At 34.1% G+C, this 144,179-nt stretch overlaps 1 long non-coding RNA gene across 1 annotated transcript; it reads left to right on the forward strand.

Moving 5' to 3' along the window:
* Positions 1 to 58,629: 58,629 nt before the first annotated feature.
* Positions 58,630 to 104,371, forward strand: LOC122204097. Its single transcript, XR_006195490.1, has 5 exons — positions 58,630 to 58,665; positions 68,930 to 68,974; positions 71,238 to 71,319; positions 101,845 to 101,910; positions 104,296 to 104,371. It is a non-coding gene; the product is annotated as an uncharacterized LOC122204097 (long non-coding RNA).
* Positions 104,372 to 144,179: the final 39,808 nt, after the last annotated feature.

The raw sequence follows: 144,179 nt of genomic DNA on the forward strand, positions 1-144,179 counted from the left end.
TACCAAAGCAGGGTTAGTTAACACTTCCATCAGAACACTTCATTAAATGGGTGATGGGTATTAAGGAGGGCACTTGTGATGAGCAGTGCGTGTTATATGTAAATGATGAATCATTAAATTCTCTTGAAACCAATATTACACTGTATGTTAACTAACTAGAATTTAAATAAAAACCTGAAATAAAAAAACCCTTCACATGCGTGTGTTTGTGTGTGTGTGTGTGTGTGTGTGTGTGCGTGTTAACATTTAATATCTACTCTGTTAGCAACTTTCAAGTTATAATACAATACCATTAACTACAGTCATCATGTTGTACATTAGGTCCCCTTATTCATTTTAAGGAAGTGGAAATCCATACCCTTTGACAAACACCTCCCCATTTCCTGCACCCCCACAGTTCCCACGTTACCACAAATCTACTCTCTGTTTACATGAGTTCAGCTTTTCTTAGAGACCACATATAAGTGATGTCTTGTATTTGTCTTTCCTGACTTATTGCACTTAGCACATTATCTTTGAGATCCATCCATATTGTTGCAAATGGCAGGATTTCTTTCTTTCTCATGGCTGAATAATATTCCATTCAATAGATATAGACATAGATGATAGATATAGATATCGATATAGATAAAGATACAGATATAGATAGATATGGAAACATCCTAAATGTCTTTCTACAGATAAATGGATAAAGATGTGTGTATGTTTATCTAGCACAGGTTGTTTCTTTATCTCAGCTATTGTGAATGACGGTACAATGAAGAACATGAGAATGTAGATATCTCTTTGAAATACTGATTTCATCTTTTTCAGATGTATACTCACAGTGGGATTCCTGGATCATATGGTAGTTTTATTTCTATTTTTTGAGGAATCTCCAAACATTTTTCCACAGTGGTTGTACCAACTTACAATACAATCAACAGTACACATTAGTTCCCTTTACTCCACATCCTGCCAATACTTCTTTCTTTCTTTTTTTTTTTTTAGTTTATTTATTTTGAGTGAGAGAGAGAGAGAGAGAGAGAGAGAGTGCTAAAGGGGCAGAGAGACAGGGAGAGAGAGAGAATCACAACTTGGCTCTGCACTGACACAGCACAGAGCCTGATGCAGGGCTCAAACTCACAAACCATGAGGTCATGACCTGGGCCAAAATCAAAAGCTGAACACTAACTCACTGAGCCACCCAGGCACTCTGCCAATACTTATTTCTTATCTCTTTGACAATAGCCATTCTGACAGGTGTAAGTTGATATCTCATTATGGTTTTGACTTGCATTTCTCCCGATCCTGATGTGAGTAATGTGGAACACATTTTCATGTACCTGTTGGCTATTTCCATATCTTCTTAGGAAACCATTTTTAATTGGGTTATATTTTATTTTTATTTTTTCTATTGAGTTTTATGAATTTTTTATATATTTTGAATATTAACGGTATAGAGTAGATATGTTTGCAAATATTTCTGCAACTCAGAAATGAATCTTTGCATATACAGTCAACTAATATTTGACAAAGGAACAAAGAATACTCAATAGAACAAGGGAAGTCTTTTCAATGAAAGGTGTTGGGAATTCTAGATAATCACATCAGAAGAATGAAACAGGAAGCTCCAGAGAAGATGGCGGCGTAGGAGGACGCTGGGCTCACTGTGCGTCCTGCTGATCACTTAGATTCCACCTACACCTGCCTAAATAACCCAGAAAACCACCAGAAGACTAGAAGAATGGAGTCTCTGGAGCCAAGCACAGACGAGAGGCCCACGGAAGAGGGTAGGAAGGGCGGAGAGGCAGTGCACGCTGCACGGACTGGCGGGAGGGAGCCGGGGCAGAGCGGCAGCCTGCTGGCCAAGCAGAGCCCCCGAGTCTGGCTGGTAAAAGCAGAGGGGCCAGACAGAGTGTGTTCCGACAGCAAGCGGGACTTAGCATCTGGGAGGTCATAAGTTAACAGCTCTGCTCATGAAGCGGGAAGGCTGGAGGACAAAGGGAGGGAGAGTTGCTGAGCACCGGGAAGACAGAGCTCAGTTTGGCTGGGAACAAAGGCGCTCCCCAGCGCCATCTGCCTCGCCCATCCCCCAGCCAAAATCCCAAAGGGAACCAGTTCCTGCCAGGGAACTTGCTTGCTCAGCGCAAACACCCAACGCTGTGCCTCTGCGGAGCCACCCCTCCGGCAGCAGGTCTGACTCCCTCCCGCTGCCACAGGGCCCCTCCTGAAGTGGATCACCAAAGGAGAAGCAAGCTAAGCCTGCCCCTCCTGTCCCCGTGCAGCTTGCCTACCCACCCCAGCTAATATGCCAGATCCCCAGCACCACAAGCCTGGCAGTGTGCAAGTAGCCCAGACAGGCCACACCACCCCACAGTGAATCCTGCCCCTAGGAGAGGGGAAGAGAAGGCACACACCAGTCTGACTGTGGCCCCAGTGGTGGGCTGGGGGCAGACATCAGGTCTGACTGCGGCCCCGCCCACCAATTCCACTTATACACCACAGCACAGGGGAAGTGCCCTGCAGGTCCGCACCACTCCAGGGACTATCCAAAATGACCAAAGGAAGAATTCCCTTCAAAAGAATCTCCAGGAAATAACAACAGCTAATGAACTGATCAAAAAGGATTTAAATAATATAACAGAAAGTAAATTTAGAATAATAGTCATAAAATTAATCGCTGGGCTTGAAAACAGTATAGAGGACAGCAGAGAATCTCTTGCTACAGAGATCAAGGGACTAAGGAACAGTCAGGAGGAGCTGAAAAACGCTTTAAACGAGATACAAAATAAAATGGAAATGACCACGGCTCGGTTGAAGAGGCAGAGGAGAGAATAGGTGAACTAGAAGACAAAATTATGGAAAAAGAGGAAGCTGAGAAAAAGAGAGATAAAAATATCCAGGAGTAGGAGGGAAAAATTAGAGAACTAAGTGATACACTAAAAAGAAATAATATACGCATAATTGGTATCCCAGAAGAGGAAGAGAGAGGGAAAGATGCTGAAGGTGTACTTGAAGAAATAATAGCTGAGAACTTCCCTGAATTGGGGAAGGAAAAAGGCATTGAAATCCAAGAGGCACAGAGAACTCCCTCCAGAGGTAACTTGAATCGATCTTCTGCACGACATATCATAGTGAAACTGGCAAAATACAAGGATAAAGAGAAAATTCTGAAAGCAGCAAGGGATAAACGTGCCCTAACATATAAAGGGAGACCTATAAGACTCGTGACTGATCTCTCTTTTGAAACTTGGCAGGCCAGAAAGGATTGGCACGAGATCTTCAATATGTTGAACAGGAAAAATATGCAGCCGAGAATCCTTTATCCAGCAAGTCTGTCATTTAGACTAGAAGGAGAGATAAAGGTCTTCCCAAACAAACAAAAACTGAAGGAATTTGTCACCACTAAACCAGCCCTACAAGAGATCCTAAGGGGGATCCTGTGAGACAAAGTACCAGAGACATCGACACAAGCATGAAACCTACAGACATCACAATGACTCTAAACCCATATCATTCTATAATAACACTGAATGTAAATGGACTAAATGTGCCAACCAAAAGACATAGGGTATCAGAATGGATAAAAAAACAAGACCCATCTATTTGCTGTCTACAAGAGACTCATTTTAGACCTGAGGACACCTTTAGATTGAGAGTGAGGGGATGGAGAACTATTTATCATGCTACTGGAAGCCAAAAGAAAGCTGGAGTAGCCATACTTATATCAGACAAGCTAGACTTTAAATTAAAGGCTGTAACAAGAGATGAAGAAGGGCATTATATAATAATTACAGGGTCTATCCACCAGGAAGAGCTAACAATTATAAATGTCTACGCGCCGAATACCGGAGCCCCCAAATATATAAAACAATTACTCATAAACATAAGCAACCTTATTGATAAGAATGTGGTAATTGCAGGGGACTTTAACACTCCACTTACAGAAATGGATAGATCATCTAGACTCACGGTCAATAAAGAAACAAGAGCCCTGAATGATACATTGGATCAGATGGACTTGACAGATATATTTAGAACTCTGCATCCCAAAGCAACAGAATATACTTTCTTCTCGAGTGCACATGGAACATTCTCCAAGATAGATATACACTGGGTCACAAAACAGCCCTTCATAAGTATACAAGAATTGAAATTATACCATGCATACTTTCAGACCACAATGCTATGAAGCTTGAAATCAACCACAGGAAAAAGTCTGGAAAACCTCCAAAAGCATGGAGGTGAAAGAACACCCTACTAAAGAATGAATGGGTCAACCAGGCAATTAGAGAAGAAATTAAAAAATATATGGAAACAAACGAAAATGAAAATACAACAATCCAAACGCTTTGGGATGCAGCGAAGGCAGTCCTGAGAGGAAAATACATTGCAATCCAGGCCTATCTCAAGAAACAAGAAAAATCCCAAATACAAAATCTAACAGCACACCTAAAGGAAATAGAAGCAGAACAGCAAAGACAGCCTAACCCAGCAGAAGAAGAGAAATAATAAAGATCAGAGCAGAAATAAACAATATGGAATCTAAAAAAACTGTAGAGCAGATCAACGAAACCAGGAGTTGGTTTTTTGAAAAAATAAACAAAATTGATACACCTCTAGCCAGGCTTCTCAAAAAGTAAAGGGAGATGACCCAAATAGATAAAATCATGAATGAAAATGGAATTATTACAACCAATCCCTCAGAGATACAAGCAATTATCAGGGGATACTATGAAAAATTATATGTCAACAAACTGGACAACCTGGAAGAAATAGACAAATTCCTAAACACCCACACTCTTCCAAAACTCAATCAGGAGGAAATAGAAAGCTTGAACAGACCCATAACCAGCGAAGAAATTGAATCAGTTATCAAAAATCTCCCAACAAATAAGAGTCCAGGACCAGATGGCTTCCCAGGGGAGTTCTACCAGACGTTTAAAGCAGAGATAATATCTATCTTTCTCAAGCTATTCCAAGAAATAGAAAGGGAAGGAAAACTTCCAGACTCATTCTAAGAAGCCAGTATTACTTTGATTCCTAAACCAGACAGAGACCCAGCAAAAAAAGAAAACTACAGGCCAATATCCCTGATGAATATGGATGCAAAAATTCTCCATACGATACTATCAAATCGAATTCAACAGCATATAAAAAGAATTATTCACCATGATCAAGTGGGATTCATTCCTGGGATGCAGGGCTAGTTCAACATTCGCAAATCAATCAACGTGATACATCACATTAATAAAAGAAAAGATAAGAACCATATGATCCTGTCAATAGATGCAGAAAAGGCCTTTGACGAAATTCAGCACCCTTTCTTAATAAAAACCCTTGAGAAAGTCGGGATAGAAGGAACATACTTAAAGATCATAAAAGCCATTTATGAAAAGCCCACAGCTAACATCATCCTCAATGGGGAAAAACTGAGAGCTTTTTCCCTGAGATCAGGAACACGACAGGGATGCCCATTCTCTCGGCTGTTGTCTAACATAGTGTTGGAAGTTCTAGCATCAGCAATCAGACAACAAAAGGAAATCAAAGGCATCAAAATTGGCAAAGATGAAGTCAAGCTTTCACTTTTTGCAGATGACATGATACTATACATGGAAAATCCGATAGACTCCACCAAAAGTCTGCTAGAACTGATACATGAATTCAGCAAAGTTGCAGGATACAAAATCAATGTACAGAAATCGGTTGCATTCTTATACACTAACAATGAATCAACAGAAAGACAAATAAAGAAACTGATCCCATTCACAATTTCACCAAGAAGCATAAAATACCTAGGAATAAATCTAACCAAAGATATAAAAGATCTGTATGCTGAAAACTATAGAAAGCTTATGAAGGTAATTGAAGAAGATATAAAGAAATGGAAAAACATTCCATGCTCATGGATTGGAAGAATAAATATTGTCAAAATGTCAATACTACCCAAAGCTATCTACACATTCAATGCAATCCCAATCAAAATTGCACCAGCATTCTTCTCGAAACTAGAACAAGCAATCCTAAAATTCATATGGAACCACAAAAGGCCCCGAATAGCCAAAGTAATTTTGAAGAAGAAGACCAAAGCAGGAGGCATCACAATCCCAGACTTTAGCCTCTACTACAAAGCTGGAATCATCAAGACAGCATGGTATTGGCACAAAAACAGACACATAGACCAATGGAATAGAATAGAAACCCCAGAACTAGACCCACAAACGTATGGCCAACTCATCTTTGACAAAGCAGGAAAGAACATCCAATGGAAAAAAGACAGTCTCTTTAACAAATGGTGCTGGGAGAACTGGACAGCAACATGCAGAAGGTTGAAACTAGACCACTTTCTCACACCATTCACAAAAATAAACTCAAAATGGATAAAGGACCTGAATGTGAGACAGGAAACCATCAAAACCCTAAAGGAGAAACCAGGAAAAGACCTCTCTGTCCTCAGCCGTATCAATTTCTTACTTGACACATCCCCAAAGGCAAGGGAATTAAAAGCAAAAATGAATTACTGGGACCTTATGAAGATAAAAAGCTTCTGCACAGCAAAGGAAACAACCAACAAAACTAAAAGGCAACCAACGGAATGGGAAAAGATATTTGCAAATGACATATCGGACAAAGGGCTAGTATCCAAAAACTATAAAGAGCTCACCAAACTCCACACCCGAATAACAAATAACCCAGTGAAGAAATGGGCAGAAAACATGAATAGACACTTCTCTAAAGAAGACATCCGGATGGCCAACAGGCACATGAAAAGATGCTCAACGTCGCTCCTTATCAGGGAAATACAAATCAAAACCACACTCAGATATCACCTCACGCCAGTCAGAGTGGCCAAAATGAACAAATCAGGAGACTATAGATGCTGGAGAGGATGTGGAGAAACGGGAACCCTCTTGCACTGTTGGTGGGAATGCAAATTGGTGCAGCCACTCTGGAAAACAGTGTGGAGGTTCCTCAGATAATTAAAAATAGACCTACCCTATGAGTCAGCAATAGCACAGCTAGGAATTTACCCAAGGGATACAGGAGTACTGATGCATAGGGGCACTTGTACCCAATGTTTATAGCAGCACTCTCAACAATAGCCAAATTATGGAAAGAGCCTAAATGTCCATCAACTGATGAATGGATAAAGAAATTGTGGTTTATATACACAATGGAGTACTACAGGGCAATGAGAAAGAACGAAATATGGCCCTTTGTAGCAACGTGGATGGAATTGGAGAGTGTGATGCTAAGTGATATAAGCCATACAGAGAAAGACAGATACCATATGTTTTCACTCTTATGTGGATCCTGAGAAACTTAACAGAAACCCATGGGGGAGGGGAAGGAAAAAAAAAAAGAGGTTAGAGTGGGAGAGAGCCAAAGCATAAGAGACTCTTAAAAACTGAGAACAAACTGAGGGTTGATGGGGGGTGGGAGGGAGGGGAGGGTGGGTGATGGGTATTGAGGAGGGCACCTTTTGGGATGAGCACTGGGTGTTGTATGGAAACCAATTTGACAATAAATTTCATATACTGAAAAAAATAAAAAATAAAAATAAAAATGTATAAGCAAAAAAAAAAAAAAAGAAGAATGAAACGGTCCCGATTTTCACCACTCACAAAAATTAAGTTGAAATGAATTAAAGACTTAAGTGTAAGACCTGAAACCATAAAACTCCCAGAAGAAAACATAGGAGGAAAGCTCCTTGACATTAGTCTTTGCAACAATTTAAAAAAATTAAGTTTATTTATTTTGAGAGACAGAGAGAGCAGAAGAGGGTCTGAGAGAGAGGGAGAGAATCTCAGGCAGGCTCTGTGCTGTCAGTGCAGAGCCTTATGCAGGGCTAGAACTCACAAACCGTGAGATCATAGCCTGAGCTGAAAACAAGAGTCAGATGCTAACCAAATGAGCCACCCAGGATACCCTGCAACATTTTTTTCTGAGATGACATCAAAATCACAAGAAACAAAAGCAGAAATAAAGGGACTACATCAAACTGAAAAACTTCTACACAGCAAAAGAAACAATCAACAAAATGAAAGACAAACTAAGAAATGAGAGAAAATATTTCAGATTCTTAATTTAGGAATTCAGAACCGAATATCTACAAATATGGTGAATCCTTTCTGAAATAAATACTTTTAAATGATAGTGTTTTTTTAAAAATGTCAATGTAAAATTATTGGATTATTCTATATTTATATGTTACCCCAAACTCTTATTTCTGAATACTTAGGCTAAATATAAGATGCATAAATATATGAATCTATTTGGAATTAGATGACTTCAGTTCAAATTTTAGTATTCTGTCCTTTACTGCTATGTGACCTTAGTTACCTACAACTTCTCTAGGGATCAGTATCTGTATCTTTTATGAAATAGGGATACTAATATTGCCCACTTCATAAGGTGAGAATTAAATGATGTTAAATAATGTAAATTGCTCAAAACTCCTTCGTACATAACATGTAATTAACAGATGTTAAAAAATTATTTTCTTTTATTTTTAAGTTCACTTATTTATTTTTGAGAGAGAGAAGGAGCGGCGGAGGGACAGAGAGAGAGGGAGAGAGAGAATCCCAAGCAAGCTCCACATTGTCAGTGCAGAGCCCAAGATGGAGCTCAGTCTCACCAACCATGAGATCATGATCTGAGCTGAAATCAAGAGTCTGAGGCTTAACAGAATGAGCCACCCATGACTTCCAAAGATTAATTTCTATTATCAAAAAATTTTGTTCAAAATTGATCTATATTTATATTTGTTTATATCAGTATTAGCAAATGTGTTTTTTTAAAGGACTAGAGTAATTATTTTAGGCTTTGGAGATAATATGGTCTCTCTCTAGCAACTACTTAAATCTGCTTTGTGAGAGGAAAGCATTCATACATAACACTCAAATGAGTGTGCATGGTTTTTCCAATAAAACTCTATTTTCAAAAACAGGCAGCAGGTCAGATTTGAGTGGCAGACTGGGTTGTGAGCCCTGGTTTCTACGCTTAAAATCAAATGCAATGGTTTAATAAGAATCACTTAGTACGTCCTTAAAACTGTAAATTTTTTTAATGTTTATTTATTTTTCAGAGGGAGACAGACAGAAGGTGGGCATGGGAGGGGCAGAGAGAGAGGGAGACACAGATTCCAAAGCAGGTTCCAAGCTCTGAGCTATCAGCACAGAGCCCAACATGGGGCTCAGACTCACAAACCATGAGATCATGACCTGAGCCAAAGTCAGACGCTGAGCCCACTGAGCCACTGGGACCCAAGAGCCCCAAAACTGTAAATTTTTAAATGAACATTTAAGACTCCCAAGAAGGTATTTCTTTGCCCACAATCCTCCATATAGTTTAACTTTGTCTTAAATTCCATATCAATGTTTATAGTTTTCTTAGCAAATAGAGGTCAGCACAAGGAGAAAATTAATTTTTCTTTAAAAATTAAACAATGTCACAGAGCAGTTTGTCCATTGTATATTCGGTGCATATTAAAAGCATTTATAACATCTCTTAGGATTACTAAACACATGAGAAATAAGCACAGAACAACAATAAAAATGTAAATTATTCTACTTCAATGACTTATGTTACCCTTCCCTTTGTGTATAAATGGAACTCTTTTACTCAGACAGGTCAAAGGAAAGTGAAATTATAAAATGAAAAAGAATTGGAAGGAAGCAGGAAATTTATGCCCTCTGATGTAGGTAGATACTATGAAATTATACTGAAAAACTTGTTTAGGTACAATAACTATACGCCTTTAACTTGGGGCAGATGCCTCACAATTTATTGAAATTAAAAAAAAAATAACGAAGTACCGAGTAGTGATTTCTCAACATACTTGAGGATTTGTAATGGAAGGTCTGGAGGATCAACTTAACAGAAGATTTTGCTGACATGAAAACTGATGATTCTTAATATAAAAATATGAACGCTTCAAATAAGAATAGCAAGATTGCACCAGCTGCTTGTAGATATAAATAAATCTGTTATGCGTTTATTTGATAAATTATGTATTCTGTGTTTGAATCAGTGGACTTCAATTTTACTTTCATTTGTACTGCACAATTTTCTACTTCTTACCTGTAATCTATATTATGCAATCTGATAGTAACATCATATGTACCAAACATCATACACACCAAACACCATACATACCAAATAAATCTTAACTACCTGACATTCATCCCAGCTGCATGCACATACAACCTCTCTCTTTTGCGCGCGCGCACACACACACACACACACACACACACACACACTCACACAGGCATGGAACAAAATGGCTTTATATAACACAGAAATTATATCTGTAGAAAGTTTAGTATCACAGATAATAATTTGTTTAAAATAATTTCAAGAGAGTGGCAAATAATCCTTTTCCATAAGAAGTAATGTTTTTTTCTTCTTCTTTTACAAGTTGCTTTAATGAACAAGACCTTTTAGTGTTAATATTCATGAAACCAACCGGGTGCAACAAGCACAGAGCACAATACAAGGCCCAAAAGGCATATTAGAGTTTCTGAACATGATTCTTCCTCCTCCTATTATTTTGCACATTAACCATTTACAGAAGAGTTGGAGATGTGCTCAATCTACTTATCATTCATCCATGATATATGTAATTGATTTTAAGGTGAGAAATTCCAGTTCAAATAGCTTTTGGAATATTCACTTTCAGGTGAAGTGATATTATGTCTTCTACAATGCCTTGAATATTATCCAGATTATTAACATATTACACATGGATTATCGATTATTACATGAAACAGAAGTAAAACTCTTGAGTGTACTACCTAATTTAATTGAAATTTAATTATATAATGCATTGGAAAGTATCTTGCAAAAAGTTATTGTTATGTCTCACTTCTCTAGCATAGTTATTACACATGGTACAGACAACACACTTGAAAACATCTTGATTTTTTTTAAATGCTGAGTACAGTTCTAAATGCAGGCATTCAGAAACTGTAAATCCCCTTACTTTAGTGAATTTGCCCTTCTCCTCTCTCCACAACTTTCCACCTACTCATGTTTTAGTATTAGTGTTCCCCAATTATATTATCTATTTATCTATTTACCTATCTATCTATCTAGAATGTTCTACCACTATTCTACCTTACTTCTAGCCTCTAGCCTCTCCCATATATATATATGGGAGACACACACACACACACACACACACACACACACACACATACACACACATGCACTCACACATTAAAAGTACAGTATGGAGTCTCATACAACCAGATTTTAATAACAAATATGTATTTTAATAGCTGCATGTCCTTAAACAAGTAACTTTTCTGATTTTGAATTTCTATGTCTGGTACAAAGCAGATAATAATACCAATATGATCTTCTTTGTAAGGATTATATTAGCTTTGCAATATAAGTAAACATTCAATAAATGCCTGGTAGTACTTGTTATATTGGCATCATCACACAAAAGCTCTATTTAGAATGTTGAATGAAGAATCGAGAACCCTATAAAGAGGACATTATTTAAAAGGGTTCAGAGCTGCCTGAAGGGATACATAGCCAGTATCACTAGTAGGTGTTTGAACGTGGCTGCAGACTATGGGAAGAAACGTGGTGAGGGTGATAATGTACATTATTCCTATACATAGTAGCAGTATATCCTGGCATTCTTTGCAACATGAAAGTATCACCAAAGTACCACACCTAGTATCCCAACATTTAAGACCTAGAGTACCAATCTAGAATATCTGTTTGTCTAGATGACCCACAACTTTCTTCTGCCTTTTTCTTGTTTTCCCCCACAGGGACTGTGGCCATGGGTATAGAAATTGTTTAAAGATAAGTTGGAGATAGCATTTTTAAAACAAGACCAATTCTATTTTAAAGGGTTGAGATTTCAACTAAGTTTATGGGAATTCAGTACAGTATTTTAAGCTGCCAAATGACAGAAAAGATGCAACCTTAGAATGACTGGTCTGGAAGAAGTGTGGAAGAAGATAGACCAGAGGATAGAAGGCAGTGGTTAAAAGTATATCAGCAATCTGAGTGAAAATTTTAGTTTGGATGGAATTAAAATAATGGTATATATTTAAAGATAACCAGAAGCTAGATTTACCACAAGGTAAATATTATTGTTGAGAGTTAAGGCTTTAGGCAGCAGGTTAGGATGGAGTGGGGAGGTAGTTTCAGATATTAGATGAGGATAGGGCCAAACGTGACTATAATAGAATGGGTAACAGCAAATATGTGGCTTCTGCTAAAGACTAACTTGAATTTTTGCAGGAACTCAACAGGGGACTTAGGCACAGTGGTACAAGATAGGAATAAAGAAGTTAGGGTGCATTGTGGAAGTTTAAACAATAAAAATAAGGCCATTTGCTACTTATAAGACCCAAGGCATAAGTCACACTTGTGGTTGCAGCAAGTTTTGTTCAATTAATATATTCTATGCTATTTAACAAAATTTATTGGGTGTCTATGTGCCTGGTTTAGTTAGGCACAGGCATATATATAAAGAGATGGTAAGAAATGGTACAAATCATCCAAAATCTGGGGGCATGGTTAAGTCTTTGGAGCATATGGTAATAGCTGAGGTCCTTGGAAAGCTCTAGTGATAGGGGTTCAGGCAGGGCAATACTCTTAACTTCAATTTTTTTCAATGTTATGCTTGAATTAATTTTATTAAGCAAAAATTAAAAATTAAAAAATATATTTTAGTTACTTTGAATAATACTCCTACTGAACCAACTTTCTTTTAATGCATAAGATTCTTTTCTTCATCTTTTTTCAAAACTAAGATGTACTCCAGAGTCTGACTCCTTTTTTGATGCTTAACCATTGACAACTTTTAAACCTCACCTCCTGCTTCTCTACTTCCCCTCTTCCCATACATCTGCTTAAGTGGATAAGAAACCCTATGCGCACAATCCTGCAACTTCTACAGAAGGAAATGGAAACCTTAGAAACTCTGGCCTCGGACTGAAGAATAAAATGAAACTAGACACAGATGTCACACTGTACACAAAATGAGCTATAAACCTAAGTATAAAATGAAAAATTATAAAACAACTAGAAGAAAATATAGGGGAAAAATCTATGTGAAATGAAGTCAAAGAGGTTTTGGATACAACATCAAAATCATAACCCCATGAGAGAAAAATAGATGTAAGACTTAATTCAAATTTAAAAAAATTTACTGCAAAATGCACTGTTAATATAATGAAAGAAAAGCCACAGATTTGAAAAGATCTTTCCAGTAAACATATCTAATATAAGATTTCTAATAGAAATATACAAATAGGTCTTAAAATTTAATCATAAAAGTACGAACCCAATTAAGAAGAAGGGGAAAAGAGGTGCCTGGGTGGCTCAGTTGGTTAAGTGTCTTACTTCGGCCCAGGTCATGATCTCACAGTTTGTGGATTCGAGCCCTGCATCGGGCTCTGTGCTGATGACTCAGAGCCTGGAGCCTGCCTAGGATTTTGTGTCTCCCTCTCTCTCTCTGCCCCTCTCCTGCTCACACTCTCTCTCTCCTTCAAAAATAAACATTAAAAATTTTCTTTAAAAAAAGAAGAGGGGGAAAAATCTTAGTACACACCTCACCAAGAAGATATATATAGAGAAAATAGGCACATGAAAAGATGCTCAACATTCTTTTTCATTATGGGATTGCATTTTTTTAATAAGATAAATAATAATCCTATTAGAAAAGCTTAAGCCACTTGAAAGCTGCCCAGACTAATTGCTGAAGACAATGTGGATCAAGAGCTCTCATTCGCTGCTGGTGGCAACACAAAATAGTACAGCCACCTTGGAAGATAATTTGGCAGTTTCTTTCAAAGCAAAGACAGTCTTACAGTATGACCAAGAAATCATGTTCCTAAGTATTTTCCCAAAGTACTTAAAAACTTATTTCCCCAAATAAATAGCAGATGAACATTTACACTAGCTTATTCATAATAACCAAAATGTTGAAGCAACCAGATGCCCTTAAATAAGTGAAGGGATAAACAAACTGTGGTACATCCCTAAAAGAGAATTATTCAGTGACAAAAAGAAGAGAGTTATCAAGCCATTTAAAACATGAATGAATGTTAGCAATAAGTTGCTAAGTGAAGGAAGCCAATCTTAAAGAGTTTCATACTGTATGATACCATTTATATGAAATTCCTGAAAAGGCAAACTATAGCATCAATAAACAAATCAGTAGTTGTCTGTGTTTGAAGACGGGAAAAGGTTAATTATAATGGTGGACACATACTACTATGCATTTGTCAAAATTCATATAATTTTAAAACAGAAGTGTGTGTTAATTTAAAGAAAAGATTTAGGAATTCAAGGATCCCAGGATATAATGCAAAATGTGACAAAATAACTCTTTAATAAATGTTTAAAACACTTATTGAAGTGGATGGATGAAAAAGGAACTGTCACAAAGATATACATATAAATCAATGGAATATAATTTAGAATCAGAAATAAGCCCTACATTTAAGGTTAATTTATTTTCAACAAGTGCGCAAAAATAATTCAATGGGGAAAAACAATATCTTCAATTAATGGTTTTGGGACAACTGGATTTCCAGATGAAAAAGAATGACAACATAGACAAAAATTAATAAAAATGTATTGTGAACCTAACACAAGAGCTAAAACATAAAACTCTCTAAGGAAAATACAAGAGTAAATCTTCATGACCTCGTGTTAAACAAAACTTCCTTAGCTCTTATACTAAAAATACAAGTTACAGGAGAAAAAAGGAAAAGTTGACTTCAAAAAAATTAAGAACCAAAGAAACATCATCAGGGAGTGACAGCACAACCCAAAACTAGGAGAACACATTCATAAAGCATATATCAGATAAGGAGTTGTATCTAGAATAAACAAAAGCCATTACAAATCAAAAATAAAAAAGGCCAATGGGCAAAGGATCTGAATAGATATTTCTCCAGAGAGGACATATAAATAGCTAATAAACACAAGAAAAGATACTCAATCTCATTAGTCAAGAAGGAAATGCAATTCAACACAACAAATGAGATACCCAGTAGGACAGGTATAATCAAAATGGCAGATAATAACAAATGTTGACAAGGGTGTGAAGTAACAAGAACTCTAGTACAGTTGTAATAGAAATGTAATATGGTGTAGCAACTGTGGAAGTAATCTACTAGTTCTTCAAAAGGTTAAACTTAGATATGCCTTATGATTCATTGAATATACTTCTTTGTGTATATCTAGGAGAAATTAAACATTTGTCCATACAAAATCTTGAGCACAAATATTCATAGCTGCATTAGTTATAACAGCCATAAAGTAAAAACAGCCTAAATTCCCATAAACTGGTGGATATATAAAATGGTCATTATCCAAACAATGGACTATTATGAAGTGATCAAAAAGTACTTATATTTGCTATAATATGGATGAACCCTGAAAAGATTCCACAAAGTTAAAGAAGCCAGTTACCAAATAACATGAATTTCATAATTCCATATAAAATGTCCAGAACAGACAAATGTATACAGACAGAAAATAGAGTCATTATTTTCTAGAACTGGGTTCTGGAGGATTGGGAGGAAATGGAGAGTGACTTCTACTGGTCACAGGGTTTCTCTGTGGAGTGTTGGAATTGATTGTAGTAATGACCGTACAACTCTGTGAATACACTGAAATATCTATTGAATTGTACATTTTAACTATGTGAATTGTATAGTACGAATTATATCTCAATAAAACTTGTAAAAATAATCTACAGTAACCTATAGACTACTGTATTACTCAGCATGGATAGTAAATCTGAACAAACTAGATTTTAATACTGTAGGTAATTCTCCATTTTTCTTTAGAAAGCATTACTTATTATAGTGATATTAGTCTGTTGAAGTATTCTTTATACTGAAATTACCCTAATAAAATATTTTCCCCAGAGACCCATATATATTGATGAGTTGCAAAAGGAGATTATTACTAAAAATTCATGTAGAAAAAAAAAAGAAAACACAGCTTGAACAACCATCCCTCTCCATAAATTTCTTATATTCAAAGGTACAAAAACAATATTGGCTCAAAGGACAGAAACTGGCTCAGGAGCTTCATAAGAGGGAAAGGGAGTACATTATGAAACATGCCTGACTAAAATAGAACAACAAAGCTGTGTATATTATGCCTAGCTGGATTTCAGTAATAACAATAGTGATAATTAATTACATGTGCAGTGTTCAGTGCTTCCCTTCTTGACAAGAGAGCAGCAACACTATTATACCTGGCAGAGAGAAATAAAGGCCAAGAGAGCTCACTCTTGAACCACCTTCCTAAAATGTCACATTTAGCTTTGCTCTCTGTAATAAGGACAACCAAAACAGGGCAGGGTTTCAGCAAGAACAAATGGATACATAAACAAACTATAGAGGACATTCATACACAATTTTTAAAATAGCCAGAATTTCATATTTCTGACAATTATCTCTTTTCTAGTGAGGATGTGTTGTGCTACTTAAATATGTATTTTCACCTTGAATACTGTGACATTCTATAAACTAGAAATGGCATTGTCACACATTCTCAGGCCATTGAAAGATTAATATATTTAATAGATGAAATAAGACTGAAATAATTTTATACTAGAATACTTAGAATTAAATCCCTTAGACCTGTAGCATTCTGAATAGAAAAATGATTATAGTATTACTTAAAACACAGTAAGAAATGAAATTTGCAAATTATAGCTTTAAAGTTTTCAGTAGTCATTATTGTTATCAAAGGCTTTCTTCTTTCTATTACTGACATAATGGAGTTCTAAGTGTGAAGTTAAAGTCAATAATTCTGGTTTTGTATCCTTTGTTACCTTTTTAACTTAGTATCTCGGGGTTTTGATTATTTATTTGGATATCATGTTGTGACATCTAATTTATAAGGTTATCCTGAGGATCAAGATAGATATTACAAGTTTGAAATATTGTGATTTTCCATAAACTAGAAGGTATCATTTTGATTGGCATACAGAAGCAAAGTTGGGTAAGTAAGATATTAATGACAAATTGACTAAATTATATATAAGTATACTTTAAAAGATAATATTGATAAGAACATTACTGTAGCCCTGTTAGATGCTAATTATGACATTCAGTCTAGGATTTGGCAAGGGCCAGTATGCTAATAAGTAAATATCAAGTTGTTTATTTCTGGCACCTGTGTTTCTCTCATTACTTTCTATTCCTGAGACAGTGCAACTGAAGGAAATCATTCAAGGATGTCAGCTGTACTCTTACTGCTCACCTAAGCCAGATGTTATTCTGGCCCATCTGTTCACACATTCTCTGCCACACAATATGAAAAACAACTGGGGACTGTGAGGTGACACAGTAATTAACCTTGTAAATGACATTAGTATCACAAATGAAACCAACACTTGGTTTTGTGACTTTTGTCAATTAGCAGCAATTAATCTTAGTTGTTTTGCATAATCTCCCTTTAATATTTTATAATTTGTTTAATGGCAGATGCTATAAAGTCACTGTGCTTTGCCCCACTTTTGTTGATGTTTAGATTTCTTTTTGTGTTATAATGAGCTTTGCAAATATCGCTCTTTAAGTTTGGAACAACTCTTTTTACTCCCTTATGAATTGTTGATTTGCTGAAAAAGACATAATGGTTGTTCAAGTATCTATCAAATAATAGTTATAAATAATTAACTTTTTGATAACATATTAATTTGAGTCTTTTATGTAAACCTAATAAAGAAAGTCTAGAAAAATATTTAAGGGGAAAGATTTTAAGTTAAAGAAGAAAAATTTTAAAAGAAGACCCAAATTGATAGATTTAAGAGCAGATTAAATATAGAAGAAACAAAAAATGAATAAGAATTAGTAAGTTGGGATATGAATTAGTGAGGTTATGTATGCTTGAAAATCATACAGAAATAATTAAGAGATGAAAAGAAGCAGTTCAATTAAACTACAACAACAACAAAAAAATAAAGATGCTTTTAAAAATATTGACGAACTTTGGGGCTCCTGGGTGGCTCAGTCGGTTAAGCGTCCGACTTCGGCACAGGTCATGATCTCGCAGTTTGTGAGTCGGAGCCCCATGTCGGGCTCTGTGCTGACAGCTCAGAGCCTGGAGCCTGTTTCATATTCTGTCTCTTCCTCTCTCTGCCCCTCCCCCACTTGTGCTCTGTCTCTCTCTGTCTCTCAAAAATGAATAAATGTAAAAAAAAAAAATTTTAAAATATTGAACGAACTTTCTGATCAGGAGATCCATATTAAAAAAATGTTAAAAGTCGTTCTTCACATTGAATGAGATATTATCTCAAACACAAAGTGAAGAATTTTATTTCAAATATTAATAAATATATGTAAAATATGAATACAGCAAAGTAAATATAAGGCAATATTGATGGTTTTAAGGATAAAAATGTTAATTGTTCAAAGTAAAAATAAAGAAAATATAGTAGGGGGTTATAATATACAGAAAAGTAAAATGTAGGATAACAAGAGAAGAGGGTATGGGAAGAGGAAATGTAAAATTCTATTGTAAGATAATCACACTGTTTATAACAATATGTTATTTTCATGTAGAATGATATAACTTAAAGATGAACATTTTAATCCTTAGAGCAACCATTAAAAATGAACAAAAAGAGGGATAACTGAAAATGGAAATGCAGGGGATAAGATGGATTATTAACAGCATAAAATTAACAAAAGTGAAACTAGGAAAAATTCATAAAGGAACAAAATAGTTAATGCAAATGGCAATTTTAAGCCCAAACATGTCAATAAATATAATAAAATAAATTGAATGAAAATTTCATTTAAAAGCTAGATAATCCCAGTTGTATAGAAAATCAAACCCCTATTTATGTTATTTATAAGAAATAAACCTTAAGTAACAGTGTGAAAATAAATTTGTAAAAAAATTTGTAAATACGGCACATTAATATCAGTAAAAGATTTCAACTCAAAGAATTTTGAAGAGATAAAAAGAAATATTTTATAATTGTAAATATTAAAAAATAAATAATCTTTCTATATGTGTAAGTATATATTTATGCCCATGAATTAAAAATTGACAGAATTTAGGATAATAGGCAAAGCCACAATGAAAATAGGAGATTTCATTATTTCTCTTCCAACAACTGATAAGTGAATAAAAGCATCAGAAAAAAATGTTGAATATTTTAATCTATCAAACAACTTTCTATTGATAATTATGCTGTTTAGAATATTTTATCTAATAACTATAGAACAAATTATTTTCAAGTACAAATGGAACCTTCCTCAAAACAGACAAGACGCTAGACCATGAAACTAGTAGCACTAAACATCAATAATGAAATTCTTATGAAGCACATGGTCTGATCACATGGTATTAAATTAGAAAACAATAACAGTAAGAATCCAGAAAACTATAAATATTTTCATATTAAACAAAACAACTTTAAATAAATCCCAGCTGAGATAAAAAATTAATAGGGATTATAAAATATTTTGAAGTTAAACTATAATTTTTTAAAAATAGTAAAATGTGTGTCACCAAAAAGTTGTTCTTAAATGTAATTTTATAGTTTTTAATGAATACATTAGAAAAGAAGATCAGAGATCAATAATCTAAGCTTTCATTTTAGGAATATAAAAAAATAAACAGCAAATTAAGTCTAAAACAAGCAGAAGAAAGGACAGAATAATGTTTAGATTGGAAATCAATGGAATGAAAACAGAAAACAATAAATAAAATCAATTAAATCAAAAGTTGATTCCTTGAAAATTTCCAATCCTTTATCTAAACTGACTTAAGAAAAAAAGATAGAAAAAAACAGATCAACAATTGGACAACTTATTAATACATACAAAGATGGTAAAATTCATTAAAAAATGGTGATTGAAAGAAGTCAGAAAAAAAGAATATATATTATGTTTCCTTTATTTATTTATTTATTTATTTATTTATTTATTTATTTATTTTTTATACTTATTTTTTAAAAGTAAAACTAGGTGCACCTGGGTGGCTGAGGTGGTTAAGCCTCTAACTCTTGGTTTTGGCTTAGGTCATGATCTCACAGTTCATGGGATTGAGCTCCGCGTCCTATCCAGCTCTGCACTGGCAGCACAAAGCCTGCTTGCAATTCTCTCTCTCCCTCTTTCTCTGCCCGTCCACCACTCATGCTTTCTCTCTCTCTCTCTCTCTCTCTCTCTCTCTCTCTCTCTCAATAAATTAATACATAAACATTTTAATAAATAAAAAGTAAAACTATTATTTCAAGAATACATATATAGGGGATAAATTTATAAATAAACGCAAGTGAGAATAGTGATTATCTTTGTGGGAAGGAATAAATACTGACTACCGTGTTGAATTAGGGTGGCATTGAAGGAGTTGAAATGTTCTATTACTGTTTTGGGCTATGGTAAGATGGATATTCACTTTTTGGAAAATCACTGAGCTGTATTTTTTTTAATATTTCTTACCTATATGTACCGATTTCACAATAAAAAAATGATTTTAAAACAGTCAATAGTTCTTATTGAACAAATACAAGTGGTCTTCCAAAATAAATACTTGTAAATGGAGTCTACAGTTGAAAAACAAAAAACTGTTGTGTACATATTGACTCCAAATCATTAATCTCTTCTTATACAGCCACATTAAAATAACACCTTGGATTCTAATGTAAACAAACATAAGACATTTGATCAAAGTTAAGATGTGTATTTTTGTGCTGTATTGGGAACCCAGTCTTGGTTCAATATTCTTTTCTAAACCAATGACTATAAACTATTTAACCATTTGGAGAACATCTTGATAAATGGATTTGAACCTATAAATGTAATCATTTACAACTATTAACTGTAGTGAGGTCTTTATGTAGATGTGTGTTGGTATGTGTATATAAATAAATTAGTTGTCAAAATCCCAACAAAGTCTAGAGAGTCAAAGACTGCTTCTTGCTAAAACTGCAGAGTTACAAGGGGGATAATTTAAAACAAATGAATCAAAAAAAGTAGCTATATACATTAAGGATAAATATGATCAATAGTGCTGGAAATGCCTGGACATTAGCTGAGTGCATAGCTATTGGAATACAGAAAACAAGCCAAGGTGAGTGAATAAATCTATTGAATCATATAGATCCTAATGTCTAACAGCTTTCACATACTGAGTGACAGACACTATTCTTGGTGTTGTATATTCACTATTTCCCAAACTTAAAATTTCACAAGAGAGAATTTATAATCTTCCTTTAGATACAAGTTAACAAAGACTTGAAGGGGAAAGTTACCAAACCTGTGATTCACATATGCAAAGTGGCAGGACTGAGATTTGAATCTAAGTCTATATCCAAAGGCTTTTCACCATCTATCCCACCTTTATTATCACTTTCCACAGTCATTTTCACTTTCACTTTCACCTTTTTGATGAATATTGTAACATAAAATGGAAATCCACAGCAATCTCTGAGGTCATAAACATGCACTCAATTTATTTTTCTTCCATAAATATCTTGAATAAAGAAAAGCATTTACATTTCTCCCCCTCTTGAATATCCAGTGGAACAGTTGATATCTGCATATCTATACTAGAACAGTCTGAGGTTATTTTTTTTTCCTAGTGGTGATTTGATAGTACTTCACTTGTATATTCAAAACCAACAGAGATTTGTGAAGCTGTGTATCCATTCTATACCTTCTACTGTAACAATTGAATTGCCACTTGGGTAAATCACTCTTACTCATCGACCAAAGAAAAGAGTATTTGTTCAAAAAGCTCACCACCTCCCTCGTGGTTTATAAAGATGCTTTGCAGTATTTAACACCTGCAATGGAGAAAAATGTAATTTAATTCACAAGGATCCTTCTCCCTGTGAAAGAAGAACCTCAATAGGAATAATCTATTGTTTTTTCTTCTTTTGTAAAAAAAAATCATTTTTGATAAAATCTAGGAAATATACATCCAGCTAGGTAACATGGAATTTGCCACAAGTCTTATGTAACAGTCATCTGAAAAATCCAATGATTATAATGATAGAAAATTATCTTTTTTAAAATTTTAATTTCATTTTTTAAATTTTATTTTAGAGAGAGAAAGCACAAGTGGGAGAGAGGGTCAGATGGAGAGAGATAGAAAATCCCAAGCAGGCACCATGCTCATCATGGAGACTGACTCAGGCTCGATCCTACAAATCATGGTCTGAACCAATATCAAGAGTAGAATGCTCAACTGACTGAGCCACCTAGGTTCCCAATGATAGAAAATTCTCTAGTTCATCTCCTTATTCTTTCACTTTAGTAAAGAGTCCGTCTTTCTTAAGCATATTGCAAGGGTAGCTTATTTAAATAGGATTATACATTTATTGGTCATCTTTAAGAGCGGAATGTAACTCATCTTGTCTCCTATGATGGGAATGGCTTTCTTTGGTTCTATTTGGTGGCCTAAATACCTTTCTCTCCTAAAAGTAGCTTTTACCTCTCTTTCATAGCTCTTAGCTGAGAGGCAGGCCTGGAAAGGTTTTATACATTGCTCTCTCATTTGACCATGGTTATTTGCATCAAAAGAAAGAAAATTGGACCCAAAGGCACCCAACCATAGACTCTAGTAAGCAATCAAAAAAAGGGTTTGTGAGAGCTTTGCCCCACAATTCTGATTCCCTATCTTGGTGAATTTGAATAAGAGATAAACTATATACCATCAAAAAGAGAAACAGAAAGGCACTCAGAAACAAGGAAGGGTGGAATTGACAGATGAGTCACATTAACGATCATATGTTAAGGCTGGAAGAAAAAGATAAAAGCACCTCTGAAAGTTCTAATACTGAAATTTTGGTTAAATCATCATTACTTTTAAGCTACCAGATGTTGCCTTACTGGGTGCGATGTGAGAGGAAAGGATCACTCAGAGTCCAAATGATTTGGCCAGGAGGGACTGTACCAAGAAAAACCCCCTTAAGCAAGATAGGGCTGGGTGCAGCCTCGACCTGGGTAGCTTTCTTGTATTTATTGGACAGTGAAATATTGTATGTGGAAATGAAAGCAGAAAAATAAGTTAATAAATCTTCAAACACTTATCATGACCCTAACTACTTGGCAGCCTATGCATATACATTAGCAAACTCACGTAGAATGCATGGGGTGAAGGGGTAAAGGTGGGCTCAGTATTCCTTGGAAACCTAGGCATTTCATCTTGAAAGGAAAAATATTTCTGCTGTTTTAAGCATATGGTGTTTCCATCATGTCTTGTTTTTTCTTTGGCTGAGCAGCCACTGTGTCCTGTGGGCTACATTCAGCACTGGCTGCTCTTGCCTTACTTTATCTCTTCTGTCCTCTGTATTCCCACAATCAGATCATTTGGTTTGTCCAAAAGATATACTAAGACTTCTTGAAGTCTCTTCACATAAGTGGATATAGAATGTCAGATTATGTTCAGTGAGATGAAGGAAATACCAAGGGAGAAATTATGGCGAGTTAGGAACTGGAGAGTTGGGGTTATAGACTACTTTTGATATGATAGCCAGGGAAGCCAGGGAAGAGATGATTATTGAGATTGAATTGATGGGTGGGAAACACTGAGATATATGCAGTGGGAAGGAAGAACAGATATACAGCTCCAGGATTTGAAAGGGCTTGGAATATGCAAAGGACAATAAAAGAGCAGTATGTCCGGAGAGTGGTGATCAAAGAGGACCATGGTATCAAAGAAGGTTCAAGAGATGAGCAGAAATCAGGTAATACTGACCTCAGAAATCCATGCTAATAGTCTTCTATTTTATTTTAAGAACAATGAGAAGTCACTGAAAAATCTCAGGAAAAAATAGATAGTAAAAACATGTCCAGTTGATAATTATGTGTTTAATGACTCTTACCCCATATTTATATAGCTTCATTTCTATATCTAAAGTGACAGTATTTATTAACAAAACATATGTAAAATAACAGTATGGTTCTGGTATTTTATTCTTATTAGGATATTGGTAAAAACTTTTTGTTAGAAGAGGCTAAAGGATATCTCTGTTTTGGTTCTGGGAAAAGTCTCCACCATAGTCAAAACAGTTCTTGACTTCCATTGATCTAAGCCTAGTCCAAGTGCTTCCGTGGACTGCAGTATTTCTCTGGTCATTTCTTTTTAGAATTCTGTTTGTGACAAATTCTCATTGTGTCCGGACATTTTCAAATTTTAGTTTTTAAGTTTTTTTTAAGTTTATTTATTTATTTTGAGAGATAGAGAGCAAGAGTGAGCACACGCTGCGAAGGGGCAGAGAGAGAGAATCCCAAGCAGGCTCTGTGCTGTCAGCACACAGCCTGTGGCTTGAACTCACAAACCATGAGATCATGACAGGAGCCAAAATCAAGAGTGGGTCACTTAACCCACTGAGCCACTCAGGCACCCTTAGTTTTTAAGTTTTAATCACTGTATTTCTAATGCTTTAAGTATTTATATTTCCATTTACCTTCTTGTAAAATTGTGAAATTGTGAAAATCTGAATGTGTGATTATGGTCTAACTCAAATGTTCTGTGTTACTATCCTCTGCAAAACTCTGATGTTAAAAGCTTTACAACTAAAATAAATTCAGAAGTATACCATGAAAAAGAAAAAGAAATATACCATGAACTCAAATCAAAATCTCTAGTAATTTTTGTAGTACTATGGAAAAAGCATTTCTACAGGCTATCTAGATGAATAAATAAAGCAAAACTTGCAAAAATTAGCAAGAAGATTACATTATTCTAATGGAATTAAAATGATAATATATGCCCACAATAATGAAAATATAGTTGAATACCTTTCAGATTCATCAAGGAAAGAAATACTCTATTGGTACACACAGTAAAAGAAGCCATAGAAAAAGAACAAAACAAAATTTAACAAATTCATCCAGCAAATATTTATTGATCAACAGTTATATGCTGTTCTGAATGCTTGGGAGGCATCAATAAATAACCAGAAAATGACCATTGCACTTATAGAACCTACATTATGGTACAGATGAGAGAAACGATAAAATATTATCTTCTCTTTTACTGATGCCTTCTGGCTGAAACCCCTCTCTTCTCCATATGCCCTAAATTGATCTGGAGGCCTGGGGAAGGAGGCTCAGGGTCTACACTCAACTCTATTCCCCTTCCTCCCCCAGAGCCTGCAGGCTCTCACCCTTTGGACCTTGATCTGCCCTTCTGACCCTGGCTCATCCTCTTTTTATTGCCCAACTTACTAATTGTTTATATGGATGACTGAGAGGCACTGCACCACACCTAAGCTCCTGGCTTTTCTCTGGCTGGGTCCCTGCATTCCTTGCCCCTGTCCAGCCCTGGAAAATTGGCTCTAGCTCAGCAATACTTTATAGCAAGCTCAGTACAAATTAAAAAAAAAATCCCTCAGTGAAAAAAATATACATATATATTACAAATATTTACATAATTATGTAAATTATATCATATATTTGATGATAAGTACCTTAGAGAAAATGGTAAGAGTGTCAGATATATCATAGCACAGAGTAGTAAAGATAGCTAGACTTCACTGAAAAAAGAGATTTGAGGTAGGAATTGATAAAATGTATACTAAAAACAATGTGCATAATATCAAAAGATAACTGTGACTCTAGGAAAAATTATCACAAATAAAGCATATTTGGCTAATGCCATAAAATTATATAATTTAAGTAGACAAGAGTTTTTGTAATATTTCATGATGTGTATTAAAATAATGATTTTTAACCTTTAAAGCTTGACAAAACGGACATTCAATACTGTGACATATTTTCTTATTGAATTGAAGGCAATGCACATTACCACACCTTTTCTGAAAAACAAATAGCCAGTATATCCTAACACATATTTAAAATACAATATTCTTTTACCAGTAATTTCACTTATAGGAATTTATCCTAGAAAGTAATCAGAGAGGTTGTCACAGATTTATTTATATGGAGTTGCTGCAGTGTTAAGGTAATAAAAGGGGAAACCTGAAAAAAAATACAAATATCTAAAAGCAAATAAATAATGAAATACTTTTTGGAACATCTTTTTATTCTAATCTTCCCTGCAATTAATCATTACTACATGGATTCAATACTACTATCACCTTTTTCCTTTGTCATCATTTGATGACAAGCAATTATCTCCCAGATTTTCTCTATGCATATGTTGTGTAATAAACTCTCTGACCAATGCATTCTCAAGAGGGAATATGGGCGATCTTTATACAATTAAGCCAAACATACTCACACCCTTGCCTAAAATACTGTAAGGGCTTTGTGTTGTTTTTAGAGTAAGGAGCAAATCATTAGTGTATCCTATAATATCCTTAAGATAGTCTATAATTCCCTGGGGGGCTGGGCCATGACCTAGTATTCAAACTTCATTCACACCAGGTTTCCTCCTCCTGATCTGAGTTCTGGTCAACCCTGCCTTATTTCAACTTCTTTAAAGTACCCATATCATGCTCATTCTGTCAGCAGGCAAATACTCAGTTTAAAAATGAGCAAACTGATGAATTATTAAAAGAATGAATAAAAAACTAGTGCAGTTTACAGTGGACAAAATACAGAGAATATACTGCCACAGTTTAAACCATAGTCTCTGGGATAACACAAGTGATTGCTTTAAAGAGAATATTTTAAATGAAAAGTAAATATTGTGGGAAATTATAGTTGGTGAAACTGGTGATACAATATAATATTCAATATACACCATTTATCCGGTAATTTGAATTAAAAAATAGGGTTGAGGTATGAGACAAGAATTGCATATATAAATGTTGAAGTCTGCTCATATGAGATTAAGCTGTCAGCAATTTAACTCAAAATGTCTTTTTTATGTATGGGTTATGTTGAAGGCACTTTATTTGGTGATGAGAAAATAAAGCTGAAGCAGGCACATTTCCTAATATATTTTAGTCTTAATAAGGGTATTATACCAATAAAAAAGAGTATCAGAATATAGAAAATAAATGCAGTGCATGTGCATGAACATAGAAATAAGGTTTCTGAAAATAGAAACTGTTATAAAAATAGAAGCAGAAATATGTACTTACTTTCTCAGTTTAGGTACACTCAATTTACAGAAATCCTTCTGAATCTAAGTAGTTTCTATTGTATGGCAAAAACAAAATATAAGGGCTGTGAATATATAGCTAGCTCTTAACTTGTTTTGAAAAATCAAAATGAAGTGATGATGATTTGATTGTAGAATTTTTTTCTTCATGTGTCTAGTCATTGGGGGGAATTTATTAAGTGTAGATGACAAGGGTAAAATGAAAGCTAAGAAGTACCAAAGAAATTCTCTGTGCTTTATGCCAGAAAACTTAGTGATCCTTCTCCCCCTAATGAGTATATTGACACATTTCAGCAGAGGTGCTGGAAGTTTGGGACTACAAATAGGAAAGAACGTGAAAGTTCTTTTTTTTAAGATTGATCTTTCCTTTAAGGCACAATCAATCTATCACATAGTTGACACCATTTTGTATTTTGTGTCATTATCTGAAGCAATGATCTTATGAAAAATACATGGATCACTAACCTAGTCAGTGAATGTGAACAGATTCACCCAAACTAGCTGAGTGACCTTGCACAGACCACTTAGCATCTCTGTGCCTCAGTTAGCCAGCTGTGAAAAGATGTTTCTATAAATGCCTTTGCAATTCATTCTGGCTCTACAAATCAATCTGGAACAGCACATTTTTTAAAAATGTAAATAATAAAATATGCAACACGTAAAATGACCGAGTATAAAAATATTATCCCAAAAGCTGACAAAACCAAGTAGATATTCTGGATAAGAAACTGGTTCCTCAAAAAGCTGAAAAGGATAAGGGGGCCTCTGTGAGTGGAATGTAACAACGACCACAAAGGATCAGAGACATCACTATAAGCATGAAACCTACAGATAACACAATGACACTAAATCCACATCTTTCTATAATAACACTGAATGTAAATGGGCTAAATGCTCCAATCAAAATACACAGAGTATCAGAATGGATAAAAAAACAAGAACCATCTATTTGCTGTTTACAAGAGACCCATTTTAGACCTGAAGATATCTTCAGATTGTAAGTGAGGGGATGGAGAATGATCTATCATGCTACTGGAAGTCAAAAGAAAGCTGGAATAAGCCATAATTATATCAAAATAGATCAGACAAACTAAAGGTTGTAACAAGAGATGAAGAAGGGCATTACATCATAACTACAGGGTCTATCCATCAAGAAGAGGTAACAATTGTAAATGTTTATGCAACCAAATCAGAAGCACACAAATATATAAAACAATCACAAAAAGAAGAAACCTTATTGATAAAAATGTGGTAATTACAGGGGACTTTAATACGCCACTTACAACAACGGACAGACCATCTAGGAAGAAAATTAATAAAGAAACAATGGCCTTGAATGATACACTGGACCAGATGGACTCGACAGCTTTATTCAGAACTTTTCACCTAAAAGCAGCAGAATACACTTTCTTCTTGAGTGCACACAGAATTCACCAAAATAAATCACACACTGGGTCTCAAAACAGCCCTCAACAAGTATAAAAGACTTCATATCATACCATGCATGTTTTCAGATCACAATGCTATGAAACTTGAAATCAACTACAGGAAAAAGTTTAGAAAACCTCCAAATGCACTGAGGTTAAAGAACATCCTACTAAGGAAGGAATAGGTCAACTAGGCAATTAAAGAAGCAATTTAAAAAATATATGGAAACAAATGAAAATAAAAACATGACAGTCCAAACCTTTTGGGATGCAGCAAAGGCAGTCATAAGAGGGAAATACATTGCAATCCAGGCCTATCTCAAGAAACAAGAAAAATTCCAAATACAAAATCTAACAGCACACCTAAAGGAACTAGAAACAGAACAGCAAAGAAACCCCAAGGCCAGAAGAAGAAGAGAAATAGCAAAAATCAGAGCATAAATAAACAATATAGAATCCATAAAAACAGTAGAACAGATCAATGAAATGAAAAGTTGTTTTTTTGAAACAATAAACAAAATTGATAAACCCCTAGCCAGACTTCTCAAAAAGAGAAAAGACCCAAATGATAAAATCACAAATGGAAATGGATTTATCACAACCAATACCTCAGAAATACAAAACAATTAACAGAGAATACTATGAAAAATTACATGCCAATAAACTAGACAACCTAGAAGAAATAGAAAAATTCATAGACACCCACACACTACTAAAACTCAAATGGGAAGAAATAGAAAATTTGAACAGACCCATAACTAGTGAAGAAATTGAATCAGTTATCAAAAATCTCCCAACAAATAAGAGTCCTGGGCCAGATGGGTTCCCAGGGGAATTCTACCAGACATTTACAGCAGAGTTAATACCTATCCTTCTCAAGCTGTTCCAAAAAATAAATGGAAGGAAAACTTCCGGACTCGTTCTATGAAGCCAGCATTACCTTGATTCCCAAACCAGACAGAGACCCCACTATAAAAGCAGAATTACAGGCCAATATCCCTGATTAAAATGGATGCAAAAATTCTCAACAAGATTCTACCAAATCAAATTCAAAAGCATATAAAAAGAATTATTCACCATGATTAAGTGGGATTCATCCCTGGGCTGTAGGGCTGGTTCAATATTTGCAAAACAATCAATGTGATATATCACATAATAAAAGAAAAGATAAGAACTATATGATCTTGTCAATAGATGCAGAAAAAACATTTGAAAAAATACAGCATCCTTTCTTAATAAAAACCCTGAAGAAAGTCGGGAAAGAAGGAACATACTTAAACATCATAAAAGCCACACATATAAAGCCCACAGCTAATATAATCCTCAATGGAGAAAAACTGAGAGCTTTCCCTCTGAGATCAAGAATATGACAGCAATGTCCACTCTCACCACTGTTGTTTAACATAATGTTGGAAGTCCTAGCCTCAGCAATCAGACAACAAAAGGAAATAAAAGGCATCCAAATTGGCAAAGAAGTCAAACTTTCACCTTTTGCAGACGACATGATACTCTACATGGAAAACTCGAAGAGTCCACCAAAAGGCTATTAGAACTGATACATGAATTCAGCAAAGTTGCAGGGTACAAAATCAATGTACAGAAGTTGACTGCATTTCTATACAACAATAATGAAGCAACAGAAAGAGGAATTAAGAAATTGATCCCATTCATAATTGCACCAAGAATCATAAAATACCTAGCATAAAAACCTAACCAAATATGTAAAAGAACTGTATCCTGAAAACTATAGAAAACTTATGAAGGAAATTGACGAAGACACAAAGAAATGGAAAAACATTCCATGCTCAAGGATTGGAAGAAAAAATATTGTTAAAATTTCAATACTGCCCAAATCAATCTACACATTCAATGCAATCCCAATCAAAACAATAGTCAAAGTAATATTGAAGAAGAAAACCAAAGCCGGAGGCATCACAATCCCAGACTTTAGCCTCTACTGCAAAGCTGTAATGATCAAAACAGTATGGTATTGGCACAAAAACAGACACATAGACCAATGGAATAGAATAGAGAACCCAGAATTGGACCCACAAATGTATGGCCAACTAATCTTTGACAAAGCAGGGATTTTATCTAATGGAATCTCTTTAGCAAATAGTGCTGGAAGAACTGGATAGTAACATGCAGAAGAATGAAACTAGACCACTTTCTTACATCATAAACACAAATAAACTAAAAATGGATAAATGATCTAAATGTGAGACAGAAAACCATCAAAACTCTAGAGGAGAAAACAGGCAACAACTTCTTTGATCTCAGCCGCAGGAATTTCTTGCTCAACAAGTCTCTGCAGACAAGGGAATTAAATGCAAAAATGAACTATTGGGACCTCATCAAGATAAAAAGCTTTTGCACTGCAAAGGAAACAATCAACAAAACTAAAAGGCAACCGATGGAATGGGAAGAGATACTTGCAAACAACATATTGGATAAGAGGTTAGTATCCAAAATCTATAAAGAACTTACCAAACTCAACACCCAAAAAACAAATAATCCAGTGAAGAAATGGGCAGAAGATATTAATAGACACTTTTCCAAAGAAGATATCCAGATGGCCAACAGACACATGAAAAGATGCTCAATGTCACTCCTCATCAGGGAAATACAAATCAAAACCACACTGAGATACCACCTCACACCAGTCAGAGTGGCTAAAATTAACAACTCAGGAAACAACAGATGCTGGTGAGGATGTGAAGAAACAGGAACCCTCTTACACTGTTGGTGGGAATGCAAACTGGTGCAGCCCCTCTGGAAAACAGTGCAGAGGTTCCTCAAAAAATTAAAAATAGAACTACCCTACGACCCAGCAATAGCACTACTAGGAATTTATTCAAAGGATACAAGAATGCTGATTCATAGGGGCACATGTACCCCAATGCTTATACCAGCACTTTCAACAATAGCCAAATCATGGAGAGAGCCAAAATGTTCATCAACTAATGAACAGATAAAGAAGATGTGGTTTATATATACAATGGAATACTACTTGGCAATGGGAAAGAATGAAATCATGTCATTTTCAGCAACATGGATGGAACTGGAAGGCCTTATGCTACATGAAATAAGTCAGAGAAAGATAGATATCATATGTTTTCACTCATATGTGGAACTTGAGAAACTTAACAGAAGACCATGGGGGAAGGGAAGGGGAAAAAATAGTTACAAACAGAGAGGGAGGGAGGCAAACGATAAGATATTCTTAAATAGAGAAACTTGAGGGTTGATGGGGGGAAAGGAGAGAGGGAAAATGGGTGATGGATACTGAGGAAGACACTTGTTGGGATGAGCACTGGGGTTGTATGTAAGCCATGAACCATGGGAATCTACCCCCAAAACCAAGAGCACACTGTACATACTGTATGTTGGCCAATTTGACAATAAATTATATTTTAAAAATAAATAAATAAGATGAAGGTGTCATGATTTAGAAAAAGCTGAAAAGGATAAGAAAACCTAAGAGAAGAATAAGAGCTATTATTGTAGAAATAGTAAAGAAAACTGAAGAAATATATATTCACTCACAAATATAATTATTCCCAGGTAATACCATTTATAAATCACAGTGAGCAAGTTAAACCTCCCTTCGACACATTAACAATGTAGGGGAAAATAATCAAACACTAAAAGAAGAAAAAAAAAAAAGCATGAGGACCTGAATGAATGTTTCTTTAGACTAAGTCATTGAAATCATTCTTTACCAATATTCAGATTTAAAATGTTATTTCTTTACAGTTTATAAAATATTTCCACATATATTGCCTTACTTCCATGTATCTCTTTTACAGAAGAAGAAACTGACACTCATAGAAGTAAAATGACTTGTATACAATCATTAGCCAATAATTTGAAAAAATAGAAATTAAGTTCACATTTTTTAAATTACAAATCTAAATTTTCTCTTGATAAATGATTTTCAGGGTTAATATTTATATTTCCTAGAGGGGAAAAAAAAAGCAAGTTTTCTTATGTCATTAATATAATCAAGGATATTTGCTTTGAAACAAATAGGCCTCACTGATATAGTAAATCAAATAAAGAACTGTTAGCAACCACACAAATCTATCATAAATTAATTCCATGGCTTATTGAGAAGAGCAGGACACTTAATTACAGGCAGTGACCTCGGCATTTGTTTTACCACATATGCACAGATGGGTGTCCTGTTCACCTTTTCCCTCCATCCAGCAAAATACAGGCAGGACTACTCATGATATTTGACCAGATTATAACATAATGTAATGTGCAACACTACAATTTTATCAGCCGTATCTGGAAATAAGATTCACTGGGTATGGTTGGTAAGGCTTACTACATAAGTGAATGAAGGCAGACAAATCTGAAGGCAGATAAACAGTGCTCTGTGACCTTCACAAAATTAGGCCTCTTGTGCTACATAGCCCAGCCTCCACCTTGATTAAGTTGAGAATGCTTAGTTTTGTAAAATCCTGACAAAATGTCTGATACCACTTTAAATGGCTGCCTAGACCTGAATCACTGTTAAAATAGCTCTCTGTATTTCAATTAGTCAACACTAGAAAAGACGAAATTTCTTTGAGAAGGGATTCCAATACTAGAATCATCATTGGTCTCTGAAGAACTTATATACAATTTTGAGAACAGTGACAGTGACAATTAATCAACCTGGTTATTAGTTAGGATTATCAGGGGATACTGTGCCAATAGCTTGCTAAACAAACACATGCAATCACTCTATTCTTCATTTGAGGTGCCTCCCTATACTATGTAGTCAAATGGGGATTTGGTAAATGACCAGACTTATCAAATGTGTCATGTTATTAAGAGGAAGCTGTGATATACTAAATATAAGATCATCTTAAAAATTATTATACTATATATATATTTTTCAATATGAATTACTGTCATTATTTCTTCCTCGTCAGAACTCAAAAAAACACTATTGTGAAGGCAAAATGGTATAGCAACTTTGGTAGATAGTTTTGGGGTATCTTTCAAAACTAAACATACTCACAAAAGTATCCAGTAATTGCACTCCTTGATTATTTACCTAAAGAGTTAAAAACCTATATTTACAAAAAACCCTGAACTCAGATGTTTATAGGAACTTTATTCAAAATTTTCAAACACTGGCAACAACCAAGATATCCTTCAGTAAATGAATAGATGAACTGTGGGTGATCCAGATAATGGAATGTTACTCAGCACCTAAAATAAATGAGCTACCAAGCTATGAAAAGACATGGAGGAACCTTAGGTGGACATTAATAAATGAAAGAAGCCAATCTGAAAAGGCTATGTACTATACCAATCCAATGATCTATTTAACAATCTGGGAAAGGCAAAGCTATGGAGACAACAAAAAAGATCAGTGGTTTCCAGGGGTGTGGGAATGGGACAGGAATAATAAAGCACATAAGATTATTAGGGCAGTAAAAGTATATGATATTGTAATGATGAATATATGACACTGTGTATTGTCCAAACTCATATGGAGTGGGTAACACCAACAGTGAACCCTACTGTAAACTATGGACTTTGGGTAGTTATGATGTGTCAATGTTGGTTTTTCTTAGGTAAAAAAAAAAAAAAATCCATTTTCATGAGCAATGTTGATAATGGGGAGGCTATACACGCACGTGGGGGGGTGGTAAGAGGTATATGGGAAATCGCTATACCTCTCTCTCTCAATTTTGTTGTAAATCTAAAATTGCTCTAAAAAATGAAGTCTTTAAAAAATTAACTTACATTAAATGAAAACACCATTGCAACATATGAATTGAACACATTCTAAAAGTTCAACTATCTTTTTAAATGGTAGTAGCTATACAAATAATTGTAAGCAGTATAAGGCATTGAAGTTAATATTAGTAACCAATATATTAAGTGCTTAGTAGATGTCAGTCTCTGTGATGAACACTTCACATCAATTATCTCATTTCATCCTCATGGGAATTTTGTACCGAAGGAGCTACCACTATGTCAGTCTCATAAAGGAGAAAACTGGCAAGAAAACTTACACAACTTAGTCGCAAAGGCAGAAAATGCCAGTGTGCTCTGGTGAGGATTCAGGATGCCTGGCTCTATAGGCCTAACATTAATAATACTAATTTTTATAGGACTTAACTATAAGATTTCTGGGTAAAAATTTTTAAAAAACATTATCAAGTTCTATATTGTAAATCAGGAAAACATGTTTTCTTCTTTTCTCCTTACTTGACAGTCACTGCCCTTGGAGTTTGGTCTCATCAAAGTTGGCAGGGATTCCTGTTGTTTGATAAAGAATAAGAAGGAATTAGAGGCTGAAAATTCAGGAGATACAGAATTTGGGTGATGTGAATCCTCAGAGTCGCTCTCATGTCCTGATCATCCTTTTCTTTATTTACTCTAGAATTTTCCTCTCTGTTTTCTTATCCAATATATCACTTGCTATTTAGAAATAAGATTTTTCTCCTTTCCTAATCCACTATAGCATAGCCATAAATATATAGATTTTCCAATCTGTATTTAACCTCCAAGACTTTGGAGATTTTCTTAAGGCTGAGTAACAACAGGGGAAAGTGAAATAATTGTGTTTTAAAGGTGAAAAGATTCACCTGCAAAGGAGACTAACAGTAATGCATGCCTCTGGCATTTATTGGAGTGAAAATGCAGTTAAGCTACTCCTCCTTGCTGGCTCATGTTTGGAGTGGTTTTCAAGTATATGAATTTCAAAAATATCAACAATTTAGAACTTTAATCCCTGAGTGAAATAAAGTGAATAGAGTGTAAAATACCCTCTAATGAGAAATCTTTGCCTGATACACAAAAGAACACTGATTCACAAGGGTCCTTGCACGTTCACTTCCTGAACTCACAGGAAGTGAATGTGATGTTGAACGTTCTTTACCGGTCATAAACGTAAAGCATTCATCAAATTTGATGAATGTGTGCTCACCCAACTGCTTTAGTGTATTTATTGTCATTTTTTTATATGGATATAATTTTGAAATGGTTTTTGATTTAAATGATGAGGAAATAAGGTTTGTTTTGTTTTGTTTTGTTTTTACTATAGAGACTTAAGAATGATCTTTTGTATCTAGGGACCTCTAAATATTTTTTTTTTTACATTTTCCAGAAAAAACAGTATACCTTTTGACTTAAAGCAAATATTTAGCCTGTGGCCAATTAAATAAGATAAATAATTGAAAAGTTATTCACATTGAACATGAACAATGATAGATTTATATCTACCATCTCTGCAACTCTTTTCTATTTTCCATTTATCCTTTGTTTCTATTGTTCTTCTGTGCTCTGATTTTAATTGAGCAATTTGTATATTCCATTTGATCTCCTATTGTAGCATATAATTTTTTATTCCTTTTTAGTGATTGCTCTATTGTGCACAATATTTACTTTTATAAATTTTAGTCCACTTGCATTTAACACAATATTGCTTCATGTTTAGTGTAGCTCCCTTATCAAAAAATATTCTCAATTCCTCCCTCATGTCATTTGTGATACTTCTGTTATTCATTTTATATCATGTGACATAATGCCCTAGTACACTGTTACCATTATGCTCTAAACAAACAGTTATCTTTTAGATCAATAATGAATAAGAAAAATAAGGAAGATTTTGTCTTCCTTTCATTGATTCCTTCTGAGACACTCTTTCTCATGAAGATGAAAGTTCCTGAGCCAGCCTTCTTTTTTCCTTCTGCTTGAAAACTTTCCACTAACATTACTTGCAGGCAGATCTGATGGCAAAGAATTCCCGTAGTTTGTTTTTTTTTGTTTTTTTTTGTTTTTTTTTTTTCTGTTTGAGAAAGTGTTTACTTCTCCTTCACTTTTAAAGTATAATTTTGCTGGATACAGAATTCCAGGGTGATAGTTTGGTTCTTTTGGTACTTTGAATATTTCACTACACTCTTTTTACTTGCATACTTTGTGAAGAGAAGCTCAGTGTAATCACTATTCTTGTTTCTCTGTAGGTAAGGTTTTCCCTTTCCCCCACTCTGTCTGATTTTCTGCAGTTTAATGGGATATGCTTAGGTGCAAAAAGTTTGGTATTTATCTGCTTTATAGTGTCGTCTGACTTCCGGCATTTGTGGTTTGTGTCCACCATTAATTTTGGAATATTCTCTGCAATTATAACTTCAGATATTTCTTCTGTTCTTTTATGTTCCTTATCCTTCTAATATTCTGATTATGCATGTTACACCTTTTTAAATTGCCCCACAGTTGGAGGATATTCTGGGCTTTTTCTTTCCAGTTTTTTTTTTTTTTCCTTTTTACATATCAATTGTGGAAGTTTCCATTGACATATCTTCAAATACACTGATTCTCTTCCCAGCTATGCTCATTCTACCAATGAGCCCATCAGCAATATCTTTTATTTCTGTAACAGTGTTTTCTTCTTCTAGTAGTTTTTTTTAACTTTTTCTTTGAGTTTGAATTTCTGTTTATATTACCCATCTGTTCCTACATGCTGTCTTCTTTTTTTTCTCCTCCACTACAGCCTTTAACCATTAGACGTATTTCTCCTGTGTATAGCTCTTTAAGTCCTGACCCCTTTGGACTGCAGTTTTTCTCCCTCGGTGAGACATTAAATCTGGAAGGCTGAGGTAAGGAGAGGTTACCATCCATGAACTGAGAGAAGACCTCCAAAATTCTTTCCCATGGAATGTAAGCATCTTTTATAGGAGTGTCTGATGGGGTTTCTGGAGGTAAATCTCACAATCTATGGGGTTTCCTTAAAATTGTACCTTCAGGATTTTTTCACACTCATGCTAGTCCACAGTAGCCTCTACCAACTTATCAAGATGTCAGTTAGGTATTCCTACCAGTTTATGTCTCTAACAGCTTTAGTTCCCTGTAAGCTCATCTTAGTTTTATCTCTCTGAAAGTACCTGTCCCTTCCAATTTTCAGTGACGGCTTTCTCTGTGTCTTCAGTTCCCTGACAGGTCCAGGAAAAGTTGTCAATTTTTCAGTTTTCCAGCTTTTACTTATAGTGAGAACATGAGTGGCCACTACCTGTTTACATGTTAGAGCTAAAACCAGAAGTCCCTGGTAATATTTTTAATTACTTTTCACACTGTAAATCCTATGCATTTGTAATTACATCTTTCTCTTAAACAACTTCCTGTAGCACCATAGTCCTATAATAAAAGGCAGTGCATTTTCACTATGTAATTTATATCATAAATTACTGTCTCATAGGTTAGATTTAATCTCCTATGCTTGCTGCTTCTGGTAACGTCTAAAGTACTGGTCCAGAACTTTTTTCATAAACTTAGATCAACAGGTAGAGTTAAGAGAAACTATTATACATCATCTATTTTGCCATGTAGTATACAACCAATACAGAACATAAGAAATTTTTTTAAATTATTTTTTTAAGTTTATTTATTTATTTTGAGAGGAGGGAGGGGCAGAGAGAGAGGGAGAGAGAGAGAATCCAAAGCAAGCTCCATGCTCAGCACAGAGCCCCACTTGGGGCTCTATGTCACAACCCCAAGATCATGACATGAACCGAAAACAAGAATTGGACATTTAACAAATTGAGCCACTTTTCCCCTCTCATCTCTGTTGTTCATAGAATTGTTTTCCTTCATTATTTCCAAATTCAGTTATTTGATTTACTTATGCTTCTGTCTCCCAGTATTTCCTTATAAAATGATAACATCATGCATACATTATTCTTAAATATCCTATAATGACAAATATATTTAAAAAGGAGAAACTGAGGAACGATAAGGTTATCTAAAAATAGAAAAGTCAGGGGCGGGGTGCCTGGGTGGCTCAGTCAGTTGAGCATCTGACTTTTGCTCAGGTCATGATCTTGTGGTCTGTGAGTTCAAGCCCCACGTCCGGCTCTGTGCTGACAGCTGAGAACCTGGAGCCTGCTTCAGATTCTGTGTCTCCCTCTCTCTCTGCCCCTCCCCCACTCTCTGTCTGTCTGTCTCTCTCTCTCTCTGTGTCAAAAATAAACATTAATAAAAATTAAAAGAAAAAAAAGAAAAGAAAGTCAGGGCACCTGGGTGGCTCAGTCAGTTACGGGGCCGACTTTGGCTCAGGTGCTGATCTAACAGCTCCTGGGGTTCAGCCCTCAGTGGGGCTCTGTGCTGACAGCTCAGAGCCTGGAGCCTGCTTTGGATTCTGTGTCTCCTTCTCTCTCTCTCCCCCTACCCAGCTCATGCTCTGACTCTCTCTGTCTCTCAAAAATAAACATTAAAAAAATATAAAAGTGGAAAGATAATTATAAATCTTGTACAAAATATTACATTTAAATGAGAATTTTTCTATTTCTTGAAATATTAATAATATATACATATACATACACATATATACACATATAACTATTGTTAGATGCAGTATTTTCTCATGTTTCACTCTTTGGTCTTCTCATTTAGTACCTTCTCCTGACATGACATCACCATTATTACAGCTTTGAATACCATTTAGGGGTTGTTATCCAAAGAATATAAGCTAAGAATATAGTCTGATATAATCTAAGTACCAGATATTATAAAAGCCTAATTGACATATCTATGTGATACTTCATAAGCATGTTTAGCTCAAAATGTTAAAACCTGAATTTATGATTCTCTAACCAAGGGAAGAAATAGAAAACTGTGTAAAAACAACACAAAAAAGAAAGAAAGAGACTGAGATATACAGGGAGAGAGAAAAAGAAAAGGAAGGAGAGAAGGAAGGAAAGAAAGGAGAGAGGAGGGAGGGAGGAAGGAAGAAAACAAGAAAGAAAGAAAATATTCTAATACCTTAGATAGTGGCAGTATTCACCCAACTGCACAAGGCAGAAATCTGTAAGTTCCTCTTCCATCCTTTCTCTCAAACTTCCATATCTGACCAGCCACCATGTTTTACAGATTTGACTTCTACATAAATTTCAGCTTCATTCCACCTTCATTATGTCTGCCCTACAACAAGCTTCCATCATATCTTGTCTGGAGAATCTTCAGTGGTAGCCCATTGTTCTTTACCTGAATCCAAACCTTTTAATTTAGACATGAAGAACCAGAAGAATCTAAATATTATCAACTTTGTGCCACTCGTATTATACATTTTTCTCCTTTGTTTTCTTCTTTCTGATCAAATTGCCCTTGTCTTTTCCTCAATGACTATGCTAGTTTCTTCTTTGTATCCTTCTTAGAAGGCATTCCTTCTTCCAGAATATTCTTCCTCTTTTTTTTAAGTTAATTAAGACTAAATATTTACAGCTTACCTAAAACAACTCTTTCTCAAAAACTTTGTACTGAAATTTTCATCTTGATCTGCCCCTTGTCTCATATACCAGCATAACAACCTATTATTATTATTCACCACAATTCCTTTAAATATTTGATGATGTGGTTATTTTATAACTATACTCCCTATTAATATTCCTTTCCAATAGAGCAGGGATTATATATTTCTTTTTCTTTGGCTTAATATTAGTAAATAGCATAGTCTTGACTCATGGTGGGTGCTCTATTAATATTTGTTAAACAAATAATAGTGATTTTACTAAAAAACAAAATAAAAACATAGTTTGTAATTTGTTTTTCCACAATTTCCAACACATATCAAAATGTCGTATGTTCTAGCCAAGATCCTAGTAATTAAATACAGAAAGATGAAACTTTAAGTTATTTAGGATGGCTATACAGGGTTTCCAATATGCCAGTAGTAATAAATAAAGTAAGTTGCATTTATATGTAGAGTCATTGTAACCATCATTAAAAAGCATATTAAGATTTACTTATGTTTACACAGGAGCACATATGCTGAGGAAAACAACTTTATTATAAATATATAATATATATTATTTATACTTTTTGTAACTCAGTGCTTCATATTTTATATAATACAATATAACATATGCATACACTATAACATAAATAAACATAAAAGTTAAATAAACTACATACATTAATATGTTATGTTAATATTACATATTTAATATATTATATTGTAATTGTATCTAAATATGCATCACAATTTATATTATACTATATTCTAATGCAGTTAATAATATACTTTATTAATATATTATGTAATATATTACATAGATGTGAAATATATAACATATATATTATATATGTTGTTAAATATGTTATATATGTTATATATATATGTTAAATATGTCTTATATATGTTAAATATATAAGTTGTTATATAAACATATACACTTAGTAGAACATATATGGTGGATTGAGAATATATTACACACATTTAACATATGTTCACATTTCCATTAGAGAGGACTTATCCTAATTTTTTTAACATTTCCTTAAGAATTTTAACAAATTCCTGCTTTTCTCTAGTTTTCTTATTTCCATGTGGAAGTTTTAAAAATACCTGATTTTTAAAAGATAATTATTAAAATCATTTTATGACATCTACAGGAAATTTTAATTTGACAAGAAAGAGCAAGCCTATTAAGTCCTCGTTTTAAGAACATAATGTTTTCAAATATTATTGAATCATTTAATGCCCTTTTTAATCTTTAGAGTGACAAATTTACATATATAAGACATACCTGGACATTTAGGTGATACCACTCTCAGAAATAATGCTTCTAAGTTTTTAAGTCTCCAAGAATAAAATAACATTCTGAAGAATCACCACTAGAGATCATCAAGGATTTTATCTTTTGAGTTTTTAAATTAAGCTCCAATTTAACCTTCATAAATGCTTGATTTCAGTCCTTGGTTTCTGAATTCATTTTTCCCTGGGAAATGAAATGCCATTGAACTGTCACTCAAACAGAAAACCTGATCTTTTGGTTCCTTCTTACCGAAAGCAGAAGAGGTTAAATAATATCATATGTACTCATGTTTTCCTTTGGATATCATTTAGTCTTCTTCCTTCAGTCATCTCTGTGAAATCCTTAAATTACTATTGCTTATTTTTCATTCCCTTATTTTGAATACAAATTCTAAATAAATAACTTGATTTTTTAAAGTTATTTTTTGAGATCTTTTGGTAAATTTCTATGAGATGAGAAAAAGAAAACCTACATGAGCAAAAAGTGGCATTCACTAATTTTAAATAAATGAGGAAAATCTAATTTGAATTAGTTATACACAAATCTAAGCCATAGCTTTCTTTCAAAATATATGGCTTAATTCATATTAACTGCAATTAGTTACAAATAATTTATTAACAAAGTTCCAAGTAAAGATACCATTCAGCCTGCTTTGATAAATGAGTATTTAAAAGTATCAATCTTAATTCAAATAAAAGGAGATTGATAAAATGATTTTAACAATTACTGGAAATTAATTTGCTTTCTTAAGCAGTCTAATTACTTTTCTTCATAAGTTATCAGTTTTGTGTTTTTTGTTTAAATAAACACAATATTAGATTAAAGATGCCAATTCTTGGCTACTCTTCCCACTGAGGAATTCTCTTTGCAGGAAATGCTAGGGAGAACTCAGAAAAAAAGTGGGAAAAATGCTACTGGAAACAGTAGGAAACAGAATCCTTGTTATAAAGCTTCAAAATGCTTAGCAAATTGTGTCCTGGAGATATATGGAAAGCAGACCTTGTAAGCAATGGATACAATTTTCAAAATATTGAAGATGTTGCTTATAGTAAAATGGGAGAAGAGGGAGATAAATTAAAGGAAGATCTGCTAAACAAAACTGAACCAGAACCTGATGATTTGGAAAATTCTTAGCCTATCCAGATGACAGAAAAACACTAAAATTAAGAGATTTCTTTGGAAAGTAGGTCATAGAGAAAGCTGAGGGTATGGTGGTTTCGATGCCTTAACATATCAGAAAGATCAATAGATTATTCAGTCACACAAAATCAAACCAGAGTCATTCAGTCAAATCAGAGGCTCTCTAGACAGTTTAAGGATATTGCCTATCACCCATCTCAGTAGAAGCCAAAAGTAGGGAAGGGATTATTTCAAAAAGATCTGTGGAAGAGCCATGTTCCAATGAAATGATCCCCTGAAAAACCCACACAAAATCCACCATTTCTTGAGAATTTCATATCAGCAGAAATGGAAAGGAAAGGGACAAAAAGAATATGAGAATATAACAGGAAAGAAGGCTGCTGACCCCCATGTTTCTACAGACAGAAGTCAGTGTGAAAAACTACTCAGATACAAACATGTACCCAGTTTCATGAAAACAGAATCATGCCTCCTGGGAGCGTAAAACCAAAAGCTCAGAGGATTGAACACAGAAACAAGAGGGTGGAATGAGAGCCAGGAGGACTCTTCCCACCCCTGGAAACTTACCCTGGTTGAATTTCAGAATGGCTCTGGACCAGTGCTTTCGTTTTCTTCACATTTCTCCCAGTTTTGAACTCAAATGTCTATTGTTACCTAATGCTTGTCTCACCACTGTATGTTGGGAATGTTGTGAGCAGATAATTTATTTCATTATCTTCACAGAACTACAGGTAGTGAAGAGTTGTGATGGGCACCTCATCACACCTCATCTACACCTCATTTGTGTTACTGAGATGCTGAGCTTTGGGACCCGTGAGCTGATGAAATTTACATGTCATTTGGGAATTTTGAATTGGTGGGATTAGGATGAAATTTTAGACTTTGAGTTAATGCTCTAATGAGACTTCTTAGGACCTAGGGAGGAATGAATGTATACCTTGCATTTGAGAGGGATTGTGGGGCCTAGGAACAGGTAGAATTTTGGCCCATAACCAGCTGCTGTGCTCATGAGTACACTGTATTCCATGGCAAAGGGGACTTTGCACATGTACTTAAGATTATAGTATTAGTTTCCTAAAGCTGGGATGACAAATTATAATAAACTTAGTAATTTAAAACAATAAAAATTTAATCCCTCATACTTCTACAGGCTAGAAGTCTGAAGTCAAAGTTTTGTCAGGAACATGCTGCCTCTGATGGCTCTTAGAGAACCCTTTCTTGTCTCTTCCTAGGTTCTGGTGGTTGCGGGCAATCTTTGGTATTCTTTGCCTTGTAGCTATATTCATCCAGTCTCTGCCTTGGTTATCACAAGACCTTCTCCTTTCTGTGTCTGTCTGCATCTGTGTCTCCTCCACTCTTTTCCACCAGTCATATTGGAATTAGAGCCCACTTTAATTCAGTATACCTTCATCTTAACTTTACTAATCATGTCTGCAAAAGACCTGTTTTCAAATACAGTAACTTTCTGAAGTTCTGGGTGGACATGAAATTTGGAGGAATACCATTCAATTTAGTTACTAATTGGTTGACCTTAAACTAGAAAGGTTACCCTGGATTATCTGGGTGGGCCCAATGTAGTCACATAACTCATAAAAGTAGAGCTTACCCCCAGCTGAGAACAGAAGACCAAGACAGAGAGATTTAGAAGAAGGAAAAGTTGGAGATTCCAACTGCCTTTGCTAGCTTAGGGACACATAGAAGGCATAAGAAGGAAATGTATTCTTCCAAAACGCTGGAATGATGTTGGAAATGGATTATTCCCTAGAGCCTCCAGATAAGAATCCATGCCAACTGACGCCTTGATTTTGACTTTGTAAGACCTTAAGCATCATTCTAATCAAGACTGCCTGTATGACATACAGAACATTGAGATAATAAGTGCATGTGATTACACTGCTAAATTTGTGAGATTTGGTATGGCAGCAACAGAAAAAGAATACAGTCTTCTTCACAGAATTACTATTTTTTAAATAAGCAATATAGTAAAGACAGCAACACATACTGTGTTAGTCTTCTCATTGAGAAACTCGCAGAGGAATGCTCATAGCTGAGGCTTCCTGAATTCTTGACTTTAAAAAATCCCAAGGAAAGTAATAAGTTGTTTAGGTCACTAAATTTGGGGATAGTTTGTTATGCAGTAATAGATAATCGAAACAAACTCTATTTTCAGATAACTAATAATTATCTGAGGATACGGTTATGATCTGTACTATACTTTTATATAACATAAGCTGTCCAAGTCTGTCTTGCTGTTTCTCAGAAGTCTAGGTTATTTGAGGTTACTAAAGTTAGCTTCCACTTCCATAAATATCTTTATCTAATACATGTTAGGAGAGAATCCTTCATAATTTTGGCATTTTTGCAAATCTCCTGAATAAAAGATACCAAAAGAATAACTGTATTAACAGGCAGCTTTAGAAGTTAAAGGTAGTATCTCCCTAAGATAGAGACAGTGGGAACATTTTGAGCCATGAGACCTTACTCCTCTCTCTCTAGAAACATTTGCTTACTTTCTAAGGTAAAAAGTACAAAGAAACTTCCTCCTTTTATCTGGAGGAGATCTGGTTAACACTGGATTTCTCTGAAGAGGAGGAGGGATAGAAGTGTTAGCTGCCCTATATAAACTCTCAGTCTTCTATGTTCAAGGTTCCTCTCCTGTGCTACATACAACCTACTGCAGATGCAGGGCAATATCTGGCTCTCATCATGTTGCCCCATGGGGCTTGAGGCTTGAGGAATCCACACTAAGGTATTGTTCTAACTACTGCCTTTTGCCATGAGCAATAAACTGCCTGTCTGTCTGATCCAGGAAGCTTCGTGTCATCTGTCAGAAAATATATATGAAACTGTGCAGGCTAACTTGTTAGCTTGCAGGAAGAGTAACATCTTATACCTTTCACAGTTTTGACTTAATGCCAACATAACTCAGACTACCATCAGTGACTAAGTGTATTTTTAGCCGCACTACCATCATCCATTCTGACCCCATGAAATCCATTTTCCTCACAATTGAGTAGCTTAAAAAAAACAAAAATTTCAACATCTTGTTTAACATTTTAATAATGGACGCCATAATTCCAAACTGTATTTTGAGTCACCACCTCTACCTGCCTGTCAAAGATCATCTTAAGGTATACTTCTCCCCATCCTCCATGCAGATCATCACATGGGTGCTTTTTCAGTTCTTAGTGTACAGAATGCCTATGCCCCCTAGCCAAGACCAAGTCCTTTCATCAGCTGATATTACTTTGAATTACCTCCTCCTCCTCTCCCTTTTTAACTTATTTGATTTTAATCACCAAAATTTCTTAAATTCTCATCATTATTTATGGTCTCCCTCACTTCTTCAGGGAAGCATTACTAATCCTTAAAAAAGTATACAGACTCTCATTATTTGTTCTCACCACTCTATATCTTTTCCAGAACTTACCATGGATATGTTTACATTTCATTCTGTGATTATTTGGTCCCTGTCTCTCTACACTTGACACTATCAAAGCGAGCACACTCTTTGTTTTTATGACTATTTTACTCTTATTTCTACCACAAACATGACACATATTAATTGTTTTATGTAAGTCTGTCAAGTGAATGAATAAATTCATGAATGGCAACTCTCCCCTAATAATATCAATTGGAACTTCTATTTATGTCTATAATCAAGTAGGTGAAAAATATAAAATACAAAACTGATGTAACATATTAACATAAGAGAAAGGTACAGGGGCCCTGGGTGGCTCAGTAGGTTGAGCATCTGACTTGGACTTCAGCTCAGGTCATGATCTCACAGCTCATGAGTTGGAGCCCCCCGTCAGGCTGTGTGCTGACAGCTCAGAAGCTGGAGCCTGCTTCAGATTCTATGTCTCCCTCTCTCTCCACCCCTCCCCCACTCACACTCTGTCTCTCTTTCTCTCTCTCTCTCAAAAATAAACATTTTAAAAAAGAGAAAGTTACAACAACATATTTACCTTATCACCATACTTTTTTTTTATTATGTTAGGTAAAGAGACCAGGAAACACCAAAGAAAAATATCATTGAAATATGCCTTGACATCCTACCTCTCTACTCTATCAGAACCTCCAGAATGGCCTCCTCTACCAATCAATGTCAACAAACAAACATACAAATAATAACAAAACAGCAAAGATCACAGGCAAAAGTATCAGAAGACCTTCATCCAAATTCTTTCCTGTAAGCTGTGTGATCTTCAAGTCTCTTCCTCTTTATGCCTCTATTTTCTCATTTATAGTGTGGGTATTAATTCCCTTATAAATCTATAGTAAGAATTAGTTATATATTATATACTAATGCCAAACACAATGTATTGTGCATACTAGGTACTCAACAACATCTTGTATGTATGAAGTGAGAGTTATATGGTATGCAGAGTAATTTGTTCTACCAGAGTTAACTTAACTCTACCACAGTTAAGTAAAGAAGTTGCCCCTAATAGAAGTTGACAGGATTAATAAGGGACAAAAATGTTCCCTCAGTCATGCAGGCCATCTCTCCAGAATACTGGACACCGGGGTCCTACTTCTCTTACCAATATGCTACCTGCCCCAGTTTCTTGACCTCTAAAGTAGAAATCAATGACTGACCTAATACATTCTTCTAAGTTCAACTCTACTGTGTGGAACTTGATTATCTCTTCTATCTCATGAGAAATTTACTTTCAAGCAGAGACCTCGAAGTATTATTTTTAAAAGATAACATTTAAATAATATATGACATTTTTATGATATCACATTCTTATAGAGGTCTTTTGCATTGTAGCTATCTTTTTGAAAACCTACAACTTTTGGATTAGGCTGGGGCTTTTGAGTTATCTGAGAACTGTGTACAATCAGAATTGACAGAATATAGATACATTAAGTGAAGACATGTTATAATCCAATTTAGTTTCTTATGATTCAATTCTGTAAGATTTACGTCACGGTTGCCTGAATGAAGAATCTCTACCATGATATTTTTATTTCTTCATTTATTTATTCCCTTCATTTTCTGCTATTGTTGTATGTCTTGTCAGTGTGTAATTATCTTATTTGAATATAGTTTATAAAAATGTACGTGGATGCCATGCACACACACACATAACTTAGGAACACAACATGAAATGAACTTAAAAGAAGACAGATGCCTTAAAAATATTTTTTTAATGTTTATTTATTTTTGAAGGAGAGAGAGACGGAGAGTGAGCAGGGGAGGGGCAGAGAGAGAGGGAGACACAGAATCTGAAGCAGGCTCCAGGCTCTGGGCTGTCAGCCCAGAGCCCAATGCGGGGCTTGAACTAACAGGCTGTGAGATCATGACCTGAGCTGAAGTCAGATGCCCAACAAACTGAGCCACCCAGGTGCCCCTTAATATTTTCTAAAGGTAGTAGAAAATATCAAGAGCAAATGAATTTATATCTTTATAATTTTTATGAATAATATAATTTCCTAATATTATTGGATATCATATTCACTTATTTAGTTCCATAATCTGAATCATTGAGAATGGAATTTCAGAAAGTATTAACAGACAAAGAAAAATCTTCAACAGGTTGCAGAATATCTCCTTGTCAATCTATGCTTTCTATTTAATTCTATAAAAACTGAGGCCAGTTAATAGAAAATGCTTTAACCTACTCTTAGATAATATTTTTCATATCTTTGCATAGTTTTAAAATAAAAAAATACCATACTACCATTCTTCATATTTATATTTAAAATGTTGTCTGAAGTTTTCTAAAGAAAATATTTATCAATATCAATATAATAAAAAATTTGAAACTTCGGATAGAATGAAAAGATTCAGAAAATACTTAATTAGCTAGCAACAATATACATACTTCTCTTCACCGTTCACCTACATGCCTTTTCTTTGTCTATACATAAAGAAATTTAAAATAAAATGGACAGCTCAAAATTTGTGTGTATTGTAATGGATGATGGTAAGACATTAAGATTGAGAAAATAAGTACAACTAAATCAAGGACATTTGAGTCATATGTTTAGAAACTAATACCTAGCACTCTTTTGTTATTTTACTTTTGAGAGAAAGAGAACAAATGAGCAAGCATGAGCGGGGGAGGGGCAGAGAGACATGGAGACAGAGAACCCCAAGCAGGCTCCATGATGTCAATGCAGAGTACAATGTGGGGCTTGAACTCACCAACCATGAGATCTTGACTTGAGCCCACTCAAGAGTCCCATGCTTAACTGATTGAGTCACCTATATGCTTCAAGCTCGTATTCTACTTCTATCCACTCCTCTTTGCTTACTCTTGAAATAATGAATGTCTGCAGAATTCTGTCCATGGTTTTTATCTATTTCAGCTTCCACCACTCTCTGCTGGTGTTCACATGCACTCAATGACCTCTTCCCACATGTTGAGGATATGTAAATCTTCCTAACTCAGTCGTGCCTTGAGCTTGAGCTGTTCCTCTCTAAAGGCCTATTGGAAATCACTCTATAAAACATCTCATGGATACCTCAAAGTCATTACATCAAACAGTATTATCATTGGGTCTCTCCTTCTTCAATAGTTATCTTCCTTTTTTGTGCACTCATTTTTATGAATAGCATCATCTTTCGACCATTTGATCAATCTAAAGAGCGGAAAGTTTTATTGAATTGTGCCTCTCCTTTACTCTCTGCATAACCAGTTTTTCTTTAACGTTTGACAGACTGGCAATTCTGTATCAATTATCCCATTCAGTAATTCATTTAATAAATATGTACTAATCACATACTAAATTTTAGGTACTGTTCTGCATTCTGTAGTTCTAGCATCATGAGTTTATATTTTCATGGAGGCAAAGAGGCCATAAATGAATAAGTGATATAATTAAATATATAATATGTTAGAAGATTCTTTTTCATAGTATATTATTGAGTGTTTTGCAAAATCGAGCTTGAAAAGAGCAACCATGACATTTTCTGCAAAGTGGATGGTACTGTGAGAGCAAATAATCGGGAGATTGATATACTTTTTTGGGAATCCAGAAGATGTGCCTAAAAAAGTGATGAAAGAATCCAGAATGATGAACTGGATTTGAAGACATTTCTAGATGAATATAAGTTAAATCATTTAAGAAGGGAGAAATAAGCAACTTATCCTATTTATCACTCAATTTATTCATCTTTATAATGGGCATATAACAATAACTCTAAAGTTGTTAGGATAAAATGAATTAAAGCATATTAAGTGCATGAAAAATGTGTTGTATGTGTAATCATTAGTTGCTGTCAATTTAATATCAATATTATTATTTTTATTATTATTAACCATATAGTATGTGAAAGCCATCATGCAGGGTATCATGAAAAAGTGTGTGTGTGTGTGTGTGTGTGTGTGTGTGCATGCACGCACGCTCACGTGCAATTTCAGTAGTTGTTCTGCAAGTTGAATAGATTTACACATTTTTTAATGCTTCTTTGAGTCAGTCACAAAGGAAATTTAATTGCACAAGTGGAACACCCTAATTTTTCGTCAAAACCACAAAACCTAAAAGTAGGACAAGAACAGATAATTTCTAAAAAAATGATTTTTAAAATTCTAAGCTGACATTTCTAAGATTTCAAATGAAATTTCTCTCTCTCTGTCACACACACACACACACACACACACACACACACACACACGCTTTTTTTCTATCTGGTTTTACTTACAATTTTGCTTCTGAAATAAGATGTTAGCCTAAGGCTTTCTTTTTTAAATAATAGTTATGTTCCTGGCCTGTCCATCCACTGGTCTGCCTGTCTATTGTATTAAAGGCCTGGATGAATTTATTTATAGCCATAATCTTTTCTTTGGGTAATAGCTAAAGCTAATGGTTTATCATCTGTACAACCCCGACAGTCTATCTTCCCTGATTCCTTAGGGTAGCTATCCCCTCCACCTCATCACTCTGTTGGATCTCTGAACAGACATCATCCTTAAAATCCCATTTGTACCATTTGGATCAGGTCAGGAAGAGTAATAGCTCTAATCTTCTTGGAGTGATATTATTAATCTTGAGCAGGTGAGCTCCAAGGTACTTTCTCTAACCTACACATTTAGAAAGCAGAAGCTTTAGGGCTGTAATGAATAAAGCTAAAATGGAAGCCTGCAGCATAAGGGGAAATGATTGTAAGATTAAGCTGTCCTTTAGGTTTGTACTTAAAACTTGTTTACTCTGTTAAATCAAGAGCTTTGAAAAAACTAAAGACAAGTATTAAATGGCTTCCCATGTGAAGTCACTCAGAATAGTATTCCATTATTAATGTTCTTTTTGAGTGGAGACTATACGAAAAATCATAGAACAGTTTAAGTAGTTTTTTTATTCTAAGATAATTACAATGGCTTTGAGAGGCATTTGTTTTTAAACTGTTTATAAACCTGTTTCTATAACTGACCAATAACCAAACACATTTACAAGCCAAAATAAACTCTTTTATTTTCCCTCTCTCCCCTTCTATTCAAAACCTCATGTTTGCTGATCTAAAAAAATCCATTCTCCTGCATATAGCACAAAGGGGTGTGTCCGCTCTCTGTTATACACACCTGGCTCTCACATTTTTACTCATTAGTACCTTAGATTTTTTTTCTTTGCAGTGTGTGTATTAAATATTCTCTCTTCACATTTCAGTTTTTATTTTTCAAATCCTATTTCCACCCTTGCTAAAAAGTATTTATGTTTCACTCACCTTGCAGTGAGTCATAAAAGGATATGATCCTGAAGCAGGTTCAGGTAAATAGGATGTAGTTGAAATGTTTAAAAGTTTCAACATGCTTTTTTTTTTGACTGGGTTTGTATATGTTTAAAAGTAACCGGAAATTGTTTTACCTTGCTTTTATTTTTTTATTGAAATGGCTCAAAATTATTTTACACTATATTTGTATAGTGTTCCCATGATTCATTAATCCTACTCTCAGTTTTCCATATTTTATTAGCCATCATTGTTCCATGTATTTTGTAAACTGTAAATACAAACTTCTTTTGTTAGGCATACCTATCATGGATAGTATTAAGAAATGATAGAAGAATCTAATATATGTCACCTAATATTAGCTACAATGACCATGAGCTATTTAATTATTTCCTCTGTACCTTAGCTTTCTCTAGTATTAAAATATTAACACTGTATATATTTTTTGGATTGCTGACACACAATGTTTCATTAATTTTAGATATATAGCATAGCTAACATATATCTTTTAGGAAACAATACAACAATACAACACATTATGTTACAGTGTCACAAGCATTATTTTCTTTTCTTTGTTTCTTTGTTTCTTTGTTTCTTTGTTTCTTTCTTTCTTTCTTTCTTTCTTCCTCTCTCATTCTCTTTCTTTCTTTCTTTCTTTCTTTCTTTCTTTCTTTCAGAGAGAGAAAGAGAGCACAAACGGGGAGGAGCAGAGGGAGAGGGAGAGAGAGAATCTTAGAGAATCTTAAGCAGGCTCCATGCCCAGCACAGGGCCCACCTGGGGGCTCAATCTTATCTCTATGAGATCATGACCTGGGCCATAATCAAGAGTCAGAAGCTTAACCCACTGAGCCACCCAGGTGCCCCCAGGCATTGCTTTTAAAGCTCACATTAATCCTCCTGTCAACTCTATCAGCACCATTTTACCTATGAGGAGACTAAGACACAGAAAAATTAAATAATTTTCCAAATTATAAATATATTAAGTTGTGGAACCAATATTCAAACCCAGACATGACTGGGTCAAGTCTTAAGTGTTTTAGTATAACATAATTCTGGTTTTGCTCCATCACTTAAGGTTTGACAGAGATGAAAGAATTCACAAAACGGTGATTAGAACATTAAAAGGGTCTTTATAGTATGACTACTATAATCCTGGTCATAATTATTCTAATATTCTTACCTAACCAATAGTTTTGTCATACCTACTCTGTGTCAGGCATTATACCAGGCATTTTTCACTAGTATTATTATTACTATTGGTATCACTAGCTTCATTTTGTAGAGAAAAATATGAAAGTCCTGATCATTTAAACTTGCTCTAATACAAAACACAGATGGCAGATCTAGAAAAGGGATTTTTATTAAAAGAATGCGTGTTTAAAAGTTCAGGGCTGGATTCATCCAATAACTTTATCAATGACTTTGAATGAAGCTAGCTAGTTTTAATTATTTTATAAATATGACAACACAATTTATATATCCTCAAAGCAGAAAAGTAGCATGATTAAAACAAAGGAACTATAGGAAGACTATAAAAAAAATAGACAATTTTTTCTAGAAAAATTAAGCCATAGAGATTATAATAAAAGAAACTGGTCAGAATGACTGTTTTTTAAAATATATATATTTTAAAATTTTTTAAAAGAATACATATTTTTAAAAATATATGATATGTCCAATTACTACCTGTGCTGCAGCAAAGAACCTAAAATTATCCAAAGAAAGGAGAAAACACAGGATAAAATAAAGCATCATTTATACCTCAAACTGTAAATATGATGAATTATATAAATAACTTCTAATATTAAATATACTTTCCTTTCTTGGGGTTACCAAAGTTGTTCATAATGTTTTATATTTGTTTTATAAATTGCATAGAGAATTTCCTCTAAAACGTATTCAGTAGAACAAAAGACCAAGAAAATCAAGGCAGTAAAGGGAGAATAAAATATGGAAATATTTTCTAGTAAAATTAAAAGTTATTACAATACCCTATTAAGACAGTACAGTTTTGCATACAGATAGTAAATCAACTAATGAAACTAAAACATAAAAAAAAGAGGGACATATAAATGTACAAAAATGGCATCTGAGTTCTGTTGGAAGTGTATGGCTTAACTGATATTACTAGGAAAAGTATTTACTTATATGGACAATTTTATTTATTTTACAGTGTAAAATATATTTCTAGTGGATCACAGAAGAGTGAAAAATATTTTTATAAATTTAGAAAAGATTTAATGAGAATATGTTATTTTAGAGAGATAATTTTCTTTAAAGATATTAAGAAAATATATTTAAGAAAATGTTGATAAATTGAATTATATTAAAAAAAAGATGAAATATTTATCAAAAGACACTAAGAATAAAATATAAGTCACGATAAGGATTTTTGCAGAAGCATTTGTTATCTTATATTTCTTCATCTAGTTGGTACATTAGTGTTTGCTTTGTTCTTCTTACATATCTTATACTACAAACAAAATATATAAGGCATACCAAAATTGATTTTCATATATTAGAAATCTCTGATGTTAACTAATGTGTTCCATCAATATAAATAGTTATTTCTCTATTTTTTCAGTGAGATATATTTTCATGATTCCACTCTGGAAAATTTCCCAAAGAATCACAGGTTCTTACTATTCTGTATAAAAATGATGGCTTTTCTGTTTGGACTACTTAACAATGATCCCATGTATCTTTTGGATAAATAATAACAGTCTAAAAGAGCATAACTTTAAATTAATCCCAATAATAATTTATATTTAGGATGACTAGTTCAAAACATATTTCTAATATATTCTTTTTGGATCAATAAAGTAAAACATCAAACATTTAAAATTAAATACAACTAACAAATACATGTCAGAAAAGAAAATTTTCATAACTTGTCAAATATAAGCAATTTATTATCTCTTTCATTATCCATTGCTTTTTGTTATTTTTAAATTATATAAAATTTCTTCCAGTCTTTATGTTTATTCATATTATTCCGAAGTATTTAGTCTTCTGTATTTTAAGGCTCTAAATCATGACATATTATCATATTAGCATATAAAAGTTTACATTGGCAATATATACTTTTTTTGGAAATTACTTTGTTAAAACATATTATTATTTTAGAAAAATTGGTTCCACATTTGAAGTCAAATATTTTCTCTCTCTTTATTTATTGTGTTATGAAGATTCTTTGATCTTCAATGTTCTCATTTGTTAAATGGGATTATGTATCCCCCTATCGAATTTTTCAAAATGATCTAGTGTAATATGCCATGGAAAAGGACAAACTGATGGTCTGTGTACCAACAATTTCAGGAGACAATAACATGAACATGCTTCAACCTTCTTATGGGTAAAATCTGTATATAGCAGGGCTTGTCTCATGCTTCAATAATAGTTTATTATTTTACTTAAATAACTGTTTCAAAGGAAAATGGCATGATTAGTTAGAAAATTTTAGTGACAACTGTTTGTCAAACAAGCTCAAATTTTTCTGGATTGCTGGGTTGGTCAAGCTCAAATCGATAAATTTGAGCTCAAATTCACTAAACCCTTTGAAAATGGAAGACATTGCTTGAGAGTATAGCATAGGTACTGTTTTGAATCTAACATAGAACATGTGATTCTGTCTTCTTAGGTCAAGATCTTATGTATTTTGTGCATGTGTATTCAGCAAGAACTACAGCTGAGTAAAATTAAGAAAGAAATCCTAAGGTTATCCAGTAGAATGTCATTGACTTAGAGTAATTGTTCTTCATTGTAAGTGTCAATATGTAGTGTGCTTTGGGGGACTATCAAGGCTCTGTGGTTATAGCCACAAGATCAAGAAATTCATACTGCTCTAAACAGTTTTATCATTAGAGTTGTAAAAGGAAATGATAAAACAGACCATATTACCTAGGAGTTAAAAATCTCATTTAAGACATTTTGTCACAAGGTTAAAAAAAAAAAAATCAATGTAAGTAGTAATATCTATCAGCATAAGAGTAATTATATGTTAAATATATATTTTGCACATTTAGATAATTTTTATTCTTGCATTATTGGGAAAATGATTGTATGCTTTCAATAAGAGAAATGAAATAAGTCCTTAATAAATGGGATATAATTCTAGATTAAGTATACTTTTTAAAGGCAGTTTCACCACATTGATTCTAATGTGATTACAAAGGATTATCAAATGGCTCCCCATGATGCTGGTGAGAGTATAACATGAGTATTTTCATTCACTTCTGACAGAAGCATGAAAGACTGTAAAAAACTTTGTAAATATTCATTATCTAATTTGGATTTATTTCAAAATCAATTAGAAATTCATAAATATAATTTATTCCTAAAGATCTTAATATAATATTAATAAGGAAAAAAAATAACCTAAATGTCTACATGTGAGGGAAAGGTTATACCAATTTTTTGCACAGATGTTAGAATATTATGTATCAATCAAAATGTCTTCATATTATGAAGAAGAAGGTAGGAATAATAATATTGGGTTTACTGCATAAGCTTAACTATAAAATGCATGTACACAATATCTGGAAATAAATTTAAAATCATTTCCAAAAAAGCTGCCATTGTATATAGAACATGTGCACTATTCTTCTTACACTTATTGATTCTCTAAGTTTACTACAATAAACAAAGGTCTGCAATCAGAAAAAAAAAAAAGAAAGAAAAAAAATAACTTCAACAAAAATCCCCTATACCTTTCTTCCTTGCCCATATTATGTTATAGAGCCTATGTGCAAAGTCAGGAATAATCCTTTATTCCTATCCTTCCTTGAAACCCCATATCTAACCCAATAGTAAATTACAGTCTCTATCTTAACACTATACTTATAATAAAACTACTCACTCCATCTCCATTGCCATTTTGTAGTCTAATCTACCTTTTTCTCAAGGCAGTATGCTCCTTTGCCTCCCTGCTTTGAGTTTATTCACACCTAATCTTTTCTCTACACAGAAGTTAGAACTATATAATAATATTGATAGAATAATGACACTTCCTTGATTAAAACTCTATAATTCCTTCTTTAAAAATCAAAACTTTTTATTGTGGTCTGGAAGATCCTACAGAATGTGAATCAAGCCTACTTTTCTTATCACTGTATCATTACAATCTTCCTGTCACGTACTACTGTTTGGTCCTGCCAGCCTTCTTTATATCCCTACTATGTTATCCCCTTTCCCACTGCAATACCACGTATCCTCTCTACCAAGAAATTCCAACTCCTGACTCGCTTTGGGGGACAGCCAGGAGAATTCATCTGTCAGATAGCCAATCACAGATAATCAAATTTATATTGGCCCTGAAATTTATCTCTGAGTTTCCACCAAAGCTCATGCTTCCCACAAACTGCTTCTGGTCAAGAGATGGACATGGCAAGGATATCAAGGCAGGCTCCTCCCTAGGAGGCGTGGTAATCCTCTGATGGCTGACTTTGGTTCTAGGACTCCACTTGGCCTTGCCAAAGTTTTCTTAGGCTGCAAGGAGAGTAGAACAATTTCACTTTCAATCTTCCCTTCCTCTTCCTTTGACTCAGGATCATACTTGTAACGCACTCCTACAGCTCTTTCAGACTTGTCCAGACATGTCCCAATTTCTCATAGATTTTCCCTAAGAACATCTCTTTTTAATTTAATTTTAATTTTAGTTTTTTAGAGACAGAGAGAGAGCAAGCATGAGTGGGGAAGAAGGGCAGAGAGAGAGAGAGAGAGAGAGAGGGGGAGAGAGAGGAAGAATTTTAAGCAGGCTCCACCCTCAGCATGGAGCCCAATGCAAGGCTGGATTCCACGACCCTGGGATCATGGCCTGAGCTGAAACCAAGGGTTGGACACAACCCACTGAGCAACCCAGGTGCCCCTCCCTAAGAAAATCCTTAAAAATTTAAGATCATTAGGGCATCGCTTCTCAGAGAATCTGGACACAGTGATTCTCTCCTTCATGTCTTAATTTCTTTTCAGACAAAAGCTACCTAATATATAACAACACTGGTTACTCTGTGTCTATTTTGTTTTGTTGGTTCAATTATTGTTATTATTTTAAACAGCACCTTTCAAAATACAAAATTGTCATGTTTAATGTTTATTTTTCTATTGTATTTCCCACCACTACAATTTCAGCTCTGTAAGACCTGGAATATTTTTATCTCATTCACCAATATATCCTTTTAGTATCTGAGACACATTTAAGCACTCTCAATAAGTATTTGTTAAACTAATTTATTCCTAGCCTGTAACTAATCTCTAACCCAGTCTATAAAATGGACTAAGTGAAAAAAAAAGAAAAGGAAGGAAAAGGAAAGGAAAGGAAAGGAAAGGAAAAGAAAAGAAAAAAAAGAAAAGAAAAGAAAAGAAAAGGACTAAATGTAATCAAAGATTACGTAGCAGTTGACTAGATCAACAAAATATCCCTATCGATTCTGCCATATTCTCAACTTGCTTTTATCAACACAGAATGGATCTCATGACACTGATCCGTAGAAATGTGTGTGAATGCTTTGGCAGTTTCTAAGCCACCTCTACAAGCTAGTTATGTCTTTGAAACTAAAAGGGAAAATTAAAAATGGGGCTTCTCTCAGTCTTCAATTTTCTAGCCTACCTGGAACATTTCACACTAATTACCACCACCACTTTCTCCTCTAGACAAGTGCCTCTCTTATCCTCATTGACTTCACACTCTTCACGTATTCAGATTTACAAACCTACTCCATTACTGGCTCTATTTCATCTTCTTAATTGGTGCATGTATCATAGTAAAACTTAGGTTTAGGTATTACTGATGAGGGATAGAAGTAGAAAAATGTTCACCTTTAACTCAGAAGGCTGACATACAGCCTACATAGTTTTCGATAAGGTTCAAATACCCGCTGGTTGCACATTCTTAAAGGGTCTCATGATTGCATGTAAATTTCAGTGATATATAGTATCGAACCGAATGACAAACACCAGAGAAATCTTGGTGAAAATAGTTTTACGAGTAGAAATTCAAAGACATTTATGACCTAGTACTCCCTGAAAGTCCTCTCCTCCTTGAGCACTAAGCATATATAAACACTAGACTCATACAATAAAAAGTGCAGCTCTTTCTGTCCATGGGTCCTGTCTCCGTGTTACCTAAATAAACTTACTAATTGCACCGTAAAATGTGTCAAGAATTCTTTTGAAACAGGTAAACCACATGTTATATTCAGAATGATTATGATGTATAGTTACCATCTAACTCTATTGGTACCTATTATTGAAGGTTAGTAAAACCATCGCTTTCTCCACTCTTTTCTCTCTCCCTTCGGCCACCCTCTGGTGCCAATGTGAAAGGACTGACTATATAGAATACCAGAATAGGAAAGAGAAAGATAAATGTGAATTATTTCAATAAAGCATAATGTTTTTAGAAATATAAAGCTGCCCTGCTAATTTAGCAAGCTGTTAAATGTGTACAAATAAACATCCTTTATCATTTGATTTAAACTTAACATACTTAAACACCATGCATACTTAACATACTTAAGCATACTTAAACACCAGGTTATTTTGGAATACAAAGGGATTTATCTATGCTAGTGGCCTTTTCTGTTAAAAGCACTCACATAGAACAAATTCTGGTCTATGTAGCTCTGAGAGAAATGCTTTCAAACAGATTGCAATTTGTATACCACCCACAAACAGCACTGAGCATTATTAATAAATACAATTCTGTTTCCTTCTCTTTTTATTAATAAAGCAATGATGATATTTATTGGGGTCAAGATAAATGTACAAAGAATTTATACTAACTTTAGTTTCCATGTATGAGATCATTTAGTACTTTTAAAATTTTCAACATTTTTTCCTTAGATCCTTATTTGAAGAATCCAGAATACTTTTAAATGTAAGTAAAAATGCACCCAGATTCAGAAAGGATGAATTTTTTTCTAACCTGAATTATGTTGAAAGTCTGTTCTCTTTCCAGTAAAAGGCTCGATATCAGAATGTTATATGTGTAATGCCATGCAGATTGACTGTAAAAAAGGAAATTAATGTGATTCTTTTGGGGCATTATATATGGGGACATCATTGAGGGGTAATAAAACTTTATTTCCTTGTGTTTTTAAAATAGACCAAAGCATATTTTTTATTCATTTAAATGTAATGATACAATCTTGCAAAATGAAAATGTTATAAACACAAACTAGTTCAATTATTTTTATTGATGTCCAGTGCCATAACTTTAAAAATGTTAAACACATAATTTTCACACATATACAGAGTGAAAACAAATAAAAAAACTTTAACTTATTAATAAGAGAACAGGAAGATGAAATAGCTGATCAAAAAGAGCATAAAAACTCTTTTGATTTAGGTATAGATCTGGTTAAAGATATAGATATATATGGATCCTGCAATGAAATTGCCCAGTTAAATCTAAAACAGAGTAATGTACTATAGGATAATAAGACATAAACTTTGGGGTTATTTTGTCTAATACTAGTGAAAAAATTATTTTGGGTCTTTTTAATTTGCATAATGCAACATCTAACTTTATAAAGGCTAAAGGGTAGTAAATACTATGTAGGTACATTTTTCTAAATGGATAATTCTGATATGGCTTTATTAGGAAATGATCTAGTATGAAATTGTAGGGTTATTTATTTATTTATTGCCTTACTTGTAGATTGTATATACTTTTTCTTAAAACTAATTATTGATTATTTAATAAAGATTAATGTATTAATTTGTTAATAAGTAGCTGCTTCTATTGATCAGTCTATTAAACACAGATAGTAGTTTTACTTTTGGTGGACATAGTTAAACAGATCTAAATCCTAGTATTAACATAACTTTTAACTCAGTATTACAGTGATCATTAATAAAACAAAACTCTTAATCTTAAAGACTTCAAGTTCCTCTGCAGAGATTAATTTCTACCTAGGATATATTTTCATGTCCTATGAAACATGGCCTCCATCATTTGAGCCATAAATTTATTAAATCACATTTAGTGAGTGATAATATATAGGCATGTATTAAATATACAGGGTTTTAAATAACACAGACAGGTATTAAAGTGAAATAAGTTTGTTTAATAAATGATCCTATATACCAAATGCTTAAAATCTACAAGAAAAATTTTAAGGATATAAATAATCAAAATTAAAAGTAATATATCAGACTGCTGATAAAAATAAAATTAGGATCATGTGTTTAAGGAATAAAATATTTCTTGCTGGGTTGATAGGAAAAGTCCTTAGCAAAAGTTAGGAGATAAACAGAGGCTTAAGAAAATAGTAGGCTATTGATGCTGTAGAAAAGAATAATTTCATTGTGCTTCTGGTTACCAACATTGAATATTGATGGTTTTCAGTTCTGTTATCAGTTAACTAATGTTCAGAGATCAGAAAAGAGCAATAGGGAAAAACAAAATGACAATAAAACATTACATCATTAGTTGACACCAGAATAAACTGAGATAAAATTCAAGAAATTGATGATTCTTTATCCTGATGCCCAACTCATATTAAACACTCAAGAATTTAGTTATCACTTGAAAAGAAAACAAAAAGGAGAATAAAATTCTTTAATTGAATTATTTTTTCCTTAAAAACAACACTAAGAAAAAGGGCTGGGATGAGTAAGTTGACCATTAATTGGCAAAATTCAATTTTAGAACCATTAATAGAAATGTGGGTTTAACAGCTAAGTGAAATTATTAGGAGATAAATATTGAGATGTAATTACAGATAGCAAGAAATCAAGTATTTTTACTCTCTTGAGTTTATGTCTGTAAAAGTACCTCTCAATCCCATCCCCAGCCTAAATTTCTTACTGGCTTTAAAGACAGTTTCCTTATTCTGCATTTTTTCCTTTTCTTTCTTTCTTTCTTTCTTTCTTTCTTTCTTTCTTTCTTTCTTCCTTTCACACCCACATAAAACTGTGTTACACTCTTTAATTGAAAAATACAGCAACAAAATGAATAGTGGTGTTTTCTTATTCTGCTTTTTTAAAATATTAAGGCTTACCCTCATTCATGAAATGTTCAGTCTGTATTCTCATGTGAGATTCATGGGTGTGTAAGGAAACAGGACAGGCTGTTATGAGTATTTTAAGCAACACAGAGTGCAGGCAAATATACTCATCAAAATAATGAACTGTACAAGCAAATTCACCTAAAAGGCCCAAGGACTTTTTAGGAGGAGAAAAGTACTAGGAAGTTCTGAATAAGCTGAGGCAGGTTTTCTCTGCTCTGCTCTCACCATTGTATCCATTATCCTACATTTCAGCGAAGTGACAATTTTTTTTCTTTCTTTTTCTTTTCTTTCTTTCTTTTTATTTTATTGTCAAGTTAACTCATGTACAGTGTATACAGTGTGCTCTTGGCTTCAGGAGTAGATTCCATGCTTCATCACTTACATACAACACCCAGTGCTCATCCTAACAAGGGCCCTCCTCAATGCCCATCACTCATTTTCCCTGCTCCCCGCCCCCCTCCTGTCAACCGCAGTTTGTTCTCTGTATTTAAGAGTGTCTTATAATTTGCCTCTATCTCTTTTTGTAACTTTTTTTTTCTTTCCCTCTCCCACGGTCTTCTGATAAGTTTCTCAGGATCCACATATGAGTGAAAAGATATGGTATCTGTCTTTCTCTGCCTGGCATTTTACTTAGCATAATACTCTCCAGTTCCATCTACATAGCTACAAATGGCCAGATTTCATTCTTTCTCATTGCCAAGTAGTATTCCATGGTGAATATGTATATGTATATGTATATATATATATATATATATATATATATATATATATATATTATGTATGTGTATATATATATACAGTATATATATATATATAATGTATATATATATACACATACATAATATATACACACACACACACACACACACACACACACCACATCTTCTTTATCCATTCATCAGTTGATGGACATTTGGGCTCTTTCCATAATTTGGCTATTGTTGATAGTGTTGCTATAAACATTGGGATACGTGTGCGCCTAAAATCAGCACTCCTGTAAGAAGTGATGATTTTCGGGGTACCTAAGTCAGTTAAGTGTCCAAACTTCAGCTCAGGTCATGATCTTGCAGTTTGTGGGTTCAAGCCCTGCATAGGACTTTGTGCTGACAGCTCAGAGCCTGGAGCCAGCTTAAGATCCTGTGTCTCCCTCTCAATCTGCCCCTTCCTGACTCATGCTCTATATCTCTATCTGTCTCTTAAAAATGAATAAACATTAAATATTTTTAAGAAGTGATAGTTTTCAATACCTACTACCCTGTGGTTAAAAACTGATACATTTGGGAAAAAAATTTTTATGTTTATTTATTTTTGAGAGAGAGAGAGTGTGTGCACCAGAGAGGGGAAGAGAGAGGGAGACACAGAATCTGAATGAGGCTCCAGGTTCTGAGCTGTCAGCACAAAGCCCCACGCGGGGCTGGAACTTAGGGACCACAAGATCATGACCTGAGCTGAAATCAGACGCCTCAACCAACTGAGCCAACCAGGCGCCCCAAAACTGATACATTTGAAATAGAGTCAAATTTAGTTTTTTTTTTTTTAAGGTTTATTTAGTTTTGAGAGAGAGAGAGAGAGGCAGAGACAGAGTGTGAGCCATGGAGGGGCAGAGAGAGAGGGAGACACAGACTCTGAACCAGGCCCCAAGCAGGTTCCAGGCTCTGAGCTGTCAGCACAGAGACCAATGTGGAGGTCAAATGCACAAACTGTGAGATTATGACATGAGCCAAAGTTGGACACTCAACCGACTGAACCACCCAGGTGCCCCATACATTTATTTTATTTTTTATTTTTTATTTACTTATTTCTGAGAGAACCGGAGAGAGGGTATGAGCTAGAGGGAGGGGCAGAGGAAGAGAAAGAGAAAGAGAGAGAGACAGAGACAGAGACAGAGACAGAGACAGAGAGAGATTCTTAAGCAAGCCCTGTGCTCAACACGGAGCTCAGTCTCATGACTGTGAGATCATGACTTGAGCCAAAATCAAGAGTTGGACGCTTAACTAAGTCACACAGATGGCCTTATTTTATGTTTTTAAAGTAAACTTAATATTAACTTTTTAAGAGCTCTATGCCTTTGAATCCCTTTCTTTCTTTCTCTCTCTCTACCTCTGCCTCCATCTGTGTCTCTCTTATCTTCCTTCCTTCCCTCCTTTCCTTCTTTACCCTACCATCTCTTCCTTCCTTCCACTAAGGATTTCCTTTGAATATTAAAGGTGAAGGCCCTTGAACTATATATACCTTAAACCATACACTGAACAAAATGTGTACTGACACTTCTCATTAAAAAGGATGGTTGGAAAAGGAGAAGCAAAGGACCATGAGTAGGAAGCATCTGAGAAACACCTCTTGCTCTAGTCTCAGGTATCAGGGAAAGAAACACCAAGTGGAGTGAACCAGATCTGAGAAAACCTTTGCTTTCTTTTCTTGTTTAAGCCAGGGAAAACAACTATTTTGGTGAAGATAAGCCATTATTAATGACAGTGGAGACATTGTGCCAATTCATATTTAAGAAGAGTTATCATGTTATCCCTCCTTTGAATTTTCTATACACAAAAGTTTCTCTCACTGCCCGTAAGGAGCAAAGAAGAAGAAATAGTGGACATGTGGGATTGGTGAGGCTTCTAGGTCAAATTAAGAAGTTGGCAGCTATATCTCTTTGAGGATCATGACCCCCAGAACAGAAGGATCAAAGCACCTTCAGCAAGAATGAAATCAAGAAAACGACCAAGGAACAAACAACAAAGGAAAATAATCAGTGAATCTCATTAGTAGCAAATTTGGACATGGGAACAATAACATCTGAGAAGAAACAGAAGTCCTCCTTATATACATGAGGTGTGATAATTTTGAATAGTCAGGGAAGCCAACACTGAGATATACTTAGGAGCACAAATATTTATTGGGGGATAACACTAGTAAAAGAGAAAGAGATGAAACAAGATTGAGAAGGGGCAGCCTTTAATGGAGATGATTTAACAAACTCTCCATCAATCCAACAGGGATCTTCAGAGCAAATATAGACAATTAGATCAATGTTGGATAGAAATGACTAGATCTTTGGATGGCCACCTAGCTGTTATTGGCTTTTTATTATTGGATATTATATCCCTGGATACCACTGTCTTTCTTACTAGGGTCCACCGTGTAAACAGTGTGACTTTGGCTCAAAATCTGAGCTAAAGATTGAGGCTCTTGGCTAACTACCTTCTCTGCAGGTAGGCAGTAAGTCCTTTCCTGAGGAGGGATCTGAGTGTTGCATTTTCATGTCTGTCATAACAACATAGCTTTTTTCAAGACCCTCTGACTTTCATGTCTCCCCATCAGTTCCTCAAGGGTAAGTCTTATTTAGAGGGAAAAGAATAGTAAGGGTGATGATCTTGAACTCCTTATGCCAAGAAAAACTAACAAAAATTGGGATTACTGATTTCACTTGGAATTGTCAAGATTGGTTTTCCTTTTTAATAAAAATGAGATTCAAGACCTAGGTAGTATGTAATTATAAAGAAATAAGCAGTTAATCTTTGTACACCAATTTTTTCCTATTACAGTAATACCAACTCTATGTATTTTTAAATATACAGAAGACATATATCCAAGAATACTGTGTCATAGATGTTTTAGTTCTTGATTTCTAGATGGATTTAAGTATAGAACTATTAGATTATTTGCTCCAAAGGTGCATGAGCCAACCACTACATGACTTCAGCATTTCTTTTTCAGAGAATTATAAAGCTATATTCTAGAATAAATTGAAATAAACAGTAATGAATTATTCTTTCAGTGAATCCCACTAAGTGAGCTGAAAAAAATTAGTGACAACTTCTAAACATGAATAGAATATATCCACTTATAAGTCCCTGATGAAACCAAATAGCCATGCCATGAAAAAATATATAATGCAATTAACACTTTATAGGAAAAAAAATTTTCAGATAAAAATGCAGGTAAGTCAAACCAGATGAAAGAGATTTAATAAAGAAAAACAAAATCAAGTGTAATAGGATTTTCATCATCATTCACTTTCTCAAAGTTTCTCCAGAAACTCCAGATCTAAGAGAGATACAATAGGTAAATACCCCCATAGCATAAGTAAGATGCTAGGCTACCTATACAGATGTTCTACGAGACTGTCCAAGAAGTTGTATGACATTATGGGAGTCCTACCTCCTGGTTTTAAGGAACAAGGAAGAATCAAGCAAAAAGATTCTTTTGCAAGGATTTGTCAGTACATTGTGTCTGTTCCCCTTATCTCCCTGGAAGAGGCAGGAGGAGACTGTTTCTTCTAACCATAAGCCAGGGATAGATCCTTCAAGGGGGTCAAGTACTCAGAGAGTTTTACTTTGGGGGTCATAAAGATGCCATGAGAGGCTACGGCTAAATTGGACTAAGATGCAAAGGAGAGAATGAGGGGAGGTAATGCAATAGGAAAACATTAGGGACAAAGGCACCTGATTAAAGGGGTGACATCATCTGGAGCCATCTTGAGAGGGAATATTTCTAAGAGAACCATCTGAGAATTTAAAAAATGGGAAAAATCACTGATTTCCAAGGAATAGTAGATTCTCAGGGAATAACAGGGCCACCTGGAGAAGACATATTTTGATCTGGGGAATTGTATGTATAGGCAAGATACTAACAAGAATATTTACAGGAAAAAAATCAAAGTTCCCTAAGAGAGAATTAGTTTTATATATTAACACCAGATCATAAACATCACTAGCAAAAAGACTGTTTCATTTTTGTTTTCTTTAATGTTACCTCCCCCATAAGTATGACAGTGAAGAGGTCAGAACAGGAGCTAGGTAATGGGCTAGGAGTTGAGTAAGGGAAATGGAAGAAGTCATTCCCATCCTTCACTGCAGCTTCTAAGACTTGAAGATACCCAACTGGAGAACGGATCTATCTTTTAGTAAAGTGAAGTTTGGAGTCCTAATGGTTATACTGGACACAAATTTAAGGCAAAAAAAATACAAGAGAACATATGTTAAGTGTATAAGAGTTATGGAGAAAGTTATGGATCCTGCTCCAGCTTTGCCAAAGAAAGTTAAACCAGTAGCTCACAAAATACATTAGAGGATCTATAGAAAAAAGATCAATCTTGATTTATGGTTTTGCCTTATTGAATTCAAATCATGTAATAATCTAGATAAAAAAGTTTATATCAATTAAGAAGCAGAAGCAGTTTAAATCAAAGCAGCAAGCATCAATGTTGCAGTAGTAATACTACAGTTGGTTGTGATGAAATTCATACAAATTTCATGGAAACAAGTTTTGCAAAATCTTTTAAGTACTCAATGAAGACAAAAGAGTTTTGTTTGTGGAAACATAACCTGAGGAGCAATCTAATATCTACATAAATTTTTTAAATATGCACATCTCCAAAGGTAAGGGAAACAAAAGCGCAAATGAACTACTGGGACCTCATCAAGATAAAAAGTGAAGGAAACGATCAGCAAAACTAAATATCAACAGACGGAATGGGAGAAGATATTTGCAAATGACATATCGGATAAAGGGCTAGTATCCAAAATCTATTAAGAATTTACCAAAGTCAACACCTGAAAAACAAATAATCCAGTGAAGAAATGGGCAGAAGACATGAATAGACACTTTTCCAAAGAAGACATCAGATGGCTAACAGACACATGAAAAGATACCCAGCATCGCTCATCATCAGGGAAATACAAATCAAAACCACACTGAGATATAACCTCACATCTGTCAGAGTGGCTAAAATTAACAACTCAGGAAACAACAGATGTTGGTGAGGATGTGGAGAAAGGGGAACCCTCTTGCACTGTTGGTGGGAATGCAAACTGGTGCAGCCACTCTGGAAAACAGTGTGGAGATTCCTCAAAAAATTAAAGGTAGAATTACCATACAACCCAGCAATAGCACTACTATGAATATATCCAAAGGATATAGGAGTGGTAATTCATAGGGGCACATGTACCCCAATGTTTATAGCAGTGTTATCAACAATAGCCAAGTTATGGAAAGAGTCCAAATGTCCATCAACTGATGAATGGATAAAGAAGATGTGGTTATATATACAATGGAATACTACTTTACCATGAGAAATAATGAAATGTTGCCATTAGCCATAATGTGGATGGAACTGGAGGTTATTATGCTAAGTGAAATAAGTCAGTCAGAGAAAGACAGATATCATATGTTTTCATTCATATGTGGATCTTGACAAACTTAACAGAAAACCATAGGGGGAAGGCAAGGGGAAAAATGGTTTCAAACAGAGAGGGAAGTAAACCATAAGAGACTCTTAAATACAGACAACAAACTGATGGTTGACAGGGGTGGGAAAAAACGGGTGATGGGCATTGAGGAGGGCCCTTGTTGGGATGAGCACTGGGTGTTGTATGTAAGTGATGAATCACAGGAATCCACTCTTGAAGCCAAGATTACACTGCATGTTAGCTAACTTCACTATATATATATATATATAGAGAGAGAGAGAGAGAGAGAGACAATGATATAATTAATTCATTAAAGGACTGAAAAAAAAGCATAATAGGACATCTTGAGAATTTTCAGGTAGACTACACAGCAATGAATCATAGAATCTACTCCCAAAGCCAAGAGCACACTGTATATACACTGTATGTTAGCTTACTTTACAATATATTTTAAAAATAAATAAATATAAAAATGTGCCAAATAATGATCATCATGACATCATCTTTCATAAAAAAAAAAATGAGCAGCTGGTTTGCAATCTACGTCCCAGCAGATTACTGTCAGGAAATAAAGAAAGCAGGTGATCCAGGTGTGCTCTCTTGGCATTGTCTTAATGCAAAGGAAATCATAAGTTTATTAAGTGAATTCCAAAATCTCACTGAGATAGAATTGAATGCATGGAAAATGTACAGTGTTCTTTGATAGAAAAAATAATATGCAGATACAAATTTAAATTTTTGTTTTGGACATAGTTCTTCAATATTTTCTTTTTAATTTTTAAATTATCTTTTTATCACTGTATTTACTACTTATATAATTTCTTCACTATTGTAACATTCCATTAACTAGTTTCCTCTTTCATTCTTTGCATAGTTTCAGGAATGACGTTTCTAAAATTTAAATATTGTCATATTTATCCCTGTGTAAAACCCTTTAATGACTCTGATTTCTCATGGGTAAAAGTTCTGACTCCTGACAAAAGAATTCAGCCTCTCCAGGACCTAATGCTTGACTGCACTTCCCAGCCTATGTGTTGTTCTCATGCACCATGCTGCCCAATGCCTATCAACCAAATTCATTCTGCTCTCTGTCTATAACGAATACTCTGTTTTTTGTTTTTTTTGTTTGTTTGTTTGTTTTACTCCATCATCTGCTCAGACAACCTCTCCAGCTCTTTTAGTAATCAGTTCAAAGGTTATTCCTGGTATGAAACTTTACCAGATTCCCTATTTACTTTTATCTCCTACATAAAATAGAACACTTAAGGTCTTTGCCTCCCCTGAACTTAATACATGCTTCTTTCGAAGTACCTATGATGCTTTATTACAACTATGCATTTGCATGCCAGTGTTACTCTACCAGTTTTGATTTACTGATATTTGTATCCTCAGGCAAATGATTGACACAAATCAGATTTGTGATAATCTTTGAGTAAATGAATTTGTTGTTGAAGTTTCAACTGCATGGCTACATTGATTAGGCAAATACCAAATATATATCTGAAACTCTGTGCTTAGATCATTTGTTGCCATAATGTAATTACATTTCATAATCATTTTTAAAAGTACCATAAATGGAATGCTGTAGTGAATACTATGATATGCTGTCCAGATCCCCTCTCAGACCCCAGCTGCTGGCAAAAAGCCTTAGACTGTGAGAGTTCTTTATGAATTGTCACTGCTGAAGATAATCTCACCAAAGGTCAAGTGATGTTCCTGGGGCATCCCAGGAAAGCCTAAGTCCTTTGCCATAATTCAGGACAATATTGAGAGGAAAAACATGTTTGAGAGTTCACTTTCAGGTCAGCAGAAACCTTGTATAAGGTAACATTACACCCATTCTCCCTATGACTGATCCTGACTCTTTCCCTTTCTTTACATAGGTGTTCATCTCAAGAAAATAACTGTTATATTTCTCTCATGTTTTTCTCCTTCTCAGAATCTGTTTTCGGAAGATAGATGTGTCATCCTTTGAGCAGCAAAAGTAAGTTATTAGCACAGATATTTCAATTTCTTTTCACTGTAAATGTTGGAGGACATTACATCTTACTAGTGGCTAATATGCAGACTGTCACTGGTTCTCACACTCATACTTGTAACCATGCATCATACATAATATGAGACATAACCTGAGAAGAGTAAGAGTTCCAAACACAGTGGGATTTTATTGAGGTCCTCATTCACTGGTATACCGTTAGCATACTAGGACCTATTTTCCCTTCTATGCTCCCTGTTGGATGAATTTTTAGATTAAATGATATAATTTTAGTTAAACTAACACTTATCAATTGGAAAGATGACTAACAAAGATACTTGCAGAGAAAATGGGTCGATGATACTAATGACACAAGTAAAAGCAAATAACAGTGAAGTCACAGAGATGTCGTGTCTCTCAAGTCTTGCAAAAGTTTTTATTTATTATTATTTTTTTGCCACTAACCTGGTTAAAACAAGGTATAGTCTAAATAAATGTGTTGAGAATTTAGGCAACTAAATAATACACTACTAAATAATTAATAGGTCAAAGAGAATACCTTACTACCAGAAATCCTTAAGTCCTTATTCCTATAGTAGAAAGTCATACTGAGAAGGTGGCAGATTCACAGATTCACTCGACGTAGACACAAAAAGACCTTTCTCATGTGACTTGCTATTTTTAATTGCTACTATATTATGCCAACCTTAACAAAGTTTCATTTAAGCTCCACCTTTAACTTTCACTCAAGAGTCTGAATAGTTTACAGGCGATTATTAGCAGGTTGCCTCAGAACCTCCACCAAGATTCCATTCTCATAACTTCTCCCATTAATTTTTGTGAAGTTGTGATTAATACTCCCTTAAGCACGATTTTCATATTGCTAAGGACACTGAAGTGAGTGTGCATATTACCTAACATAAAACCTAAAATTCCCAAACCATACCACAAAGCTTCTCTGCTTCAACCACTTCCTATACAATGTAAACAAACATATTTCTGTCAACTAAGCTAACCATTTGCCCTCTGCTTTACCCCGTTACCATCCTATCCAATGTTTTCTTGTTGTTTTCACCATATCAATGTATTTATTTTTATGTTATATTCACTCTTCCCTATGCCTTTATACAAATGTAGAGTCATTGTATCTTTTCTTTCAAATAAAAATGTAAATACAGAACAACAACTCAAAGTATTGAAAATATAAGGCCTTAAATTATTTTTTATGATAAAATGTGGCCTATTTTGGCCATCATTCTGAAAGTGACAAATTCCTAAAGCTATAACTTCTAGTGGGAAAAAATAAATGCAGCATATTCAGCTACAAGTTTAGAAAGAAACTTTATCACCATTTATTAGGCTCATATTTTTTCAAAAGTACATAGTCACTTGGAAGAGTGATGTTGAGGAATACTATACTTAATGCCATGTGCTATTTGAAGACATTATTTCACCCAATCAATAGTCATTGATATTAATTTCATTTTGATATGAAAATTAAATATAATTTACATGTATATTTAAAAAATATTTTGCATTAGAACAAAAAATGTCCTAAATATATTACAAAGCAAAGTAATCAGAAAGCTCATCTTAATAAAAACAAGAAATAAAAGTGTACATCTTTAGATTTTCTCATTTGTTAAAAAGTTAAACTTTGATATAAATGTGTATGCTTTTTTTCTGTTTTGAATATTCACTTTAAAAATAAGGGCTGTATTCTACTTGTTTATGCAAGACATTATGTTTTAATGTAACAAAATATAAGCTAAAATGTGTCTGAAAAAAAGGTCTCTGAATATAGAAATTGAACATTGGATGGAGGCCTTCTAAGTCATAGTGTACCTATATTGCCTTTAAGGCAGCATAAAGAAAGTGCATTTTGATATATATCTTTAATATTCTTTTTATTGAAGTGAGAGACAGTATAAGAAAGTAACTTCTAGTTTCTTGGAACAATGTATTCCCAGATTATTCTATGTGTAGACATCCTTGTTACTTTTAACATTCCCTTTACACCAATAACCCTTTACTTGGATCCATAAAACAAATATTCAAAATCATAGAGGAGAGAAAATGCACATGTTACCATGTTTTAATTAAATATTTATTTCATTTTAACAAGTTAATATTTTTTAGAATTAGTGTAGTTACAGTGTATTTCTGAAAATAGAAGTTATACAATTTAATAACTATGTAGAAATAGATCTGAAATAAATCTTTATATATAAACTCTTTGTAGACTCTAACTCTAAAGTTCTCTTTTGTCCAGGAAAAGAGCAGGACACAGGATGAAAAGCAAGAGATGGCTAATGTCTGCAAAATACAAGAGCCCCGAATAACCATCCTTGCCAGTATTTATTAAGATCAGAAAGCTTACAAATGTGATGGGCGTGCACAAAGAGACAGAGAAACTGTAAACATTAACTCATGGGCATAAGGGAAAAGGGGGTTTTGAAGATATACAGTGTTTGGGGTTTGGGCCAATATAAAACAAAATCCTGGCGCCTGGCAGATGGGCAGGTGGTTGTTAATGGCAGACAGGAGGCGTCGTGTCTGTTTATTTTAGCTAGTCTAAGGGATAAGACAGATAGAACAAATAACCTCAGGGTTAACAAGGCACCTTTTCTTTTGTTAATCAGCTCCACTCTGGGCAGCATCACCCCCAGAGCAGCGGTCTATAGCTCTATTTATCTGTTTACCTAACTTGGTCCTTTCCTCCTTAAATTCAGCTTTCTGTTATAGTACTAAATTAGGGGGTGCTTCTGCCCTGAACGCCTAATCTTGCTTACTTCATATACCTTTGTATTGGGTGCCTTTTCACCCTTCTCTATTCTGAGGCCCTTTGTCCCTCCATCTCTAATCTGGGGGTTCTGCACCCCCTCTCTGTACTGGGTTCCTTTGAACCCCCTCTCTATTCTGGGGTGCCTTTGCACCCCCTATTCTGGGGTCCTAATCTTGTTTACCCAAACTCAGATGTGAGCATCCTATGGCTTTGTGCTTCTTTATGCCTTGTTAATCCATTGGTATAAGCCCAGGGAATTCCTAAGCTTATTCCCCACATAAACTATCATAAAATCTACATAAAATTATACTAACTTAGGTAGAGTATATCAACTTTTAACATATTATGATAATTTAGAGCATTTTATTAGGTGAACATTGTCAAACTGAACTTAAGTTAAAAGTCTCTCCTAGGACATGTAACTAGCCATTATGTATGTCATTAGCCAATATTTCTTCTAAAGTTTCATCCGTATCATTTGCATCCTCATTATTTCATTTTCTTTTTATCCATTTCCTAAATTTGTCTCATTTTAAGACTTTATCTCTTTGAGCACATACTTAAATATATGTCTTAATGATATTTTATACATAATAAAATCTATTTTTAATGTTAGCAAATATAAACTGCAGCATTGACACATAACTTATAAAATGTTATCATTTTTATTAAGGCCACCAAAGATTTCTATTTTAATGTGTGTTTATAGATTTGTTAACAATATGAGTATCATTACCATCTTATTCCAAATGTTTTCAAAATCATTTAGTGATATACTTTCCAGATGGTCTTATAGAGAGCTGTTAAAGCAGTATTTCGTCTTAATGTTAAAATTCTTATATAATAATAAGTTGATTACATTGTTTAAGTGGTTTTGATATGTTCAGAGGAAGACTTCTATGTAATCACTTAGTAAGTTTAAAAAGAGAGAGAGAATAATCCATGGCAAAAATCATATAATGTTGTTAATTTCAATATCTCATCCAAACAGGTTTTAGGTTCTCTTCTGGCGCCTATGTTAGAGATTTGTAAATAACTCATCATAATGTAGTTAGAGGCATAAAACCTGAATAAATTGGATATAAGCATTTCAACAATTAACCCTATCTTCATCTTCTTAAAACAATTACAGCATTAAATATAAGAAAATAATGTGCTTTTCCTTCTCAGTGCCAAATTCATCAGACAGACATGTCTTCAGTTGCTTCTGTCTCTATATAATTAAGAATTTATGATTCAAATATATGTTTGAAGGCTTATGGCTATCTATATACATATAAGCACATACACACTATAAGCTAGTGATTAGATAGATAGATAGATAGATAGATAGATAGATAATGGCTATATTCTGCCACTCAGAATCAAAAAAGTCTAATATCTACAGTTGATTTACATATTACCATAAGTAAATTCAGAAATATGAATCTTTAATCAAAGTATATACACGATATATGCTAAAACCCACTGAAAATGACTTGATTTTTCATTAGTCAAGATAATCACAGATCAACTGTCATACACAATGCAAGATGGTAATATATTTGTTTAAACATTTACGTAACATAATTGCTTTCAAATACTTGGTAGTAGTTTAACTGAAGCAGTTAATTTTGGGAAAAAAATTTATTCTCTATTGCATCCATGTGAAAACATTTATTTTAATAGTCTGCCTGTATTTTTCCAGTGTGTCCAGGGAATCAATTTTCCAAAAGAGCAAGGTTATTCTTTGTTTTGTTTGTTTGTTTGTTTGTTTTAATGGAATCTGAGACTAAAAACATTTCTCTATGACTCTTCCATTAAACCAACCCTGTTAGTCATATGCCCTTTTTCTTTGTATGTATACACAGATTGACAATTCTCTAGACAAATCCATTCTCTTATTTCCTTTCCTTTTGTTACTTTTAATTGTGGCATTTGATTTTTCTTGTAAAGATAACTGTCCCAATTCCAATAAGCATCTTTCTGCAGGCTTACCAGTGTTCACATTTGTCTCCAGATTATTAACTCAGAAAATCATTTGGACAAATTTAGACCTCTAGAGATTAGTTCAGGTCATCTCCTTCTGTATTAGTTTTCTTAAGCAACTTGTCCACTGAGAGTTATTTCTGAGACAGAGATTTGGCTATGGCTTTACTATCACGTGTGTGTGTGTGTGTGTGTGTGTGTGTGTGTGTGTGTGTGTTTGTGTGTCTCTATCTATCTCTATCTCTCTCTATCTCTATCTCTATCTATATTTGACTATACTCTGAAGGACCTCAATGATATTTTTCCCTTAGAATAAATTTTAGAGAAAATGCAATGTACTTCAGAACACTGTCAAGTCTTTAAAATGGAATGTTTCCATTTAAAGTTAAAATTTGCTAAACACTGAATGTGATTCATTAAAATGATATAATTTTAACTTTGTTCATTTTGATGGGAATGTAGAAAATATTGCCCTATGCCAGTGCAGGTTTAAAATCTAAATTCATGCATACACTTCACATAGTTTCCTTTGCATTCTTACCATACCACCAGCATCACAGAAAGACAATAAAAGCACAGTAAGCGTTTGAACTATTATCAGAAGGAGATAGGGACACTGTCCACAAAGGTACTATTCTGAGAATGAAGACAACCTAGCTCTAATTCTGACTGTACCAGTGATTAGCTCTGGGTCTTTAGAGAACTCAGTAAGCAGAGGATCCTGAAGAAAAATGATCTCTAAAGCTGTCCTAAGTACATCATTCAATATTTCTGAGTTTTAGAACACATGCATTTGCAAAAGGAGAAGACCCAACAGTAAAGTAACTAGCTAGATATGTAATATAAATATTTCAATCATATTCTAGTTTAGACTTCTAGTATCAGCCACTTCAAGTTCCACCAAAGGTAAAGTATCTATTCTATATTTTTCCAAAAATACTACAATGTTAAAAACCTAAGTATATTTCTTTCTCTTAATTTTAGATTCTGTCTTCTTAGCATATTCAAGCAAAAATAAAAGTATTCCAGAACTTCTAAAATATTTATTTTATTAAACACACTACATGTGTGTCAATTCTGACTTTTGCACTAGTGCTTGAATCAGTTATTTTTAAATTTTTTTTAACATTTATTTATTTTTGAGACAGAGAGAGACAGAGCACGAATGGGGGAGGCGCAGAGAGAGAGGGAGACACAGAATCGGAAGCAGGCTCCAGGCTCTGAGCCATCAGCCCAGAGCCTGACGCGGGGCTCGAACTCATGGACCGCGAGATCGTGACCCGAGCTGAAGTCGGAGGCTCAACCGACTGAGCCACCCAGGCGCCCTGAATCAGTCATTTTTTAAACCAGAAATGACATCTGTTACACTGTTACATTGTGAGGTAAAGTTTTCCTCACAATAATAAAATGTAGGTCTTCTTACTAATTGGTGAAGTCGATACTCAATTGAAATTTGCGGATTTACTAATGTTCTAAGAAAAATGTATTTTTTATTGCCATGAATTGAAAGGATTTAAACATTCATAAACTAAAAATTCCTCTTAAAGCAACTAATACATTTTACTGACAAGTTTGACTTAATTCTTTCTTTGTCTCTGAAGAGGACTGACTGAATATTTGTATATAACAACTGAGCACACACCATATTGCTTTGCGGGTTAAAAAAAAAACTTCAAAGGAATAATTTTCCATCAATCCTGTTTATTAATGCAGCATAATACATTTTATAAAATTATATAATTCCTATACTGATATTTTTAAAGTGAATATTTTGAAATAGGAGATATACTATGGGGTATACATAGATAAAATATTCAAGAGAATTCACCTTCTTAGGTCTAAGAACAGTGCCATAGATAGGGATCCTCTCTAAATATCACATTACTTTCTTATTCCATTGGTAAGGAATATGAATTACATTTTGTGAAGTATATTCAATTTTCTGAGTTTCTATTTAGACAAGTGGTTATTGTTGGAAAAAAAAATAAAGATAGAACATCGATAACATTTCTCCCTGAAACTTATCCCCTTACTGGTCTGCTGTAAGGAACAAGAATAAACAATAGTCTTTTCTTCTTTTTGGTCCATAAGTAGGATACCCAGAAATCTAGGTAAAATTTCATTAATCAAGTTTTTCTGAACCTTCCCACTTTTGAAGAAATTCTCTGTTTAAAGCCTGGAAAAGTGTTTAATGGTAGCTCTCATTATCTCTCACTATGGTATCCTGTATAACTTTAGTGTAGTCTAATAATCATTGTCTGGTAGTTGAAAAGGGAATTCTGACATATATATATATATATATATATATATATATATATATATATATATTGAATTTGGTGGATTCAAGTAAGGCAGAAAATGTATTTTTACTATGCCATCTGTGATGCCATGGTTCTCATAATTTTTTTTAATTTTTATTTATTTTTAAGTTTATTTATTTTGAGAGAGAGAGAGAGAGTGTGTGCGTGTGTGTGTGGGGGGGGGGGGGAAGGGCAGAGAGATAGAGGGAGAGAGAGAAAATCTAAACAGGCTCCATGCTGTCAGTGCAGAGCCACCCTATGTGGGGTTCAAACCCACAGACCATGAGATCATGACCTGAGCTGAAACCGAGAGTCCTATGTTTAACCGACTGAGCCACTCAGGCACCCCTCTCATCATTATACTTAATGTCAAATAATTGAACCACCATCACTGAAGCCAGGAATAAGACATAGAAGTCTATTAGCACTCCACTAATTCATCCAGTCATTCAGGTAACAAAAATGTATTCTGTGGAATGTAGTTTCCTTATTCTATAGTGCTGTTTGGGAAATTCTGGAACTACAAAAACAAGACAGGTAATTCATTTTAAAAGCTTAATTTTGGAAATCAGGTGCCAAAATACCATTTGTAGATGATTTAGTCATCTATCTACAAAACTCAAAGAATTAATAAAGCACTATTATAAATGTTCAGAAAGTTTAAAATGACAATTCAAAATCAGCAATATTAAAAATTTTTATTCATAAAATTATATCTTAATTATGTTTTCTCTTTATTTTTATATATTTTTTGGATCTTCTTTATAATGGAGAATTTCAAAATACATAAAATTAGGCTATAGTAAATCTCTATCTACATCAAAGTAAAATCTGTTCTGTCCCACTTATGTCCCCACATATCCTCTCCCCATATTATGAGGGAGTTTATCTGTTTAATCATGAAAATTTCAGTATGTATTTCTAAAGAAGTACTCCTTTTAATTAACTGAACTGCAAATAGGGTTATCACACCTGAAGAAATAACAATACTTCCTCAGTAAACTAAATATTCAGTTAGTCAAATTCTCATTCCCATAAATATTCAAAATCAGAAAATATTTCAAAATATTTCAAATATCTCTTTTCTATAATGAACATAATTTTATATTAACTTTAACCTTCATTTTTTTCTATATATCCCCCTACAAGTCTACTTGTTACTCAGATATTTTCCTCTATAATGTAATTTAAAAACTGTAACTTAAGTAACTATTCAATATATAAAAAGCAATTGACTACAATTGACTACAATAATACTACAAAAACTGCAGGAAATATTTTGTAAGGAAAAGATGACCAAGTCATAGATTTTAGTGATTTTAGCCTCTAAAATATAGATACACACACACACACACACACACACACACACACACACACATTATTTACGATTGCTACAGTAACAACTTGGGGCAAGGCCTTCCAACTGATTTTCAGAGTATACTGTCCTAATTTACAATTTCTTTGGCATCCATATAACTCTTTCTGGAACTTCTTCCAGAGGTTTTTGCTGCTTCTCATTCCCAAGTGATAGACACAAAAATTTGTTTTTTCTGGATCTAGAAATGTATGACTGTAATAGTACAGTACTTCCAAAAGCCATATGCAGAGAAAGAAGATATTGATGCAAATAGAGGTGTACATCTTGTGCTGAGCTTTGGAGCATTTAGGATTTGAAAGTACTCTTCCTTATGATGTCTGTGATGTTAGGTTTCAGATGCAGAAAACTGATATACAACGTGTTTTACAACCTACTCGAGGCTGCAATTGACAGAGTAAATTTAGTCCATCCTCCTAAATAGTTTGAATTACATTTTCTATTTACATTTTTTTCATATTTCCTATCAAGGGCAAACTATCTATGAGTTGTTAGTTTGGGCCCCCACTCCTGGAAACAGAAGAACTAGGCTTTATTTCCATTAAATGTGCACTGAGTATGGATAATAAATAAGGCATTATTTTTTTTCTATACAGCTGTGTGTGACATAATATCGTTAGTGACATAGGAGATACTCATAAAAATGTATAATAATACAGGGTTCTGCATAATAAATATATCTAAACTGGTTTGACATTTCAAAAAAATTAAACAACATTGATAATATTTAAAAAATTAAAGACTTTATGTTTTAAAGTTAATATATAGAGTGTACTGATTTAATGATTTTTCAATAAATATTATTAAAACATTGCGTTTTTTTCATTGAGGTAGTAACAATTCCCTGAAAGTGGATTTTAGCTTACTTATTGCCCAATGAGTTGCAGTTTTGTTGCTCAAAATGATAATCATGTGCAGCATTTACTAGATGTTTAAATATCCACATATAGATTATTAAACATTTTTAGGGTCCACTTAGTGTTACGAAGCTTAGTCCTTGTTAGAATTTCACAATCACATTGAAAGGCAAATAAACAAATACAACTAATAGTATAAATCAGTAAATTATACATTCATGACATATATACCAGATTTGGGGAGTGAACATACTTGAGGGAATTTAAAGGACAGAGTTGATAGTGCTTGCTATTGTCATAAAGTTTTAAAGAGGAGATGATCCATAAATAAATTCTTAAAATATAAAAAAAACCCATAGGGAAATACACTAAGTTCTCAAGCATATTTATGAATTAGAGACTTTCAAAACAATGTATAACATCATCAGATAATACAGGAAACATACATCTTTTGAAGCATATTCTTCCATTCCTGCTTTTACTGAAAACCTGTTTTTCCCGTGGCAAAAGTGTAATTCATGCTCTAGTGAATCCCCTCTCTAGCAATGTTAAATAGTGAAGAGCTCAAAATGACTTTAGGAATTTTTTTCTTATTAATTCTCACATTCCCATAAGGCAGATGGAAAGAATTACTATCCTCATTAAGTAAACTGATAAGCTAGGAAACTAAGTATTTGAATGGATACAAAGAGCACAAGGCTACAAAGATCTTTGTAGTATTGAAAATATCCAATCTGACCAATCCTCTAACCACAGTACTTCTAACTTTATGACTTTATGTTGACTTTTTTACTCTATCAAATGTTTGCCAGTAAATATTCACTGAGTGACCAGATTCAAAACCTGTTCCTAACCCCAGTTCTTTTCTCCTCTTTCCCCATCTCCACTGATTCCATGATTTCCTCAAATCAGTATCTTATCCATTCCCACTGCCACCATCTTCACAATTCCATATCCAAACTGCCTTAACAGTCTCCCAACCAATCTATGTTATGACAGACCCTATTCCAAATATTCCAATATGCACACATTAAATTTTCTCCAAAAGCACCACTTTAAGAATTGTAATAACATATGTACAAATAAATTCAATATATTTAAAATTTAAGGGATTTCCTGGCACCTGGGTGGCTTAGTTGGCTGAGCATCTGTCTCTTGATTTGGGCTCAGGTCATGATCTCAGGGCCATGGGATCGAGCCCTAAATCAGGCTGCATGCTCTCTCTCTCTCTGTCTCTCTCTCTCTCTCTGTCTCTCTCTCTGTCTCTCTCTCTCTCCTCCTCCTCCTCCTCTGCCCCTCTACCCCTCTCCCCTGCTCATGTTCTTTCTCTCTCTCTCTCTCAAATAAAAAAGTAAAATTTATAAAAAAGAATTTAAGGATTTTGCTCCTCTGACTCCAAGTACAGTGGTGTCACCTTGTGCATACCTTTAAATTATAGAACTGTACTATTTGTCATGAAGAAACCAAAAGGAAAAATTAATTTAATAGCCATGGGAAAACCCCTGCTGTTCTACTCAGAGAGCTTATGCCTAAGAATGATTACAAGGAGGGCGACTTTTGTCTTTCCAATTCTCAGTGTTCTCAGTTCCATCGTGCCTTTTTTTTTTTTTTTTTTTCGGGCAAAAGCATATCTCAATAGGAAACCAAATTCCAAAGTTTTAATAAATGTGTTTCTAAAGCATACCCTCTAAACCCATGCCAGCCATTTTATTAGAAGTCCCACTGTAGAAAGAGCTGTCAGCGTACCTGGGTGGCTCAGTCGGTTAAGTGTCCGACTTCAGCTCAGATCATGATCTCATAGTTTGCTTGGTGAGTCCCAGCCCCACGTTGGGCTCTGTGATGACAGCTCAGAGCCTAGAACCTGCTTCATTTCTGTGTCTCCCTCTCTCTGCCCTCCCCACTCACACTCTCTCAATCTCTCTCTCAAAAATAAACATTAAAAATTTTAAAAAAAAGAAAGAGTTGTCAAGGATCATTTCTTTTAATAAAGTTTTTATAATAGTTTCAGCATTACAGAAAACTTGTGGAGGTAGTGCAGAAGAGTTCTAATATATGCCTTACACCCCATACACAGTTTCTACTATTGTTAACATGCTACGTTAGTATGGTACTTTGGTCACAATTAAAGAATCAATACTGGTATATTAGTATTAACTAAAGTCAATATGGTATTCAGATTCTTTTAGTTCTTACTCAATGTCTTTGTATTGGTCCAAGATCCCATCCAGGATACCATGTTATATTTAGTTGTTATATCTCCTTAGGGTCCTCTTGGCTGTGATAATTCCTCAGACTTTCTTTGTTTTTAATGACTTTGACAGTTGAGGAGTACTAGTTAGGTGTTTTGTGAAATGTTTCTCAACTCAGATTTGTCTGATAATTTTCTATGATTGGACTAGGATTATTTTTTAAGGGACTGGAAAAAGTGTAAAGACCACAGAAGTAAAGGTAACGTGTTATTTCATTACGTTTTCCTTTTATTATTATTTTTTTCATAAGAACACTGAAATTCTCTTAGAAAATTTAAATTATTCAGTACATTCTTATATAGTTACCATGTTAAACATTAGGTCCTCAGACTTTATTCATTTTATAACTGGAAGTTTGTATAAAGGGTAATTTTTCATATGCTATTTTTTGTTTCATACAACTTTAGAAGCCTAATATCAGTACAAGAGGAAACCACACTATATTTCCAACTAATCATATTGGAAATCTCACTTTAAGCCACTCTGGTTAGCATATATATACATTTTCAGAATTACAGTGTTGAAGATATAGTGGTTCACAAGGAGAATATTATGGTTCAACATAACTTTTTCACTTTATTTATGTATAAGTGAAAATTATAAAACTTATGTAGAAGTAGCATTTTTTTTTACAATTGAGGAAGTAAATTGTCTTTTGCTACATTGAAAGAAGTCATGATATGTAAATAATCATTAAAAGATTATAGCTCCAATCTTACCTATTTATAAGTATCCTGAGTTTGTAGTAAATGTCCATTCCTAGTTCCCACCCTCAAAGATCTCAATACAGAATAACAGTGTGCTGCTCAAGAACATACAATTTAACAAGAATTACGTGTAATTCTGATTGTTCAGCATATCATATTTGAGAAACAATCTTGTCAAAAAGACAGCTAAATCCCCCCAGTGTCTAACACCTATTCTTCTAGTGATTATCTGTGCTGTTCTCTGTCTCTGTATGGTTATTATTTTTCTTTTTGTCAGCTTTGTTATAGCAGCTTAGCTAATACTTTAATAACAATTTTCAGGAATTGGACCAATTCCTTCCAATAGTCATATAATGCATATTTATTAATATTTCAGTATTAGAGTGACCATATATCCTATCCTGACCAGAACTCTCTTTTCTTTAGATGTGGTCTGGTTGAAATGATAAATTAGATAGCCACTTTAGTTTTAAGGGACTTGGCCTGCTCAATGATATATCAGAATCTTAAAAGGCTTCTCCTGAAAGTTAAATTCCAATTCAGGTAGAGTTCAAAATCATGTTGAATTTATAAACTTTGATTAAACAGAAGGATTGAACACTCTACACTAATGTTATTATACTATTATGTACATGTAATATTATAGTCATTATTTGATTAGAGGGTAAAAAAGATAAATAGGCATATCTAGTCTAAGATGATTTATTTCTTTTTATTTCTATTTAAATCATTTCACAGCCTCTCCAATTTCCTCTGGCATCTAGAAATTAATGAGCCAGGAATTCTACAGCCCATTGGCAAGTGCCTATCACTCTTCCAAATTTCTGAATAAGTGGAATGATTCATTCATTTAAATTTATTGCCCTGGGAATATCAGAGGTGACATACTTTTCTCAATACTGATTTACATTGAGAAGAAAATAAAAATTCTGACTATTTTAATTAGGCGAATGGACCACTAAATCCAAGACCTTTTCCCTTGCAAATTCTTTAAGAAGTCAAATTGCTCAGCCTATTTGTTGTTGTTGTTGTTTGTTGGTTTGTTTCTGTTTGGTGGCATAAATTTTTGCCATACTTTTCCTTGCCTTAATGGGGTAGATGTCCCTAGAGATTGCTGCCTTGGAAACTGATTACTCTCTAGTCATTGAAGCTCTTTACTGACATTGCAGAAAAGTGGTCCAGATCTCTTCATTAGCCTTCAGATGGGAAGCTTTAGATAAGCACAACTAAACAACTCTAACACCATCCTCAGGGCGTATTAACAATACAAGCTTTCATAGCATTTCCGGACTAATATTTTCTTCACTCAGATATGTTTTTATTACAGAAATCTGCAGGACTATATACACCTGTCTTAATAATACTCAAAACTGCTAATGTAGGTCCTGAGAATATTACATAATTGGAACTTGTTATCAGTAACTTCTTCCTACATTTTTTGGTGATTGAAAGTGATGTGACTTTAAAGAGATGTACCAAGTTGATTCACTCTTCTTTTTCTGTAAATCACACTCAAACCAGAAGTATGATCTTTGATTTAAGAATTTTCATTTAATTACTACATTCCAGTCTGTTGTTTTAAGTTTAAAAAAAAACACTTAGGATGTATGTATGTATGTATGTATGTATGTATGTATTTAATTTGTCTAAAGCCTGCTAATTATCAACAGGATATACCAGTACCAGTGTTCTCACATAACTGCACCTATCCTACCAAACTAAATTTAAGACATTGAAATATTAGTATAGTTACACTACTTAAAATTCCAGCTAAATATAAGCATGTAAATATTATGTCCCGTAGACTTTTCTATTCTCTCCAAATTAATAAAGATAGATATCTAAAAAGGAGTAATGTTCTACAAAATTGTCATTGGTTCATTCCATATGTATTATCACTCTGAGTACCAATATCCACCCTTCCTTTACTTCTTATTCAAATTGGAGAAATGACAAGTTTTATGTGCAATTACTATTCTTTTTCCCAAGGTGAATTCAATCACAACAAGGAGGGGAAAAAGAAGTATTGACATAATTCAATTTCATTTCTATTCATCTTTATGTCTCATTAGGTTTATAGTCCTAATATATTTTAGATCAAAATAAGATGTCAGAAGTAATTTCAGTGACTCTTTATATTTACTTTAAACTTATTTTCTTCTATGTCTTTTTCTCAATGCAATTATATGATAAAGTGAGTAATAGAAAAATAAAAACTAAAATTTACTTAGAAGACATGAATAGCAAAACATATATATAACTTGCTTTTCAAAGTAATTAAACTTATTTTTATTGAGTACTTTCTAGTTCAAGGCACTAACTATAGTAAAACATATGTTATTACAAGAGAAACTGTGACTAGCATATAAATACTAGGAGAAAGAGGAGAGTTAAATCATATTGGAATCTGTGAGAATGTGTTCTGGAACATATTCCAGAATTTTCTAGGTTTGGAAGTATAAACATGCCAGATACAAATGTGGAAACTGCTTGAAGAAAACCACCTGATGCAGCAAGATGTCTCCAGAGAATGGTTCAGTGCTAAGCAGCGCTACCCCCAGGCAAGGCACTGATAGATAATGTAGGAGAGATGGGCAGGATTGGTTTACAGCTACAATGTTTTTCTATAATACAATGCCTGAAATGGATTTGAGTGAGTATTCTATTTTTTTTTTACCAAAGTATAGACATAATCACAGATGTAATATGTATTTGAAGAAAAAGAAGTCTGGAATTCACCTAATCCAAACTATCACGCTCGAGAAAAAGACAAGGCAGATTAATTGATGTACCCTATAATTCACTTCTAGTGAGTGACAAATTTCTATTTTACCTAAAGCACCTTATATAGGGCAGATATAGTATACATATCTAAAGAATATTTTTATTTAAGTGGATTTTGTCCCAAATTTACTTTCTCAAACTGTCCTTCCCATTTCATATTTTTTGGGATGATACATTTTTTGTTATGGTAAAACATATATAACAGAAAATTTTCTATTTGGGCAGATTTAGTGGTGTTAAGGTCATTCACATTGCTGTGAACCATCATCATAATCTGTCTGTAGATTTTTTCATCTACTCAAACTGAAAATCCATTCTATACCCATTAAATAATAACTCTCCATTTGTTCCAGAGCCTGGAAACCACCATTCTGTATTCTCTCTCTAGGAATTTGACTAATCTGAGTACCTCACATAAATGGAATTAAGTATTACTTGTCCTTTTGTAACTTCCTTATTTAATTTAGGATAAAGTCTTAAAGGTCCATCCATGTTGCAGTATGTGTCAAAATTCCCTTTCTTTTTAAGGCTGAATACCATTGTATTGTAAGAACTTATTAAATTTTATTTATTTTTTCAGTCACCTATGGATCTTTGGGTTCCTTCCATCTTTTGGGTATTGTGAATAATACTGCTATGAACATGAGTGTAGAAATATTGTTCAATCTCTGCTCTCAATTCATGCCATCTTATTTTGTTCATTGTCATCTTTGATAATCTTAGTTCCTATTTCTCATTACTCTTCTGATCACCAAAGATCTTTACTATGACTCAGCTTCATCGTAACTATCAGCTCTGTGAAGACTACTTTAACTAACCACAATAGGATCTTAGACTGACACAAAGCACACATAGTAATTGATACCCATATCATTAACCAGACCCATTATATCAAATTCTGCAGGCAAACTCAATAGATAGCAACATACAGCTCTATCATCAATATAAATATACTAAACGCTCCTTAGAAATCACATTCAATAGAGTTACCCCAGTCATGCATTAATTAACCTGTGATTTGGTAGTTTTATGTTCCATGGGTTAAACTTTTACCAATGGAAGTTAGAGACCAGAAGGATCCAACAGGTAATGTGCCCACCCTGACTCTTTCTGATCAAATGTTCTCTTTCACAGTGATTCCATATAGTTTCTATATGTATGTTTCAAATGTCCAATTAATAACCAATTATTTCTTGAGAAGTTGCAGGCAACTCTAATATATTCAACCTTGTATTTGTTTTCCTCCTTCCCAGATTCACTTCCCATTTTCCATCACTCTCACCAGCATCGGGGCTCTTACTACCCTTAAACCAGTAGGCAATAATCTTCAAAATCCTATACAGAATATCTACTTCAAGTTCTACACCAAGAACCAAATACAAGAGCCCTAAATTCCTGAAAAACAGAGCCATAAGTAATGTTTTATTTAATGGGTTTATTATGCATTTTATGTTGTTAACAAAACAAGAACATTTTTTAAATACATGTTTCCCCACATGTCTCCTGTGGTTTCCACCCATTTGTGATTCAGTCTATACTCTACAGAGTATATTCTGTGTTCCTCTGCTTCTTGTTTCTTTTTCTAAGGATTCAAAAACTTGAGAATGACTTACAGTTTTTAGTCTATATTGGCACTGAATCACTTTCCGGAATGGATTATGTAGCCTTGCAGTTTGCAACTCTCAAGATACCCATCCACCTATGTTAGTTTCTCCTTCACACAGCTCACTTGTAGAATGCACTGGTGTGTACCAACCCTTTCAGAAGTTTTAGGATGATGTAGATTTTACACTGCTATCCAGGTTGGCACCATTACTTCATGTAAATAATCTCTGTTTCCTGATTTTTCAAGTCTCTACCTTTTTGGATTTTGTCAGAAACACACATTTCTTGATATTATTTTGCAGAAGATCAGCTCTCCAAAAACCTTCTTATTCTAAAGTATCTTCCTGAACTGGGCCTCCTGAACATGCCCTGCTAACCAACAGGTTACCTACCTACCTTCAGTGCAGTGACTGCACTGAACTTGCAGAGATTTCTAAATTCCTCTATTCCTTTCTTCCTCTCAAACTGTCTTTAGTAAGTCCAAATAGGAGAGTATTAGTTGATTTCCACAATGATTTTAAATATGTCTCTTCTGTTACAAAAACATACTTGGGCACAGTTTTGGTTCACATGTGTTTTCTCCCCTACACCCATGCATATGTGTATAGTTATAACTGATGTGGTCATTGTGAAAGATCTCTCAGTTTGGTTTGTTCTGTTAGCTAGTTTCCTTCTCTACACATCTAGTCCATTATTGTGGCTCCTGGACAGAAAGGGGATTGACAAGTATATTATCTCACAAAGGAGATGGATATGACATAGGGAATATTCAGACATGAAGAGCAAGGTGAAATCTCAGGCAGGCATGGAGTCAGAGAATGAGACTATTGCGATAAGAGTTTACCTCACTAAGGATTCCTAAGGCAGGAACATTGCCCCTTTTCCACTGCCTCTTTTTCCTTCAGTGTCAAGAGATCATGTAAGGCTCTCATGCAAGCCATCTTAGAGAAGAGGGAGAGGAAATGATCTTAATCTAAAATTATCTTTTATAATTTATGAGATCAACAATTATTTGAAAATACTATTTTTGTTTCATTTTATTTATTGCCTAGAAGTTTGACAGGTAGAAGGAAGAGATAAAATGAGTTTAAGGAAATAGAACAATGTTATTTCCTACACATGCATCAGTGGTTGTATGTAAATTACAATGTAACTCAGCTACATGTGAGTTATACCAAAGCCAGTTACATATGTACGCTTAGACTCAGCTACATATGCATTTTGGACCTATGAGAAATAAACGGTAAATTCCAGTGTTGATGACACTTAACACATCCTACAGTTCCAAATGTCATAGCATTCACTAAACATTTTATTTATTTATTTTTAAATGTATACTTATTTATTTTGAGAGAGAGCACAAGCAGGGGAGGGACAAGGAAAGAGGAAGAGAATCTCAAGCCAGCATGACACTCAGCACAAAGCCTGACACGGGGCTTGATCTCACGAATCCCTAGATCATGACCTGAACCGAAATCAAGAGTGCAACACAACCAAGTGAGCCACCCAGGCGCCCCACCACTGAAACATTTTAAATGCATGCTTACTTATTTAAGTCACTTATGTTTACTTCTTAATGCAATTCTATTCTTCATGTAGAAAATCTAAAATACATTTGAAAGCAACAACAAGAACAAAGTAAAAAGTCATATTTAAGAAGCCAGTACTACTCAGTTATGGGGAATAAGCTTAGGAATGCCCCAGGCTTACACCAATGGGTTAACAAGGCATGAAGAAGTACAAAGCCATAGGATGCTAACACCTGAGTTTGGGTAAACAATATTAGGCAAATAAGGATAGAGAAAGGGGGCTTAGGCCCCTAGAATAAAGGGGGGCTGGGGCCCCCAGTATAAAGCAGGGAGGTGCAAAGGCACCCAGCATAGGAAGGGGCAAATGCCCCAATATATAACACAGGTATATGAAATAAACAAGATTAGGTATTCAGGGCGAATGTGTCCCCCAATTTAGTACTATAGCCGAAAGCTTATTTCATAGGAAGGAAGGACCAGATTAGGTAAACAGGTAAATTGGGCTATAGACTGCTGCTCTGCCCTGCAGGGCGAAGTTGCCCAGAGTGGAGATAATTAACAAAAGAAAAGGTGCCTTGTTAACCTTGATGTTATTTGCCCTGTCTTATCCCCTAGGCTAGCTAAGATAAACAGACATGGCGCCTCCTGTCTGCCATTAACAAACATCCATGCATCTGCTCAGTGCCCAGATTTTGTTTTATATTGACCCAAACCCCAAACACCATATATATTCAACACCCCTTTTTCCATCATGCCCATGAGTTAAAGTTCACCGATTTATTATCTCTGCGCATGCCCATCACGTTTGTAAGCCTTCTGATCTTAATAAATATGGGCAAGGACCCTTATTCTCAGCTCTTGTCTTTTCCCAGACATTAGCCATCTCTCGCTTTTCATCCTGCGTTCCATGCATTTCGCTGGCCAAAAGAGAACTGTAGAATTAGAGTCTACGACACTGTTCTTTTCCCCTCTCTCTCTTCCTCTCCACACAGCCACAACTACTAGTGTTGCTCTTATAATAGAATAAAGCAATCAAAATTGTTTATGATAATTCTCTCAGGAAACTTCCTTTGGAAGCTCCATCACACCAAATCTTTCTAACTTAACCTTACAAATTTTTAAGAGAAAATATCAATAGTTAAGCCAAATATTTGATGAGAAGAAGTGAAGTCTTAGGCTTACAAAAGAAACGATTCAGTAGGGAGAAAATAGTTGGGAGTATGTAAACAAGGCATTATTACTGGAACAAAATGAACTTGTCATTATAAACATTAAAAATAAAAACTTTATTTCTTAAATTGTACAATCCAACATCTTTAAGTGAAAAAGCCTGGTAATATTTTTAATAATTTCATTTCCACTAACTCCTGTTCTGACAAAGCACTGCAAAGCCCCAAACATGGACTATTCTGTGATGATAGACTACTAAACACATAAATAGCAGAGGGTTTTATTTCCTTTTTCTTTTTTCTTTTTATTGAGGCCATACAGAATTTTTTTTATGTAATAAGCCATCCAACCTCGAGGTTTAACAATTCTAAGTTAATCATGTGTTCTGAACAAAAAGTTAGATATTTTTAGTGTCCAACAAAATTAAATTAAGCTTCATTAAGCCAGATAAGTAGAAAATAAGCAGTAGTCAATCCCTAATATGTACTAGGCACTGTGCTTTTTAAATACAACATAATTAATTCTTTTAAGGAATCTCTAAGGTGAGGACCATTATTACTATTTTATAGTTAAGAAAACTAAAGTTCAAACATGTTAAGAATTACTCCACAGGTTCATGATGCTGGGAATAGTACAATAAAAAGGAAGATGTAATTTTCAAAGAGACAAGGCCAAAGATTTTCTATTTGATTAAAAACACCAATTCTTAGATCAAAAAAAACCCAGGAAACCCAAACCTGGGAAATAAAATAAAATAAACTTTAGAGGAGTAATGGTGAAACTGTATGCAAATTAATTGATTGATTGATTGATTGATTAATAAACATAAGGCAAGACAGATCTTGAAAGCAACCTAGAAGAAATATCAGATTATGGGACATGAAAACAGTAATAGACTGATACCTGACACTCAACCAAAACAATTAGAGTGGGAAAACGATACAATAGTATATTTACTATGTAGAGAGAAAAGAACATTTATTCTATACCCAAAATTGAATTTATTTTTCAAGTTATAGAATAAAAGAAAGACATGTTTAGATAAACTTTGAAAAGTTCAATCAACAAATCTTACCTAAAGGAAATGATAAAGGTTGCTTAGACAACGGTCCCTACTAGTGATGTGAAATATAAGAAATGGTGAGCAACACTATTGGTAAATATTTCTAGGAAATAGTGCATATATCAAAACAATGATTGGCTGTATACAACAATAATATAAAAATGCCTAAATATAGGAAGAAACAAGACAGACATTGGTTACTCAAAATAGCATATAATGTAGGCAGTATGTAATGAGCTTCAAAAGTACATAAAGTTATTGATTAGTAACACATAAATTAGCTTTTCTTAAAATTGTTTCATAAGCAGACAAAAGTAATTATACAGTATAAAACTTGCAGGAAAATCTATTTGAAAACATGGGGGAAAATAAAATAAAATAAATCCTTTCAAAAGAAGTTTAAAAAAAAAAAACAGTGGGAAACAGAAACCCAATTTAAATATAAATAAAAAAGAAGGACACCCGGGTGGCTCAGTCAGTTAAGTGTCCAACTCCTTTTTTTTTTTTTTAATTTTTTAATGTTTATTCATTTTTGAGAGAAACAGAGCATGAGTGGAGGAGGGGCAGAGAGAGAGGGAGACAGAACCTGAAGCAGGCTCTAGGCTCTGAGCTGTCAACACAGAACCCGATGTGGGGATTGAACTCATGAACCTTGAGATCATGACCTGAGTCAAAGTTGGATGCTTAACTGACTGAGCCGCCCAGGCACCTCTTAAGTGTCCAACTCTTGATTTTGGCTCAGGTCATGATCTCATGGTTTGTGGGGTCAAGCTCTGCATCTGGCTCTGCGCTGACAGGATTCTCTGCCTCCTCTCTCTCTGACCTTTCCCTGCTTGCATGCTCTCTCAAAAACAGTAAATAAGTAAAACAAAAAAAAAAAACAAAAAAAACCCCCAAAAACATATATATATATATATATATATATATATATATATATATATATATAGAGAGAGAGAGAGAGAGAGAGAGAGAGAGAAGGAAAAAGAGAGAGAGAAAGCACATGGTAAAAGAATAGGAAGGCATATGTGAATATAATGAAAAATATAAATAGATTAAATTAATAAATCTACCTTAGAAAAAAACAAAGTTTAAATATGTTAGTTACAAGGAAAATTTCTAAAACATAAGAATGCAGGAAGCCAGAGAGTTAAAGAATGAAAAAAAAAAATAACCTGGTGAAAGATATTAAATGGTCAAAAAAAGACTTTAGGATAAAATGCAAATCAAGAGAGTCTCCAGAAAATGATATAATGTTCAACTCAGTAACAAGATATAATAATTCCAAATTTGTTGTGCCAAATAACTTAGCTTCATAATAGATAAAATAGGTAGGACTTCACGAATCCAATTTTAGTAGGAATTAACTAATCTAAGAACATGCTAGAATGTTTAAGCACTATTCTCAGAAATTAATGGGTCAAATAAATAAAAATAACACCACATAGAAGATATAAATTCAACAGTTTGCATGCTTAATTTATCAGGAATATTTTGGACAGTATTGGAATATAACATTTAAGAAGTAAAGAACACATTTTTCAAGCACAAATTGAACATTTATGAAAAGTCTCTTCACAGTAGACAATATAATTTAATATAATTTCTCTAATTATATTCCCCTTAGGATCACATGTCTGATCATAATGCAATTAAGTTAGAAATCAATAGTAACACCACCAACAAAAACTAGAAAACTCTCTGTGACTGGTAATTAGAAAAAAAGATGTCTAAAATCACTGAACAAAGAAGTAATCACTATAAAAAGTACAAAGTTTAACTAGACTAGATTATTCTAATGGAAATACTATATGAAAAAACAAATATGTTACTGTTGGAGTAGAAAGTATATAAACTTAAATTCAATATTAGAAAGGCAAACAAATGAAGATTGTTAAACTAGATGATCTTTTTTTTGTATATTTGACACAAAATGTTATATTAATTTCAAGTGTATACCTTGTCTCAATTTCATTCCTCACTTAAAAAAAGTTCACAGCTGCTGAGTTTTATCTAACTTTTAAACAATTTTGCTATTTAGTTATTTAATTAAACAAGGATGTAGTGAAAAATATTAAATTCATAAATGTACTTTAGGAAAACAGTTAAGTTTTACTACTGAAGTCTGTTAGTATTAAAAAAAATAAAGTTTTGTCTATTATCCTACTTATAAATACAGGTATAAATACTCACCACTAATCACAAACAAAAAATAACAAAGTTAAAATCTAGTAGGATGCCTGGGTGGCTCAGTTGGTTAAGCAGCCAACTCTTGATTTCAGCTCACGTCATGATTCCAGGGTCATGGGATTGAGCACTGTATCAGGCTCTGCAATATTAATGGAACCTGCTTGGGTTCTCTCTCACTCTCTGTCTGCCCCTCCCCAGTTCCTAGCAAAATACCAAAAGGACAATACTCAATAACAAGTAGATTTTATTTGTAAAATTCATAGGGATTTTAATATAATAGAAAAGTAATTCAATTAGCTTAAAAACACATGAAAATAAATTGAAATTCAATTGCAAGATGTTAATGTAGGTTGTGAAATGAGTCAAGGAAGGTAATCGTAGGGAAATAAGAGGAATGCGGGAGCCAAACAAAAGAAGGAACAGAATATATATACATAAACATGAAGAAATGCTTATTTATATTCTAACAAGAAATTGTACATATTCATAAAACAATATATGTGTGTATATTTAAAGAATCTGAATAATTAAATAAAACACAAATAGTTGCAGGAAATAAAATTTTATTATTTGTAAATATCTTTTTTTTTAATGTTTTGACTTTTTAAAAGTTTATTATTTTGAGAGAGAGAGCATGAACGTGTGGGGGACGGGCCGAAAGAAAGGGAGAGAGAAAATCCCAAACATACTCTGTGCTGTCAGCACAGAGTCCAACACAGGGCTCAAACTAATAAACCTTGAGATCATGACCTTAGCCAAAATCAAGAACCAGATGCTTAACCGACTAAGCCACCCTGGCACCAATAAACATTAATTCTGTATTAAACTTATGATCAAATTATAGTCCAAAGTTAACACTGTATTTCTTGATCCAGAAATTCCCATGAAAATGATTTCACTCTATTAACTGCAACTATTCAAATTATGGTCAAGATTATGTATTGAGAAAGCAAAGGCCATTATCATATATATGAAAAATGAGGCTTTTAATGTATATTCTAATTTTCAACATATATTGAACTCCTACTTAATGTCTAGAAAGAACAAATAAACACTAAATAAAGTAAAATATTCATAGAAAGTTTACTAAGTTTAAGGATAGGGACTATAGGATCAAATCTTTCTCTGTTATGCAAAATCTTTTTCACATTAAAATTCTCTTTGCCTTTCAGAATCTTCATATATGTACATGTACATGTATGAAGAAGGGATATTTGTAAAGTCACATGTTTGTGCTGGGAACAAAACAAGACAATATATATGGAAATATGTGATATAGAGTAAAAAGCTAGAGTTGAAATCAGCAACTGACCCTTAAAAATACCAGAAATTTGAGATAGGAGGCTTCTAAGGTGAACTTTTTCTTTTTCTTTTAAAGAGAGAGCACATGCAAGCTGGGGTGGGTGGAGAGGGTCAGAGGAAGAGAGAGAGAGAATCTTAAGCAGACGCCACACACAGCACAGAGCCCAATGTGGTCGTGGGGCTCAATCCCACGACCCTGTGATTATGACCTGAGCCAAAATCAAGAGTCCAATGCTCAATAAACAGAGCCACCCAGGCACCCCTCAAGGTGAACTTTTATCTTTCTCAATTTTATACTGAGTTTTATATAGGAGTCACTGAATCTATAATATATTTACCATACTATCAATTAAAACAATATTTGATGCAATAAATAATAAAACAACTGACTTTTTATTAAGTAGTAAACTTTATCCCAAATAATCAAAGCAGAGACATAATTTGCCTACATATATAAAATTAGGAATGATGTCAAGCAACCCAAGGTCTTCAGAAACATGTATTTCATAATAACGGCAAATCTACATATTGTGGATATAAGATATATACATATATATATACACACACACACGTACATATATATACATATATAATAAATATATTATACATAATAAATCCATATAATCTATATAATCTATATATAATCTATCATACATAATCATTATATATACTATCAACCTATAGGAGGTTGACTGAAAGCACAATCACTCTGTTCAATGTAAAACGCATTATGCCAATAGCAGAGCAATTTTATAAGACCAAAGGAGTCAGGGACAAAAAAGCAAAAATCAGAAGGAAGTGAGCAGGCAATTTATAGATATTAGAATAGACAACTGATGCCTCTCTTGCCCTGTCATATTGAGATGTGTCAGTACTCTTTTCCAACCATCAATCATTGCTACTCAATTTAATTATCCCATAATATCTCCCAATACCATTTTATCTGAGTTAACATTCACCAATGACCTTCTAAATGGTAACATGTTTTTTAACTCTACAATCATATATGTATACTTCAGAGCACATTTATCCCCACTCAAAGTTAGTTTCTTTATTTATAAAATAGAGAAAATAATACACATATCTCCTGTGAGCATTAAATGAGACAGTGTTGTAAATAGGCCATTGTTACCCCACAAATGTTAGTAATATATTAATTCCATATACTTCTAACTTTATTTTTGGTAGTGGATACATAGATTTTATTCACACGAGTATATACTTCAAGACATGTGACAATTGCACATATTACTAAAAGTGGGTGAATTAATTTAATGTCTTGGTTAGTAGCAGTCAAATTCACCAGTGCTTTGATTACAATAATAAAAATTATAAATATTATTTTGGGGACTTGTCTAGTAGAATAACAATTATCTTACTACAGATGTTGTTGCCAAGATTTAATAACTTCTTGACTTTTAGGCAAGGCAACGTGCTCACTTAATTATATTTTCCTCTATTAATATGCATTTGATTTAATACATAGGATTGTCTTAACCACACTGATGTTAAAAAATAAACATAACAGTTTCCCATATTATATTTCAAGATATGCACTATACTTTATACATGTGATAACATATCCTCTGCTGTTAGCAAATTTTGGCTCATGGTGAATGGAAAGATTTTACTTTAGACACCTTGGAGAAGGAAGAAAACTTGGAGAAAGAAGAAAACTAGGAAAAGTCTTTACATATTTAGGTGTCATTTAGGAACACTCTATGTCATTCTTATTCAGTAGTCATTCTCCAGATATGTGGCAGTAATATAGGTTAAGATGTAAAGGAATACACATATGTTAGCCTTTCACATGAGGTTTATTTTTGATGCCAATTATCAGAGTAGATTTTTCAGTCTAGGGCAAGATACAAACTCATTTCACATGGGCCACAAACAGTCATTGGGGTTAATGATTTTTTGTTGTTACTATGTGGACTCAAATCTGATCTGGTCACCTAGAAGTAAGTAACCGCATGTGTCATAATAAATTATTCAATAGGTTTCTCCAGTTTATATTTTAAGCATTTTACTTAGAAGAAAGTATATCATCAAACTCTTGAAAGTATATCATCAAACTCTTAAGATATTTAAATGTGTAAATATATATATATACATATATATGTGTGTGTGTATATGTATGTGTATACATATATACATACATATGCATATATACATATATACAGATACATACACACACACACACACACACACACATATATATATATATATATATATGTATGTATATATATATATATACACATACAGACATATAATTTTCATGAATTTTCCCAAGAGGTTTTTGCAGATTCTCACTCATTTTCATGGTATTATAGAATTATAATCACTATCATCCCAGCATACAGATAAAGCTATCACCTTCTTAAATAATACATAGAATGCTGATTGCATGTAGCTGACTTTTCTACTAGTGATTAGCTCTGGTTTGCTGGTTTACTGTATTTTTGACCGTTGGGTGAAGCCACTTCTTTCATTAGTTAAGTATTGTAGGTGTAAATTGTGTTTATTCCCACAATGTTATTGGTGATTAAGTATAACTAAGCTTTACCCTATTTCCTTCAAGTTAAAAACACAATTTATAAATGTAGATATCTTCTGAAGACGACAGAAAGGCTGTTTGGAACCTAGATTTAACTTGTTTATGAAAGAAGTGCAATTCGGACAGATATTATTTCAGAATTGGAAATCGCCAGCACCCTCTATTTTGTAATGTTTAGAAGAGAATAGACTAAGTGTGTACCTTACTAAATTATTACCAACAAATGTGGTAAAAGTCTCCCAGTACATATACCATTCTTTCAAATACTGACCCAGAAGTGGTACTTAGATGCTTTCCCTTCCTCCTCCTCCTCCTCTTTCTTCTCTTGTTCCTTCTCTTCTTCTGCCTTCTTTTCCTCCTATGTACAAATGTGAGTTAAGTGCAATCTCTCCCACTGAAATTATTTGGAAAAAAACAACTCAGGAGAGAATGTCTAACAATTTCTGGGATTTAGGGTTTGCAAATTGTGTGTGTGTGTGTGTGTGTGTGTCCTCTGTACGTGTATATTAGTGTGTGTTTCTAGGTGTTATGGATAGAGAAGTTGTGATAGAAACTTTTCTTTCATCCATAGACCAACTTTTCTAAAGTAAATGTGTTCTATATTGCTAAATTTAATATAGTTCACATTTCCTTCAAAATCATTAAGCTTTGGAACCTCTTATAAGGGAATTACAGATAACTACAGTATGAGCAATTCTCTACAAATGAGATTTTTCTTCTATTTAAAAATTTTAGGGCCATTATATCCTTATGGCAATACTAAGAAGAAATAAGGTTAAACAGAAACATTTTTATCTTTTTGGTATAATCCCAAGTGCAAGTCTAACTTTTACAAAGATTGTTAGAGCTACCTATCCCTCTCTCTCTTTTCCCCCAAAAGAGCCTCAACAATTCTAATAAAAATCAGTAAATACTTTCTAATTTGGCTTGATTATCTTATGTAGGATAGAGACAAATTAACAAACCAAGAACCATTGTCACAGAAGTAACAACAACAAAAAGTAAATACAGATATCATGCCTGCATATGCATATGTCGATGTACAGTGAAACATAAAATTGTGAGTTAGTGGTTCTGTGTGTCTCAGTTTTGTTAATAGTACATTTCTTTCTATTTCTGATCTTAACAATTATGTATCTGAAAGTTAAGGTAGAGGCTCATTACTGAAATTATAGTTAGCTCACTTTTGTTTATTCTGTTTTATTTAAAAAATGACAATTCTTTTTTATGTGTACAATGCCATCATGTATATACTATGTGATATAAATTATTTCAAGCCCTTAAAGATTCTTGGTATTTAAAATGAACTTTGCCTTCATAGAAAAACAACAAAGATATTGTGTTTCACGCATGTGGAAGAAAAAATGGATGAGCTCAGAGAAAAATTATAGCATTATATTGGGCACCTCAGGGCTAAAGTTGACTGAAACAGAAAAGATTATCTTTGGTTTGATGAAACTAATAAATCATTAATTAGGTTGAAGGGAAGCAGTAGCAATCAGCATAGCTGTCTGACAGCTGGGATTCTGTCAGAAGATTGTCAGGTACTCTATTACTTCAGAGTGACATGGAATTGGGAACTGAATGACAGCAGTTGACAGAAATATAATTTTTTCAAGAAACATATATTTAAAGCTCTAATTAAGCATAATGACAAGGAAAAACAAGGATACCCTGCTGAGAAACAGAGGATGTATGTTCTCATTCCAACTTTATCTTCTCCGGGATAGTTAAGTAAATTAGTAGTCCTCTTTGAATTAGATGAATTAGATGTTTATTCATGTTTTGGGAAAGCCTTAAATTGACAGAATTCTCAGCTGAAAGTATGAAAACAAACAAAAAATAAATAAAACTGCCAATAACTGTTTTCCAATTAAATCGTATAGCATGGCTGTTAAATTTGTGAAATCTTTAAACTGTAAGAAAGAAAGTAATATTTACTGGAATCAAGCATATGCACTGTAAGAATCTTAGACTGTCCAGGGTATTGTATGCGATATAAAATTGTTGTGAAGATGACAATGATGACGACGACGACGACGACGATGACACTACTAGGATTATCATTCTATCCTTATCACAATAAATCGAGACTGGTATCATCATCATTTTGTAGAAATGGAAATTGAAGTTAGTGACAATGCATGCTCACTCATTTTAGTAGTCATATATTTGTTGTGCCTGTTACTTCTCTTTAGAAGTAATGCTCTTACTTGTTAAATGAAATAAGCACTAGTAGGTTCCCAGGGGATATTTAAAATATTTCTTTCTTATTCCTGGAATAAAAAGATTTTCTAAAGTTTCATGTGCATTTCTGGTGTTATTTTTAGTAATAGAAGTGTTCATGGTTGTGAGTTTCTCTTGAACATAATGAATTAACTCGCATTATCAAGTCAAATAAGAACTTAGAAAAATAAAATAACAGTAACAAGAAGAGTAACAGAAGAAAAGAATAATGAGGATAACAGCAAAGTTGATATAGCTTGTCAAATTCACCTAAGCTGATATTTAAAGGAAAGGAAAACAAACAAAAGTTTATGAAAATAAGAGATAACACAAGCATACAAAATAGGAAATATGAAATGTGAAACAACAAAAATGAGAGAAATTTTTACAATTTTGAGGGTCATCGGCCAAATTATAAGAAAGTATATTTGACTACTTAAATATGTGAATAATTTACTAAGCAATCATTCAGTACAATTTGTCAAAAGAAATGGAAGCCTAACATGGAATACTAAAAAGTACATAATGCTAAATAACTCAGAAAATGAGATAAAGTGAAAAAAAGAATATATGGGCCAGTTAGAAAAAAGAGCAAGAGGATTACTTAATCAAAACTTATCACTAATCATATTAATGTATGTGTTCAAAACTCCCATATAAAAGGCCAAAAGTATAAGACAGTATAAAACAAAATGTTCAGTTATAGTTATCAAAAAGAAATATGTTTTAAATGAAAGGACACAGCAGGGTTAGAAGCATAAGAATTAAAAATTCTATGTATAAACGTATCAACGTACAGATATACATGTGTGTACATATTTGGCAATTTTTGTAATACAGTTAAAATCAGTAGTATCCTGGATATGTTTAACAGATTGCTCTCTGGGAGAATGTAAAAACAATGACAACCCCAATTAAGGTAGACATTACAGTTCTTAATAAAATAACAGGAAATTAAACTGAATGATACACAAGAATGTTAATACACCATAACAAAGAGTACTTATTAAAATCACACAGGTTGGCTTAACATTCAAAAACCAACTGATATAATTCACTTTCTATTCAAAACAAAAGAAAATATGTATCATCTAAATACATGGATAAGACATTTGAAGAAATCTGTCACCCATGCATCATTTAAAAACAGAACAAAACAAACATAGAACATAAAATTTTTGCAGCAAACTTAAAATAAAAGGGAACTTCCTTGACCTGATAAAGGGCATATATGAAATATCTATAGACTTCATTATATGCAATGCTGAAAGCAAGAACATATGTTATCCCTCAGAGCAGTAACAAGCCAAGAACGTCTGTTCTCCCTATCTTCCTTCCCTATTATACTGGAGCACATAGCCAGAAAAATAAAGCAAGAAAATAATTAAGGACTAAAATATTTGCAAGGAGAAAATAAAACTTTCATTATTCACAGATGACATAAAATATGCATAGAAATCCTCAGATACTAGACATTGTAAATACATTCACCTAGTTCATATTATGTAAGATCAACACCCAAAATTGTTCAATTATATTTCTTTAAACTAACAACAAATAATTTAAAATAAATATTTAGAGTGCCATATACAATATCTTGACAAATATTAAATACTGGAGTTCAATTTAATAAAACACGTTCAAGACTACTAAAAATGCTGTCACAAACACAAGCTAAACAAACAAAAAGTAGAAACAGACCCATAAATACAGAGAACAAACTGGTCATTGCTGGAGGAGGGGAGAGGGGTAGGGAGATGAGGGGAAAAAGACAAAATGCCATTAAGAGCTATTGAAAGAAAGAAAGAAAGAAAGAAAGAAAGAAAGAAAGAAAGAAAGAAAGAAAAGAAAAGAAAAGAAAGAAAGGGAGAGAGGGAGGGAGGGAAAGAAAGAAAGAAAGAAAGAAAGAGAAAAAGAAGAAAGGAAGGAAGAAAAATAAATGGACAAATATAACAATTTTATGGAATAGAAATTTCTGTATTAAGATGTTATTTGTAACAAAACTGTTCTATGAATTTAACAAGATTCATTCAAATTACCTGGGGGTATTTTTGTAGAAATTAATATGGTGCCTTGTGCAAACCACTTCAACTTCCAAAACAAATTAAAAAAAATAACGTTTATTTTTGAGAAAGAGAGAGAGAGAGAGAGAGAGAGAGAGAGACCAGGGTAGAGAAAGAGGGAGGCTCTGAGCTGTCAACACAGAGCCCAATGCAGGGCTCAAAGTTATCTACCGCGAGATCATGACCTGAGCAGAAGTCAGATGCTTAACTTACTGGGCCACTCAGGTGCCCCTTCCAAAACAATTTTTAGGACAAAGAATAATGTTGGAAGATTTCTACTACCTGATAGGAAGACATATTGTGAAGTTACATTAATCAAGTGAATGTGGTAGCTGCATTAGGATAGGGATATAGATCAATAGAATAGAACAAAGAACAGAGAAAGAGTTACACAAGTTTTTAATTAATTTTGAAAAAACACTAACATCATGCAATGAGGGAAATTGTTTTTTTCAAGAAATAATGCTGGATGAACTGAATATTCATATAAAAGTTAACATTAACTCATCTTACACCATATACAAAAATAACTCTAACTGAATAATAGACTTAAAAACAAATCATAAATAAAGGATAAATCCATAAGTACTTTAAAAGGAAACTTTAATTTTTTAATGGTTATTTATCTTGGAGAGAGACAGAGAGAGACAGAGAGAGAGAGAGAGAGAGAGAGAGAGAGAGAGAGAGAGAAGGGCAAAGAGAGAGGGAGACACAGAATCTGAAACAGGCTCCAGGCTCTGAGTTGTCAGCACGGAGCCCGACGCGGGACTTTGGCTCACAAACTGTGAGATCATGATGAACAAATGAACCATGTATCATGACCTGAGCCGAAGTTGGATGCTTAACTGAAACACCCAGGCACCCCTTAAAGGGAAACTTCTAGAGAGAAAAAGTCTTTGCATTTTTGGGGCAGGTGAAAATTTCTTAGGACAAAAAATAATGTATAAACGAAAAAAAAAACCATAAGTTGAATTTCATTAAAACTAAAAGTGCTCTTCAAATGACACCATTTAGACAATGAAAGGGCAGGCAAGACAATGGAAGAAAAACATATATAAAAGTCCTCATATTAAATATATAAAGAAGTCTTATAACTCAATAGAAAGAAGACAATTCTTAAAAGTGAGCCAAATATTTGAAGAGAACTTCATGAAAGAAGATATGCATTTGACCAATGAGCACATAAAAAGATAATATCAACAGCAGAAAAATGCAAGTTGAAACTACAATGAAATAGCACTATACATCAACTAGATTGACTAAAATTTGAAAAGCCTGACAATGACAAGTTTTAGCATGGTTGTAAAGCAACTGGAATCTTCACACATCGCTAGTAGGAATGCAAAATGTCACATCCAACTTAGAATACAATTTGGAGTTTCTTATAAAGTCACAAATGCACTTACTATACAACCCTAAATACCCTTTCCTTAGTATCTATCTAAGAAACATAAAAACATGTAACAACAGGGAGATGTGTATAAGAATGCCCATAGAAACTTCATTCTCAATAGCTAATAGTAAACAACCCAAGTGTCTGTCAACGCATAAATGGGTAATTAAATTGTGAAACAGCCATATAATGCAATTCATTATGTCACTGAAACGACATAAACTATAGATAAATAAAACACAGATACAACTCAAAAACATAACTGAAAGGAATGAAATCATGCATAAACAGAATGCATACTGTATGTTTCCACTTGTTTTTGGAAATTCAAGAGCAAGCAAAAGTAATCCATGGTAACAGAAAGCACATCAGGGATTAGTCTAGGACCAGAATTGGGGGAATTTACTAGAGGACTATGGGGAAACATTTTTGGGATGATAGAATGATTCTAGTTCTTCCCTGTGGTGATGGTTCCAAAGAATATACCTTTGCCAAAACTTACCAAGCTGTACAATTACAATAAATACATTCTACCACATGTAATTATAACTCAAAAGATTATTTAAAGATGGATCATGTGTGAGAAGCAGTACACAATTTTAAGAATGATATCTTGGGTAGGTAAAAGGCGTTGAGATCCAAGTGATGGGATTAACACTGAGATCTTAGGTACAGTTTTGGAGTAAGGAGACATTGAGAGACAATCTGTATTTAGTGCATAGTTTAGTAGTTTAGCTATCTTTTCTTTATTTTTGCCAGGTGAATAAACAAAGGAGAGATTGGTCTTTTTGAAGGAAGCACACTTTGCTTCAAGTAATGCAAGAGGTAAGGATTAGTTCTTTGGCAAGAGTTGAAACAGAGAAAAAAATGCAAGAATGAAATCCAAAGGTGGTTTGAAAAAAAAAAAAAAAAAAAAAACAAAGCAAAGCAAACCCAACCCAACCCAACCCAACCCACACAGGACCAGGGGACAGATTTAGAACAGATTTAGGAGGCACTGAACAGAGGAGAGGCACTGAAAAAGGAGGAGGAGGGGAAAATGAAATTTAAAGGATAGTTCCTTGAAAACCTGCCAGAAAAGAAGTCAGCAAAAACATAGTTGGATACTTATTCCAACCTTCAGAAGAGTCTCAGAAGAGGAGATGTTGGCCCTTTTTAAAGTCCAGGGCCAGTCTTTACATTTATGTTCTGTATTTCTTCTAGGTTTTAGGCCCTAAGCCACCTGTGATTCCTTTACTATTCTCTTCCTTTTGAATCTTCCACTTTTCTCTCACCATTAATTCCTTCCCACCAAAGTACCAGTTTGCTGATGTGTTTTTCATCTTAATAACAACAACAAAAACCTTCCCTCCAGCTTGCCACTTTCCCCAACTACCAACCTATCTTTTCCTTCTTTTAAAGACAACCCCCACCCTCCTGCCCCAGAACATTCAACAGTCCCTTCCTATTCACACTGTGGTCTTCAGATCAGCACCATCATTACCTGGAAGCTTATCCAAAGTGTAGAATCTCAAGCATTCTCCTATTTACCCCATTTTTTCTGATTTTTTTCCATGCTTTGGTAATGGAATTGATATTATTCCATAAATTTTCCCAATCTGAGCTATAGTTCAGAGCCATCTACCTGGATTCACTTCACTACACATTGAATTTATTGCAAAAAATAAATTTCAAGATACCTAGGATCCAAAATTAAATCCAGAATCCTTATTTAAAAAGAAGCATAGTTTATCTATATAAAAATGAATTGAGGATATATGCATGGGAGTAATTGTAATTATGAACTATAAACTGTACAATATAACCCAGCTGAGCAAGTAAATAATGCATAAATGAGGTGACTGGACGGTGAAAATTTGTTAGGGTCAATAGGTGGTAGACCTTATTGCAATCTAGTTGGTAAATTAGCAAAAGTAGTTAAAAATATAGAAGACGACATACAGTAGAATATTTGAATTTGAAACAGATGAAATGACAGGTCAATTACAACTCTATTTGTGATAAGCACAAGACTGTGGCTCCAACATTAAAGGCTAGATAACAAGTAGTCTATCCCCACTGTCCTTAAGGTTTTTCATCTCGGTTTTCTCCTATTTTCCCCTGATCCTCAGTATCTTCATGTTATGAGTGTAACAACTGTGCCTACATCTTAGCTTTGTTGTGATTATTAAATGAGATTAGAAATCTAGGGCGCTTTGCACATTGTCAGGAACTTTGTTAGTCTTTGTAAATGTTAGCTATGGTTTTTTATCCTTTCACTCCTCTGTCCCCTCCCCCATCTAATTCTCCTACTTTTTAGTACCAATACTAGTATTCTTAGATACTACTGTGACCATCCTTAACATTCTTTTTATCATAATTATGCTACTCTTCCATATTGCTTAAAATTTGGCAGGACTTCTACTAAATTTATAGAATATGCCAATGTCATTATACAGAACACATGTTTGCGAGCAAGTAAATGCATTCCTAATGCTTTAGTATGCTGTGATTGCTCATTTATTAGCATTGCCATATGTGCACTATGTTTATATAAGGGAGACTTGTTCTTACAACTGAAGGGAAAACATCACATTATAATTAAGAATGACAAGTGATATGGACTTGACTATACTATACTAATGATTTGTCACTCTTGTTAATATAGTAGTCACTAAATTATAATAGTATTAAAAACATTATTAAAGAAATATTTGAAGTACATTGCAAATATTTGACATATCACATGTTTTTCCAATGCTAATTCTTCTAATCAAAGGTTACAATGTGATAGACATCTTCTGGGGTGACTTCTATTCACAAACTAGATGCTCAGTGACAAATGTTGGCAGAGCCAATATATTAGTCAATATATTAGCATAAAACAATGCATGCTAAAAAAAACTGATGCAGCAGATTTAATGGGGTGGCAAAGATAATTTAATTTAGCAAATATTTGCAAAGGTGTGATCAGGGACAAGGAAACTAACAAGGAGCAGAGAGATGCAATAGTGGGGCCTTTGAATGGCAAGGAAAAGACAATAGTTACAAGAACCCAGTTGAAAGGTGGTGCTATGGAAAAGACTTCCAAACAGGAGAGGTAACTCTAGTGGAATGCAGTAACTGCCAGAATTGTATTGGGGTAGGTAAACAAAGGGGATTATAAAATTCCTGACCTCTTTTCACTCTCCTCTGATTTCCTCCCTATCTCTTCCAATGACCAAATCCAAGAAGACAAAGTGTTATATAGTCCAAGAAGGGGATCCTGTAGCTGTCACCTCCAGCATAATAGAGCAAGGTAGAGAAAACAAGAGGATGGTTCTGAGAGAGGCTAACAAAAAAAAACATATATTAAGACAATAATAATCTTTCATCAATCAAAACTGACATGCACAGAATTTTCCAAAATAGGCCCATACTGATATTATCTTTTACCTATGGTATCCAGGATGCATGCTATTTTTTATTTGATCAAACTTACACAACGCTATATGTAAATTATATCTCAATAAACAGGAAAGCATTCAAACCAATTTATAAATGTCTCTGCAGGATAGTCCACTGAGGAAGAGTGGATATGAAGTAGAAGATGCAATATACAATACACCTAACTTACTTTTTTTTCGTCAGTGGCTAAAGGGCTGGCTAGATGCAAAGGAGAAGATTGTGGATTGGAAGAAATATATCAGAGGAAGGCATATGATCCACATTTCAGTATAGACCCAACAGATGAAAATATTCAAATCTATAAAAAATGCTCATCTAAAGTATTTTACTGAAAAATGTGTTCTTCATAATAAGTTAGGTAGAATGACCACTCTGTAGATGTCAGTTGTCTATCTTCTCTCTACAACACAGTATGACAGTGTGTTGTTTACTGCGCTCATACACAAAGAAGGAATGGGGTAAGACTGAGGGTCATTCATAGTCTGGGAAGCACAGACATTCCCTAATCAAGACCTCCATTTTGAGCCCTCAATTCTCTTAAAACAGCAACCAACCCCATTTCTTGGTTTTGGGGACAAATAACTTTAGTACCATCACATCATGTTTTGGCCAGCAACTCAGTCTTACAAAATAATGACTTAAAGGCCTCAACAAGTACAAAAAGATTGAGATCATATCATGTATATTTTCTGAGCACAATACTATGAAAGTTGAAATCAACCACAAGAAAAAAATTGGAAAGACCACAAATACATAGAAGTTAAAGAAAATCTTACTAAAAAATAAATGGGTCAATCAGGAAGTTAAAGAAGAAATTTAAAAAAATACATGGAAATAAATGAAAATGAAAACAAGAAGGTCTAAAACCTTTGGATGCAGCAAAAGTAGTCCTAAGAGGGAAGTATATAGCAGTACAAGTCTACCTCAAGGAGAAAAAACAATCTCAAACACACCACTTAAACTTACACTAAAAGGAGAAAGAAATAGAACAACAAATGAGGCCTAAAGTCAGCAAAAGAAGGGAAATAATTCAGATAAAAGCAGAAATAAATGATACAGAAACAAACCCCAGCCAACTTATGAAAAAGAAGAGAGTGACACCTAGGTGGCTCTGTTAGTTAAGCATCTAGCTCTTGACTTCAGCTCATGATCTCACCTTTCATGAGTTTGAGTCCCACATCCACCTCTTCACTGACAGTGCAGAGTCTACTTCGAATTCTCTCTCTCCTCTCTCTCTGCCCCTCCCCCATTCTCTCACATATTCTCTCTCTCTTTTTCCTCTGTCTCTTTAAATAAATAAATAAATATTTAAAAAATATTCTCTTTTAATAGTTTGTATTTCTGTGGTATTGGTTGTGATCTCTCCTCTCATTCATGATTTTATTTATTTGTATCCTTTATGTCTCTTTTTAAGTTTATTTATTTTTTTTTGAGAGAGAGAGCACATGAGTGGTGGAGGGACAGAGAGAAAGGGGGAGAGAGAGAGAATCCCAATATATAGATACCACAGAGCCTGACATGGGACTCAATCCCATGAACTGTAATATCAAGACTTGCACTGGAATCAAGAATTGGATGCTTAGCCAACTGAGCCATCCAGGTGCCTTCAATTATAAGACAGTATTATGAAAAATTATATGCCTACAAATTAGACAACCTGAAAGAAATGGGCAAATTCCTAGAAACATATAAACTACCAAAATTGAAACAGGAAGAAATACAAATCTTGAATAGGCCAATAACCAGCAAAAAAATTGAATCAGTAATCAAAAATGTCCCAACAAAAGTCCAGGGCCAGATGGTTCCACAGGGGAATTCTACCAAACATTTAAAAAGTTAAATCATATTCTTATAAAACTGTTCCAAAAAAAATAGAAATGGAAGAAAAACTACCAAACTCATTCTATGAGGCTAGCATTACCTTCATTCCAAAACCAGACATAGACTACACACACACACACACACACACACACACACACACACAGGAATTACAGGCCAATATCCCTGATAAAAATGGATGCAAAAATTGTCAACAAGATAATAACAAATGGGGTCCAACAGTACATTAAAAGAATCATTCAACATGATCAAGTGAGATTTATTCCTGGGTTGCAAGGGTGGTTCAGTATTCGCAAATCAATCAATGCGATACACCACATTAATAAAAGAAAGGATAAGAACCATATGATCCTCTCAAAACATGCAGAAAAAGCACTTGACAAAGTACAGCATCATTTCTTGATAAAAACCCTCAACAAAGTAGGGATAGAGGGACCATACCTCAACATCATAAAATCCATATATGAAATACCCACAGCTAATATCATCCTCAATGGGCAAAGACTGAAAGATTTTCTGCTACAGTCAGCAACAAGACAGGGATGTCCAGTGTCACCATTGTTATTTAACGTAGTACTGGAAGTCCTAGCTTCAGCAGATAATAAAAAGAAATAAAGGCATCCAAATCATCAAGGAAGAAGTCAAACATCTACTATTCACAGACAACATGATACTCTACATGGAAAACCCCAAAGACTCCACCAAAAAATTGTTAGAACTGATACATGAATTCAGTAAAGTTGCAGGATACAAAATCAACATACAGAAATCTGCTGCATTTCTATACACCAAAAAATGAAGCCGCAGAAAGAAAAATCAAGGTATTGATCTCATTTACAACTGCACCAAAAATCAGAAGATACCTAGAAATAAACCTAACCTAAGACATAAAATATTTGTAGCCTGAACTGTATATAACTGAAATTGAAGATGACACAAAGAAATGGAAAAACATTCCATCATCATAGATTGGAAGAAAGAATATTGTTAAAATGCTTATACTACCCAAACCAATATACATATTTAATGCAATCCCTATCAAAATACCACCAGCATTCTTCATAGAGCTAGAACACACAATCCTATTATTTGTATGGAACCACAAAAGATCCTGTTTAGTCCAAGCAATCTTGAAAAAGAAAACAAAGCTGGAGGCATAACGATTCCAGACTTCAAGCTGTACTACAGAACTATAGTCACCAATACTACAGAAAAAATAGATACATAAATCAATGGAACAGAATAGAAAATGAATAGATGGACTCACAACTATATGATCAACTAACCTTTGACAAAGTAGGAAAGATATTCAATGGAAAAAAGAAGGTCTCTTCAACAAATGGTGCTGTGAAACCTAGACAGCTACATACAGAAGAATGAAACTGGACTACTTTCTTACACCAGACACAAAGATAAGTTCAAACTGGATGAAAGATCTAAATGTGAGACAGAAAAACATGGAAGTTTTACAGGAGAAAACAGGCAGCAACCTCTTTGTCCTAGGCTATAGCAACTTCTTACTTGACATGTCTCCAGAGGCAAGGGAAACAAAAGCAAAAACGAACTATTGGGACCTCATCAAGATAAAAAGCTTTTGCATGGTGAAGGAAACAATCAACAAAACTAAAAGGCAACTAACGTAATGGGAGAAGAAATTTGCAAATAACATATCAAATAAAGTGTTAGTATCCACAATCTATAAAGAACTTACCAGGGGTGCCTGGGTGGCTCAGTCAGCTGAGTGTCTGACTCGGCTCAGGACATGATCTCACAGTTCGTGAGTTTGAGTCCCGCATCGGGCTCTGTGCTGACAGCTCAGAGCCTGCAGCCTGCTTTAGATTCTGTGTCTCCCTCTCTCTCTGCCCTTCCCCTGTTCACACTCTGACTTTCCCTCTCTCTCAAAAATAAATAAACATAAAAAAAATAAAAAAAAAGAAATTACCAAACTCAACACCCAAAAAACAAATAATCCAGTTAAGAAATGGGTAGAAGACATGAATAGACACTTTTCCAAAGAAGACACCCAGATGGCTAACAGACACATGAAAAGATGCTCAACAGTGCTCATCGTCAGGGAAATACAAATCAAAACTACAATGAGATATCACCATACACCTGTCAGAATGTCTAAAATTAACAACAACACAGGAAACAACAGGTGTTAGCGAGGATGGGGAAAAGGGAGAACCTCTTATAATGTTAGTGAGAGTGTAAACTGATGCAGCCACTCTGGAAAACAGTATGGAGGTCCCTTTAAAGTTAAAAATAGAACTATGTTAGAATCTAGAAACTGCACTACTAGGTATTTATCCAAAGGATACAAAAATACTGACTTGAAGGTATATGTGAACCTGATGTTTATAGAAATAATAGCCAAATTATTTATCAACAATAGTCAAATTATGGAAAGAGTCCAAATGTCCATTGACTGATAAATGGATAAAGAAGTGATATTTACATACAAAGGAATATTACTAAGCCATTAAAAAAATAAAATCTTGCCATTTGCAAGACATGGATGGAGGTAGGATGTATTATGCTAAGTCAGGGAAAGATAAATGCCATATGATTTCACTCAAATGTGGGATTTACAAAACAAAAAGCCTGAATGTAGGAGAGGAAAAAAAAAGAGAGAGTGGCAAAACATAAAACAGATTCATAACTACAGAGAATAGACTGAGGGTCGCTGGAGGGAAGGTGGGCTAAATGGGTTATGGGCATTAAAAAGGGCACTTCTTTTGATGAGCACTGGATGTTATATGTAAGTGATGAATCACTAAATTCTACTCCTGAAAGTAATATTACACTATACATTAACTACCAGAAATTTCATAAAAGCTTGAAACGCACTATGAAATAAAATGGAGTGTTTTCAAAATAATAATAATAATAATAATAATAATAATAATAATAATGGCTTAATATAAGTTAGAAATTGGTTTCTCTGACCTTCATGAGTCTGCCCCATCTATTATGTATACCATCGGTGCATCTGACTCTATATTAATTCCAGCCAAATAAGTCATTTACTAAAGAAAGGAATCAGTGGAATTCACTGGTTCAATCTCAACACAGCTTGAATACCCTGATAGAATGAGTTACAGATAACTTATATATGATGCCAGTGAAGAAAGAACACATTAAAAGACTGAGTTATTATTTGAAAAATGAGATATATGTTTCTATCCCGGTACCAACACATAGAACTATCTCTCCCATGAATCACGTAAGTGTTGAGTTAAAGAGCAAAGTGAGTACCTCTTACCACCTAATGAAGCACTAAAATATTGTTTCTTGCCCCTTCCATTCTCAGTTCTTTGGGTCTCAAAGTTCTGGTATCTAAGAAAAACTTTCTTTCTTGTTTTTTTAATAAGAACAATTTATTTTATTTTATTTTGTTAATTTAATTTTATTTATTTCTAACAAATAACATACATTATATTAGTTTCAAGTGTATAATACACTGATTAAACAATTGTATACATTACTCAGTGCTTATCATCATAAGTGTACTTTAATCCCTTTCACCTATTTCACTCATCCTCAACTCACCTCTCCACCGGTAACCATCACTTTGTTCTCAATAGTTAAGAGTCCATTTTTGTTTATTTGTTTATCTCTTTTCTTGTATGTTTTGTTTCTTAAATTCCACATGAGTGAAATCATATGGTATTTTTGTTTCTCTGACTGATTTATTTCACAGCATTATACCATCTAGATCTATCTATGTTGCTGCAAATGACAAGATATCATTTTTATGTCTAATATTCTACTGTATAAATGCACCACTTTTCTTCATCCATTCATCTATGGATGGACACTGTGGTTGCTTCCATACTTTGGCTATGGTAAATAATGCTGCAATATTCATAAGAGTGCATATATCTTTTTTAACTGTTTTTTTTTTTTTTGCATTCTTTGGGTAAATACCCTGCAGTGGATTATTGGATCATATGATAATTCTATTTTTAATTTTTTGAGTAACTTCTATACTGTTTTTCACAGTGGCTGCACCAGTTTGCATCCTACCAACAGCACAAGAGTGTTCGTTTTTTTCCACACCCATGCCAACACTTGTTGTTTCCTGTGTTTTTGAATGTAGACATTCTGACAGGTGTGAGGTTTTTATTTGCATTTCCCTGATGATTAGTGATGTTGAGCATCTTTTCATGTGTCTGTTGGCCATTTGTATTTCTTTGGAGAAACATCTTTTCATTTCTTCTGCCCATATTTAACTGGATTATTTGTTTTTGGGGGGTGCTCAATTGTGTAAGATTTTATATACCTTGGTTACTAACTTTTACTGGATATGTCATTTGAAAATATCTTCTTCTAGTCACCAGGTTGTCTTTAGTTTTGCTGACTGTTTCCTGTGCTGTGCAAAGCTTTCATTTTTATGTAGTCACAATAGTTGATTTTTGCTTTTGTTTCCCTTGCCTTATGAGACATATCTAGAAAAATGATACTCTGGACGATGTTAGAAAAATTATGGCCTGTACTCTCTTCTAGGAGTTTTATGGCTTCAGGTATCACACATCTAGGTCTTTGAGTTTATTTTGGTGTATGGTATAAGAAAGTCGTCCAGTTTCATTTTTCTGTATGTAGCTGTCCAGTTTTCCCAATATCATTTATTGAAGAGATTGTTTTTCACTCATTGCAAATTCTTGCCTCCTTTGTTTAAGATTAATTGGTCATGTAATTGTGGGTTTATTTCTGAGTTCTGTATTCTGTTCCCTTGATCTATTTTTGTGCTAGGTTCTATACAGTTTTGGTAACTACAGCTTTGTATTTTATCTTGAAATTTGGGATTGTTATTTCTCCAGTTTTGTTTTTCTTTTTCAATATTGTTTTGGCTATTTGGGTTTTTTTAAGGTTCTATACAAATTTTAAGATTATTTGTTCTATTCTGTGAAAAATGCTTTGGTGTTTTGATAGGGATTGCATTTGGGTAGTATGGAAATTTTAACAATATTCGTTCTCCCAATCCATGAACATAGAATTTCTTTCTATTTGTATTGTATTTGATTACTTTCATGAATGTTTTATAATTTTCAGAGTACAAGTCTTTCTCCTTCTTGGTTAAGTTTATTCCTAGGTATCTTATTGTTTTTGTTGTAATGGTAAATGAGACTGTTTTCTTCATTTTCCTTTCTGCTACTTCGTTATTAGTGTATACAAATGCAATGGATTTTTGTATATTGATTTTACATCCTGGGCCTTACTGAATTCATTTATTGCTTCAAGTAGTTTTTTGGTGAGGTCTTTAGGGTTTTCTATATATAGTATTATGCCATCTGGAAAGAGTGAATGTTTCACTTCTTCTTTACAATTTGGATGTCTTTTATTTCTTTTTTTTCTTTTCTGATTGCTGTGGCTAGGATTCCCAGTACTATGCCGAATAAGAGTAGGTGAGACTGAACGTCCTTGTCTTGTTCCTGTCCTTAGGGGAAAAGCTGTCAGTTTTTCACCACTGAGTATTATGTTAGTTGTGAGTTTTCATTTATGGCCTTTATTATGTTGAGGCAAGTTCCCTCTAAACTTACTTTGTTGAGGGTTTTTATCATGAATGGATGCTGTACTTTGTTCAATGCCTTTTCTATGTCTCTTGAAATAATCATATTTTTCTTTTCTCGTTTACGTGACTTATCACATCAATTGATTTGCAAATATTGAACAAGCCTTGTATACCAGGGGCAAATCCTACTCATTCATGGTAAATGGATTTTTTAAGGTATTGTTGGATTCTGCATCTAATATATTGTTGAGGATTTTTGCATCTGTGTTCATCAGATACTGGCCTATAGTTCTTTTTTTACAGTGTCTTTATCTGGTTTTGGTATAAGGGTAATGCTGGTCTTATAGAATGAATTTGGAAGTTTTCTTTCCTCTTCTATTTTTTGGAAATAGTTTTAGGAAAATAGGTGCTAACTCTTCCTTAAATATTTGGTAGAATTCACCTATGAAACCGTCTGGTCCAGGACTTCTGTTTGTTTGTTGGGAGATTTTTGATTATAGATTCAACTTCAATGCTGGCAGTCAGTGTGTTCAAATATTCTATTTATTCTTGATTTAGTTTTTGGAGGGTATATATTCTTACGAATTTATCCATTTCTTCTCGGTTGTCCAGTTTGTTGGCATATGATTTTCCACAGTATTCTTTTATGATATTTGTATTTCTGTGGTATTGGTTGTTACTTCTTTTTCATTTCTGATTTTGAGTTTTCTCTCCTTTTTCTTTCTTTCTTCCTCCCTCCCTTTCTTTCTTTCTTTCTTCCTTTCTTTCTCCCTTTCTTTCTTTCTTTCTTTCTTTTTTCTTTTTATTTATTTATTTTTTTTGATCAATCTGACTAAAGCTTTACCAATTCTGTATGCCTTTTCAAAGAACCAGCTCTTGGTTTCATCTATCTGTTCTATTGTGTTTTTAGTTTACTTTTCATTTATTTCTGTTATAATCTTTATTATTCCCTACCTTCTACTTGATTTGGGTTTGTTTGTTCTTTATCTAGTTCCTTTAGGTGTAAGTATAGGTTGTTTACTTGAGATTTTTCTTCCTTCTTGATTGCTATCAACTTCCCTCTTAGAAGAGCATTTGCTGCATACAAATGATTTGGCACTATTGTGTTTTCATTTTCATTTCTCTCTCTCCCTCTCCCTCTCTCCCTCTCTCTCTCTCTCTATGTGTATATGTATATATATGTGTATATATATATATGTATATATATACACATATATGTACATATATATATACACATATATATACACATACATATGTGTATATATATACACACACACACACACACATATAGTTGAATAATATATGAATATTGAACATATTCATATATATATGAATGACCATGTTATGGTCTAACATATGATCTGTTCTGAAGAATGTTCCATATGCACTTGAAAAGAATGTGTAGTCAACTGTTTTTGGATAGAATGTTCTGTATAAATCTGTTACATTCATCTGGTCCAATGTGTCATTAACAGCCACTGTTTCCCTGCTGATTTTCTGTTTGTACGATCTATCCCTTGATGTAAGTGGGTTGTTACAGTCCTCTACTATCATGTATTACTATCAATTACTTATTTTATGTTTGGTATTAGCTACTTTATGTATCTGGGTGCTTTCATGTTGAGTGCATAAATATTTACAATTGTTTTTTCTTGTTGGATTGTTCCCTTTATGATTATGTAGTGTCCTTCTTTGGCTCTTGTTACAGTGCTTGGCTCTTGTTTTAAAGTATATTTTGTGGGGTGCCTGGGTGGCTCAGTTGTTTGAGCATCCAACTTCGGCTCAGGTCATGATCTCATGGTTTGTGGGTTCGAGCCCGTGTAGGGCTCTGTGCTGCAGGCTCAGAGCCTGGAGCCTGCTTCAGATTCTGTGTCTCATTCTCTGCTTGTCCCCAACTTGTGCTCTGTCTCTGTCTCTCAAAAATAAATAAAAATGTAAAAAAGAAACTAGAGTTTATTTTGTGTGATATAAGTATTGCTACTCTGGCTTTTCACTTCCATTTGCATGATAAATGTTTCTCCACCCCCTGACTTTCAATCTGAAATGCATTTCTTGTATGCAGCATATAGATGGGCCATGTATTTTGTCACTCTATGTCCTTTGATTGGAGCATTTACTCCACTTACATTCAAATAAATTATTGATAGGTATGTACTTATTGCCATTTTGTTACCTTTTTTATGTTTGTTTTTGTAGTTCTTTTCTGTTCCTTTCTTCTCTTACTCTCTTCTCTCATGGTTTGTTGGCTTTCTTTAATGATATACTTAGATACTTTTGCCTTTATTTTTTGCATATTTATTGCCGGTTTTTAATTTGTGGTTACCATTAGGCTTATATATAACATTTTATGTATATAGCAGCCTATATTAAGTTGATGGTTGTTTAAGTTTGAACTCATTCTTTACTTCTCTCCCAGCTTACATGTTTTAGGTACATGGTGTTCATACTTTACATCCTTTTATGTTGCGAATCTCTTGACTGATTGTTATAGATATGTAATTTTACAGCTTTAGTGCTTCCCATTTTCTTTACTCCTACTTATGGTCTTTCCTTTCCACTCAAAGAATTCTCTTTAACATTTCTTGTATGGAGTGGTTTAGTGGCCATGAATTCCTTTAACTTTTGTTTGTCTGGGAAACTATCTCTCCTTGTATTCTGAATGACAGCCTTGCTACATATTCATTATTGTAGTTTGGTTTTGTGTTTTTTTGTGTGGTTTTTTTTTGTTTGGTTTTGTTTTCCTCTCTCACTTTCAGTATTTTGACTATATCATTCCACTCCCTTCTGGCCTGCAAAGTTACTGATAGCTTTATGGAGTTTTCCTTGTATGTAAATGTCTTCTTTTCTTTTGCTGCTTTTAAAATTCTCTCACTACTTTTTGCCATTTTAATTACTATGGATCTTGGCACAGACCTCCTTGGGTTGATTTTGTTGGGGGCCTTCAGTGCCTACTGGATGTTGATTTCTGTTTCCTTCCCTGTGTTCAGAAAGTTTTCAGCTATTATTTCTTCAAATAATTTTTCTACCCCTTTTCTCTCTCTTTTCCTACTGGTATCCCTATAATGTGAGTGTTATTATGCTTGATAGCCCTTAGGTTATTTTTGTTTTTCATTATTTCTCTTTCTCTCCTCTATTCAGTTTCTTTGCTTTCCATTACTCTGTCCTCCAGGTTGCTGATCTGTTCTTCTGTTTCCTCTAGTCTTCGATTTTTCTCTCTAGTATATTTTTAATTTCAGTTATTAAGTTCTTAATCTCTGATTAGTCCTTTTTTATGTTTTGTATATCTTTGTTGATGGTCATTGGCACCCTCCTCTTTTCTCAAGTCCAGTGATTATTTTTATAACCATTACTTTAAATTCTTTATCAGGCATATTACTAATATCCCCTTCACTTAGGCCTCTTGCTGTACTTTTGACCTTATTCTTCCATTTGGGACATTGTCTTTGTCTGCCCATTTTCTCTAACTCTCTGTGTCTGCTTTTATGTGTTAGGAAAGTCTGCTAAGTCTCCTGCTCTTGAAGTAGCCACTCATGGCAAAATCAATATGTAGAACTTCAAATTCATTTGCAATGATCCCCCACACTCCCTTCTCTCCTCCTTACTGCCCCAAAGAGAAGATACAAAGGGCCTATTATAGATGCCTGCACACACTGAGTTGCATTACAAAAGAGAAATACTGCTGGAGAGATTCACCATGTAAAAGGAGCAAGCCATCCCATCACTCCAACGCAATTCTCAGAAATGTCCAGGATAGAGTGGTCAGAGTTTTGAATTTTTGCATATGCAGTAAGAACAGGAAAGAATGGTCAGGATCTGTGGTAGACTGCCTCTCCCAACAGAGCAGGAGGGCACTTAGGAATTAGTTCTTTGTTCATGAATCAGGGCAGCAGTGGTGAGGATGAAGATAACAGAATGATACTCACTAAAAGAAAAATGCTAAGACTATGAATAAATACATGCAAAATTATATTCACACACATATGTGCATATGTATGTTCATGTATGGGTAAAATTTCATTCAGTCTGCAAAATACATCTATGAAGACCAATCTGTGGGTGAATATATAACCCACATCTCACAGTCAAGGAAACACTATTTGCATCCAGACTTGCCTTACTCTGAAATTTGTTTTTCTTTTACTACAAATGAGAAGGATTTTTTGCAACAAGAACGAAAAAATTTTTAACAGAATGTTAAATATTAATACCAATTCATAGTGAATTTAATATAAATAGTAATAATAAAAAGAAAAATTACCCTTGGTTAATGTTGGTAAGATTCAACTAAGAGATTTTGATTGTCTTAGAAGTTGATAAGGGTTTTATAAATCTTCAGATTTTCCACCTGCACTTCTTGAGTTAATCTACATTTACCAGATTTACCACCACATAGTTTATTTGCTCCTGGACTCACTGCATTCTAATTGTTGAATCACCAGTCTGCTAAACCTATTCTCCTAAGACCAAAAATAGCATTTTCTTTCTCCATACCCCACCAGTCCTACATTTCAAGCATTTGTCAATCTTTCTTTCTCTGTAACATGATACTCTATGTAGAAAACCCAAAAGATTCCACAAAAAAAAATTGCTAGAATTAATAAATGAATTCAGCAAAGTCATAGGATATAAAATCATAAAATCAATGTACAGAAATCTGTTGAATTTCTATACACCAGTAATGCAGCATCAGAAAAAGAAATCAAGGAATCTAATCCATTTACAATTGCACCAAAAACAATAAGATACCTAGGGATACCTAACCAAAGAGGTAAAAGATTTGTATTCTGAAAACTATAGAACACTTAAGAAAGAAATCAGAGGACACAAAGAATTGGAAAAACACTCCATGCTCATGGATGGAAGAACAAACATTGTTAAAATATCTATACTACTCAAAGCAATCTACCCATTTAATGCAATCCGCATAAAAATACAACAGCATTTTTCACAGAGCTAGAACACACAATCCTAAAATTTGTATGGAACCATAAAAGACCCAAAATAGCCCAAGCAATTTTGAAAAATAAAATAAAAGCTGGAGGCATCATAATTCCAGACTTCAAGCCATACTACAAAGCTGTAGTCACCAAGACTACAAAAAAACAGACACATAGATCAACTGAACAGAAGACCCATAAATGGACCCACAACTATATGGTAAACTAATCTTTGACAATGCAGGAAATAATATCCAACGGGGGGGGGGGGCAGTCTCTTCAATGAGTGGTGTTGGGAAAATGGGACAGCTACATGGAGAATAATGAAACTAGACCCCTTTTTTACACCATACATAAAAATAAATTCAAAATGTATAAAAGACCTAAATGTTAGACAGGAAACCATCAAAATCCTAGAGGAGAACAAACATAGGCATCAACCTCTTTGACCTTGGCCAGAAGAACTCCTTACTAGACATGTCACCAAAGGCAAGGGAAACAAAAGCAAACATGTACTACTGAGACTTTATTAGGATAAAAAGCTTCTGCACAGCAAAGGAAACCACAACACTAAAAAGCAGCACAAGGAGTGGGAGAAGATATTTGCAAATGGCATATCCAATAAAGGGTTAGAACCCAAAATCTATAAAGAACATAGCAAACTCAAAACCGAAAAATCAAACAACCTGATTAAGAAATGAGCAGAAGACATTTATAGATACCTTTCCAAGGAAGACATTGAGATGGCTAACAGACACATAAAAAGTGCTCAACCTCACGCATCATCAGGGAAATACAAATTAAAACCACAATGAGATACCACTTCACACCTGTCAGAATGGCTAAAATTAACAACACAAGAAACAACAGTGTTGGCAAGGATGGGAAGAAAGATGAACCATCTTGCACTGTTGGCGGGAATGCAAATTGGTGTAGCCACTCTGGAAAACAATATGAAGGTTCCTCAAAAAGTTACAAATAGAACTAATCCTGTGATCCAGCAATTGCCCTACTAAGTATTTCCTTAAAGGATACAAAAATAGAGATCCAAAGGGGTACATGTACTCCAATGTTTATAGCAGCATTATTAGCAATAGCCAAACTACGGAAAAAGCCTAAATGTCCATTAACTGGTAAATAAATAAATAAATAAATAAATAAATAAATAAGATGTGGTGTGTATATATACACCAGCCATGATATACTATTCAGCCATCAAAATGAATGAAATCTTTCCATTTGCAACCATGTGGAAATAAGTCAATCGGAGAAAGACAAATACCATATGATTTCACTCACATGTGGAATGTAAAAAACAAAACAGCTGAACACATAGGAAGGTGAGAAAAAAGAGAGAGGGAAACAAACCATAAACAGGCTCTTTATTATAGAGAACAAATGGAGGGTTGACAGAAGGAAGTGGGGGGATATGGGATAAATGGGTATTAAGAAGGGTACCTGTTCTGTTGAGCACTGGGTGTTATAAGTGATGACTCACTAAATTCTAAACCCCTGTAAACAATATTACCTGTATGATAACTAACTAGAATTTAAATATAATTTTGAAAAAGTAAAATAAATTAGATATAAAGGAAAGAAAGAAAGAAAGAAAGAAAGAAAGAAAGAAAGAAAAGAAAAGAAAAGAAAGAGAAAGGAAAGGAAAGGAAAGGAAAGGAGGAAGAAATAATTAGTAGCATCTATGAGAACACTATTTTCATTTGCCTAAAATAATTTTGGGTGTTTTCTATTTAAAAAATGTATGTGTGATCTAAATCAACTTATTTAGGGCTCCAGGAAGGCTCAGTCGGTTAAGCATCCAACTTCAGCTCAGGTCATGATCTCTCAGTTCGTGTGTTCGAGCCCTGGGTCAGGCTCTGTGCTGACAGCTCAGATCCTGGACCCACTTCACACTCTGTGTCTCCTTCTCTCTCTGCCCCTCCCCCACTTGTGCTCTCTCTCTCACTCTCTCTCTCTCAAAAATAAAAAAAAAAAACAACATTAAAAAATATTTTAAAAATTGAATAAACTTATTATGTACAAAAAGAACTTTGTCTCTCTGTAGCACTCACTCAGCAATGGTGAAAACAGTGTTTTGTTGTTGTTTTTTTTCCTTGATAACTGCTTTTTAAAAAAGTGACTCCTGGGGTGCCTTGGTGGCTCAGTCAGTTAAGCCTCTGACTCTTGGTTTTAGCTCAGGTCATGACCTCACAGTTCCTGTATCTGAGCCCCATGTCAGGCTCTGTTCTGACAGCATGAACGCTGCTTGGGATTCTCTCTTTCTCTCTCTCTCTACCCCTCCTCACTTTAAACAAACAAACAAACAAAGAAACAAACATTGTTTTTTTGTTTTTTTTTAAGTGACTTTACTGACACCACACATTCTTGATTCCTTGCATGCATTTTTGATGGTTTCTGCTCTCTTTCCTGAGCCCATATTCTCTGACAAGTGTTGGTTCTTTTTCCAATTTGCACACCCCCTCTGGTGACTGCATCTACCACCATGGCTTCAATTACTTTTTATATATATGAAGAACTCCCAAATACATGTTTCAAGCCAAGCACTTTTTCTCTAAGCTCCAACTGCTAAAGATTCATTGAATATCTCCATTTGATCTATAGGAAATACAAACCCAGAAAAGCCAAAGATGCCTCATTTTGCTTTCACATCTCCTCCTCCCTTATCAAACCTTATACAAACCTCATTTTATTTTTTATCACTGCTATGCAATGAGTAGAGGAAGACAGAAAGTTTGGGGTTACCCCTTTTCTATTTCCTTACTCACCATACTTTCTTTTACTAAGTTCATATCCCTTCCACTGCCCTAGTTTAGGCACTCATCATTTCTTACTCTAAATCATGCAATAGCTTCTAATTCAGTTTTCTATATCCATCATTTCTCAAATCCATCATTTACACAAATTACTTACTTGCTACTCTGACCACACTGCTTCTCTTCTTTTAATTCTTCAGTGATTCCCACTATAAACAGGATTAACATTCATACTCTAATACGTCTCCTTGAATAATTAGCTCTCTGACTATGCTTCCTTCTATTGCTTTAATTTTTGTCTCTTTGGCCAATCATGTTGTAGATGATTCACTAGACTGAATTGCTTACATATCTTGCTTCCCTGTCTGTCTCACTTCTGTTTGTCCTGGAATATCCCCCCCACTCCCCACCCCCCGCCATTTCCCTCCATTAAGACCTAGCTCTGATGTCATCACCTATGGAAACATTTTCTAAGATATTCTTTCTAGTTTGATTAAATGTTCTTTTCTGGTTGCTTGGTAATGCCCTGAATACTTTACTGCCACTGGTAAAAGCACCCCCAAGTTTCCACTACATTATTCTATGATTATGTCCTCATGTGATCCTGTTTCTGATCAGCGGTCTCCAATGTGTGGTGCCTATCCCCTAAGAACACAGAAGTAATGAGTGGAACATTTATAGAATCCTCTACTGCTTTTTGCTTTTTCCTTTAGTTTCTCAATTTCTATTTATTTCTCTAAAATGTACGTAACTTATTGTATAAGGTGTTATATATACATTATAAGTAAATTAATATACACATAAAAAGGACATAAGCTCAAAAATTTTCATATTGGAGGTAATATCAATACATATGGAGCCCTCTGCCCTTTTCTCAGAACCACATTTTTCATGAGGCAGGGGCTGCGGTATTTAAACCTGGCATTTCTAAACCTTTGGCTGAGGGACTGCTTTCATTTAAGCCAGTGTTTCTTAAATTGTTATGCTTAGACCACTTGGGAAAGATTTCCCTGATAACCTGGTTAAAAATGAAACTTTTGGGGTCTCTTGATCAAAATCTGTGATTGTGTAGCTTACAAATTTCTTTTTAAGCAGGAGTCTAACATGATCCTTATGGATATTACAGTTTTAAATTAATCATAAGTGGTAAGTACTCAACACACCCTTATGTGGAATTAAAAGTTTGCACATGCAGAAGAGTTCATTTTGTAACAGAGAGCTATCGCTGGCCCCACAGGCAAGCCTGGACTGGAGATCTGATGGGAATTGGGGAGAAAACAAACAGAACATTACAGGAATAGTGGCCTGGAAAAGTATGGGCCAAGGGGGATTTGGAATGTTTCTAAGGATGAAAATAATGAGAAGAATAGATGAAATTAATGTTTTGCTAAAGTTTCTAAGTGAAACTGTGATTAAGTTTTTTGTAGGAGTCTGTACTTTTGTAAATCTGTGTTCCAGATGCTTATCATAATCTAGAGAACACATCAAATACAACAAATATTTGTGCAATATATAATTATAAATAACATAATAATGTTAATATGATAATTACCCAAATAAGTTGATATATAGCATCAACTCTAAAATCATCACCCAGAAAAAATTTATGTTACACAGAGCACTTGCTCTTAAAGAGATACATAGGAATTTGTCCACTCAAATCCTTGCATTTCCAGGGGTCTTCATATGGATCAATATCACTTGGAGCTACCAATTAATCCCAACTTGATTAAAATTTAAAATATGGGAGAGAACACAATTCTAGTGTGACATTAAAATCAATGTCCTTATTGATGTGAAAGCATGGAAATGAAGTAGGCATTATTTGTTCTTGGTTTAGGCTTTTCTAGAGCATGATGAGTTCTCTATGAGAATATTATTTCTTCTGATACTCACATGTCTCTCGAATTTGCTTTCCTTGTGAAGATAGATATCTCACTGTCTAGAACACACTGTATATTTGAATTAGAAATGTAATTCTGATATGAAGACTCAAAAGTATTCAATATTTTGGGGGCTCCTATTATATGGGGTGCTATATCAATCACAATCCAAACAGAAAACAAAAATCCAAGCATTTAAAACAGAGAGAATTAAAGAATACAAATTATTAACACACTTTGGCATCTATTTTTTTCTTTTCCTCATATGTAATTCCCATTTAATATATTAATGGATCTGCCTTCATAAAAATAATCTTAGTCTCTCCTCAAAAAAAGTGGCTACACAAAGTCCCATCAAGTGTTTGCATTCATCTCAGATTCTGGATTCCATGAGAATAAGATCTAGAGAGATAGATATAGATAGATAGATAGATAGATAGATAGATGAAAGAATGAATACAGAGCAATGTGTAAAAATAAAAATAATCTGTCCAGCAACAGACATGATTACATGTTGGTATAACTTGTCGGTTATTTCGATTATGTGTACTTCACCTTAATGTGTTTTGGGTCATGGCACATGGATGGTTTCATATCAGCTTTTACTGTTAAGAATAGTATCATGAGCTCTGACTGACTCAAGTCATTAGTTTTATAAACATAATTTTAATCAGTGCATGTATTAAAAACAAAAATTGATGTTAGCCATTCAAACTTATAAACTCTTAAATCTTTGTGGCTTTACACAATATAGATTTACTTTGTCAGTTAGATACAGTCTGATGGTGCTCAGGTGGCTTACTTGCTTGGTGGCCGCACCATACGGAAAACCAGCCTCGAGGTTATCATAGTGGAGATGAAAGCAAATGAAGAACATATTATCTCTTACCTGCTTCAAACCAAAAAACGCCACACTTCTCTTATGCTCAGAGGAATCTGGCCAAAACAACTTTCACAGGCCAACTTCATAAATAAGAACATAAACGTAAGGAAGCACATTAAACATTGATGAACGCTAATAGTTTCTGCTAGTCCATGACTTTGATTTTGTCAATACCAATCCTACTCTTAACTCTTTTCAACATGTGTGTATGTATGCAGTTTTTTTGTTTGTGCGTTTGTTTTGCTTAGAAATTTTAGCTTCTTTGCTATCTTTGTTTTAAGTTGCCTCCTTCTTCATTTGCTCCCCCAAATCCCATTCTTCACAAAATATTCATTTAAAAGCTATAAATCAGATCATGCCACTTTCTATTTAAAACTATCTAAAGGTTTACAACAACAGTTTACAAATTCAATTATCTTTTTTTAAGGGTCAACAACCATGACTAGTACCTCCTTACCCATGTGACTCCATCTCATATTCCCCAACACATCTCCTTCCATGCTATAATCATGTTGACCTTTATTCTCTCTTCATAAACACCCTGTTAGCTACAGCCTTAAGGATTTATACGAGTTTTTCTCTTTATTTGAAGTGTTCATCTCTTGATTATTACAAGGCTCACTGTTTTTTGACACATCACAGAGAGAATATATTTTTCTGCCCAAACTCTCAGTAACCAAACAAAAGCATTCTTTATAGCCAATCACTTGCTATCACATCACCTTATTTGAATATTTGTCATACATTCTGTACCTATTTATTTTTAGATTTGTGATGCCAGTTTTCTAAATTTCTCTTTTGCAATGATTAATTATAGAAAGCATGCCCTTATTCTGTTTTTTGTTTTTTCTCCAGGATGATTCTCCTGTTTTCCAATTTCATAGTATTACATTTAATACACCAATATAATTTTCTCTTATCATCCTTGCAAATGTGAAGATTAAAAAAAAATAGGCATAACCTTTATAGATATTGGAATCAAGTAGTCCAATCTCAGTAGTGAAGTACTATTGAGGAACCATACTTCAGACTACTACTACTACTAATAATAATAACCCAATTTATATTTTCTTTTCCTGAAAAACATTAAAATTTATATATTCCACAAATCTCAGTAACATTTCTATTAACCCTTTCTTTTCTATTTTCCCCAATTCTGATTTTATCTTTCTCATGTTTAATCCTCCAAATATTTTTTTCTGTTTTTCTTGACATCTTTCTATATATTTATTCCCTTGTTCTTCTAATTTTTATGTCCCTACTTTCTCTTAGACCTTAATCTAAGAAAATATTAGAAATTATCTGGAAAAGGCAAATCATTGTATAATGTGAAAGGAAATTTATTCTGCAATTAGGCTAAAATTCTTAGAGTTACATTTAACATCATTTTTTAATTTATTTTATATCACATAGGAAATTATCTTGATGAATCCTGTCATTACTTAAAACATTTCTTTTTAATTTAGAAATTTTAGATTTACATAAAAGTCACTACCAATTTATGTATTTCTTGTATACCCCTTCACCTATTTCCTGGAAGCTAATGCCTTACATTATCATAGTCCATTTATTAAAACTAAAATCATCATTGGAACAATAACATTAATTAAACCAGACTGTATGAATGATAGCAGATTTCATAATAATGCCATTATTCCCTTCCAGGATCCAATCTGGGATCTCGCCTTGAATTTAATCACCATTGACCTTAATTTCCTCAGGTCGGTGACAGTTTCTCAGTCTTTCTTTGTTTTCTAGGACTTTTGAGGAACATTAGTCAAGTTTTTTGTTTTGTTTTGTTTTGTTTTTTAATGTCCCTCAGTCTGGGTTTGTCTGATGTTTTCTTATGGTTAGACTGGGGTTCTGGAGAAGAACATCACAGAAGTGAGGCGCCTTTCCCATTAAATCATACTGGGATGGAGGAGATGCAATATTTTTCCAAAGTACCTAGAATCAAACTTCTTCATCTCATCTCTAATACATCTCTTTTGTTTGGCTACTACCTTCTTCTTTCTGAATCATTATAATATGGTCCTAATACCCACCATCCCACTTCCTCCTTTTCCATCTACCATGTATTAACAAAAGCAGTCAAGAGTCCCCATTTTAAAGGAGTTGATATAATTCCTCCCTAATTCAAGTAATAATTTCCTTTAGGCTTAGCCTCCGGTAGTGGTAGTGCTGTGAATGTTCGTTTTAATTGTGTGTGTGCTTTGTATGTGAGAACATGCACATATGTGAGTACATTTGTGTCCCTGTGTTCCTATGTATATGAATGACCTGAACATGACATTTTCTTTTATTAATGTTTATGCATTTTTGAGAGAGAGAGAGAGAGAGAGAGAGAGAGAGAGAGACTGAGCATGAGCGGGGGAGGGGTTGAGAGAGAGAGGGAGAAACAGAATCCAAGTCAGGCTCTAGGCTCTGAGCTGTCAGCACAGACCCCAAGGCAGGCTCCAACCCACAAACTAAGAGATCATGACCTGAGCTGAAGTTGAATTGTTAACCAACTGAGCCACCCAGAACCCCCTGCATATGTTTTGCATGCCTGTCTGTATGTGCATAAGTGTCTGCATGTGCTTTGAATTTACAAGTATTTTCATAAATGCTTGGGAAATTATATTAAAAATACTATTTTTAATTGGAATGCCAAAGCATTTCTATTGAAAATGTTATAGGGCATTCAGAAATAAACCTAACATAGACAAATATCGAGTCTGGTTTTAAATTAAGCCAAGAAGACTGCAATATAACTTCTTAACACTTTTTAAATGACACGAAAGATATCTCTCCTTCCAACAGGTACCAATATAAAATAAAGCCTCAAATATGCCATTTTGAAGATTATTTTTAATGAAAAAAAACTCCTTGATGAAATCATGTTAGGTTTAATGATATTGTATTGGAAAATACAATAAACAATGGTGTTCTGGAGTAAGCAGGTTGTTCAAAACGACTTGGCTTCTTAAATGACATTACAAATTAATGCTAATTGACACAAAATGACACTGCATAATAATTAAATATAGTCATAATGTGACTGGTATTTAACCTCAAGAATAGTGTTTTGTGGGAAATCTGAATACACTTTATAAAATAATTTTAAAATGGAAGCTGAAATACAGAGCGTGACGAAAAAAAGTGCAAAATAATAAGGACACAGTTGACCAATTTGGATTGCTACTTAAAATCCTCATCCTCCCTTCTCTTTTTCCAGCACACACTGAAAGAGCAGTCTGCCAGAGTCTAATGCAGAGTCATTTTCATCTGCTCATTTTCTATTGCCAATTATCCTTAATTATTGAAAACTTTTTTTCAGTGTGTAATGGATGCTGAAATGTTAGTATGCTCATTAAACTGAAACTCTAGATAGAGCAATAGATTCTGATAAGCACTGGTTTGTTATAGTTCTGAATTTTCAAGTATTCCTTACTCTATTAACTTTGAATTCATATTCCACAAAACATTTACTCAGAATTAATAACTATTATTTTTTAAAAGCCAAAGAGCCCTCACAAAATGACTTAAATGATAAAAATGTAAGAAAATTTAAATTGGCTTCCATGAAGGACATCAAACCAAATTTGCTCTCATCTGAGCAGCAGACCTTTAGAAGGAAGCAAAATGCTTTACACGTTGCCACTAACTCCTTTGATACTACTTCCTTACTACATAAGTATGCCCTGTCCACATTTCAGTAAATTGGCATCAGCTGATAAAATGATAAATCCATACACAGAGTATACTGAAGGTTAAAGATTATATTGTAGATGTGAATATATGTGTTTGACTCCATTATACTCAAAATCCAACTCAATATTTCAGCATTTCCTTTTCTGTAGGGCTTCGGGTTAATATTAGCCTGAATATTGTGCATTAGATTTGGAAGGACAAGTGCATATGTATCTCTATGGTAACGGGCAATAATTTCTTTGGCAAGCCCTCCACGACATCAAGGTAGAAAGTAACAGAAGCCAATTCTATTAGGCCTTGCATGTTCCAGTTGCCCCCCTGGGTTCCAGTTTATCTTTGCTCTGCACATTCAACTTTCCTTCTCAACTGCCAACCCAATTGACTTCCAGTGACCTTAGGTTCCATACTAGATACAGAAACACCAGCTTACAGAAGGTGCTCCATCATTTCCTACAATTGTGGAAAGTCTGAGGCTTATAGAAAATCTTTATATTAAACACTAATAGTGGTTTGGCTTTTCTTATCAACGTTTTGCTGATTCACCTGCCATCTACTCTTTCTCTGTGCTATTGGAAGATACGTCCTACAATGAGACAGTAAATGTGAGGAAGATGTGAACTCCCTAAAATGGGGATCCAGTGATTTAAAAAAAGTCCATAATGTGGATAAGGTGAAATCCCAAAAGAACAGCCCTCCAGAAAATCCAGATAGGAAATAGCAAAGACTTGAATATAAGAGCAAAGAACTATAATAGAAATACCTCCATTATAAAAGAGTTAGATATATGATTTTGTGTAGTTAAACACATTTAAGGATGAAATTTTCTGTACTGGAAGATTTAAGATCAATTAGTAGTAAGTACATTTAGACAATTCAAGAAAAATGAACAATAATTAATTCATGTACTTCCCACTTGCAAAATACATTCCATCTTGAGATCTTCAAAGTCTTAACTCATTCCACTATCAACTAAGTTAAAAAAGAAACATACCTAAGTATAGTTACCACAAAACTAAAAGATCCCCAAACCCATATAATAAATCATATTAAGTCAGGTACGGGTGAGAATCTAGATATGTTTATTCCTGAGGCAAAATTTCACTCTGTGTACCTGTGAAACCTAAAAAAAAAAAAAAAAAAGCCTCCAAAATACCATGGTAGGACAACATAGAATAAACACTCTCATTTTATAGGGGAGAAAATGAAAGCAATGAAGGAGTCATTCATCTAAAGCAAGTTTGCAGCCCATTAAGCAAATTTCTCTTAGATTTCCAGACCTGAGAATAATCCTGGGCAGTTTCTTCCTTCTCCGGGCCTGCTGAGGTGGCAGCTCTATCCTCTTGTACACCAGGCAGTGCAGGCCTGTGCATTCATCACTGTACTTTGCAAGTAAGCTGCCTTCATTTTGTCTCATTTTAGTCCTTTTCAGTCCAGGCTGGAGTGCTTTCGCAGGTATAAAATTCTCAAAAAACTTGTCAGTCTCCCCTGCAACTCGTGGTGGTCCAAGCCCTCAGACAAGAGTCCTCTGCATACTTTTCCTGAATAACTGCATCACTATTTCTGGCTTCTGCTGAGGAGGGTGAATGGATCCAGAAGCCACAAACCTGATCTCTTCAGCAAAGGTTTGTCCAGCTACAATCCTGTCCTGTTTCCAGACAGTGCTATCTAAATAGGCTAAGAATTTTCCAAATCAACAAAGGGTGGTTTCTTTTGCTTAACAATTCCTTCCTTGGGGTGTCTGGGTGGCTCAGTCAGTTAAGCATCCGACTTCACCTCAAGACATGATCTCTCGGTTCATAGGTTCAGGCCTGCGTCAGGCTCTGTGCTGACAGCTCAGAGCTTGGAGCCTGTTTCAGATTCTGTGTCTCCCTCTCTCTCTGCCCCCTCCTGGCTCACACTCTGTCTCTCTCCTTCAAAAATAAATAAACATTAAAAAAATAAAGAATTCCTTCCTTAATTTATCTTTTTCCTCTCACATTTTACTATAAACAGTAAGGAGAAACAAGATTGCACCTTCCATACTTGGCTTAGAAATTTCCTCCACTAAATATCCAAGTGCATTGCATATAAACTCTGCCTTTCAGCTATCACAAGAAGCCAATTCAGACAAATTCTCTGCACTTTACAAGGATCACCTTTCCTCTAGTCGTTAACAGATTCCTCAATATTTTGTGACTTCACTAGAAGTATCTTTAATATTCATTATTTATAGCAGTACCCACTTCATATTCTCTAAGACAATAAAACCTTTCTCTACTGCTCTTCTTTGCTGTTTTTGAGCCTTTGCCAGAATTGCCTGTATAGTCCATACTTCTACCGACAGTTTGTTCAAGACAATCTAGACTTTTCCTGTTAAATGCCTCAAAATTCTTCCACCTATTACCCTTACTCAATTTCAGCTACTTCTATATTTTCAGGCATTTCTTAGAGCAATACCTCACTTTCTGGTACCAAATTCTACATTAGGTTCAGAGATCTATCTTAACAAACTACCACAATCTGGATGGCTTAAAAAAAACATAAATTTAATTATCTCACAGTCTGAAAGCTTGATGTCTGAAACCTCTGTCAATAAGACCATGTTCCTTTTAGAATCTGTAGGGTAGAATCCTTCCTTGCCATTACCTAGCTTCTGGTGGAAATCACCAATAACTGATATTACTTGATTTATAGATGCATCATTCCAGTCACTGCCTCTTCCATCAATGGAAACTCCTGTATGTCTCTGTGTTCAAATTTCCCTCTTATAAAAACACCAGTCATATTGAATTAGGACCTACCCTAACGAACTCATTTTAACTTGATTCTATCTTCAAAGACCCTCTTTCCAAATAAAATAACTTACTGCAGGTTAGGACTTCAACATATCTTAAAAAAAAATCTGAAATTCAACTCATAACAATGTTATAATAAACAAAAAACAGGGGTGCCTGGGTTGCTCAGTAGGTTGGGCGACCGATTTCAGCTCAGGTCACGATCTCGCAGTCCTTGAGTTCGAGCCCCGTGTCAGGCTCTGGGCTGATGGCTCAGAGCCTGGAGCCTGCTTCCGATTCTGTGTCTCCCTCTCTCTCTGCCCCTCCCCTGTTCATCTCTGTCTCTCTCTGTCTCAAAAATAAATAAACATTAAAAAAAAAAAACAACTACAAAACAGAGCAAATTTAACTTAAATTAAGATATACCTAGATTCTATAGTATGTTTGTTTCCACTATTTTTCTTCATCTTGGTTTACATTCCGTATCGTGTGATATGCAGTGGTAGAGTACATGCTAATAACCTCTATTTTATCATCTTATAACAAAAGTGCCTTAAAGCTAAATATCTGTCTGTAGGAACATATCATAACAAGGATAGTAACAATAAACCCAACAGGATTCCAGGTATATGACATATTTTGACCTAATCATATGACTTCCACCAACATATATAACGTTTTTATTTTTGTTCTTTTGTTACCAAAATGAAATCTTCCGTAAATGAAATCTATAATCATCCCTCTAATGTGAACAAAACACAAGTATTTCCTCTTGGGAGGTGGTGGGCATTCTGCAAATCAACCTAGACTATGGACAGTACGTCAGTCTAAAAATGCACTTTAAGTCAAACATATAGAATAAATTTATTTATTTGGTTACTCTTTGATTTTGCAGGAACTTTAAAGCAGTCAATGAATAACCCCAATGACTGATATATTTGTCTTATTAACAAAATCAGAGAAAATAAAATGTAGTGGGTTTTTTTTTTTTTTTTTTGCTTGGTTTTGTTTTGTAGGTTGAACCTGGGAAGGTAGAAATCCATTTCCCTCTCTTAAGCAACATTAGATTTTAAACTTTTTGTAATTGAATTTACAAATTCTCCTGCAATTCATGAAGCTCACTTTCAGAGATGGACAAGTGTTGTCTTTCCACTTTTACTTTTTCACTCTCCATCTTTATCTTGCTCCTTTCCTTCTTCTCATGCAATTTACTTGCAGCTCCACCGTGTATTTTCAGACACTGCTCAGCCTTGTGTCCTGCGAAGCTAAACCTTTATCCCAAGTTTATCCCCGCCTGCATTTCCAATACCCAACAAGATCAAATTTCACAGTATTTCATCTGCCAGCCTTTTTATGATGCTGAAATTTTAATGTTTAAGCCTCTCCCAAAAGGCAGATATATCAGTAATAATTTCCTTTCCACCTTCAGACGTTTTTTTGCCTTCATTTTGAGGAAGCACACAAAGACTTGATGTATTAAATCAGTTACTCAATACACTTTACCTCAGTAATTACTACCTGCTAGTCACTAACCTAAGTGATAGAGATGTCAAAAATTAATTTTTGGTTTTGTGCCATAAATGCTAACAAATACATTGAAATGAATACCTCTTTATGTCTAGTATTGTGCATTTTATTCTCTTCTTTTTCAAAATTATTTTTTCTTAATTATTTCTTGTACTGGAATGTAATTAAGCCATGCACATGCTTTTCTAATACAAACTGATATAATACTTCCTTTCTATTAATGAGGCAAAGTTATTCTGACTTTAAAGGATTTATAAATGAGAGTATGATATGATAAATTTCAATTGGAACATTTTAGCAAAATATAAACCAAATAAAGCAATTTTTAGTGCTTTAGCAATTTTTATTTAATATCTAACTGGAAAATATGAAACTCCTTCTGCTCTTAAACAGCATAAAGGGTTATTTGAGAAGACAGATGTCCCAAGAGAGACTGTTCTTAGAGTAATTTTAGCCTCATTTTGAAAAGATTAGAAAACCACGTTCTCTCCTCATGGTGTTTAAATATCAGGTTTTTATATTCAAAAGGTTCTGATAGTGTGAAATAAAACATTCAGAATTTCAATTTCTTTTTTTTCAAAGAGTGTTCTATTAATCCTTGTGACTTGACTAGCAATAAAAATTCAATATTTTTCAACCTCAAAACCCCAAAGTGTTTTAAGTACTTTAAATTTAATCTCCATTTAAATTCTTCCCAGTTTCAGGTCATTTTGGTATGACATAATGAGACTGTGTCACAAAGTTGTCCCTGATAATCAAGAGTAACTGAAAATCTTAATATCCGAATGGCAGATAGCTGACAGTTTTTGATAAAATGGCTAGAGGATGGTGGTTAAATTTTTAGTAATCATAAATCCAAACTGGTATTCAAAATTACATCTCTAATTTGTTTTTATAATTTGTTGAAAGACTTTAGAAAAATCCTTTAACTGTTTTTAGATAGGCTATTTATTGATAATGTCTACATATTCCCAAATAAATAACTGAAAAAAAATAAAGTATATCCCCTCTCCATAGCTTGATGTGATGATGTTAGAAACTGATGTTAGAGTTATATTTCCACATTTACTGAGATATACATAAAATTAATATTAAATCTGATTCATTTTGAATACTTGATATATGTTCATTAAAATACAGGAATTCCTTTTTTTTTAAAGGAATTCCTTTTTTTAGTCTACTATAGTAATATTGTTTTATAGCTAGTTCAATGAAAGAGTTTTTCTATTTCCATAATTTCCATATTCAAGCTGTCATATTTGACCTTGTATCTATTGTTTTCAACTCTCTTAATGTTAGTGCTCAGTTTGAATGTAAATTTATTGATCATCTCAAATCTTAGATTTGAACTCTTTGGCCATTTTTATTCAAAAAAGTTTATTAAATGCTCTGAAGCCAGAAATTTGTTTATTTCTTAGGGAATACAAAATATATGGAACTATTACAACTGGCTTAAGTATTTACATTTTGCTTATAAAATCAGTTTTTGCTTGATATATGGCATCAGGAATAAACATGATAGATTATATAATTATATTATAGGTCAACATGCAATTGGCACTTGAAGATTTGAAAATTTTAGATTAATCAATTAGCAAGAAAAACTACACTTGTAAATGTTGGTTCCTTAGTTTTATTAAAGAAAATAATACATTTCAAAATGAAAACTGAAGGGAATAGGGTAGTGGAAAATTAACAGAAAACCTTTCTCTGTGGGGCATGATTTTAAAGAATGGCAGAGTAAAGGTTAATGATGAATCAATCGTACTCTAGCGACAGGCCAAGTTATGAGGAACTTTGAATAACCAAATGAATTACTTGGACTTGGTCTACTTTATGACAGACAGAAAATGCCATTATCTGTCATTTGTTCATCTGATTTTGTTCTTATTTACATAAAAATATGTAAATGTTTAATGTATTTTTTAACCAAAACTCATGGAAATAATAAATGACTTGGTAAAATCAATGCAAAATATGATAAATGCATGACAGATATTAAGACTAAAGCAATACTTGACATCACAGGCCAGGAAATAGCAAACTTTTTCTATGTAGAGTCAAAAAATAAATATTTTAGCCTTGATGAGTCATTCTCTGTCTCTGCTATTCAACTCTGCCATTGTAGAATGAATGCAGCCTCAGGCAATGTGTAAATGAATCAGCATTGCTATATTCTAATAAAATTTAATTAAAAAACAGTAACAACACTAACAAAAAACAGGTGGCAGGCAGGATTAGGCCCGTGGACCAGTTTGCAAATCTCTGTGTGTTGTAGGCAAAAAGATCATGCATTTTTTGAATGCCAATGTTCATTAAACACAGTAAGACCAAGAGCTACTCCAGAAAATTGTTACTTTAAGAAAGATTTAGTAGTTCTTACAGATTTTAGTGGCAATTTCTCAAATTCCAAACATTTAAATTGAATGTGGCTGAAAATTTACCCATTAAACAATGAGTAGATTAGAAGACGGGTTCTGGTCAAGAAATGGGAGTTTACTTAGAAAAAGATTTAGTCTTTCTATTAATTAGATAAGAAGATGCTGGTGGGCTGTTTTCCATGTCAGCCTGCTGAGATGTCATTCTAGTTAAATGAATCGAGTATCCTGTGATTGAAAACCTATGTGGTGTAAAACAACATATCCCTTAAAGTTAATGAACACTCTTTCAATGTAAGAATGTGGAAAAATATTAAGTAAAAATATAAAAATTTCAATGAAGCACAACTCCATTCAGTAAAATGTTTTAAACACAAGTTCAAAATTCAACTCAAAAGAGTGACATGAATCAATGATCTATTGCTAAAATTATGGTCAGTAAATCATCCCAAAGCCCAGTGCCTCAAATCAATAAGTATTCATTTAGTTCACAAATCTGAAGTTCGACAACTTAGTCTGGGTTTATCTGGAGTCACTACTATGATGGTCACCTACAGATTGGCCTTGTATGGGTGGATTTGTCTCTCCCATTTACTTCATTATTTTTAACAGAGCATCATAAGAATATGCTCCAGGTGAAGGCAGAGGAACACAAAAGCAAGTGGAAAGGCAATGTTATATGACAAATAAGATGGATACAGAAAAAGGTAAGGAATTAAGCCCTTTGATACAAATAAATGGTTTAGCCATTAGTATATTTCAGTAGGTAGGTCCGTGCAGATTTTGCAATTTCTGCAAACATTACTGTCAGTTACGTTGATTAGCTTCAAATCCTGGAAGTCAATCTCTGAAATAAGACTAAAATAATAATTTTCCAGCCTGGACTTCAGGCATAATGTAAGAATAAATTTAAAGTAATGTAACAATTTTAGATGGAAGTGATAATTAAAAGTGTTTTTTTTTTTAGAAATAAAGGACATGCATTTCAAGGTAAAGCATTTAATTTGATATTTTAGACCAAACTTGCATTTTTCACATAGAGTAAGAATACTTTGGAGATCCAACTGTGTCAATCTTTGTTCTGGTACTTTTAATACACCTACTAAGTATTTCTTATTAAAAAGTTTTGCACATATCACCAGTTCCTTGGTAGCTTTCTGGTTGAAAATGAACATGTTAATGATGTGTTTTAAAATATATTATGTTAATTGTCAAATCACGTAGAGAAAAATCTATGATTTCTTTTTTTTTTAAGTGAGAAAGGATTACAATTTAATTTTGTCTTCATCATTATCATGGTCTAAGGTTCATCGTTAATGTTAAAGAAAGTAGGAAACTTGTGGTATGTTTGAATGCTGTTAGGAAAATCAACACAGTGTGCCATATGCATTCACATTTGTATTTGATCCTCTATGTGACAGCTAGAACAATCTGGTTTGTCTGTAAAGTTAGCAGATATAATTAAAGCGCATGTGGGATAAATTTTCACAATGCTGCATGGGGCTTCAGCCTTGCATCTGTCATTAAAGTCATTAGAAGCAGAATTGCTAACGCCTTTTGTTACTCTCTGACATTTTATTCCATGTGAAGCATAAAAAAAGAAGCAACACACTGTTACTATTTTCTTTTTCAATTAAATAGTTTGTATGTGGGTTACATTTGAGCCTTGAAGATGACAGATCCTATTCTTACAGGTAACAGCATTCCAATTTGACTCATTATATACAAATACGCACATATACACTCTGCAGATTCAAAATTATATGTCTTCAAAAATAAACCTCTTTTATGTAAATGTCCAATTTATAGATATTCATTCAAGAATTCCAAACAACTTCCGATGCTTCCCCTAGAATCAGAAGCACTTAACATTTGAATTCAAATTATGCTCTTTGTATACTTTGTTTTTAAAATGTCTGTGTAGATTGAATTTTAAAGGAGTAATAGAATATTTAACAATAAAACTGCTTTTCCCATTTTAATGTTGATAGTAATTGAGCATGGTACATTCTTTGCAGGGTCTAAATTACATCCTGAAAATACATGAGTTATTTTGGCTTAGTAGGGTACCAGTTATTTCATTAACCTTATGTTTTATTACATTATTTAGAATCTGACAGAGCTGCACTCCAGTCTCTATCTACATGACCTTAACTATTTGAGGCTTCAGTTTGCTCATTGGTGAAACGGCAACCTCATTGGTTAGTCATAAGAATTAAAGGAAAGAATGCAGAAGCACTTCACCTTACGTTTATCACAGAACTAGGACTCAATGGATAATTATAATTTGGTATTATTATCATATGTTAATGCTAAAATCCATATAACCCCTGATCCCCTGAAATGTGAAGGACCTTACTGATATTGTGACAAAAGAGGACAAAAGTGGGAACTGTCAGAGGTGTCCTCCCAGATTATACTACAACTGGTTTCATGTGACTTAAACCACACTAGTAATTAAGTAAGTTTAGGGAATTTGCAAAAAATTGATGCTGTGTAATAATACAATGTTTTGGCAGAATTTAAGGTGTGAAGACCTTTTCTAAGTGGCTTAATTTGTCCATACAAAGAATAGTAGAAAAACTGTTACATTTCTGAATAAACTGTGGATAATTATAACAAGGCAAGAACAATTTAGTGAGAGCAAGTAATCCATTAATTAGGACCAAAAAGCTGAATAAAATCTTAAGTGTCTGATTTAAAACTCCTCTACAGGGGCGCCTGGGTGGCTCAGTCGGTTGAGCGCCGACTTTGGCTCAGGTCACGATCTCGCGGTCCGTGAGTTCGAACCCCGCATCGGGCCCCTGTGCTGACAGCTCAGAGCCTGGAGCCTGTTTCATTTCTGTGTCTCCCTCTCTCTGACCCTCCCCCATTCATGCTCTGTCTCGCTCTGTCTCAAAAATAAATAAACGTTAAAAAAAAATTTAAAAAAATAAAACTCCTCTACAATGTCCCCTCCTATAATCTGCCTCTTAAACATTTTTACAGCTTCATCTTTGGCTGTCTCCATTCACTTTGCAAATAATTCAGTTGCTATTCTGCTTGTATATACTAATTTATCTTTCTAAAATGACCACTTTTTTATTTTCTACCTGGCAAACATAAGGTAATTCCTGAAGACTAAGTTCAAATCCCATCCATTCTTTAAGCTTTTTCTGAGATCAAGAACATATCAAGAAATAGTAACCACTGTTTCCTTATGTCTCCCATTGTTCCCTAAATACAGGACTGCCAACATACCTGTGAAATTTTACCACATATACTCATTTATAAATCTGTCTCCACCTTGAATTTAGGTTCTTCAGTATAAGGGTTTTTGTCATCATTTGTATGTTAACTTTCAAGGTGGGAAAAGATGTTCATTGACTAATGATGATTTGCCAATTAATGTCTCTCTAATTTCATGACTAAAGGCTGATTCAGTTGCAGTAGTCTTAAGAGTTTCCAGGAACAGAGTCAATTTACTATAACTTGACTACATTGTTTAGGTTGAGGATGTTCAACAAGGTAGAGATCATGGATACAAATAAAGCAGTGCATTATAAAGATAATATGTACAGTTTGGATTGTCATGTAGCAGTGCTGCTCTAAGGAGTAGAGATAAGGGGTAAACCATGTTTAATGGTTTGATTTAATTGACTTATACACTGGAAAATTCACTTGTCTCAATGAGATCAGGAGAGGTCAGATCCCTAGACTGTTCTGCAGGCAAATGGCTAGCATTTAATTTATATCAACCAATAATTAGCATACACTCCATAGCAAGCAACTTAAGCTGATTACAGACTTTCCTTCTTGAGGATAGAGTTCCATATAAAAATATACCATAGGGAAAAGGGGTCATAGAAATCATCTACCACCTTCAACCTTTCTTTTTCTTTTTTCTTAAATCAGTTTATTGATGAGTTGACATATAATCGATTCCATATACTTAGAGTCTTCAATTCAGTAAGTTTTAATAACTGCATACACCTATGAAGCCATCACCATGATAAAAATAATAAACATTTCCACTACCTCCAAAAGCTTCAATATACCCTACTATAATCCTGTCCCACTACCTCTCATTTTCCTTATTGATTTTTTTGTCACTATTCATTTGCATGTTCTACAGTTTTATATGAATATAATCATACTTTATGAAATAATTCTGTCAGGCTTCTTTCACTCAGCAAAACTATTAAGAGATTCATCCATAGTTTGGTGTGATGTTGTCTTGTCATGCATTTTACTTTTAAACATGCACTACGTTGTGTTTTTTGTTTAAATAATCAAATATCTTTCAAGAGATTTAAAGAACAAGAAAAATATGATATATTTATCAATGTAGTTAAGTTTTGGGATCTACATTTTGTAGAGTCCTATCTTATGCCATTTTTATTCTGTCTAAAGAAGTCCTTTTAACATTTCTTATAGCGTGGGACTGGGACTTCTGGTGAAGAATTCTTTCAAAGCTTGTGTATCTGAAAAAAAAGGGGGGGTTTGTCCCATATATTTAAAATATATGCTAGCCGGGTATAGAATTCTAAATTCACATCTTCTTATCGATCAGAATTTTTCTGCCAGAACTTTCAGACAGAACTTCTGTCTCTTTTGTTGTATTGTTTCTGATAAGAAATACGCTAGAATCCTGAAGTTTCCTAACATTTTTCTCCCTGTTGCTACTTTTAAGATTTTTTTCTTCATTATTCATTTGGACTTGTGTTTTTCTTAATCTTCCTTGTGGTTGGAATTCATTGAACTTTTTGCATTGGTTTCTACCAAATTCAAAAGGTTTTCAGACGTTATTTCTTAAATATGCTTTTGTTCTCTCCCTCTGGGGACTCAAATTATACATACATTAGGTTGTTTAAAGTTGTCCCAAAGTTCATTTATGACTTTTAAATCATTGGTTCTTTTTTTTTTCTGTGTGTTTCATGTTCGTTATCTTCAAATTCATTAATCTTTCTTTCATACTGAAACATTAGCAATTATCTTGTTGAGCATGTTTTACATTTAAAATTTTTTAATGTTTATTTATTTTTGAGACAGAGAGAGAGACAGATTGCAAGCAAGGGAGGGGCAGAGAGAGAGAGAGAGGGAGACACAGAATCCAAAACATGCTCCAGGCTCTGCGATGTCAGCACAGAGCCCAACGCAGGGCTCGAACTCACGAGAGCGTGTTTTACATTTTAGATACAATAATTTTCAACTCTACAAATTTGAATGGATCATTTTTAAAGCTTCTATAACTAATGGGACAACAGGAACACAGTTTGGATAAGTGTTTTTAAAGGCCTTATCTGCTAATTCTAGCATCTGTGTCACTTCTTGGTTGGCTTTAGCTGGTTGCTATTTCTTCTCGTATGGGTCATAGTCTTCTGCCTCTTATCATCCTTACTGATTTTTGACTAAGTACTAGACATTGTGAATTTCACATTGTTGTGTGCTGGATATTTTTATATTCATAAATATTCATGAGATTTATTCTGGGATGCAGCTAAATTACTTAGAAACAATTTGATCCATTTGTATCTCTGTGATTAAGATCTGTTAGGTAGGACCAGAAGAGCATTTAATACAGGGTTTATTATTCCCCACTACTGAGGCAAGGCCCTTCTGAGTACTCTACCCAACACCCTGTTAATATTGATACTTTCCAGACTGAGGACAGGCTTGGAACAGACACATCAACAGATATGCATTACCCAGCTTTAGGTAATTTCCTCATGTGCATGGGATTAAAAATACTCAGATGAATATTCAAGGAGACCCTGTTAGATTTGTAGTTCTCTATGCAGCTCTCTTTTTTAGTTTTCTATTCTACAAACTTAAGCTGGCTTTGTTGCCCCAGATTTTCAGTTCTGTTTTATGAACTCAGGCATCTGCCTGGATCTAGAGGAATTCCCTATTACAATGCGATAGCCTGGAAACACTCTCAAGGCAGTAAACTGGAGTACTCATAAGGCTGACCTTATTTCTCAGGAATTATTGGTTGCCCCTCATTGCCTGATGCCCAGTGTCTTGAAAAACATTGTTTCAAATATTGTGTGTGTGAGTGCAGATATGTGTGTATTTTAAGTGTGTAGGGATGGATAAATCTAGTCCCTGTTACTACCTTGGCAGGATGAAGAAGTCCAATCACAACCATTAAACCAGCTCATTACATGTATATTCAAAGTTTGGTAAAACCAGCTGCAGACACATCAGTTCTGTTGTCAGTAATCACTCAAATAGAATTGGTTTCATGCAAACCTTGACTTTACCTCTGATTTCTTACTTTAGTACTTACTTTTAGAATGACTAATTTTCTTTTTTCTGTCTTGGTAATCTAGATACTCTTAAACTTTATTTAAAATAATTTTTCCAGCAATTTCTGCTCCTGTCCACCTCAGATAGTTTACCCCAGAGGAGTACACAATGTTCTGCTTATATAGCACCCTCTTGATTTTCCTGAGAAATGTTAGCATATATGCATTCCAATATTCTCACTTTACACACAAAAAGAGAGAGAAGTGGGGAGAAAAAGAGAGACAGAGAGGAGAGAACGAGAGAGGAGAGAGAACGAGAAGAAAGGAGAGACAGACAAATCAAAAACAACCATCCAGAACAAATGGTTGGCTCCATCTACCCTACAAAGACATTTTAGTTTTAAGAGATAATTGTTTTTCTTTGTCTTGTTGCTGCTTATCTTTAATTACATCATGCTCAGTTTCCATTTGATGAGATGCAGCTCAAAGACTTTTGATTCTCTTGTTAAATGGATGGCTCACAATATCCAAAGTGACAGAATTTGCCATGATATATTAAAGGGAGAAAGTTTAAGCATTCAAAGACAGAACAACACTCCTCATAAATTGCTCAGTTCTTAGGTCCTTAATCATTCACAAATTAGAATTTGAGATAAGAATAAAATGACAGTATGTTACTTCTGAGTAGGGATCTTAAGGCATCTAAAAATTTCAGGCTCTTAGTATTACTGTTGCTTTTTGGATAAGAGCCATCCCTACATCAAAAGAGATGGTATATTAGGGGAAATCAATGTTTATTAAAAACCTACTATGCCTTACTATACTCCTTACTATACATTCTACATTGTTTGCATAGATTTTTATTTCCACATGAATCTTAATAACCAGTTAGTAGTTCTTACATTTTACTGATGAGGTTTATAATTATTATGTATTCAACAAATATTTTTTACTACTTATCAAATTCAAGGCACTGTGTTAGACTTTAGAAAATGAAGATCACCTAAAATAAATGCATGGTGTATAAATAATTCCTGAATTTGAACCCATAATAAATGTGGGTAATGGAGCCTGTCACAACTGCTTACCTCTGCAATTGTAATATGAAAGCAGCCAGGGATAATATACAAACAAATGAGTGTGACCATTTTTTCCAATAAAACTTTATTTAAAACAAAATACGCAGTGGACTTCCTTGAGTCACTTTTTGCTGAGCCCTGTACTTGACAGAACTGCAACATGGCAGGTTTCAAATGAATATAAAGGAACAAGGTAAATCACAATTGCATGACACCATCCCCACTAAGAATATTCTAAGTCACTAAATGTTTTGTTTCATTTTTTTGCAGAGTTTAAAAGAGCTTGTGAACAGTAAAACCTTTCTCTCATAAAATGTTATGTTTCCTCTGAATTTCAATGTAAAAACATTTATTTTTATATAGTTATTATAGGTAAGAGAGAGATGATATAGATGTAGATAGATAACATATTTCTTAGTAAAGAACCAAGTTCAGAGATTATGTGGAAAAATAATTATAAAGTTCAAGGAAAGCTGTCAGAAACAGATAACGTTAAAAAAATACTATATTTGAGAACTCTGTTTAAGGTCCACTCCACTCATTACTATTCATTATAGCTCCTCATTGCTATATCTGGCCTCAGCCTGACTTTTCATTTCTGTATGTGTTTCAAAATTCCAAAAAATGATGTCAGAAAAATGTTCAGCTTATGAATAGTTTCCATTTTCTTAAATCACTTTGAAATAAAAGTCTATTTCCCAGAACTTACACACACACAGACACACACACGCAAACACACACACACACACACACACACACACACACACTTTAACCTCACTACTGTTGGTAGATGAAAGTGCCTATTAACATATTTAAAAATATTTCAAGTCCAATCTCATGGTCAAAACTTTATAGAAATGTCAAACTACGTATTCGCTCTTCCTCAAGGTTGTGGTGCTGTTATTTGTCCAACATTTCTTCTCTTTTTCTATAAGCCTTAATGAGGCACTAAACAAAATGCTAGGGTACTGGCACAGTTCCACAAACTATTTAATTCTAGTTAGAAGATTTAAGTTTAATTGGCAGAACAAATGTATATTAGAAAATAAAAAGTTGAAAAGAACCTAAATGTTGAAAAATTGTCTAGGAGTGTATAAAATATTACTTGCCAGTTAAAATTCATAGATAATGATGCTGAAACAGGTTCTGGAAGCAAATCTGTTAATAATAAATAAAAAATGGCATATTCAAATTATGAACAAATCTGAACTAGCTAACTACATCTGGTATGTAGGCTTAGAAGGGATAGTACTGATAAATAGGCATACTCATGATACTAGGTAACTCCTACTAAATATGTATGTAGGTATATATGTTATTTATTTATTATTCTTAATGTTTATTTATTTTTGACAGAGAGAGAGAGAGAGCGCGAGCTGGGGAGGGGCAGATAGAGAGGGAGACAGATGATCTGAAGCAGGTTCCAAGCTGTCAGCACAGAGCCCTATTCAGGGCTTGAACTCAAAACCTGTGAGATCATGACCTGAGAAAAATCAAGAGTTAGCTGCTTAACTGAGCTGCCCAGGTGCCTCCTAAATATGTATTTAATAAATGGATGTTTTCATGAAATTATGAACCAAGCACTTATGCAGAACACAGGGGTATCAGAGAAACTCCTCAGCTAGAAGGTGAACCCATGTAAGAAGCTATATTTGTTTTCTAGTGTCTTCAATGAATTATCACAAATTTAGTAGATCAAATTAAACCAATTTCATTTTCTTACAGTTCTCTAGTATAAAAGTCTGACATAGGTCTCACCAAACTAATCAAGGGGTCAGCACTGCTGTATTCTTTCTGGAGGCTCTAGAAGAAAATTCATTCCAATGCCCTCTTCACCTTTCAGAGGCTGCTCACATTCCTTGGCTCCTGGTCCCTTTTCTCCACTTTCAAAGCCAGTAATATTACATCTCACTGGTGCTTCCTCCATAGTTCACATTTCCCTCTGACTCTGTCATCCTTTTCCATTTCTAATGACCCTGTGATTACATTGGGATATGTAAAAAAACAGGATAATCTCTTTAAGGTCAGGTGATTGGCTACCTTAATTTCATCTGTAATTTTAATTTCCACTTGCCATAACATAACATATTCACAGGTTTCAGGAATTAGGATATAGACATCATTGGGAGGCCAGTATTCTGAGTACCACAGCAGAGAATAGAGTTCTAAAGGGGCAGGATGAGGAGTAGGGTAAAGAATAAAGGTAATTTCTAAAGTAATATTGGGTTCTGCATAAGAAATAGGAGTAGAGGTGAGAGAGATGAGATTCATTTATTTATTTATTTTTTAAATTAGGGGAATCTAGAGCTCATTTTTATGTGAATAGGAATGATGTAGCAGAAAAGGAGCAATAGATAAAAGAGAAGGACATCACAAGGGTGCCTGGGTGGCTGTCAGTTAAGTGTCTGACTTTGGCTCAGGTCATGATCTCACAGTTCGATTCGAGCCCTGCATCTGGCTCTGTGCTGACAGCTCAGAGCCTGGAACCTGCTTCAGATTCTGTGTCTCCCTCTCTCTCCTTGCCCCTCCCCCACCGGTGCTCTGTCTCTCTGTCTTTCAAAAATAAATAAATGTTAAAAAAAAAAAAAAAACTAAAAAGAAAGAAAGAAACAAAGAAACAAAGAAAGAAAAAGGCCACATCAGTGACACGGTCCTTGAGATTTTCAGAGTCAAATCTGGTCACAAATGGAAAAGCTCAGTTTTGAAAGAAGCAGATAAACACTATTCATATTAGGAAGAGAGAGAGAGAGAGAGAGATAGGGAGGGAAAGAGAAAGAGAGAGAGAGAGAGAAAAGAAAGAGAGAGGGAGAAAGAAAGAAAGAAAGAAAGAAGAAAGAAAGAAAGAAAAGAAGAAAGAAAGAAAGACAAAGAAAGAAAGAAAGAAAGAAAGAGAAAATGAAAGAAATGAAAGAAGTAAAGAAATGAAAGAAACGAAAGGACATGCCATAGAGGTAGTACAGCATAACAATTCAGAGCATAGACTGAAACTAAGTCACTTCCTGTACTGCCAACATGACTTAGTTTCATCAGCTGTAAAATGGTTCTAAAAATATTATATATGTCATGGGTTAGTTATGGAAATTAAGTATGTCAAAGCATGCTGCAGAGCAAAGTAAGCACAACATTGTGAATGATTTTTTATTACTGTTTATTATAAGTAGGAAGTAAAATATACTATGTTAGTACCATTGAATAATCAGGCAATTTTGACTATTTGACTTGAGTTTCTAAAAATTTTAAGAATCCTATAACTATATTTTCTCATTATTCTCCACCATCATTTAGCTATTGAGACATAGATGCTGAATGGGTGAATAGTTTTATACAGTCTGAGTTTGTTTGTTTACTTGCATTCCCAGGTAAATGATTTGAAGTTTTCATGGAAGAGGGCCATGTAAATGTTGGAAAATGTAATACAACTAGATAAGATGAAAACTGAAGATATTAACGCAACAATCGATAGTGAAGAAAACAGTAGGGTTTCAAATAGGTATTGATCAGATAAAAGAATTGGCAGTGTGAATGTATACAATCTAGAAGGGTATGATATAGTGAGAAATGAGAATAACTGTAGCAATGAAATACTGGAGTGGCACAAGTACTGTAGAGAGTATGATCAAAGGAAAAATGACTATTGGAAGAGATTGTTGCAGGTGAGGAGGTAGACAATCTGAAAAAAGGAAAAGTGTTAGGCACATATGTGTATGTAGTGATATATACATGAATTATGATAAGACAAAGAATAAAAGAAGTAATGCAGGTGGTAGAAGCATTAATAAATGAGGGGAAAAAATCTAAAGACAGCTACAAGGAAAGGTAGTAGCAATAATTATGATGTTACAAATGTCAGGGAAATTTGGTGTTTTTCAGGAAGAAGGGAGATGAGTGCTCTAGAAGTATGGGCTTTATGGACACTGAAGGCAGACACAATTTCATCGATAAAACAGAAATGCTTCTACCAGAAAGGAAGAACAAAACTGATTCCTCAAAAGTAATCTTAGCTAACTTAAGGCTGGCTGCCTAAATACTGAGATAGATTTTTCACTTTTATTCAGATTAGACTATGATGGCATTAGATGAGGGTCATATGAAATCCATTATAAGAAGTAGCAGCAGACCAAAAAAGAAAACTAACTTAGTAACATTCTACTCAAAGTCCCCTACTGTCTTTTTTTGTGCA

The sequence above is a fragment of the Panthera leo genome, chromosome D3 (genome assembly GCF_018350215.1).
Source record: "Panthera leo isolate Ple1 chromosome D3, P.leo_Ple1_pat1.1, whole genome shotgun sequence".
In the NCBI taxonomy this organism is placed as follows: Eukaryota; Metazoa; Chordata; class Mammalia; order Carnivora; family Felidae; genus Panthera; species Panthera leo.